This window comes from Crocodylus siamensis, chromosome 1 (assembly GCF_052110815.1).
Source record: "Crocodylus siamensis isolate JL-2025a chromosome 1, ASM5211081v1, whole genome shotgun sequence".
Taxonomy (NCBI): domain Eukaryota; kingdom Metazoa; phylum Chordata; order Crocodylia; family Crocodylidae; genus Crocodylus; species Crocodylus siamensis.
In genome coordinates, this window is record NC_143395.1 from 139896769 (window position 1) to 140036144 (window position 139376).

The following is a 139376-nucleotide window of genomic DNA, read 5'->3' on the forward strand; positions in this document are numbered from 1 at the left end:
GACTTCAGCTGGGTCATCCCTGCCTGCAGCCAGAAAAAGTTGCCATTCACTGACCTAAAAAGTTACTGTTACTGTCACAGTTCCACCAGTACTGTAACAATAACAGTAAACAACAGTATTATTACTGTTATTGTCACAGTACTACCACAGGACCACCTGAAGGTCCCATAGAAAATAGGCTTACACTGTCTGGTATTTTATAGAGACCCGTTCAGAGAAAATTCCCATCTCAAACAGCTGACAATCTACATAGTCTGTCAAAACAAGAGATAGGAAGGAGTTTGATTCAAGAAGAACTTACCACTAGTACTCTCTAATTTGAACCAGGGACTGTCAGCTCGTGCACCTCATTTGGTGTGGTATTACAGAGGGGAGAGAGACAGCCTATGATTCAAACATGTAGTCGGTGTATGCTTACTCTGAAGGGAGAACAAAACTGTCCATTTAAAAAAAAATAACTAAATTGAGTACATATGAATAGAGGCCTCAAGACTATGTAAGTTTCTTTTGATAAAGAATTCCCCCCCACCCATGTGGCACTTAAAATGGAATGAAGGAAACTCTGGCAATGGCTTGGAAAACAGATGCAAAATGAGACTAGCCAATGTGGGCATGTCTACATGAGAAGCTAGCATCTCAGGCATGAAGCCACCGCTACCGGGCAGTAGCAACAAGTACTTTAGCAAGTACTAAATGACTGCGCAGTAACAACTGCACAGTCAGGCAGACATGTAGATGTGCCCAGTGAGTATGGAAAAACCATTAGCAGAATATCTTTTACACAAACACTATCTAATCTATCTATCTAATGCTAGATTAGATTCTGCCAGCACTAAAGTGTATGCAGCATTACAGCTGTTCCTGAAGTTGTCAGCATTGTAGCTCTTGAAGAGGCACAAAAGCTACATGTCTAGTCTTAGGTGAGTTATGGCAAGAAAGAGAAAAAATGGATGGCTCAAAGGCATACAGCTTTTTATAATGAGCACTCTAAATACCTGCTCCAGTGAAACTGTTTGGTGCAGTCAATAGGTCCCAGCAGTGCATTACTCCAAGTCAATAAAATAAAGTGCTGTTTCTAGCACAGGGTCAGAAAGAGAATAAAATAACCCTCTTCTTTCCAATTTTCATAATAGAAACCAAAAGGGAGAGTTCATTTTTTAGGTTCCTCTTTGCCAACTCATTGTTTAGACAAATGGCTAGAGACAAATTCACTTTTATCTGAAGCCTTATCTATCCTCTAAAAAACCACCCCCATGTTTCTCCAGTGCCTTTGGGGATGCTGAACACACTGTTCTTCAGCATTCTTTCATTAACTGATCCCACAGCAGAAGAAGTAATTTGCTACAATCCAGACTGAGAAAAATACTTTAATTTTTTTAAAACAGTCAATGATTAGTACTCAGGGGCTGTGTCTACACAAGAAGCTGACTGCACAGTAGCCCAAAACTACTGCATGGTAGCATCATGAAAAAGCTGTTCATTGATGCTACTGTAACTCAGGTTACTGCACAGTCATTTAGTATTAATATGATTGTATAGCAAAGACTGCACAGTGTATAATGTAGATGCAGCCCACAGGCACATCTACATGAGACATTTACTGCAGTTGCCTAATTAGCTCCACAGTAAAAATCTTAGCATCTATATGTGTGGCCTTAAATACAAGTACTAACCTGCTGTGGATTTTTTTTATTCCACAGCACCGCATGTGTAGATGCTGGCACTGCTAGCTGAGGCATGAGGGTGCTTCAGTGTGGGGGCTGCCTGCTGGATAGCCCCATGCTGAAGCACCCTCATGCCCTAGCCAGATCCTCCATAGCATGTTGACCTGGGTTGGAGCAGGCCTGGGCTGTCAGGCTGACCCCCAGACCCTCTGCTAGCCAGGGCTTCTCTGACCCAGCTCAAGATGCTGCAGTCTCGGGTTGTGACTGAGACAGTGCACCTGGGAACAGTAAACTCTGACACAATATGTGGCAGAGTTCATTGCTCCACATTATTTCTGATCCTTATTTCTGCAGAAAAGGACCTGGAGGTTACAGTGGACAATAAACTAGATATGATTCAACAGTGTGACCTTGCTGCTGAGAAGGCTAACGGCATACTGGGCTGCATTAGTATGTATGTTGCCAGCAGGTCAATGGAAGTGATTATTCCCCTCTATTCAGCACTGGTGAGGCCACATCTGGAGTACTGTGTTTAGTTTTGGGTCCTTCACTACAGAAAGGATGTGGAGAAATTGGAGAGAGTCCAGCAGCGGGCAACAAAAATGGTGAGGGGGATGGGCCATATACCCTATGAGGAGAGGCTGAGGGAACTGGGCTTATTTAGTCTAGAGAAGAGAAGACTGAGGGGGAGATTTAATAGCAGCCTTCAGCTACCTGAAGGGGGGTTCAAAAGCGGATAAAGCTAGACAGTTCTCAGTGGTGGCAGATGACAGAACAAGGAGCAATGGTCTCAAGTTGCAGCAAGGGAAGTTTAGGTTGGATATTAGGAAAAACTTTCTCACAAGGAGAGGGATGGGTGCATCTACACATAGAATTAATTCAAAGCAATAAACTCCAGAGCAGTTTGACCTGAAGTAAACTACTGCCGGGTGCTGCATCTATATGTGCGCCCACAACACCTGCAATTTCAGCTGTGGCAGAGCAGTTTATACCAGGGCCACTCAGCCCCACACACCCGATGGTGGTGTTGGGCAGTGGAGGGGCTGACTGGGGCACGAGGGTGGTGAAAGTATGGAGCCATGTGGCTAGGCAGCAGGCAGGAGTCTGCCCCCCCACTGGCTGAGCTGACCACATGCAATTTATGCCCGCAGTTAGCATTCACACAGTTAAAGATAGTACTGTCTCTGATAGTACTATCTTACTGAGGTGTAAATTAGTTTACTGCAGCCTAATAGCATCACATGCAGATGATGATGCTTTACTTTTGTGGCCCAGGTACACCCAGGGGGTGTTCCCTGTCCTCCAATGACAGTGGCAGAGGTCAGGCAGGGTGCTGATGGAGGGGCCAGCTACTAGAGCAGTTCCCTCTCCTCTCTACAGAGCCAGGCCGAGACTGAGTGCTTAACTATATACAATTTATTACTATAATAAATACTTAAGATTAAGCATGAAATATTTACAATAAAGCTTAGCATATGACACTACATATAATGTCCCACAATTCACATAAACCATATGACTTACAACATATATAATAATAAATACATTGAACCAAGATAGTTAAGGTTACAACATGAAAAACACATATGGGGAATCAACTTATATAACCCAAATAAGTTAATAATATTTCCTAGACCTACCCAGTAACAATACAAATATACATATTAACACATTAAGAACATATAAACCATATAAACTTCCTTTAAGAATACCCATAGCTATATAGACCTTGACACAACAACAATCACCCAAAATAGGGAGTGTACTCAGTACCTCCCCGAGGGGTTTCCTTGGAGCCCCTCCCCTTTAGGGCCCTGGGAGGTGGACATGCCCCTCCCACAATGGAGGGTGGAGGCAGCAGACCTTCCTGTCCTGTGCCTGCCTCCCCTGTAGGACCCACTTCCCCAGAAAGTCACACTTCCTCTCTGAAGCAGCCAAGGCTCATCCCCTGGAGGCCAATCCCATGAGAGCCGCTCTCCAGCAGCACCTTCAGCTCTCCTCGATGGTCTGGCACCCCACCCTGGGCATCCCAGGGCTCTCTCTTTCACACAGGAGCCAAACCCTTGCAGGCTCTGGTCCCCCAGTTTCACACCGGGGGTACTCCCTTTCAAGCGGGGTCCCGAGGATGGCTGTCTCTGTAGCTCCTCTCTCCTCACTGTCCCTCATTGTCTCTCCCCAGCGTGCTGAGCACACTCCCCTTATACTCTTCAGGGGCTCCACCCCTGAAGTTCTCTGGACCTGGCTGGTGCAGTTCCAGTTCAGGTCCAGCTGCTCTTTGCCCCCTCCCTTCAGGAAAGGGTGGGGCATTGCTTCCCTTGTGCTGCCTCCAGATTGGTGGGTGAACTCCACTAATCAAAAAGCAGACCCTTGAGCCTGGGACTCAACCCAAGCCCCAAAAAGGTAAGCCTGCTACACTCTAATTAATCTACTCCACAGAAAAGCACATGTGTAGATGTGGCCACTTAGCATGTAATTTCTTTTATTAGTTGTATTGTTGTAAATCCAAAGTAATGCCACCTGCTTCAAAAGAGTTATTCTAAGTGATTTGAGCATAAATCCAAATCAGAATATGAGCAATATAATAGGATTTGGAAAATTCTGCTTTCATTTACGCTGGAGTTTTCCCACTAAAGTCAGTGCAGCTGCAATTGTATAACTGAACGGAGAATTTAGGTTACTAATGTAAAGCAACAAATAGAAATTTAGAGTCAGATCAAAACATTTGTGTACTCTGTTTACTTCAGTGGAGCAACATTCAGATACTCTGGATGGATATCAGGCCCCATAGATGTATTAGGTTGATTATAGCATAAAACAGAAGTCAGCAGCCTATGGCTTGTGGGCCAGATCTGGCCTGTGAAGACACTGGATCTGACCTGTCACATCTCAGGCAATCAGCAGCACCCTCAGGGTCCTATTGCTTGCTGTATTCAATTTATTATCACCGCTGCAGCAGAGGAGGCATCTGCAGGGTTCTCACACCTTGTTTTTCTATCTATTCCTTTCTTAGGATCTGATGATTGCTAAGGGGCTCTGGAGATGAGGGCTGTGGCAGGGGCTGGATCATAAGCAGTGACCCACAGTGGGAAAAGGTTGCCCACCCCTAGCACAAATCAAAGAAAACAGCAAGATATTGTTAGGCTACCCTATGCAGCCAGGATTACTGTGTTTTAGAAACAAATAATCCTTGTGTATGAAATGTAAATGCTTCTTAATCCAACATGCTCAGAACACAAAGATATAAAAATGAAATGGAAGGCAATCTCTGAGAACTTCTAGGTGTTCTATATTTCATACTTTTGTGCATTCATTAATAGGACCTTCAGTGCATTCATTTCACTGCAAAGCAGGTTTTTCTGTCTATGTTTAGTGTAAATTTGGCAGAAGGAAAAATGACATGTATCAATTCACTGATATGGTACTTGTATGATTTTCCAAACGACACGTCTAAAGAGAAAAAGAAGAAAAGAAAATGTAATTTATTACATTCTAGAGATGCAGTTAAAATGAAAAGGACCAAGCAGAGTGCAGATCTTCCATTATTTTGCTCTTCTGGGTCCCTCAGTATTTTTCATGTCCTTCTGATATAAATGTATTAGCCACCACCAGGAGCCCCACGCCAGCCACACTGCCATGGCAAAGCACCCTCTCCCCATCTGGCAGTAGTGGTGGTGTGGAGTTGTGCCCCCTGCTACTGCCAGGTGGGCAGGGTGCACTTCTGCCCACCTGGCAGTAATTAATTGCAGTTATTAATTGCAGTTACTAGTTTCAGCATCAAATTCTGCACCTAATTAATTGCAGTTACTAGTTTCAGCATCTGGCCTTTAATTTAACCACAAGGTAATTTGATCTTTCTGTTAAATCTGATCAAAGCTTTAGGAACAAAATCATTTGTATTTAAAAATAATACAATTTCTACATTTTGTGAAACAGGTAGCAAAATAAAATTTAACTATTAGTTATAGATAATTGCTTTTTAATGAATACAGAAAGCAAAAAGTCTGATATGTTTATTTTATTCACAGGCATACCAGGAGGAACAACACCCATCCCACACAATTTTTCTAGGCCTCAGTCTAAAGATTTGCACTGTCTGATTTTCTCAGTTCCATCAATCTCACACCATAGTTTATAGAGTTCTACAGACTTGGATGAAGTTGCTCCTAATATAAGGGCTGATCTTACAACAATAGTTCTCAACCTGAGCCCCATGGGCTGAATGCGACCCAATCAGAACACCGCTATGTCCCATGTGACATCCTGTTTAAAAAAAAAAGTAAAGCTTGCTGCCCACAGTTTGTTAGAGTCAGGGAGAAAAATGCAGGAAACAGTGAATTTCTCCTGGCAGAATTCCAGCCTGCAAAGGGCTGCTTGGGGCTGGGGGAGCAGGAGGGCAATTGGAGCCTGGAGGCGCCATGGGCATGTGCACATACACACATGCATGTGGCAGCAGTGTGGAGACCAGCTCCCTCCAGATAAGTCTATGCACAAGGGAGGAGGGGAGCAGATGGAGGCCCCCATGGTAAGGGAGGGAGTTGAATAGGGCAGGCAAGGGCAGGGCTGGGGCTGGAGGTGCTACCCAGCTGGGATGGTGCTTGGAGCCTGGGGCTGGGGTGTGAATATGCAGCTGCAGGGCCCAGCTGGGGAGAGTGGGATGGAGCCACAGGCAACTCATCTGGGGGGCTGTGTGGGGGCTGGCTCCGGGGTGCTGCATCCACTCCCAGGGAGGGAAGCAGTTGTGCGCATGTGCCCCCCAGATTTGTGTGCAGTGTGTGGGGAGATATGGGCTGCCTGTGGTGGGGTTCGGGTTACTCACCCTGCTGCCCTCCCCTCTGGAGGCCTCCACAATATAGTGGGTGGGAAGACTTGATGCTGCTGCTGGGAGCGGCATGCTGGCCATGCCACTATACAACTCCACACCACCACTATCGCCAGATGGGCAGGGGGTGCCTTGCCATGGTGGTATAGCTGGTGTGGGGCTTCTGGTGGTGGCACTGAGCCTCCTTGCCTGCTGGCATTGGGTTCCATCAAGGGGGAGGGCAGCAGACTGGGGAGCCCTGGGCCTGCAGCAGACAGCCTACATTTGCCCTTCCTCACAGGCTCTACTCTGGCCATACCACCTGTGGGAATGGGGGAATCAGGATACGTGCTGATTCCCCCATCCCCACTCTGGCTGCAACAACTGCCACCTCCTCCAGGTGGTAGCCAAGGCTCAAATACTGCTGGTCGGGGCAGGGGGCTGCAGACCCTGGCCCTGGTCCCATAGCTCTGGCAGCTGGGAGAGTGGGGCTCTTAGCTGTGCGTTACAGCCCACATAACACATTGAGAACTACAAGTGTGGCCCACTATGGCAAATAGGTTAAGAACCACTGTCTTACAAATATAGGATCCCCTATGGCAGTAGGGGCCAACCTGTTGAGCAGGTGTGCCACAAATTAGTCCCTCATCCTTGCCAAGTGCCACTCCAATCCCCTCCCCCTGCCTGCTCTGATGCTCTGCTCTCTGCCCAGCTTGATCTGCTGTTCTGTTTTATGCTCCCTGTTTTATCTGCTGCTGTGCTGCCTGTCCTCTCCATGACATGCCTGTGCTACTTGTGGCATGCATGCCACATGTTGGCCTCCCCTACCCTCAGGAACAGAACATGGGCATGAGCCTTGGCTCATTTCTCTGCTCAGCCACTGCGTCCCTGTGTGACTTGGAGCAAGTCACTTAAGCTACCTTACCCCTCAATTCTGTAAATGAGATAACTTTCCTACAGAGTGTTATGAAGATAAAACCCATTCATGACTGTGAAGCTCCCAGCTATGGATGTTGGGCTAGAGAAGCACCTAAATAGATCAGACTCCTTTTCCAAGGGGTGTTGGACTACATTATCCTGGTACAGTATGTGAGAACAGAATTGGACCCTTGGGCTTCAAGGAACCAACTCTTTGAAGGTTGCTTTGATCATATAGTCTTGCTCCTCCTTCTCAAAATGGATGGTGGCAGAGCAGTGTCTGTCTGCAGCAACCTCAGTCTAACAATTTTCTTTCTTTCTGTGCAGATCCCCCCCTGGATCTACTTCACTTCCTCCTGTTCCTTGTACAATTAAGACTTTAAATGGAAGTGTGATAGTTCAACCCAACAGTGAGGCCTCTGTGGACAGGCGCTTGATTTCTATCATATCTCTTGTAATGGCAAATCCCAGCAACATTTCCCGGAGTGGACTGACATATTGCGGCTGTAAGAAAGTCATTATCCTTCTCTGGGAATAGTTTTGTGAGTGCAGTTGTCAGAGGATTGAAAAGACAAAAAGTTATTGCTTTTAAAACCAGGAAAAGAAAAGTATTTTTTGAAGCTACAGCAGTTTTCTCAAGGACGGCTGTAAATTATGCTTCCAGCATATAAATGGAAACTAGAAATGATGTTCTGGGATGTACAAGAAAGCAACTGATAAACAAACCAAAAAAAAAAGGGTATGTTATTGCCAGGAAAATACTTTTACTTTTCATCATCATAATTAGCACTTGGAGTTTCTCCTCACAATGCCATGAACAATTAAAAAGTAATACATATTTATGTATTTGTTCATGTTTTCTTTTTGGCACTGACAGTGAAGCAGGGACAAAGGTTAAGAAGTATCACTTCTTCCCTCTTCTGCATACCCTAAGGGATCTTTTCTCATTTGAGGGATTCATCCCCCATGTTTACAGACCTAGCTGAATCAGCATGCATCAGCATAATTCCACTGAAGCTGAAGGAGTTATGGCAGTTTACATACACAGATCCAAGATTTTATAAAGGAGGGGGAGGGGATTTAAAGGAGCAGTGACCAACATTGCAGGTGTGACCGTACCCCTGGTCCCAGCCCCCTCCCTCCACCAGGACAAGCAGACCACACCATAGAGACTGTTTTTGTCTCAGAATCAGATAAAAATCACCCTTCTGCTTTTCCTCTGTGCTCTGTGGCACCTCTCCTCCCCAACCATTCCCCCCATCACACTCTCTACGGGCACTGCTGACCACAGAAGGAGAGACCCGCCTGCCACTGCTATTGTTCTGGTCATTGCTGCCACACTCCACTCAGGACGGAGGTGTGTGGCATCTAGGCTCAGATGAGGACAGTAGCAATACTAGGTGGAATCACTTTCTCTTCGGCTGGTGAGGAATACCAGGGGAGAGTAGACAGAGAGGAGGAATGTGCCGCTGCTGCTACAGCTACTGTCCCCAGCTGAGCCCAGCTCCCAGCACAGCCCAGCTGGGCCAGGGCAGGAGTAGCTGTGTAGCTGCCCCTGTAGCCAGGGACAGTGGCAACAGAGGAAGGAAGGAATAGGGAGAGGGGTGGGAGGTTGTGCCAAGAAGGCAGGATTCTTACCTGCTTCAGGGACATTGTTAAATTCCCCAGACTGCACCATGGTCCAAAAGGAGGATGTAAGCATGTTACTACAATCCCTCTGGATATTGCCCTGCCAGTTTGCAGCAGTTGAGGGTCTGACCCCTTTACAACAAGTTCTACAGAAATAGCTTACTTTAAAGGGATTTTCATGCTCACAGTTTGGTGCACTCCTGCTCCCAACCAAGCCATGTCACTAAAGTGCTGCTTTAACTATCAAGATGATACTGAGAATTAAGAAAGAATGGATCCCCTCTGACATTTTGAAGGCATTGCTACATGTAAGTAAAGGCATTTTACTAGTTCTACATGGCAGCTCTGCTGACTCTTTCAGGTTTCACTCCTGTCCTGAAGAATGAATTACTTCTGCCATTATATGGCTAGTGTCCTCACTTCTGGAGTGAACTTTCCCTGACAACCCTGCAAGTCTGATCCTTCTCTTTTTGCCACTACATCTCTTCAGATAAATCATTGAAGTCTGGAGGGGTTACACTGGCATGAGTAGGAGGAGAATCATTCTTAACATATATTCATTAGACTTCACCAAGAGAGATTTTGCTTTAAACTTTGTGGATTACTTCTGTTTTAAGTTACATTAGCAACCCTGTACTGCCTCATTACCTATTTTGGTACATGGAAGTGGGACCGGGGGTGGGGGGAGGGGTACAGGGCATGCTCAAGAACAGGAACCCCAGGTAACACCATGGACAGGATGTAATACAAGACTTGTTCTGTGACATCACTGCAGCCTCTCTATATGCACAACACAGTGGTTAAGGTATTGAAACACAAGTAAAAACTCTCACCAAGCCAAGAAGAATGGGAAAAGCTGTGTTCAGCTTTTTCCCTTATTTTAAAATCTGGCTACATACTTGCTATTTGCCCACCACACAGAGAACCCAGTACTACGGTGCCCAGTACTAGGGTGTAACAAGAACCCAGGAGCTACAGATCTGTCCTGTCATTCCACATCTTTGAAGACACCAGTGGGAGAATTTATTACCCAGGTCTAAGCCCACAGGTGGTCTCTTTTGGATGCTACTTTTTTTGCAGACGTTTACTTTCAAACACACATACTTACCCAGAAATTGCGTTGTGGAAATATATAGCCCTCACAGGAAAGAGGCTGCTGCTGAAATATGGCAGTGCCATATATTTTCTGAAGCAATGCCTTTGAGGATGTAAAAAATCGTCATCTTGCCCTTCACTGGTCAGAAATATAACACAAAAGTGCCCTCAGCTAAAATGTCAATTGTAGAAGTTTCTGTACAACTTTTCTGCCCCATTTTCTCTTAAATTTTTAAGAAGACTAACTTTTTGAAAAGCACATGCTAACATATGTGTACATAGCTGGGCTGCGCAAAGCTTTGGGTGCTAATTTGATTTAGCCCAATTTGGCAGCCAAATCTCTAAATCCGAATCGAATCAGGGGACCAGTTAAAAGGTCTGAATTGATTCGAAGCTCTCCAAATTGATTTGGAAAAGATTCGGAGAGCTTTGTCAATTCAGGCAGTCCCCGCTCGCTGCAGCAGGGATCTGCAGCTAGACTCGGAGCTGGTAAGTAGGGGTGGGGGAGGAGAGGCTGGAGGAGTGGGGAGAGACCATGGGGAGACCCCTGCCAGGCCCCATCCCCTGCCTGCTCCCTCAGCCCCCCGACTGACCCCCAACCTCTGCCTGCTCTCCCAGCCCCCATATGGCTGCCTACCCTCCGCAGCCCCTGGCTCTCTTAAAAAAAAACAAACCAAAAACCCACTCTCACCAGCTGCTGAAGCAGCCTCAGGTTTTCTGGGAGCTCATGCAGAGTCCCTCACACAGTGCAGGGCAGTGGGAGGCAGCGGGGATCACGCCCTGCCTGGTAGGAACAGGTGAGTTGAAGCTTTTTTTTTTTGAAGGGCCAGAGCTGTGTCAGGCAGGGCAGCTATGGGGTGGCTGGGACAGGGGGCAAAGGTCAGGAGGCTCATGGCAGAGCCCCCATGTGGTTTGGGGCAGTGGGGGGCAGCGGGGATTGCCCCCTGCCCAGTGACAGCTGATGAGTCGGGTCTTTTTTTTCCCCAAATAGCCGGTAGCTGGGGCGAGCTGGGCTGGGAGAGTGGGGGATGGGGCCTGTGTGATTTAGAGGTTTGGCTGACTCAATTTTGGACAGTGATTTGAATCACCAAATCAAATCACTGTCCCCTGAATTGGCCGCTTCTGAATCTGAAGCGAATACTAGTCACTTCGCACAGGCCTAGTACATAGTTTGTTGAACAGAATGTTTCCATGAAGTTATGGCACACCTGTTTACTGGCATTTTTGTACAAAAGTGCAAGTCCAGTTCTGTCCCCAGCTGCACAGAATGGGATTTTGCCCATAACTTCCATAAGACTTACATGTTGTAGTTGAGAGAGGACTATGTAGTCAATGTGAGTCCACATTTCAGGTAATTTTTAAAATAAATTCATAATTTGCTGTAGACAAACATTGGCTATTGAGGAAAAGAAATTTCCCTTCCAGTTTACCCAGTTTGAATCAACTCTCCCTGCCTTTTATTTTGGTGGGGATGAAGGGGAATTGTCTGTGAAAAGTTATCCCTATCCATGGCAGATGCTTACTATGTAAAGAGCTAGGTACTATGGTATCAAAGTATTTCAATATTGCCGTGATTTTCGTTGAGTCAGATGACTGCTAGCTATAATTAGCTGAGTCCTCTATTCAACTTTCAGCTGCCTGAGAAAGAAGAAATAAATGTCATTGCCGTGTTTTATCTTACCTCACTTAATTAGACTTCTGTAAATTGAAAGGAGCATGATACAGCAGTTGTATTTAAAAGAAAATAATCTGGGGCCAAATTCTACAATCCTTATTCAGTTTGACCACTCCTGGAATCCCATGACTGAAGGCTGTAAAGAATACTTTGTATAATCTCCACAAATACCTCTTTACAGTCTTCACTATAATGCAGGATGGTGTGCAGGAAAGAGTTATACTGGCATGACCTGGGAATGAGCATGTTTTAGGGACAAAACGTAGGCAGTGGTGCAACCTTGATATATGCCACCTGAGAATCTAACCCACTAGTTTTTCTCTGAGGAACATTTGTAGTGTTTTAACTCTCTCGATCAGGGGTTCCCGAAGTGTGGTACATGTAATCCTGGGGGCACACAAGACCTCTGTGGGAGATAACGCAGGAGAAATTGTGTAATGGCAGATTTAATTTTCATTATAATAATAACTGGCATTTGAGGGGTTCAAATATAAAATGGATGGCGTTAGGGGCACGCAGAGAGAGTTGGTAAATCTAGAAGGTGGGGAGAAGGGGGAGGGGGGAGACTTGGTAAATCTAGAACAAAAGAAAAAGTTTGGGAACCTCTGCCCTAGATGAGGGAACAGATTCATTTGTATGCTTGAGTATTGCTCTACCACTGCAAAGCAGCCAGAAGCCCAGGTTAATATTTCCTAGCTGCTTTAATCACTAGAGCAACAAGAATGCATTGGTCAATCTGGCCCAATAGGTATGCATTCTTTAAACAGACAAGGTTTGTTTTACATTTTATGTTAAAAGAGTTATTGTGTGGTGCACTAAGTATTTCTGATTTTTGGGCTGGAAACGGTTTATGAATTAGAGTGTTGTGATAAACTGTCTGTTCCTGGAGAGAAGATCCACACTGTTTATGAATATTTTGGTGTGCTTGAGGTTAAATAATGATTCCTGCTTAGAAGAAGTACAAGTCCTTTAAGTTGAGCATGAGTTCCTGTTTAATAGTGCAGTGAATATCTTCCCTCTAATGCATTCTTTTAATTAATTCCTTGTAATTACAGGAGACAATGAAATTTCCACCATGGGAACTATGCCCTATGTTGTACAGTTTGTCTTCCAGTCAGTATTTGTTGTTCACGTTAGTTTGCGATTGTTATGAAATCCATATATAACCAGAAGGGAGATGCTGGGGCATGTTGCTAATAAGCTGTTTGGTTCTGAACATTATTATACTGATTATTTATTTTCAACATGTGCAGAGAGTGGTTTCTGAAGGCTTCTCTTGTAGTATTAATCTACTCTGTTCCTAGCAGTTGTGTGCATGAGTGCCGGAAGGACATTTTTTGGATCAGGAATCAAATCTCAATCACACCCTTTCCACTTGACATTGCAGGGAGAGCCTAGGGACATGATCCCAGGCTCGTCTGGCACCAGCTAGTTGAAAGACAAGTGCCTGGCCAAGAGTGACAATCAGCTGATTGTTGATTCTGCCCCCCATGCTGAATGGGGTCTTGAACTGCCCCCTGTGTTGTCCCATGGCTAATAATCAGTTGTCAGTCCCATTCAGAGAGTACTGGGTCCAATTCACTAAGGCTGCCCAGGAAGCCAATCAGCTGATTGCCAGCCCCAGACTAAGCTGCATCCAGCAGCTCTGGCCAGGCTGCCAGGCACAGGGGATCAAAGGCTCCCAAAAGGAGCCTGTGTGTTACCCTTTTGGTTCCCAGCAGGGAAGCCCTTTGGCTTCTCCACCTTCTGGCAGGGCTGACAATCAGCTGACTGCTGGGCCTGGGGCCCATGCCAAATCCCTATGTGCTCCTGGCCTTGGAACAGACAATCAGCTGCCTGTCAGCCCTGCCCACACATTAAATTTAAGATGCCATTAAAAAAAAATTCTATGTTAAAGGGAAAATACTTTTATCATTTTATACTTATCATTTTCCATTTCATGATGCCTTAAATCAGGTACACATATAATACTCTGCCCATTTATGCTTCAGGTAACGTTAATCAGACCATAAACAAAACGTGTAGAGGGCCTTGGAGAACATGTTAACTGTCATTAATACTGATTCATTCTCCTTTCTCAGTGAGCTGTCTTGGCCATTGCAACAAAAGCAAGCATGATAGTCTCCGAGTAAATGCGTGTGCCATATGTTAATTGGCTATTCATTAGTCCTGGGTGTTAGCTTAGAGAGGTGTCAAAGTCTGAAAGCAAAGTTGTTCTGGGCATTGTCTCATGTTTGTGATGAATTCAAGCTTTTCGAAGTTTGTCTGCAACTCTACTTGATCAGTGCTTCCAGTGGTATTCCTGGTATTTGCTATTGTCACATTTTAGCAACATTTAAATGAAGTCATTCTCCTGATCGTAAGTTAGGGGTTTCCAGGATTCTGTTGTGTAACTGCTCTTTTCATGGTCAAATTTGATTTGCCTTTTTCGAGCGTAGCTTTCAATGGGAGTTAATGGCCACATTCATTTTAGCTTTTCTCATATGATTGCTTTTAGTAAGCCTTTCTTCCTATTCCTATGAAATAAAGAGGAGCTGAAGTGCAACAATATGTTTTTATTGCTATAGTTTGACAGTTAAAGTGCTGCTAAGCTATGATCCATCAGTGTCAGGATTTCTTTTTAACAAAGCACCATCTTTTGTTTTAGTTAGAAAAGCCCTTTTTCTATGTGGTCTCATTTCAAAAGGTGGTTATGCTGCTGAGATTCCTCTGAGACTTTTATGTACATCAGGTCAGGGAATATAATTCATTAAGGCAATTTTAGACTCTCCCTCAGTGGTCTAAAATGGCTAGAACACCCAGTTCTTTGTGATTCTTGGATGCACACCATGTCTTCTAAAATATATATTTCATATTCAAAATTTACCTTGAAAGATTTGTGCTTCTGATTCTGTTTACTGCTTCATAGTTTCCATTTTTTCAATGACAGAGCCTTGTAATCCAGGCTCTCAAGTTCAAGGGAAAAATTGTAATGGGCTAAAATGTCTTCCCATTTATATTGCCAGGCAAAGTGTTTAGCTTTATGTACGAGAAGATGCATCTTACTAATGCAGGAACATTGTCTGCCAAATCCTGGGTATCGATATCATCCTTCCCTGTTAACAGAGTGGCATGGATAGATTAGTGTTCTGTCATAGGACTGTGAGGGACCATAAATATTTTCCATTGATTTCAGCCTAATAGCTATGAAAAGGTTCTTCGTTGTCCTGTGACACAATTTTTTTTTCTGGCAAAAAAAAATACAAGCTCATACCTATTATAAACTTTGCTGTTTCTTTAAAGTTCTTCATACTCATTACATGTGTGCTTTTGAAAGAACATGTGATGAGATATTTTCCAACTTATGTAGATGTGTATATCTGATATTATTGTTAAAATATGTCATTATAAGTGGAAACAGTTTTCAAAAAACCCTGTCTAACCATTTGGGTCAGGAAGTGAGGTGGCTAAAATGTAGCGGGGTCATAGAATCACATTATATTTCTCAATTAGTATTAATTTATTTTATATTTTCTGTTTCATGCAAGCCAACCATATTTTTTCATTTGTTTGTTTGCTCATTTATTTCCTCTTCAGCACCCCAGTGAATGGGGTGGAGATGGGTTGTTAAGCTGTTTAGGTCGTGGCAGTTTGATACTTTCAGGCCGCGTCTACATGAGATGCTAACTGTGCCACTGTTACTGCACAGTCATTTAGTAACTGCATACACAAGTACTGTATGACTATGCAGTAATTGAAGTTACTGTGCAGTAGCATTGTCGAACAGCTTTTAGGTGACACTGACTGCACAGTAGCTCATTATTACTGAGCAGGAACATCGCATCAGACTTCATGCCACGCTATACTACTGCACAGTAGTAATGAGCTACTGCACAGTCAGCGTCTCATGTAGATGTGGTCACAGATATTAATTTAGGAGGGAATCTAGATCCTCGAAAAATTAGAATTATAATCAGGTAATAAGAAATATTAAAAGAAAAAAAAGTGAGGTGGTGAAGGAGGAATGCTCCAAATGTCTCTACTAGTGACGAGTCCCTTCCCCTTCTCCATACTTTATACTCTTTCAGAAGAGAAGTCACAGAGGGTTCACAGTAACAGTGATGGGATTAAGCCAAGGAAGTGAAGAACGTTGTTTTAGGAGGGACTGTAGGCAGAAATACCCAAGATATCATCCCTTCTCTCCCCACAGTGGGTTCACTTCTCTGTTGCTATTATCAAAGGATAGAAAGTATCTAAATCTATGTGGATTGGCAAAAAAATTTCAGCAGCAAAACCAACTAGAAAAGTTTTTCTTTTTTTTTTTAATTATATAGGTTTTCATCTTCCTGCAATATTTTTTTCCAGTCTGATTGGATATCAAGGTGCCCATCTCAGAAATGGTAGATTGAAATTAAATGAGAGTTCAACGCTGCAGATATGCGGAAAGAAAGAACTACTACTTCCTGGTAATGCTGCTGGAAAAGGAGGTCTTCTAAGGGGTTTCAGCATTTTAAACTGCCCCTGAAGCTTCTCCGGCTCCCCCTTCCCAATCTTTTGAAGTGGAAAGTGTAGAGAGGAAGCCACTAGGACATGGTATATGCACACTTCTCCCAGCTGGTCTGGTGAGTGGGGTGGAATCTGGTTACTGTTGCTGGAAACTGAGGTTGATGTGGCCTGCTTGACATGAGTGACATAATAGATTTCATTTTTCATCTGTCCCCAGTGGATTTTGCTGTGCTCCCAATATGGGGAGCCATATACCATATAACTTTGGGTATGGAGGAGGGGAGGGAGAGCTTGCACAAAGTCCTAATGATGTCCCATGTCTGAAAGCCTCACTCTGAGCCCAACTGCAAATCCATGATCTCTACTGCCCCTCCCCACAATACAAAAGACCTGGGGAAGGCTAGCTACTTACATGATGCCATCCTTCCCCCACTTTTCTTGTGCAAAGAGGGAATCCAATGGTGCCATTGGGATAAAGGTAGGGAATGTTCCAGCTTAGCTGGGTGTGGCAGCCACTGCGCTAGTGCAGAAAGGCGTGGGGTTACGAATGCCCAGAACGATCACATGAGCAAACCTTTCCTTTCATGTTCACATTTATCAATGCCAGTGAAAGAGAATTTCACCCTTTCTACAACCCTTTGCCTTTTGAGACACCTCTTTGTACTTGGCTATGAAGGTATATTTGTCTGTGTAGTGCAGTGAATTTAATTACTGTCGATGCACACATCTTCAATGACAGTGGAGCATGAACATAAAAATAATGATGAGCCACAGCTCCCTAGGAGTCTCATTGTCTTGGGCTTTACCCCCCCACTCCTTTTTTTAGGACAAGACAGGATTCAGATTTTACCTAACAAGTCAGTACAATTAAAATAGTGGAGAACTAGTTTAAAGTAAGCATCAATAAAGCTTGAATACCCTGGCTGCAGTATAATCACCTGAATAGAACAGAAATCAGTATCAGACTTAAGCAAATTTATATTCTCATTCATAATTCCTTCCCTGGCTGGTCTTAATGTGATGCAAAGAGAGATAAAGGTCTAAATCCTAGTTACCTTTCTTTGTGCATGTAAGCAGTAAGTATATAACCCCATAACTTCCATTTTTGGTACTTATGCAGAGCCTGGGACTCTATTTCCACCCATGGTGATATATGATCATTCTATGCATATACTTGGTGGAAGCAAAATGAAGGAAAATGCTCCTACCTTTTAGACCAAGACCCTCAGTCTCCCACTCCCTGAGCTAGTAGTTAGTTACCCTAACTACTAAACTATGGAGCTAAAAGATAGGAGGGCCCTCTTCTTCCATCTAACACCCGTTAATTATAGTTTTTCTGCAACTAAAATGTTGCGACTTGCCCAGTGTTACATGCATGGCCGAACAATTCTATTCCCCCCGGCAGATACTATACACAACTGTAATACAGTCTTCTGAATGTGCTCTGTAGGGAAGTGCAGGGCAAGTATAGCTATGCTGAATCCCGAATTGTGCATAAGCGCCAAAAAGTGCATAGGGCCATGGAGATGATATGGCCAAAAATCTCAGTCTAGTCCATAGCTGGTTTACTGAATCCTGAATTCCAAGCTACATCTTACCAGGAAACCTGAATAAACTCATGCCTTCTCAGTATTCCTTTACTGTTCTTCATCAGCAGTTATTTTTACAGGAACATTCCTGCTTCCAAATTGTCAACATTTTGTTTCCTTAGCACAATAAAGACAGATTAAAAAAAAATATCAGCATCTCCCAGTAATATTTGGCTCACTGCTAACTTCATCCCTTTTTCATTCTTAATGGGTCAGTTATCTAGGAGTACTCCCAGTGCATATTAAAAAATAAATCCTTTCTGTAACTTTCTCTCCCCTTTTGGTGAGTGATAATTATTTTTGGATTTTTAATTGCATTTTAAGTAAGGTTATAGCTGTAGCTCCCTTGGCCCACAGGTCTCTACAGTTTTTTTTTTTTTCTTCACAATAAGGATGCCTACTAGATGCCAACCAGCAGGGACACCCATTTCACAAAGGCAGTGGAAAGGAGGTGTGGAGTGGCAAGCTTGAAAAAAGGTTAAGAAACTGAACCAGGAGTTCCCAGCTCTGTCTCATGTTTCTGTAACCTTGACTTTAATATATTATGGATAGTTCTTGCAGGCATGCCCAGGAGACAGGTCCTGGCCATTGAGAATATTTCTTTTTACTGGTCTGTGTGTGGGGATTAGGGGTTAAGTTTGGTGTGAGAATTATTTGCCACTACTCTTTATGGTTTCCATAGTTTTATTGTTTGTTTATAACAGGTATATTTTGAACCGCACTTAGTCCCCTAAATTATCATTCAAATTAGTATTTGTGGTGCAGTTGTATTACAGCGTCCTACATGTTCTGATCAAGGAAAAGCCCCATTGCACGCATGCATGTATACATATCTAGATCTAAATATAGTTACTTATAAGCACATATTCAAATATGTTTCCATATAAATAAAAACCAGTTGCTATATACTTTTGTCTTGGTTCTTTATTTCCTCTATGGGTTGCTTTGACCCTTACAATTAATTGTAGCCGTTCCAGGACTTCAATGAGCTTTGAATCTGATACAGTTCTGATAAAAGTTCCCATTTAACCTTATTTTTTTGTAATAATTCCTCATGAAGCTGTGTTGGCTGATACTTGAGCTTTGCATTTTCTTTGCTCATCTATTTTTAGTTAACCAGACAAGCACAGTATTATGGTTCAGTTCTTTCCTTAACTCTGAATTTTGTTTTAAACTGATATACAATTTGCTGTTGTGACTATTTGCAATGACAGATCCTTGGGGTTGGGAGTAGTTTATAAAAAACTGTCTCTCTTTTGCTCAGCTCACCAGTCTGTAAGGTAAGAGGCACAAAGGCTAGATCACCAGAAATGCCCGCTATGGAATGGAGAGAATGCTCACAGGGAAAGCCAAGCAGAGTCTGACTACAGTTCCTGTTCCTCTGTCCATTTCTTAATTACATTTGACATTTCAGAAGTTGTCACTGTACAAAGTGCAGTACAAAACATGCTGTAATTTGAGAGTCATGCCTGCCCAATGTCACAAATGGCAACACTTTTAATCATTAAACTGGATTCAAACATTGCAATTGAAATAAGGGCACAGACAGAAGTGACAATTTTCACCTGATCTGGCCACAGAAATTGGTCTATAGCCATGATCAAACACAAGTGCATGGCTGCAGACCACTTCAAACATGGCCGATTTGGCAAAAATCCGAACTCCCAATTCATGAGGTTTCAGATGACAATGTTGCAAAACATTGCCTCTTCTGTATCTTGTACCAGCCCCCAAGCCGTTTTCAGAATGGGAAGGGGGAAAGGGAACGGAAGGAGCTTGGCCTAGGGTTTTTTTCAGTCCCTGCTGGAGGTTAGGTTGGGTGTATTGGAGCCCCCCCTCAGGTGGGAGGCTCCAATTCACCCACCCCATCCTCCTGCACCAGCTGGGAAACCCTTAGAACAAGCTCTCTCTGCTCCCTTTCCCCCCACCCATTCTGAAAACAGCACAGGCTGGGAGGAAAGAGGCATGGGCGATTGGTACCACTTCATTTGGGGGGGCATATGATCAGTCAGTGACTGGGGGGGTCCCCCCATGGCCAATCTCGCTGACTGGGAGGGGTCCCCTGCCCCGCCAGCCATCACCTAAGTGGGGAGTATGATCTGTTAGGGGGTACACTTGTATGCGGATGATCATTCCCCGGCCTAGAGCGAACTGCACGTGGCATCCCCGTGCACCCCCTATGCACCGCCACTGGGAGGAGGAGCCATTGCTAAGGGAAATGAGCTGCAGGCTGCAGTGAGCAGCTAGATTCCTCTCCCCCCGCAACCAACAGTGAACGTCTGTTTGGCTCAGGGGGTCGTTGTAACGAGAACACTTCCTGCAAAGCATTCTGAATTACAGTGGGGAACTGCTCTTCTATCTGCCCCCGAAATGACATTTTCAAGCACGTTCTGTGTTGAAATGCAATTCTGACCACTAGGCTAACATGGGCAGAGTTTCCTTCAAAGAGTCAAATAATCTGAAAGAGAAAATATTCACAATAATTATCTCTTTATTGTGTGTATAGGGTGAAAATGATTAAGACAAAAGAATCTCTGGGAAAGGAGTAGGAAAGCTTTGTTCCCAAAGCATAATGTGGGGAACCCAAAAGGGTTTTTCCACGGGATTCAGAAGTGTGGAAAATGATGAATAAGATAATTAGGCTTTAGACCTATTTGGTCAAGCTGGCGCAACATGTACAGAATGTAAGCTCCATCCTGTATAAGTGGAGTCACCATGGGTCAGATCCTTAGCCACTATAATCTGGTAGTGTTCCATAGTACTATTCAAATATATATCATCTGAACATCAGCCTCACCCATTCAAACGTCCACCATGCCCTCCATTTGCCATGTTAGTTCTTATCATTTCATTAGATCAAACAGAATACTGCAGAAAATCCACTAGTAAATTTCAAATATTTGAGGAAAACCCATTTTAAAATTTATTTTCCATGAGTATTCGCAATGAAAACCTAGCAAGTGTTACACTTTTGCAACCAGGAAACAGAAGCAATACCATGTAATTTCTCTTCTTTACCACATCTAAGCAGAATAGTTCATATAATTAGTTTATTTTTTTAAAGGCCTAAAGACAGGGCACTGAAGTAGGAGACAAGATATTTTGGTTCTAGGATGAGACTTGCCAGTGACTTGCTGCGTGACATTAAGTCATTTCACATTAATGCATCTCTTTTATCCTCTCATCCTTTTATCCATCTTATCTATTTAAATTGCAAGTTCTCTATCAGGACAATCTCACGCCATGTTTGTGCAGTGCATAGCACCTTAGGGCTCTGATTTCAGTTGAGGATTTTACTATAGTACAACAAACAAGCTTTAAAAATAAAAAATTCATGAATACATCATTGAACGCTACATAATTTTAAGCAAGTTGTAATCCCTTCACAGAGAAGAAAAGGGCTGAAGAGCAAAGCATATATATTTCAGAAACAATTCACTCATTTTTATTATTTTGTTACTTGAACTGCTTTGTAATGAATAAAAAAACATTAAAAAGAAACATCTTAATTACATCCTGCTATAAATTGTGGGGGGTAGGGGACAGCCAGTATTTTTTAAGTAGCTCTTATGTTTTGTCTGGCTTGTTGGAGTAAATTATAAAGAGTTAAAAATAACATGCAAAAAGAGAAAACTTCCATGAATAAATTTATAAAGAAAAATTACAAACAGGGATGACAACAGGACCATTTTTTGCAAGAAATAAGCATCATTTCAGAAACAGCCATCAACAGTGAATGAGTAAACACTTACCCTTATAAATGATGCTGCTATAGTGATATAACAGATTCTGTAAAAAACACTCTGGTTTATATGGTGATGATAGCAGCATCATGGCTTTATTACTAAAGTATCCTTCCTATTTGTAACCTTTCTAAATATTTTGCTTATTCTTTACTTCTATAAAGAGACACCAGAACAAAGTAAAATACTGCTGTTATTGAAGTCGTCATGATATTTAGAACAGAGCAAATAACAATTCGTGGATATAGGCTTCACTCTTGCTGAGTATGGAATGGGGGCATTGATAATGAAACTCTGTTATCCTTAAGCACAAAAGGGCCAATTTCCCTCTGTAACTTATGGCATGCAACAGTACATTGAACAAAACAAGCAATGCAAATTATACTATTGGCATAAGACAAAGTCAGTCTTCTACTGTACCAGCCATTAGTTTGTTTTGTACAGCTAAATATAAAGAGAGATTCTGCCTAAAGTGAGTTACAGGAGTGTGATTTTCCTAACAGAAGACTACACTCTGAAAGGTTCTAACTATATTTCCCCATGGTTGCACTGCGTAGGAAAGCTAAATTGTACTTAAATAGGTGATGTTTTAATTTACGTACATACAGAATTTTAAACCTCAGCAGGCAATACCATTTTCTCTGTAGTTAAGTGGCTAAACCATATTTAAACGTCCTCCTTGTTTTTTTCCACTTTTGTTAAGAGAACAGTTATTCCAATACAAAATAATAAGCTGAAGATTCAAGGTTTTACTATCACATCACAGAAAATAAACAAGTTTCTAGTCCTGTATTTTAGGTGTTCATTTTCTTCAGTGATTCATTGCACTATTTGGAAATGACTTAAAGAAAAAAAGAAGAGCCTTGAGATATAAGTCACTTAAATGTCAAAAGTAAGTTGTTCAACAATATTAAAAATATCGCTGATCTATGTTTTTCATAAATATTTAATGCCTTTGGATAAATATATCCAGACTTCACTGCAATCTGATCCTAGCACATGGCAGGATTTATGTGATCTTTTGGTAGCTGAAGCGAACATTTTGTTCTCATTAAAAAAATATCCATGTAACTATCGCATAACATGAACAGTGATTGCCAAGCAGACCAGAAATCTAGGTTGGATTCCTATGGATGAAATATTCTTTTATGAGCGACTTTTCCTTCCATAGATATCATCTTCCCAATACAGATGGTTGCAAAGTTTTTTTCTATGGAATATGGTCTCTAGGCAAAATTTTCAGTTGGCTGCCCAACTTTAAATACCTACATCAGCATTTAGGCTAGCAACCTGCTTTTTCAGAGGTCCTGACACTTTGCAGCTCTCTTTGCAAAATATTCCTTGGAACTATTCCCTTCTTTGTAGGCATAAATCCCAAAGATTATCCTAGCATTCCAGATGAGTCCATACAGTCTAGAACTGGAGAGGAAGAATGCCCATCAGTTACAAGAGCTGTGATAGGAAGCCTGTAGCAAATACACTTATGTAATCTTGGGCAACTCACTTAAAACCAGATTTTAAAAACCAGTACTGTACTTGGAAGAGATTAATAGGCACCATTAAATGCATCTTTCATGAATAGGCAAGCATAGATCTTGTTAAAACTGATGGGCATGTTTGCCACCTTTCATTCACAATAAACAAACAATTACATTCCTTCAAGGAGTAAAGTGGGTGGAGACAATGGAATCCAAGTCACTTCTCTACCTGAAGGACTGAATAGGGGCTAAGTAACTCAGGGGGTTAGACCTTAGGACCCTGCTTCCTCTCACCACCACCCCCCCCGGCTGTGAAATGCATTGAACCCTTAGGGGGTTACCCTGGAGACTCTATCCTAGAAGAGTGGCTGGGACATTTAGGTTGCTGACAAACATGACTGATTGTTGCTCAGTCAGCCACTGAAAGTGCACTACAGCATTGCATTGACAGAAGTGCACAGCTGCAGAGTGCTTTAAAAAAAGCCTGATTGCGCTCCAAAGTGGAACACTTTCATTAACGTCTGTCAGTGTGGCCAGGATCAGAGCTCGGCTGATGTAGCTGAGTTCTGTTCCCCTCACTGACTCTCAGAACTCAGAATGGGGGGACAAGGGGGAAGGGAGTGGAGAGGTCTCATTTGGGGGTTTGCCAGCAAATGCTAGAGGGTAGGTTGGGTGGATTGGAGCCACCCCACCCTAACCTCCAGTGGGGCTCCAATCCACCCAGCCTACCCTCCACTGCTGGCTGGGCAATCCCCAGAATGAGCTCCCTCTGCTCCCTTCCCCCGCCCCCCTCTCCCATTCTCAAATCAGTGCCAAAGCTGGGAAGGGCATTGCTAGAGGGGAGAAGCTGCAAAGGTGCAGCCACTCTAAACTGCACCTCATCTCCCAACCCCTGGGAACCAATAGCGAATGTTGGTTGGGTCCCAAAGAGAGCTATAACTCATGGCGCTTCCTGTAAAGCACCATGAGTTACAGAAGGGAGATGCACTTCTGTCCGTGCCTGCTAGGTTTTCAGCTGTGCATGCCTGGGTGAAAGGCTCAGAAAGCAAGAGAAAGGTATCGGGCAATGAGAAGAAGCAAAGACCATGGGATTTAGAAAAAGAAAAAAAACCCAAAAAATAAAATTAAATAACCCCCACAAGCCTCAGAAAGTCTGGCTTAAAAATCCTGAGCAAAGATATTGCCTTTTGTTTGTTGTTCCCTCTGCCTTCAGCGATACGGAGCTTTGTGTGCATTCTTTGCACATAAACAAACAAACCACATTGTACCAAAGAAACACTTAGTTCAGAGCAACAATTTCGCCTTCTAGGAGGCCTCTGCAAGTTTCTGACTATAGGCTAACTACTTTGGCCGAAGGGCAACCCCACAGAGGTGCTTCAAATGCATATTGGTGTCTGGAGAGATTTATAATAGCACCTCAGGAATCTAGGTGCCTAGTTCCCATAATTTTGGTGGGGGTCTAATTTGCTGTAACAGGTCTGTACTCTAAAGGTAGCTGTGATGCCCCCTGGTGGTCATACAATTCCTGCCCAGCACCAATCCTAGGGTGCCCTCCCCTCCTTACCCACCATGCCTTTGATGTAATTGTTTTATTAGAAGGGAGGCTGCCTAAGGGTCTAAACGTGGGCTCAATCATCCCTTCTCCCATGACCCACAGATAACACTTTTTTCTGATATCAGATATACCTCCTGGGCTCCAGGCTCTCAGCCCCAGTCCTCACCACTTCTGGGCTATGGTTACCTTGGCCCACCCAATCTCCAGCTGCAGTCCCTGACCTTTGGTCTCACTAGACCCTGGTCCTTCTTCTACGCCAGTTGAGATCTTCAGGCTCCCTGACCCCAGCAGTGGTCCCTGACCTTCAGGCTGCCTAGACCCTGGCCCTGCTCCTAGGCCAGTGAGACCTTTGGGCTCCCTGTCTCTTTTGACGCTCACCCCTCCTGGGCTGCAGACCTCTGGGCTCTCTGGCCCTGTTGACACAGCCCTTTCTCTGGACTTGGGCCCTATGGCCCCAGACTTTGCCCTCTGATCCTAGCCTCTCTTCTTAGCCTTCCTGGGCTCAGGCTCTCTCCCTCCAGGTCGCAGGCCCTCTATTTATTCTGGCACCCTCCTGGGCTGATGCATGCCCTTCCTGAGCTATAGGCTCTTTGGCCCACTCGGTCACTAGCTGTGGTGTCTGACCTTTGGTCTCACTAGATCCTGGCTCCACTCCTAGGTCAGTTGAGATCTCTGTGCTCCCTGACCCCAGCAGTCTCTGATAGTGGTTCTTGACTTTCAGTTTCCCTAGGCCCTGGCCCGGCTTCTAGGCCAGTGAGACCTTAGGACCCTGCTTCCTCTCACCACCACCCCCCCCGGCTGTGAAATGCATTGAACACTGAGAGGCATTCAAATAATGGAGTGATGGGGGCTATATACACATCTTAGCAAGATTAGATAGCATAGCTAGTGATTAGATCAGTAACGTTTCAAAAAAAACTTTTAAAATGATGGAATACCCAACCAAGGGGAAGTGTGTTTGTGACCTTAAGCATAACTGCCGTTTTGGTGTAGAAGGAATAATATAACACCAGCTATATTCCACTCAAAATCTGAATCTTTAAAAATTGAGTACTGTTATTACTAGTACCTTATAGAGGATATTCAGTCTCTGGCAGTCATGAGTGTAGTCTATCTTGTCTTCCTTGTTTGATATCCTTGTGCTGTTGGGCTGTGAGCATTTTGGGGCATCTGGTATTTACTGGGGCCCTAAGTTATAATACTATGGAGCTGTTGGTGCTATATTCCACCTTTCCAGATTTTTAATAGTAAACTAAAAAGTAGGGGTGCTCAGATAGAGATTTTTTGGGCCAATACAGGTTTTTAATGAGCCATATCAGCTAATACTGATCCAACTGCCAATATGCCGCTGGGCTGCTTGGAGAGCAGCTTCCAGTCAGTAAATCTGTTGTGGGGGGAAGGGGAAAGCGGGGAGGGAAGGGGTGGGAGGGAAGGGGTGTGAGGGGAGCACGTTGAGGCCCCAGTAGGGAGGGAGGGAGTGGGGCTGGGGCTGGGTCAGGTGCTGCTGCGCAGCCAGGGCAGAGCACAGGACAGAGCCATGAGCAGCTTGTCCAGGGGGCATCTGAGTGGGCGGGTGGCTTTTGTCACTATGCACACCCTGGGAGAGCATGGGGTGCATGTGCCTACAGATTTGTGCATAGGGGAAGGGCGGACTGCCACTGTGGGCTAGGGCTGAGGTAGTGCCGACCTCTTCTCAGCAGGGTGCTGAGCTGGGCTGCGCTGGGGGCAGGCTGCAATGGCATTGGGAGGGTTACGGAGGGGGGTACAGCCACCCCAAAATTCACCATAGACTCCCCCCCCAGCACCCTCCCCAAGTGCAGCCCCAGCCCAACTCCCCCACCAAGAAAAGCCTGGCACCGCTTCTGGCCCCAGCCAACAGTGGCAGTCTGCCCTTGCCCTACCCATGTGCAGATCCAGTGGCACATGCTCCATATGCCCTCCCAGAGTGTGCGCAGTGGCAGAAGCCAGCATCCCCTCCCCATGTCCCCTGGACAAGCTGCTCATGGGTCCATCCTGTGAAGTGCTTGCCCCAGCCCCAGCCCCACTCCCTCCCTCACCACAGGGGCCTTGATCTGCCCCCACCTTCCCTCACAACAGACTTACCAGCTGGACCCAACTGCACTTCATGCTGCCCGGCTGCTCTCCTGGCCGCATGCAAGCTGCACTGTGGCTGCACGTATGCATGGGACATTTGTCAGTGACATTATCAAGCACATCAGCCAAAAAAATCCAAGTGCTGATACTGTCAATTTTCTGATCTGATATGGGACCGATATATCAGTTCACCGCTACTAAAAAGTGCTCATTATGGCAACATACAGACAACATTTCTATTAGAGCTGTGCGAAATGGCAGCGCTGTGTTTCAACCCATGTTTCAATGTTTTGTTGTGAGTCAAAACAGCTGATCTGTTCCATTCCGTCGAAATAGTTTTGCCGTTTCAACGCTATTTTGACATTTCACCCGTAGGCTATAATGGGGAAGGTTGAAACAGCCTATAACTTTGTCATTTCTGGCCTGATTTGGATGAAACATCCTGGAATGGTAGCCTCTTCTGAGGGCATGAAGCCTGCTAAGTTTCAAGGAGATAGCTGCAGAAGGTTCAGAGAAACTGCACTCCAAAATCCTGAAAGCACAACTTGTGTCACGTGTATGTGTTAAGCCACAGTGAGGTCAAAACTTCAGGCATGCTAGCTGCCACTGAGGCCACAAAGCCTGCCAAGTTTCAAGGAGATAGGTGCAGGTATTTGGGGGAAACTGTACCTCAAGCTGCAGACAAGCAAAACTCGTGACATGGGGGACACTGTGTGTGTTAAGGCGCAGCAGGGTGAAACCTGCAGGCCTGCTAGCACCCATGACACGGGTTTTGCCTGCCAGCAGCTAGAGGTGCAGGGCCCCAGAACCCCTGCACCTATCTCCTTAATAGATGGCAGGCTTTGTGGCCTCAGCAGGGGCAAGGAGGCCTGAACAGCACATTAGTTCAACCCAACTCTGCAACGTCTATGTAAAAAGAGTGCTTCACTGGGGCTTTTTGGCACTATTAGCTAAAGCTGAGTCAATCAGCTCTTAGCTAAAACTGCCAAAAAAAGCCCCACTAAAGTGCTCAATCTTTACAGATGTCGGGCGAGCTGGGTCCAACTAAGGTGCTACCTCTTCCGGGCACGTGCGGGGCTTGGCACAAAAACATGCTGAGTTTAAGGCAAAGTACCTTTTTTTTTTCTCTAAATGTCTACAAGCGCCCTAGTTACCAAGTTTGAAGGATAATCCACAGGGTGACATCCAAGAATAAGCCAAGCCAGGGCCAAAAGTCAGGAAACAGGTCTGCAGGGACAATCCAAAGGACAAAATCCTGGAGTAAGCCAAAGGCAAGGTCATGAACCAGGCAAGTCAGAAATGTTTCTGGACCAGAAGCTGCTCTGAGGCTGGAGACCAGTGTATTGTGCAGCAAGGCTCAGGTGCTGGAGGAATTCCTTAAATGGAGCTCCAGAACCAATCAGAGGTCAGTTGGCCTTGATTAGTGGTAACTGGGTCAGTGCACTTCACCAGGGCTGCAGGGTAGGAGCCTGTCTGAGCTTTGCAGAGCTGACCCAGGCTGCAGCACAAGAACCTTACAGTAGAAATGACAGGTCTACAAGTATTTATGTTGTTTGTCCTGGACCAAAAATAGCTGTTCAGGGAGAAAGGGAGCTGCAAAGAAAAGCCATTCCCATCTGGAGAAGCTGCTCTGCACCAGGTCCTCACATAACAGCGTCCCTGGAATGAGAAGCGGGCAGGGGCTTTGCTGCATTGCTCTATCCACCCAGCTCCTGGGTGGAAGGGGTGGTGCCACAAGTCCCCTCTCTGCTTCACACTCCAAAGTGCCTGGAAAGAAAGAATGGGGGCTTTGCCCCACTGCTCTAACCACTCAGATCCATGAGTCCCCTGTGTGAGAAGCTGGCATGGGGCTTTGTCCTGCCACTCCAGTCCCACCCAGGAATGGGAAGACTAGAGCAGCTCATGCTTTCTCCACTTCTGGATCACCCTGGTCTGGGGAAGGTGCAAGGAGCAAGGGAGAGATGCAAGCTGAACTGCTTCCTCTCCCAAAATCATTTCTAGTGGATTCTACTGCTAGAAATGAACACTTGTACACAGCCCATGTTTGTAAATGCCTGACCCTCCTATTCTTTTGTGTGCTTTGATATCTGACTCATGGATATTTTAGTCCTTAATGGGTAATATGATTACATGTGCTGACATAAGAATATGTTCTACTAACATGAATTCCTCCTATTAACTTATTAAATAGTAAGTATATTAGCACAAAGGAACTTTTCTACCATTTTCCTTTAACATCAGTAGTGTACATGCCTGTTGCTTTTCTGATAGGTTGAGGACTAGGATTGCCAATTTTGTTTGAGTCTATTTCAGGAGGTTTACAGAATGTCAGTTAACTGTACCACACAACACAAACATGCCCACATGCTTGTGTATATCAGTTACAGATTATGGTGGATAGACTTTATGTCAGGAAGGCAAATACACATAATTATTACATTTTAAAAACTCACTGGAGTACTGTATAAATTGGATTCAACATTTAATATTTATTTTAATGAATGCCCTATCATTTATCTCCCGGGTGACTCTCAACAGTCTCCTGGAGATTTATATCTAATTCCTGGAGACTCCAGAGCTATCCTGGAAGGTTGGCAACCCTGTAATGAGGACAGTGCATGGATTCTCTAGTTCGCTGATTCTCCAGCAGGGTGGTCAGCATAGAGGTGTGAGGAAATAGGTATGAGGAGATAAGCAGATAAGCTAAGTAGATAAATGTAGGCTCAGACTTGCCCTTGCTCTTGAACAATCCCCCATCCCCACTGTGTAAGGAGGTAAACACTGTCTATACATTAGTCCAGGGGTAGGCAACATTTTTTGGCTGGAGTGCTAAAAAAACCACAATGTCTACCTTGGAAGGTGCCAGAGTCCTGACATGCTGGAGCCTAGAGCAGCTGTTTGCAGCCTCCTGGCTGCAGCTGACCCACGGAGCGCAGTCTGCTTGCAGCACGGCTTGCAGCCTCCCAGCCGCCTGCTGGTAGCAGCCTGGGCTCCAGGCTGGCAGCAGCTGCTTAAAGCCCAGGCTGGCGGTGATGTGCTGAGCAAAATGACCTTATGTGCCATGCTCGGCACGTGTGCTGGGGGTTGCTGACCCCTGCATTAGTTTTTTTAATTGCGTGCCACTCAATTCACAAAACTTATGAAGAGCTGCTTCCAATCCAGTGGGGTTCCTTGAGTCAATAAAGGTTTCCTTAGTGAGGGAATTCTGCTGAGGTGGTGTGTCGGACCACTTACTAAGTGACACTAAGAGGTCAGTATGTGTTTCTGGAAAATATGGAAGTATACCAGGAACAACATTTACGTGCAACAAAATCAGGACCTGATGTCACCCTAGTTCTTCTGGTGCTGACTACTCACACCTCCCATTAACTTCAGTCACAGAAATGCATGCTTGAAAGAGGCAGAAATGTTAGTCAAGAGAGGAGAGTGCAGCGATTTTATGGTGCATATTAGTCACCTTTCAATAAGATAAGTTTAGAGGTACTGTTTTATTTTTGTTTTTTAAATAATTTATTTTCAGACTATTATAAAATAGAAAGGTGCACTGTTTTATTTTTTGCATTTTTCAACAGCATGAAGAATTGGCTGCTACTTGGGGTAGAAGATAAGACTGCTTGCAGACATTAATACACCCCCCCTCCCCCCAAACCCCCAGGGTTTTACATTAAACTTAGTGAACTCCTGTGCCAAGCCCAATGCATGCCCAGAAGAGGCAGTGTGTTACTTGGACCCAGGTCACCCAATGTCTGTATAGATCAGGTGCTTTAGTGGGGGGGGGAATTGATGCTTTCATCTAAAAGCTGATTGACTCAGCTTGAGATAAAAGCACCAAAAAAATCTTGCTGAAGTGCCCAGTCTATACAGACGCTGTGGAGCCAGGTCAAAGCAATGCACTGCTTCTTCTGGTAAAGCGTGGGGGTTTTTTTTAACATCTGCAAGCAGCCAAGAATTACAGGCCCAGAGAGGATACCATGAAAACTCCTGTTTTCCTCTGTCAAACACTAGTCTCCTTTAAGAGAGGTCCACCCATTTTTAAAGCTCCATGAGCAGATGTTCAGCTGGTATAAATTGATATTGCCCTACTGTACCATGGAGCTTGAAGCTCCTGCTACTTACATTAAGCAGGCTGTGGCTGGGGCAGGCTGCTGGTGCAACAGAAAGGCAATTACAGGCCATGCTTGTGAAGTAACTTGCAGGTGTGGCCAGGGCCGTTTGTGGAGTCAGCTGAGCCAGGAGGAGGATGGGCTTAGAGCAGATATAAGCCCAGGCCCTCAGTTGAGCTAGAATAACATCTGGGGGGTCTGTTGAGGACATAGGCGACATGTAAGAGGGTATGGGGGGAGCACGTGCCCTGCCTGATATTGGCTCCCACCAGCCAGGGAGTGGGGGGTGATGGCTGGGCCCCCTCTGAGATTTTGGGGGTGCCAAGAGAAGTGCCGGTGGCTCTTACAGGTTTGCTGCCAGCACTTCTGCCCCCCATCAGCTATTGGCCACTGAGGGACCCCACCCCCCAGTCTGCAACTGGCTTCTGTTGAACCCCCCTGGTTGGCGATTGGCCACTGGTGCTCCCCTCCAACCCCCCGTGTCAGGAGGCAGCAGTCGCCCATAGCTGAGGAAACACTTACTGAGCAGGATGGCTGCAGCCCTGGAACACCAGCAAGGGGAGTGCCGCCTGTAGTAGTTTGGAGGTTTGGGAAGGAACTAAAGGGATGGAGGAGGTTCCTGGGGTCCCAGTGAACGGTCCAGAGCCTGGGGAAGGGCTGTGTGCATGACTGGGCCTAGAGGGGCTGAGTGTGGAGGACCCAGGGTGGGGTTCAGAACCCAGAGGGTGGGGCTAAGTTTGGGGACCTATTGTGGGGTCTGAGGAAGCACAGAGAGAACTACTGATAAGACCAGAGGTTTCACTAGCCCAAAGCAGGGCCAGAGCCAAAGGGCCAAAGATCCAAGGTAACTACTGCTGAGACCGGTGGGGTCTCACTAGCCTGAAGTGGGGCAGAGGTCAGGGCCAGGGCCAGGAGGCCCAGAGGAGATTGGAATGAGCCAGGGCCAGGGGGCCCAGAGATGTGAAGCAAGCTAGGACCAAGGGGCCTGGAGGTGAGAGCAAGCTGGGGCCAAGGGGCCTGGAGTTCTGCAACCCAAGAGGGCAAGGAATGGGGCTGGAAGCCTGTGGCCCAGGAGGGGCATGTGACATTAGAGGCTGAGGCTTGAACACCTGGGAGTAGCCAGGAGAGGCAAAGTTCCTGGGTAGAACAGCATAGCCTTAGAGGCAGAGGCCAAAACACTCAGGAATAGCCAAGAAGGGTGAAGTGGAGCTAAGCTCTAGGAACTGAGGCTGGGACCCTTGCTGGTCCTAGGTATGACCTGAAACTACATTGTACTAGGGCTGGTTAGTGTGGTGGGGCTGCCTGTGGCAGAGCAGCCTCCATGAAGTGCCATGCATGAGCCACCCCAGGGAAAGGCGAGCATGGGGTGCCTGAAAGCCTCAGCTCCCACTGCCTTGTGGATTACCCCATGGAGAAGGAAGGCTAAGGGAGCACACCCTAACAGAAAAGGTAGATACAAAGTGGGACCAGTAGGGTCCAGCAGCCCAGAGAGGGGCCAGGAAAGAGTGGGACTAGAAGGGTTCAGGGGCCCAGTGAGAGGCTGAGAATAGTGTGGGACCAGTAGGGTCCAGAGGTCTAGAGCACAGCTGAAAGAGTGGGATCAGAAGGCCAGAGAGCAGCTGGGAAAAAGTGAGACCAGGACTCTGAGGAGAGACCAGGCAGAGACCAGAGGGGTCTGGGAGCCCAGGGTGAGGCCGAGTGAGAGACCGAGGGGCCTGAAGGCCCAGATTGAGGCTGAGTGTGTAACTTGATGAGGATGGCACCTGTTGCCGGCACAAGGTGCCTGAGGGAGGCAACAATTGGGTTCATTGCCCGGTGTGCGTTGCGCCAAATAAACACATGGGGGGAAGAAGCAGACAGAGTTTATTTGAGCTCAAGTAAAAGGCACAGGGAGACTGTATGGTCTCAAATCCTGCGCACCTAACCCTGCAACAGTGGGATCTTTATACCTTGGTCAGTTTCACTGTCAATGATTTTCCACCAGCTGTCCCCCCTCTTCCTCCCCTTTCCCTCCTCCTTTCTCTCTCTGAGCGGTGCCCTTGCATTCCACAGGTAACAGTTTTAGCTCGCCTGTTTTCCAGAAGGACAGGAGATTGCAGGCGCCATAGAAAGGGTTACAAAGGTTGGGCAGGGGGTGGGGGTTTGGCTTGTCTGAGCCTGGAGCAGAAGGACTTCCTCGACACTCGTGGTCTTCCATCCCTCTGAGTTAACCAGGGTTATGCCCAGTGACACCAACACACCTGTGAAGCTGGAGGCATGGTGTAGAGATAAAATGAAGCCACACATTTTGCCTATAAGACACCTACCACAAACATCAAGTGGTCATTATGTAGCAAAACCCTCAGTTTTTCTTCTTTTACTTTATTTTAAAATGCATTCCCTCCCCTTCCCCAACCATTTCTGACTTTTTCTCTCCCTCTCTATTTCCTACAGATAAGTCTAAGTGAGCTCAGACTTAGGATAAGCTTTAACATTTTTATTTTGGTAGCAAGTTTTTGGTTTTGGATATTCACTGTTTTATACTGCATAATTATTAGGTTTGTATTGCTTTTTACTGCTGTATGTTTTATTATTATCATTTTTGTATTGATTTTTATTGTTTCATATGGATATTGTATGGTTTAGGTCTGTGTTTGTAAGTGAACCAAAGTCATGTCAAGTTTCCATTTTATATGTCAAGCCTCCATCTTGTGTTCTCTGCCCAGGCATCCTCTGTGTTGTAACTGTATGAGTCAAGTACCCCTCCCATGTAAATTGGTTCCAAAATGAATGAGAGTGATTGGGAATGATTGAAATACAATGGTAGCAGCCCTCTACTGAATGGCCTGTAAAAACTGGGCCATCACCTTGCATTGATTCATCTAGGAATCACAGACCTCACCCAGGAACAGAGACAAGAACCCAGCATTTGAAAGACAAAAGACCCTGCAGAACCAGCAACTCTACCATTGTACCCCACCATTACAGACACCCAAAACTGCACATCCCTGCATGGAGCACACATGCTTAATACACCAGGGGCTGACCCTTGCCTGGGAATGCCTCCTGTCGCTAGGGTCGCACAAGGTCTGCCCGTATAAGAAGGGGCAGTGAAGACAGACCCAGTGGGAATGCCATTTCCATCCAGACCAGACCAGCTTCATGTCACCTATCCACCCCAGAGACCCTGCCAGCGACCCCCTCTGGACCACACCAAGTTGAAGGAGACCCTGACTGGCCATTGAAGATCAACTTTCAGCCTGGGATAGGTAGATATTACCTGCACACATCCTCCTACAATTTGGGCACCTCCTTCTACAATTTGGACTCTCTCTCTCTCTCTCTTTCTCCTCCTGGACTTCAGTGGACTTCAGCCCCGGCACCATGCCTCTCTAACCCCTGCTGCCATGTGTGTGTGTGTGTGTGTGTGTGTGTGTGTGTGTGTGTGTGTGTGTGTGTGTGCGCACGCGCGTGCGTACGCAAGGGAGCCAGTAAGACTTTGTGTCACCATCTCCCCTGTTCAATAAAACCACTCTTATTTGCAACCCCGAGTTGGGTCAAGTTTTACTGAATCCCAGTCCCTTCCCTATCTGAAACTCCAGCCTCGTTCTCTCTCTCTCTCTCTCTCAACTCCAGCCCCCCCTCTCCATTAGTTTCCCAATCCCGTCTCCCCTTTTCCACCACCTCTCAGCCTCTCCTTGCTTTTCCACTGCCCTGCCACATTTCAATCTCTCCTGCTGCTTTTCCTGTGATTTTTCTGCTCTCCCCCTGCTCCTACTGCTTTTTCCCTGTGACTTTCTGCTGCCATTTTCTGCTTTCCCACTGCCCTGCTGCCTTTCAGTCTCTCCTGCCACTTTTCTTGTGATTTGCTGCTGTCCATCCCTCTGTTTTCAGGCTTCCCCTGCATCTTCCCTACCCCCCAGCTTCCCAGATCCTTGTGGCTGTCCTGCAGTTCTCCAGCAGCTGGAACCTTTCTCCCAGTACCTACTGCTGCTCCCTGCAACTTCTCTAGCTGCTCTGGAGCCATCCTCTAGCTCCCCACACCCAGAGCCCCTCTTTAACACCCACACTTTCCCTTAGTTCCATTTTCCCTCTCTCCACCTACCTTTTCAGCTCCCCTGTAGCTTTGGCTCCACTCCCAGCCACTGTGTGGGCATGCTTCCCTGTTCTGCAGGCTTTGGGCATTGTCTTTTAATCAATTGAGATCAATTAACCTAAAGTTACCCCTGAGCCTCAGTTCTTCAGCCCAGGCCCCTCTAGTCTACTGGTTCTAATCCCAGTCCTGGTAACTGTCACGCCTTACACTTCTACTTTCTCACCTTAACCTTTCCCCAGGTATCCCAAGTACACCAAACATATACATACATACATATCACAAAACCCAACTTAGGAACTCATCTGTGTGTATGCGTAGGTGGGTGGTATGTGTATGAATTAGTGAATATGCACATATATAGAGAGATATATATATAGATATCACTGTGTGTATGTGGCATATGAATTAGTAATCCACGTATATGTATTGGATGTGCAGGTGTTGGTAACTGATTCTGTCTAAATTTGGTGTGTGTAGCGTATGTGGGCTTAAACTGGTGATAGGTGTGCATGAACCTAGACTGGTTATTTTGAACGTGTGTGTATCTGAGTTGCTAGTGTAAGTGTGTATGCCTACTGGGGTGTATGGACCTAGTGAGTGTGTGTGCGCTTAACTGATTTTTTTTTTTATGTCTGCATGTGCAATTGTACACCACATCCTCCTGTCTAACAGCACAATACTGAGATCCTGAGCGTTGGCCTGACCCCTCAGGGCAACAATTAAGATAAGACCAGGGCAACTGCCTGTATTTTAATGGCACTTAACAGCAAGATGTGGAGGGAGAGAAGGGAAGACTGCCCATAGAGCACAGTAAAAGTACATTGTATTAGTCTCCAAGGGCTTTAGGGCTACCCCTGGAGATGGTGCCCTGTTACACCTACAGGGACCAGTGGAGTTCTGCCTCTTTAAGTTAGTAAAGGATCTGCCCCACAGTGCAATCATTGGAGTTATTCCAGATTTACACGGTTGTAACAATGACCAGAATTTGACTGACTGACAGAACTATTTCTGTGCCATGCTGATCTTGGTATAGATTTCTTGGACCCCATCCATTAGCTATTTAAAAAAATAAACAGCCATTTGTTTTATGGCTACTTCAATGCAACTTTGACTGCTCTCAGACCACTGAATGATGACAGGAAAGAAAGATATTACTTCTGATGTAAACTTGTCAGTATTTTATAGCAACAGTAATGGCTTATCAATAAAAGTAAAGCTTAGAGAATATAAGGTGCTTGAAGGTTAGTAAAGTGAGATTCAAGATAGAGAGTAGCATCACTGTAATATACTGTTAATGGGATAAGCATTAATAATTCAGAGGTACTACATAGTCAGTGCTGATTACAAGAATTAATCTGACAGTTTGACAGAATTAATCTGGCACCCATGTAGAAGAATGAAAATCACTGTGATGACCTATGAGGTGCAATGTACATGATGAGCCCAGAAGGATATTGACCAGAATCTAGGCAGGTGGGAAATTATTTATTTCTCTTGCTTCACTTGAATGGGTGCACTATAACAGGGTGTGCCATACCCACTGGGAAGCCTGCTGTGGCAGGAAGGGGAAAGAGATCAGAGAAGTGGAGCGGGAGGGGGGCATGTTTATGTAATGTCTTCAAGGAGAGAAGAGGTATCTGCATTTGAAGTGGTAAGAGATGGGAAGCTGATTTAAAGGATGCTGCGATCATTGTGATGGCAGCAGAAGATAAATTTTAGGAGTGGAAATTTGAATAGACCAGAGGGAGGGAAGAAACAAGCTAAAATGCTTGAAGTGAAAAGTCTATAGCAGTCAAAGCAAGAAAAGATGAAGTCCTGGGTGTTCGGCAATGGGAATTGGCAGGAATGAGTATTTGAATGATAACACTACCTTACTGTAAATGACAAATGAAACTGGAATGGTCAAATTTACTTCACTGTCAATTTAATATAGGAACAATCTCAGTAAAACTTTATTTTGTTTCTCTAAAGACGATTCAGTGCAATTCTTTTCTCTCTCCATTCTTTAGAGCAAGTGCCTCAATTTAATTTTATTGTAATCAAACTCAGTTTAATTAAATAAGTTGATATAGCCTCAGAAGTTAATCCTGTATGAACAATATGTTCCTTTTCAATAATAATGGATTTAGGACACCAGATTTCTTTTGTTCATCCATGTGAGCTTGCACTGTCACAGGTAAACTGTATTTTGCTGATAGAGCTTTGATTTATTTGAAATATGCAGAGTGGTACAATAGCATAACACTGCATGAGAAATCTTCCTATTTTATATTCATGCTAGAGATAGAAAGCGTTTAACTGCCTGGAGATAGAATGCATCACCACACTGTAAATACAATCTTCTGAGATCTGTCAACTGGTATTATTAAAAGTTATTATAACTCCTGTTAAAGCCTGGCTTTCTCTTTCTTTTCCTTTCACCATTGGCTGCCTAGATAAAAATTTATTTTAGCTTGCTAAAAGGGATCTTAATTTGATCTTAATATTTTTCAGAGTTGCTGCCCAAACATGCATGCACCACCCCCCCCCCAAATATTAGTAAGATTTATTTGGGGTTTTATTTTTAGGATGCTTAGCCTAACAAGGTAATGGACTTTCTGTCATCTTGTTTTACTTTTGTGCTATTTGTAATAAGGACAACTTCTAAGTTTTAATTCAAGACTATCCAATTTCAAAATGGCCAGGGGCACATATCTCATAGGCCACACCAGCAGAGGCCATGCATCATGGGGGCAGCATTAATGTCATAGCTTTAGGCCCCCCAGGCTGCACACCCCACATGCATGTGTACCAGTGGGTGCTCCCCAACCCCACTGCACTGTGCGTGTAGGCGGGTGCCTCCCACCCTACTGCACTGCATGCATTTGCAGGCAGCTATTCTCCCACTCCACTACACTGCATGCAGACACTCCCTTGCATCATATGGCATCCACACCACCTGCAGCTTCCTGTGGGCTCCCTTTTGCCACTATGCCACACAAGTGCTCCAGGGTGCCAGCTCTCCTCACACCATGGGTTGCACCATGTCATATTGTGCTGTCCCACACCCTGGGAACAGTAGAGGCAGCAGCAGCAGCAGCCAGGTAGGAGCCTCATGTTAACCCCTTGTGGACTGTCAGTTGGATAACCCTGGTTTTAATATATCACTGTGTTATAAGAACAAAGACAAATACCTAAATATAGTAGCTAGGGGCATCTTTTCATAGAATCACGAAGAAGTAGGGCTGGAAAGGACCTCCATATGTCATCTAGTCCAACCCCCTGCCTGAGGCAGGGATCATCCCTACCCAAACCATCTGATACAAATTCCTTGGCTAACCTATTTGCAAAACTACACATTCAAGACTGACACAACCACAAGACACAACACCCAAACCTACCATAGGTAATGCAGGGGAGTTGGTGGCCAACATCCTGCTGCTACAAGTTTGTTAAAATACACCTGAGAGACCTAAGGAAGAGGGCTATGCCACCATGCTACAGAGGAAGGCACTCCCCACCCCCCATTCTGTACCAATCTGGTCATGGCCAATCTTGTTTTTCCTGACCTCAGATATGGCAGCTGGTCTAGACCTGAGTGGAGGGGCAAGACCCTCTAGCCACAAACCTCTGGGTTTCAATCCCACCAGGAGCACTGGCACACCCCAGTCAAAATCCCCAGTCTTGGCTGCAGCCAACACCCAGTGATTCTGAGGAAATTGTATCGGGCTCTATTGGTTATACTTCTACCTGGAAACTTTAGGGAGTGAAATGAAGGCCCCACTGAACTTGATAGTAGGCGCATCTGCACAAGATGTTTATAGTGGAGCTGCCTAGTTAGTGCCACAGTAAAGTCTCAGCATCTACATACACAACCCTATTAGGCCACAGTAAACTAATTAACTCTGCCATTGGATAGTACTTACAAACACAGCTACTATCCTATGGTAGCGTTATTTAGTATGCAGCAATGCACATGTAGATGCTGATGGGGCTGGCTGGGGCATGAGGGTGCTTCAGTGCCGGAGTTTTTTGCATTGCATTAATTTCATGTGTAGACGCGCCCAGTATTTTTACCACTGACTTCAGTATTCCATCCAAGGGACAGTCCTTTTCATGTAAGTGTTCTCTCAAAACTGGCACCTGGGGCTTTGTGTGTGTTATTCCTCTATAAGTTTCAAATAAATAAATACCTGTTTATCTTTCAAGTTAAGAAATGTCTTCTTTAACTGCTGATCTCACAGGCTGCATCTGGGATTTTACTACTATTTATTTGTATTATGGTAGTGCCTAGGAGACTTATCCATGGCTCAGGATCACAGTGTGTGAGATGCACACATATATAGAACAAAAAAGTGGTCCCTGCTATAAACAGTTTAACATCTAAAAAGCCAGAGACAAGATATGGAAAGAGTGACAAATAGAGACCAGAAGGAAGCAATGAAAGAATAATGCTTAGCATGACAGGTAAAGATCTCAGGGGGTCTGCAAGCCAGCTCGTTTTTACCAACACTTGCTTGCTTGTTGCTGTAGAATCCACAGGCATTCTACCATGGATCTAAGAGAGGGGCAATGCAAGGTAGCATACACCAAAAAATCCAGATGGGAAAATAACATGGCTAGGATCCTTTTCTCTTACTCATCATGTCATTGTTGTTAAATTCATGTTGTGGGTCTCATAGAAGAAAAGGTCTTTTAATTTAAGGCCTGATTAAAGGGTAGGAGTGGCTTGGTAAACTATTCTGCCTATGTCTTTGCATGTATAGAGAAAAACATGGAATCTGAAATAAGAGCAAGAGATGAACAGGATGATAGGGCAGAAGAGAACCAGAGAGCAAGAACCAGGAGGCAAGTTTCAAATTGTAGTGTTGTTCTGAAGGGTCTTGGTGGCATGACAAGATGGTTAAACTTGAGGAAATACTCAAATCAGGATAGATATGTTTACTTCCAGGGATATATCTATGCAGTGCAGGAAAATGTATGCTAACTCTGGAAGCAAAAATAGCCACATTAGTGCCATGTTATGCCCTAATACAAAGCCTTTCTACACTCTTGCATGTCTTCATCAGAAATAATAGTTCTACTGGCCAAATGATGGCATTTGCTATCTCTGCAACCTTCTAATACATGAGCAGTTAGAAGGTAGATTCTGGCTCTCCTTTTGGAATTGGTTAACTGGGCCATTAATGATGCAAGAGTAGAATCCAGACCACCCACACATCCAGAATGCAGATCACTTGCCATGCTAGTAACAGAAAAAGTGCCAAATAGACTTTGTATTTCTTCCAAAGCATTTAATAAACCCACACATACCACAGTACACTTAGCTTTGTCCAAGAAGGATTTCACTCCCCTGCATTGTTCCTACCATAGCGTAATATGCAGTAGGAGCTTTCAGATCAAATGCAATCACAATTTATGCCATAGGTTAAAGCATGTGAAACCAGCAAAAGGAAAACCCACTGCCAAGAATAGCTAAACTTAAAGAAAAATGCAAAGACATCTTCTTTAATGACTAAGGGATACCTTAAATGCCTGGCCTGGGGTTCCTCAGTCAAGTGAAAGTTGAAAATAGTAACTACTTGTATTCCCAGTTTCTCTGTGAGAGAGAAAAAACTGTATTTATTTTTATAGCATTGCTCCATACCAAGCTTCCATACTTTGTCCATATATTTTCTAAGAGAACTTGTTAAATTAAGATTACATTATACCAGTAGCATAAGTGAGGAAGGTGACCAGAGCTAGGTGCTACATTAGTGGGAGGGGAAGAGAGAGAGGGTGCAACAAAACTTTCTATTGCAGTGGCAGCTGCCTCCTCTGCAATGATTGGCACTGCAGGAGCTGGTACTGTCCTGTGGATCAGTAACTGCCCCAGGTGTGGAGCTGCCTTGCTACTCCTCTACACTGTACTGTGCTGAAGATATCTGAGTCCAAAATCATGCACTCCCCTAATACCAAAGGTATCAAACACCCCAAAACATCACTTCCTTAGGATGTTTTATCAAAAAGTCTCTCCAGATGAAAATGCAGAATGTGGGAGTCTTTGTTGCATAGCTTGAATTCAACAAATGTATCTTTCTTAAAATATCTTAAAAGATTTCTCTGAATTTGATATAAGAAACATTTCAGGAATTGCAAAGAGAATGCCAGTGTTGTACTTTGTGCTTCTGATAGGTTTGATAGGTGGATCATTAGTCACTGGGTGAAAATAGAACTCAAATTGAATTTTGATCAATGTGTCAGATGACACAGTTAAGGAAAAGTAGGACACTGTGGCTCGCTTTCCTTCTATGAGGATAAAAATAAAGGACTAAAATTTCAAAAGATTTAGGTCACTGATGTGCCTGGAATTTTCACCCACTGATCATTTTCAACGGAGAGTGCAAGGACAGAAGAGGGATTTATACCCGCCAAAATTAATGGCCTGGAATCAAGGCAGCCCAGAGAATCAGCATTTCCAAAGAAACACAACTGCATGTAACTACCACAGTTCATCTTCCACAGCGAGTCAAACAGGTGAGCCATCCTCTACAGCTGCTCCACTTCGCTCCATTAGACTGTCATCACATACTGCAGGCCAACACAGAAATGTTCTTCTGAAAGTAGATTGTGTCTGTGTCGCACTGAGGCAACAGCATGCTTCCACATCACATTAAAGATAACCTCCAGCCCCAATAGCAGCAGCACAGTGGCCTAATGTCATATTTCAGGACTTAACCTGCTCAATAAATTTCATAAGATACAGGTGAAGTACCAGAGAAACAGACCTGATAAAGGTACCGGTGACAGCCAGCTATTCCAAATCTCTGTGGAAAGTCAGAAGTGGAGATTAAAACACATGAGCCTAGTAATGGAGCAGAAATCATACGGCCAAGCTTAAACAATGGTCACAAGCATTGTAGATTTAATACTTTTTCTAGCCAAGGTTTATATTTTCATGCTAAATTGCATTTTATGCACATTTTGACCGTGTCTTCAACTAACAATAACTGAAAAAGGACTATTAAGGTAAAGTATAATGTAGTTAAGCATTTCCCGAGGGAGAAGGGGAGTAAGCATGGGAATGAAAATAACCTTCAGGTAGCAGTGTGAGTATATGACAGATGGCCTTGTTTTCCAAGATCATGAGTGCCCACAGTATCTGTGTTCTCTTGTATTCTCCTGTGCTCACCTGGAAGCATCAAACTTAACAGTGAGGGGTGTGTGTATGCATGCATGTGTGTGTTTATGTGTGTCAGAGAGAGAAGGCGTGGGGAGGGAGAGCTGTGGGGGGAATGATTGCTTTCACAGAAACTAGATCATGACAAGGAAACAGCTACCACAATCTCATCTTCTTCAGATTGAAATGTATAGCACACTTCTTTGATCCAACCTTTCCTGCTTCCTAACTTTTTTGACCTAGCCTCATAAAAACAATAAACAGCAACCAGCAGGTAGAAGGAGATAAAGATATACAGATCTCTGTTAGTGTGCTTGTTTTCAGAATGTTCAAGGCTCATAAGGCATTATGACCAAGACTAGTGACACAATGACCTTAATTAAGATTGCATGTACAATCTTAAAGCTGCCTCTTTGAACATCTGCAATATACAATACAGTCTCAGTGAAACAGAGTATCACATTCAATGACTCAGAAAATGCACTATCATAGGATGTTCTTCTACAACCATATGTCCATATGCATATCCTTTTTGTTTGTGTGTGCTATATGCCTAGTAAAGTGGAAATCATTTATAATATAAAAGCACACAAAGCATACTCACACAACACTTCTGAGGTTTTTTTCTGGTGTAAGAGGAAATCTCTATGTTTGCTGATATATTTAGGCATTTTTGGCATTTGTAGTTGACTTCTCTTTTTAACCACATCTAAGGAAGGAAGCTCTTAGCAATGCAAATGTTAAATACTTTTGGTGATGACTAAGGCCCCAGGGTGCAAGCCATTGTATGCAAGCAATCTGATGCTTCTGAACTGTCCTGGCAAATTCAGTGGGATGATTCTGTGTTTGTAGGGCTGTGTTTACAATGCTTCCTTAGGAGAGAAGTGTATCTAGGTATGGGGACCGTGAAAACGGCACCTTGCAATCTGTAGCACTATAAGATACTATGGCTGTATAAAATTTCACTGCCAGTTTTGTTTCAATGCTGTTTTGACTTGTTTTGTGGTCAAAACAGCAAAATCAAAATGAAACAGGTATGGTTGAAACAGCCTCAAAACAAAATGAGGCAAGTTGAAACATTTTGCCGTTTTGACACTGTTTCAAAGTTTTGCCCATAGGCTATAATGGGGAAAGTCAAAACAGCCTATAACTTTGTCATTTGTGGCCTGATTTGGATGAACCTTGCAGAAATGGTAGCCCCAGGTCCCTTAGCCTTTCTTCATATGGCTTGCTGTGGAAGTCTCTGGTCATATGGGTAGCCCTTCTCTGGACTTTCTCAAGCTTTACCATGTCCTTGTTAAAGTGCGGAGCCCAGAACTGGATGCAGTACTCCAGCTGTGGTCTCACTAATGCTGAGTAGAGCTGAGTAGAGCAGGAGAATCACTTCTTTGCAATGGTTTTGCTGGAAATACACCAGTTGATACATGCCAGGGTATTTTTGGCCCTGCTGGCTACAGCATCACACGGCTGGCTCATGTTCATACTGTGGTCAATTATTAACCCCAGGTCTATGGTGGCAAGTGATAGGGAATCTTCAATCCCGCTGCCTGATGAGAAGCAGCAGTTGCACGAGCACCCATGTCATGAGTTTCGCCTGTCAGCAGCTATAGGTGCAGGTCCCCAGAACCCAGAAGCCCCTGTACCTATCTCTTTGACAGCTAGCAGGCTTCATGGCTGCAGCAGGGCCTAGCAGGCCTGTAGCTCTCACCCTGCACCCTTAACACACACAGTGTCCCCCATGTCATAAGTTTTGCTTGTCTGCAGCTTGAGGTGAAGTTTCCCCCAAACCCCTCCACCTATCTCCTTGAAATGTGGCAAACTTTGTGGCCTCCACAGGAGCTAACATGCCTGCAGTTTTGAACTCACTGTGGCTTAACACATACACATGACATGAGTTTTGCTTTCAAGAATTTGGTGTGCAGTTGCTCTGAGCCCCCTGCACCTATCTCTTTGAAACTTGGCAGACTTCATGCCCTCAGAAGGGGCTACCATTTCTGCAAGGTTCATCCAAATCAGGCCAGAAATGACAATGTTATAGACTATTTTGACCTTCCCCATTATATCCTATGGGTGAAATGTCGAAACAGGGTTGAAATGGCAAAATTGTTTCCATGGACCAGAATTGTTGCCGGCACAAAGTGCCCGAGGGAGGCAACAATTGGGTTCGTTGCCTGGTGTGCGTTGTGCCAATAAACACACTGGGGGGAGAAGTAGACAGAGTTTATTTGAGCTCAAGTAAAAGGCGCAGGGAGACTGTATGGTCTCAAATCCTGCGCACCTAGCCCTGCAACAGTGTATATTTATACCCTGGTCATTTTCTGCGGTAGTTTTCCACTAGCTGGCCTCCCCCATCCCCCTTTTCCTCCTCCCTTCTCTCTCTGAGTGGTGTCCTTGCATTTCACAGATAACAGTTTTTAGGGAGTTTCAGCTTGCCTGCTACTCATCCTGTTTTCCAGTATTACACGAGGTTACAAAAGTTCAAAGAAAGGGTTACAAAGGTTCGGGGGGGGGGGCCCTGGCTCGCCTGGGCCTAGAGGAGAGGGGCTTCATCAACACTCGTGGTCTTCCATCCCTCTGAGTTACCTAGGGTTATGCCCAGTGACACCAACAGAATGGAACAGCTGTTTTGAATCAAAACAGAATTTGAAACAGAACTCTGTTCCATCAAAATGTCGAAATGCTGGTTGAAACAGAATGCTGCCGTTTCGCACAGCCCTACAAGATACCACATAAGCATAACTGAGTTCATAGGGTTAAATGATATTATAGTGCTGTATTTGAAAAACAGTATACATTCAGGAATTAAAGACAAAATTCTGATCAGCTAAGGTGCCTAGAGCAGAGATAGAAGGGAAACCTCAATCCTTAATTGAGAATATTTTTCTTCCTACTAATGTTGAGAATATTTTTCTTCCTACTAATAATATGGGGTAACATGAATGGAACAGGGAACCATCCTGGCCCCTGTTTGAAAGGGGAGGATGCATATGCAGGGGGGAACAAACTCACCTGGACACTGAATCAGGTGGTTATCCTAGGCTAGAGTGGCAGCATAGACTCTGCAGAGTAAAAGAGACAACTCCCTGATACATGCTTCAATATACTCTGGGAGCTGTTACTGATTGATTTAGGATCCTGGAAGGCAGGTAGAAAACTCAGTCCATCCACAATCTCTTCCCCCAGAGAGGGGTAAGTATGCAGGCAAATATAGGCTGCAGCACGGTTCATGTGGAGGTACAAGGCAGAGCCAGGAACAATGGGAACCCAAAGCAAGACCAGATATAAGGGACACTGGGCAGAGAGTCTGCACAGTGAGTTCAGGCAGCAGGCTAGCTATGGAAGGCTGAACTAACTGAGACTGGGATCGGTGAAGTTGGGGCTAATTGGGAAACCTGCTAAAATGGAGTGATTGACCAAAGTTAGGATCGGATGTCCTGCTGAGGAAGCAGAATGGGGAGAAAATAAGAATAGAGTCAATTGAGTAAAGAAACCCTGTGGGTCTGGCTGACTGCAACCAAGAATGGTTGATGGCAGGAAAATCCCCGTCTCTATAGACCACTGAGCTGGGGTTAATTGAGAAGCAACCTGCCTCTTGGAATGAAGAAGGCAAGGCCCGATGGATGACAGATAATTACCCCAAGAGTGGGGGGAGTTATGTAAGGATCGATGTATGACTGGGGATTCCTTTGAGGACAGAGTGAGTTGAACTAGGACTGAGGGATGATTGAGCCTCTCCCCACAAAGGGGAGCGAGGGACATAAGGACTGATTGAGAAGAGATAATTCCTTTGAGGGAGAAATATATCCGTGGAGTAATTAACTGTGAGAGACACTGCTGCCCGTGCAGTGTGCAAGTCTGAATAGACGGGACTCAGAGAGCATGGATCTCCGGATGAAAGAGATAGACACCGATCTGGCCAGGTGTGGTGAGGGCAGGAAGTAGGGGAGGTGGAGCCCTGTGGAAGAGATCACCACCAAACCTACGTCCCCACATGGACCAAACTGACTACTGACCTCCCCATTCTTGTTTATTTTTCTTTAACATCAAGGCATGGCAGAAAAGTGAAGATGAGGACAGGGAGAGGGATTAGAGTGGATAGGAGTCTACCAGGCACATCCACCTATAATAAGGAAATTACTCAACATTCATAATACAAGTTCAAGATTTTCTTTTCTTTTCTTTTTGTTTCTGGGTGAACTCAATTTTTCCCACACACAATTCTTATTAAAATAAAATTTAAATTTAAAACCAATTTTGATATTTATATTATGTAATATTCTTGGTTTTCAAGTGAAAATTCTACTTAACAATAATTATCAACAAAAAAATACAAACTTTTCCAGTCTCTCCTTCTGAAATTTGTATTGTTGTCATCAAATAATAATATAGAATTATATTTTACAAAGAAAAAAGATCTTAGATTCCAGGTAGATATCTGACCACATCATGAAAAAGGCAGTCCATTATACTGTTTTTTTACTCCTTAACAGAGACAAAAATGGAAAAAAGTAATGCATTAAAATATACAATGCAACTGGTGGGATTTTGTCAAGCTGCGGGGTCATTAGTGGAACACACAGATACTTTATGATCTGACTTAAAGGCCCAAGGTAAAAACAAGATTCCTCTTCTGGAAATCACTGAAGTACTAGCAGCTGAATCATTGAGGCTTAATTACCTATTTAATTGTATGCTTAAGTGTTGGTCTGACATTTTCTGGACAGGGGTGAATGAGAATATATGTGTTAGTGCTTTCCTGAATACAGGTCCAAACTCTTCTCTCTGGCATGTGTGTGTAGCTTCCCTCCATCCATGTGACCACTGCCAAGAAAATACCCCTGCCCACTTGGTCCCATTCTGACACACCAGAGACCAGCATTTAGGCATCATGAATAGTTCAGGTGCTGTTCTGAAAGCATGCCCCAGGGCTAGGCTTAGGTTTTGTCTCAAGAGTGGCATTGGGCTGCACACTCAGGGCCTCTCTGAGCTGCCTGGGACAGCTTCTGAGCTGTCAACACTGCCTAATGCCCAGTATCTGGTGTCTTAGGCTCTTTTTTTCAACAATGGTTTCAGGGATGGGAGGGGTGCCATATAGACGTGCCACAACTGTCTGGTTCATAGCATAAATGAGGTGATGGTTGCAGTACCAGTCATGCCAGGCTTCCTCAGTTTGGATGTTTAGTTAGTGCTCTATCAGGATACCATTGGTGATATTATACCACCACTACTCCTAACAAACTTGTTAGTTGTAATAAAGATACTCCATGCTCTAGTTCTCAGTAACAAGAACTCTTTGGAGTTTATTGTTCACAAAAAAAAAAGGCACTAGATAATAGCATCATGCCCCATTCAGGTATGGGAATAATCAGTTATCTGTCAGCACAAAATACAGCTCCTATCTTAGTTCAAAGTATTCAGGGTTCCCATGCCCCTTTTATGCATTCATCAAAGCAACTTGATGTTTACAGTGTCCACATCCCAGTTGTCACCTAAAGAGGTTTATTTGGTGAGATCATCCACATCCATTCTCACCAGATATTACACATGCTATTGTGACTTCCGCACCTATCTGTTTTAAAGTTTTAAAAGGAACTTTAAAAACTGAAATGCCTTTTTATTTGCAAATGACATGGAGAAAACATTAAAAATTGCTTGACTGTAAGAAGAAAAATAAAATTCCTAGGCAGAACTGAAAACTATTAACTGAGTACTTGATAGAATACAGACTTTTTTCTGGGTTCTGAAAAACAAACTGAAGCTCAAGGGTTAACAAAAGGACAAAAAAATTCAGTAACAGATTTAGAACAATAACCAAAGACTCCACTGCTAAAGGAAAGCAAGCAAGCAAGCAAGAAAGAAAACCCTTGCTTGATTTTTCTAGTTTTATAATACTTGCCACTGCAGAGGGAAAAAACCCACAAAAAACTTTCATTATTGCATATGTCAGTAATCTAAGCTGTTAGCAAAAAAAGAATACATAAGTTAATAATAATCACTTCTGTACATTTTACAACGGGTTTTATTTGTTTCGATTCTAATTAATTTAACTAATAAATTGGGTTCCTTATAAACCCAAGCAAGGCAGTCAGCTTAGTTTTTACTTCAGTTAATTTATTCCCCTGAGATACCTAATCCTTCACTTTAATTTACAAGTGTACTCATTAAACATAGACTTTTAGTCATTTTAACTTACTCCAGCTCTTAGTGTTTTAACCTATAACTTTAGTTTCTTGTTTTTTTCCAGGCAGTATTCTAACGCCTTACCTGTTAACAAATTCTGAGACTTTAACTTATTTATCTTCTACTTAAGAGGTACAGATTGAGATGCAAATCATACCTTCAATGGCATTGCAGATGGCTGTGCACTAATTCCTAGTGCTTATCAGCACTAATTTCACTGACTACCAAAAAATCTTATGCACATAGGATCCATCTACATGTGTGCTTTACTGTAGCTGACTAATTAGCTCTGCAGTAAAGCTTCATGTCTACACATCTGGTGCTGTTAGGTCAGAGTAAACTAAATAACTTTGCCATAGGATAGTACTGCCTGCCCAACACAAATACTATCCTATGGTGGAGATATTTACTCCACGGCAATGCATGTGTAGACGCTGAAGGGGCTGGCTGGGGCACAAGGGTGCTTCAGTATGGGAGCTGCCTGCCGACTAGCACCACACTAGAGCACCCTCATGCCCCAGCCAGCCCCTCCGCATGCTGAGCCAGGTCAGAGGAGCCCTGGGCTGGCAGGCTGATCCCCAGGGCCTCTGCCAGCTGGGGCTGCACCACACCAGCTCAACATGCTATGGTCCTTGGCACACATGTAAACACTGTGCCCAGGAAGAACAAACTCTGGTGAGAACTGTGCCAGAGTTTATTCAGGCACATTAATTGCATGTGTAGATGTGCCTATACTATGCTCTCTCTCTGCTCCGCAAAAGTCCTTCCTTTGCTAACATGTTCCTCATTCCCGTGTAAAATATTGCAGTGAGTATCTTTAAGGTAAAACAGTCCAAAAGTATTGGGTTTCTTGGCACATGAAAAGCTATGTGGTATTGAGGCTTGAGCCTCAAAGACAAGTGCCCAAAACCACTGCTGATGTCAAACACTGAAAACCCTTTTATCACAGGAGAAATCACTTTTAATTGTTAATCACAAGCTCAGAGCTCCTTTATCTCACTCCACCAAGCATTCTGTGAGGAGAGGGAGGTGGTTGTTTCTGTTTTACTTCTTTTGATATCTATACTGCCAGCACCATAGGAACTACCCTGACAGTCTTATTCTGGTACTTAGTAAAAAAATGTTTTTCTATGAATCTATGAATCTGTAAGTCTACAGTTCTACAAGCCCTAAGAATCATAGAATAATAGAAAATTAGGTTTGGAAGGGACCTCAGGAAGACATCTAGTCTAACTCCCTGCTCAAAGTAGGACTATCTCCAGCTAGATCATTCCAGCCAGGGCTTTGTCAAGCTGGGCCTTAAAAACCTCCAGGGACAGATATTGCATAGCCTCTCTAAGTAACCTGTTCCAGTGCTTCACCACCCTCCCTGTGACAAAGTATTTCCTAATATCTAACCTAAACTTCCCTTGCTGCAACTTGAGATCGCTGCTCCTCGTTCTGTCATCTGCCACCACTGAGAACAGTCTAGCTCCATCCTCTTTCAAACCCCCCTTTAGGTAGTTGAAGGCTACTGTTAAATCCCCTTTCAGTCTTTTCTTCCCCAGGACTAAATAAGCCCGGTTCCCTCACCCTCTCCTCATAAATCATGTGCCCTAGCCCCCTCACCATTTTCATTGCTCTCTGCTGAACTCTCTCTAATTTGTCTACATCCTTTCTGTAGCGGGGGGCCCAAAACTGGGCACAGTACTCCAGATGTGGCCTCAACAGTGCGGAATAGAGGGGAATATTCACTTCCCTTGATCTGTTGGCAATGTTCCTACTAATACAGTCTAGTATGCCACTAGCCACCTTGGCAACAAGGGCACACAGCTGACTCATATCCTGTTCATACTCCACTGTAAACCCCAGGTCCTTTCCTGAAGGGCTGCTGCTTACTCAGTTGGTCTCTTGTGTTCCTCTGTTTGCTAACCTATCTGTAGAAACCTTCTTGTTACCTTCCATGTCCTTTGCTAGGTGCAACTCCAATTGCACTTTACCCTTCCTGATTTCATCCCTGTATGCCTGAGCAATATTTTTATACTCCCCCTAGTTATCTGTCAAAGCTTCCACTTCTTCTAAACTTCCTTGTTGTGTTTAAGCTTGCCAGAGAGTTCTCTGGTAACCCAAGCTTTTTCCCTGTCATATTTGCTATTCTTCCTACACAGCAGGATTGCTTGCTCCTGTGCCCTCAGTAAGGTTTCTTTAAAATACAACCAGCTTCCCTGGATTCCTTTCCCCCTCAGACTGGCTTCCCAGGGGAAGGGACTGGGTCTTCCCTGGCTTAAATGCAAGCATGGGGATATCTCTAAACATCTAGATTTATGGGCTGCAAGAAATTCACTCTGGGCCTGGGGCATGAATGGCTTTTTGTGTCTACCCATTCATACTGGGATCATCAAGCTCAGAGTTGCAAGCAGCTTCCATGCTCACAGTTTCCTTTTTCACATTCTTAGCCTCTGTGTCTCTGCTTATCTGACATGCCTACAGCTGTGCCTTCAGCCTTTCATTCTCCCCTCTGAGACTTCTGCTCAGCTGACAGTTTCCAATGTGGGATCCAGACACTGTCCTTTCCAGCTTGTTAACTCTAGCTGTACCTTGATTTGTCCAACCACAAGCACAACTATGAAGAACGTATCCAGGATCCTGTGCCATCCACTGCAGTAACTATAGTCAGAAATCAATGTCTTTACCCCATCCTTCTTTATCTCTACTCCAACAAGCACCAGTTTACCTGGGTTTTTTGTTTGGTTTGGGGTTTTTTTTGCCATCACAGACATGTAGTCTAAGCTTTTTTGGAGAGTGTTGCACCATTAAGTTAATTAAATAAAATGATTCTTTGAAGGAGCTCCTAAATCTCCCTCTTTCTCTTCTCCCTCTAGTTTAATATAATCAGGCAAGATAGTGAAAATATTATAGATACACTTCCACTCATTCTTCTATCATGTTTCTGTACTTGTCATAACATGTCATGTGTCTGCACTGCTTGTTGTCCAGCTAGCAGGACTTGTAACTTCCACTGTTTGAAAGTTAGTGTGACCTCCTGTGTCTCACTCTTATCTTAAGTTGCTATGACTCTTATTGTCATCTTTGTAGCATGTTGCTTTAACCTTCGAGTGCCCATTTCCATAACCTGTAAAGTTCTGCCCTTTTCACTTTCACTTTTTAATACATCTACTTCTGTCATGACTTTACTTACTCCTGTCCATGTACCAATATGCCCACCATTTTCCTTAAATTCATATGGACCTTCTTTTTCTGCTGCCCAAACTTCATTAAACTCTGAGGGGATTTGAAGAGGGGGAAGAAAGAGACTAATCAACTGTAGTTAATTTGTCATCTGTCTGGGTTACGATCCCTAAGAGATATGAGCTTGTTACTTGCCAAATTAGTGGTCAGCATCACTAATGTTGCACTCTGGTAAGCATGGTCAGAGGTGAAGTAGTACCAGTCACATCAGGCTGCCTCAGTTAGCATGATCAGTGAACACTCTATCAGGATACTGGCAATAATATTACACTATTCCTCCTCCTAACAAGCTTTTTAGTTGTAATAAAGACACTGCAGGCTCTGTTTCTTAGTGATCAAGGACTCTTCATCGTTTATGGTTCACAAACAACCCTAAACACTAATATCATGTTCTATTTAGGCATGGTGCTAGCCAGCTTACCTGTCTGTCTAGCCAGTTTATCTGTGACACCAACATAAAACATAGCTCCTAGATTAGTGCAAAGTGTTCAGGTTCCCAAAACCCTTTTATACATTGATCAAAACAACTTCATGTTTACAGCATCTACATCCTAATTCTCACCAAATACTAAACATCTTTAGGTGATATCATTGACATCCTGTCTCACCAGACATTACACCTACTGTTGTAACCTTCCCATCTGATAGAGAAACCTGTTTACCAGGACACTCTGAACTCTTATCCATTGTTTTCCATCTTTTGGCCTTCTGAAGTGTCTAGAATTTAATACTCCTAATTCTCCCAGTGTTTTTGCTTATGCCATATATAGCCTGGTTTCTGGTCACCAGGTCTATTGCTCACGCTGTTACTGAGGCCAACTTTGGTTCATGCTGCTAACAGGCCTCTGTGTAATTTCTGTATGCTGATCAATGGCTGTATTAATCCACGTTCCAGCACCGACTAATGACAATGGCTTCATTCCACTTTCTTGCCACAAAGACAGTATTGTCTGGAAGACTAAGCACAGGGCTTGAAGTCAGGGAGTTAGGATTTATAATTTATAATTCTTCATTTGCAACTCAGTGGCCTTTGACAAATCAATTTACCTCTTTGTCTCAGTTCCCCCATCTGTAAAGAAGGAGTAATAATGCTTGTTTACCCCACAGCAGAAACATGAAGATGAAATGGTTGGTGCATTTAGACTTTCAAGCATGAAAACTCAAATCTTCAGGTAAAGTGTGGCTTTATGAATGCTTTAGTGCACTGTAGCCAATGCAATCCAATTAACCAGTATGGGAGGCTATAAATGTCCTCTGTGGCTAGAGGAATAGTGTAGCTTCTCTCTGAACGTTACTACCTTCACAGGCTTCACAGTCCTGAGCAACACCTGGAATGAGAAACTAAGGTTCCTGTGCTCCCCACTTTGTCATATGCCCTTTTATTTCTCTATCTTATTCATTCACTTTCCTCTCTTTTTTTGTCTTCTATTAAAGGGTCTCGATTAGTCAGCTAAAACAGCCTTTTTTTACAAGACTGCTATGATCCTGTGATGTGAGAAACAACTGAAAGAAATGTCTTCAACAGACTGACACAACAAGTTTGCTTGGTCTTACAGTTGCTGATAAGACTGTGTGCTATTCCTGTCACCCTGTAGCTATGAGATTATCAGTAAGAGTCAGCAACAAAAATCAGAGATGAGTTTTCCAACTCTGCTGTTCTTTTTTATCACTATTTATGTGTGTACATGTGTTTGTGTGTGTACCTTGTTTTATCTTCAAGGCTTTCAGCAAGCACTGTAGTCTGTCCCAGCTAAGAACATTTCCTTCTTTTCCCAAAAAGAACAGTTAATGTCATTCAACAGACTGTTTAGAAAGTGGTTTCCCTGCTTAAAAACTTCCCACAGCTAAACAGAAGTCATAAAGGATTTTGTTAAAATGAAAGTCTTGCTTTATATTTCAGTATCTTCACTTCGGCTGCTTCTTTTTCTGCATCTTTATCCAAAGTTTAAAAGTATCATTACTGGTATCCTGAATTGTACCATTATACATGTTTACAACTTAGTCTTTTTGGACTCATTTATTCTGTTAAGATTAACGTTTTATACATTTAGGTTAATTACCTTTCTAGTGCAATATGACATCATTTGAACAATAAATAACTTAGGTAAAGTTCAAGGATATATAAACTTTCTGCCTGGATACATCTGATTTGGATAATGCTATAGTCTGAACCTTATTGCAGATGTAAGAGAAAATGCCTTTTTAATGACACATAAAATGGCTTCTTTATTAAAAATGTACATTCATCAGAACCTATGAGACTTTATTGCAAATCTAAGGAAAATTACATTTACAGTGAACATGATATGACTCACCTTAGAAAGTGCTTGTGTTTGACCACTCATAATCCTAAATGATACAATTCCTTACCCTACCCCTACAATTCTTTTACCCTACCCCAGTGGTCACCAACCAGTAGATCTCGGAGCCTCGTGAAGTCAATCTGAGGCTGGGGGGGTTGAGTGCCTGTGTGCACGCAGGCATGTGCCCTAGCCCAGCAGGTCACTCCATGGGGGAGGGAAGGGGCAGGGGTTAGATCAAGGCCCCTGCAGTGAGGGACAGTGCTGCAGAGGCAAGAGCAAGGGGAAGCTGAGTGGGGTCCCGGCCAGGAGGCATGCCCCCAAATAATTTTTTCTCTCTCTACCTCAATCTGCCCCTCCTTTCCCTCCTCACAGACTTCCCGGCTGGGGGGGCAGGGGCAAGTGGCAGTGGCACATGGTAGATCTTAGGATGCTTTTAAATGCCAAAGGTGATCTCCTACTTAAAATGGTTGGAGACCACTGCCCTACCCCAACAATGACCAGCTTACCTGTGGTTTTTTTGCCATCACAGACATGTAGTCTAAGCTTTTACGGTGAACGTTGCACCATTATGTTAATTAAATAAAATGATTCTCTGAGGGAGCTACTAAATCTCCCTCTTCCTCTTCTCCCTCTAGCTTACTATGATCAGGCAAGATAGTGAAGCAAGGACTAGAAGCCATGTATCCCCTTGTATCCCCCAGGATGAGCACCTTAACCGGGATGAATGCAGGGATGATGATTACACAAGATGCCAAGGCTGCAGGAGTGCACTCCAGCTCCAGCTGACTTGATTAATCTGCTCTGACATTAGAGCAGGGTCCCTGTATGTCTTCAAGCACCCATATAGACTGGCACTGACGAGCCTTCACCTGGAGCACATGTGTCCAGTTTTGGGCCTCATAACTGGGCCCCAAATGTAGACAGACTGTAAGACTCCAGCAAAGAGAAACAAAAATTATTAGGTGCCTAGAAAGCATGACTTATGAAAGAGAAAAGACTGAAAGGCCCAGGGTTCTTTAATAGGGGTGTGCAAAACAGGCCCTGTTTGGTTTGGATTCAGATTCAGCCCGAATCTGGGACAGTGATTCGATTAGTTGATTCGGATCACTGTCCCTGATTCGATTCAGCTGAATCTGAATATGAAGATTTGATACTGATTCAGACAATCAGTGATATGGACACAGACACAGGTTTAAATGTTTTTTCTACATACCTCGAGGTACCAACATGGATCATGAAAGTGTGATGCTGGGGCGCATGAAGCATCCCACAGGAGCATGGGGGGGTCCCCCCGCATTTTTGGCAGCGAACCCAGAAGTAAACTGGAAGTACTTCTGGTCCACTTCTGGGTCCGCCAGGGAGTGCACAGGGGCCCCCTCCCACCCCCACTCAGTGATCAGCTTCAGGGGGACCTCAGGTGCCCCCCAGACCCAGGAAGCACCAGTTGCCGAGCCAGGGGGCATGGGGGGGGCCCCTAGCACACTCCCTGGCAGACCCAGAAGTGAATTGGAAGTGCTTCTGGTCCACTTCCGGGTCTGCTGCTGACTGCATTGGGGAGCCTCCTGTGCTTCTGTGGACCACCCCATGTGCCCCAGCATCATAGCATTCACAAGCTGCCTGGTACCTAGAGGTATGTAGAAAAAATATTTAAAGCTGTCTCTATGTCTGAATCGCCAAATATTTCCGCATCTCTCCAAATCAATTCAGAGGGTTTTGATTCGATTCGGAGAGATTAAAGGGTCCTCTGATTCGATTCAGATTCAGATTTGGCCACCAAATCGGGCCAAATCTCTGCTGAATAAAATCAGGGACCAAAGCTTTACACAGCCCTATTATTTAGTCTGGAGAAGAGAAGACTGAAGAGGGATTCGATAACACTATTCAGATACCTGAAGGTTGATTATAAGGAGGATGGAGATAGACTTTTCTCTGTAGCTGCACAGGACAGGATTAGGAGCCATGACCTCAAACTGCAGTAGAGGAAATTTCAGTTGGAAATTAGGAAGCAAGTTCTGACTATAAAGGTGGTCACGCATTGGAATAGGCTGCCTAGAGAAGTTGTAGACTCTTCATCGCTGGAAATGTTCAGCAGGCACACACTTGGCTGGCTTGGTTGAGTTAGGGGTGATCCAGGCTTGAGCAGGGGGCTAGACTAGGTGAACTGATGAAAGGGGATCCTGGTTTTCTCAGATTTAAAAAAATTCTGAATTGGGGATTTTTTTTTAATCAGAGAAAACCAGGATCCTTGCTCATGAGGTCCCTTGCAGCCCTCCTTTCCTATAATCCTATGTGTGTAGGGTTACAGGACAAAACTCTCTTTCCCAGGAAAATGCAACCTCTATTTATAGTCTAAGAGAACACATGAAATGACTGTCAGCTGGGTCTTGTAGAAATCAGCAGCCTCAAGGTCTGTCCTCTACCATATGTCACTGACAGGGAGCTGGGAGGAGACCCTGTGATTTTGTCCCACAGAACAGGGAGCTTGTGGCTAAATTTACCCATGCTTCAGCAGTGGGCTCAGTGCCATGGAGATTGATGTCTAGTCCTGACTGTTCTTCTGCATTACAGCAGCAGAACCTTCTTCATCAGAAGAAGGCTAGGTACTGCAGGACTTAGCCAGTGCCTGAGTCAGTTTGTGATGTAACTTTCACTCATAAACTGGCTTAATGAGGTACCTTTAATAGGGTTAAGAGGAAAATTGTATCCTCAAGACACTATCCATAAGATCTTACTGCAGGATTTCTCGTACCTTGTTCAGAAGCATCTCGTAACAGTCATGGTCAGGATGCTGGATTTGATACACAGATCAGCCTCACTTCAAAGTTCTTATGCAATGCTGCCCTTGTTTAGTACATTAAGGTGGAGAAGGACACATGTTAGTCTAAGACAAAACAGAAGCTATATATTCAGATACAAAAAAGTTTCTGTAATGCTAAATCAGAAAATTTAAACTCAGAAAACTCAGTGTTACTATAGTGATATCAAAATTGAGTCATTAAATAAGCAGATATGAAAATTGCAGTTTGTGAGACAACCTCATAATTTAGAGACTTTCAGTTAAAATGGCATCTTAGATAACTTCAGGAAAAAAATCCAAAATGTCCACAAGTTTGATTTGGAAGCAAGAGTTGGAATGCTTATTTGAAACAGCCTAGTTTGGCTGTTCTCTGCCTCATAATTATGGTGATTTTTGGAGGAATAGTCAGAGTCTGAGAGAAGGGCAGCAAGAAGATCTGATCATTTCTCTCTGTCTGAGCAGGCAGGTTTATACGTGTGCATGATAGAATACCGGAGGAAGCCAGTAGGACCCAAGTGAATGATTACAGAGAGACTGGAACAAGGTGCATGGCTTACGGGCTGGAGCCTGCTTGCCTAGGAGCTCTGTGCCAGCTGATGGGGATGATTGACTGGCCCTGGAGGAAGTTAAGATGAGCTTTGCTGGGCAGAAAGGAAGTTGAGAAGAATAGTGATGCTGAAGCTCTCACTCTGGATGGGTGGGGTGTGGGGATTTTGTTAGTAATTTCTTATTCTGTTTAGTTTGAGAAAGACAAAACAGGGTGGCTCCTGGGCCTGGCTAAAGAAGTAACAACCCACTACAGATATTTAATCACAACTTAGGTAATAATACAGTTTCCTATCTTTTTGCAGAAGAGGCGTGCCCTTAACTAAATACTTTATAACTTTTGATTAAACATTTGATTTGAGGGCTGGGTTGGGAATGGAGTGGTTGATATCTATATTTAAGCTTGTTTCCCCACTCCTAACTGTAATTAGGGTTGCCATATGCCTGGGTTTTTCCGGACATGTCCTCTTTTATGGCCCCCTGCCCTCCTGTCTGGGCGGGTTTTTAAAATACAAACAAATGCCCAGGTTTTTGCTTTGCCTCTGGCTTTTCCCAGGCACTTCCAGCTTGGCTGCTTGGGGCTGGGGGCAGCTGGGCAAGGTGATTGGCTGTTGGGGAATCATGTGCTCTGCATGTGGGCCCTGGCAGCTGATCCCAGGTACAGAGACAGAGAGAGTGTGCACGCATGTAACTGTGGACAACAAGGCTGGGGGCAGGGGCTATGGGTTGGGAGTGAGGGGCACTGACAGGGCTGGGGGCAGGGAGCTGCAGGTCAAGAGTGAGGGGCACTTGCAGGGCTGGAGGGGCAGGATAGGGGCTGTGGGTCAGGAGTAAGAGGCACTGGCAGAGCTGGGGGCAGGGTACAGTCAGTCATGAGTACGAGCCAGCAGCAGGGCTGGGAGTGGGGGGGCATGGCTTAGGAGTGAGGGGCAGAGGTGGGGCATGGGTGTATTATGCACCCACCCATCATATACACCTTCCCTGTCTCCTCCCCCTCCCTCCTGCTCCTCGTTGCCCTTTCCCCTCTCCTCCCCCTCCCCCTCCCTCCTCTTCTCCCCCCTCCTCCCCCCACAGGTGTCCTCTTTTTTGATGCTGGAAATATGGTAACGCTACCATAATAGTTTGATACTGATGTAACTTGGCACACAGCTTTCTGTATTTCTATCAGACCGAATGCATTTGATGAAGATGAAAGCGTAGTGTGTAATAAGCATTGCTTTCACTTAAGCAGCTTTTCTATTACATATGGTGATGCTCAGTCACTTGGAATTTGGGGGGACAAGTGATTAAGCTGGTGGAGGAAATGAAAACAGGTATTTGAAAACCACCACTCAAGGAGGTTCCATGACCCCTCTTTGTGCATTTAGGATTTATTACGTATAATCTTAACTGGATGCCAAAAAATGTTTGCTCGGAATGCTCCCTTGGGTAGCTTGTCTTGCTGTATTGCATTCCTTTACACAAAATTCATTATTAGTCGTTGTTATTGATGTACACAGCACTGTTCCTCTGTATCAGTGTTTTACAGCAAATAAATACATTTTAAAGACAAATAAGGGCTGCTGAATTGACATTGTTGGGACCAAACTCGCCTCTCTCTATCTGCTTTGCTGCCAATTGATTTCTGGGCATGCATCATAACTTTCCCTCATTTCAAGGAATATTGCTTATTTTAGACCCCCAAAGCTATTTACATTGTGCACAACATTTATGTTTGTGTATATTTATTGTTGAAAAATCTATAAATTGGGAATGAAGCATCAGGGAAGCAGGTTACAGAAAATACTGGCTACATGATAAGGATGGATTTACACCACTGTTTCTAGAATTAATAATTTGCCTTATGTACTTCGTTTTTCGATTTCAGTCTCACATTTAGGTCTTATGAAGTTGGTGGATATGCCTCTGGATTACACTTGAAGGCAGACATTTTAATTTGTACCACTTTGACTGTTTTGGGTCTTGGGTACTTAAGAAACCATAGGTGCTGTAACCAGCTTAGATTCTTAAAGTTGGCTGGGAGGTCTCTGGTGGAACGTGGTATCATATCATAATCGAGGAACTTTTTATTTTTTCCTCCTTTACTTTTTCCTCCTTGCTCACCAGACACTTTATCTGGTGCCTGTCAAGGCATGTTGCATGAAATAGCACCTCTCAGACATTTTTGGAGGTGGGGCCAGAGGAAGTTACTGGGATAAGTGAATTAAAAGTTTGTTGCAAAAATAGTGAGGCCCAGTAATGGTCTTCCTGACCTACTGAGACTTTGGATTTTTTTTAAATTTTATTTTGTACGGTGTCTGGAGCAGTTACTAATCTGAATGAATAAATATCTGCAGACATGGAATATCATTCAAATGATCCCAAAGGCAAGCCTAAAGATTTCTTGTCATGATGTCCTGGTATAACCAGCTTAAAACTGTCAGATCCCAGATATGTTAAGGAAAGTCTTTTTTGTATTTTGACAAGCCACTTATTCTTTGACATGCAAAACCTTGGGGATTGAATTTTATGATTTGTTTAAGGGGTTGGGGACCATTTAAGACAGAAAATCGTACTTGTAATAGTATTAAAAGGGAAGAATAACTTTGTAATTTAGTAAACCAGTGCCTCTTCCAGCTCCCATTTAAGGCAGTAGGAATATTTTAGTTGATTCAGTTGATTCTTGGTGTCAGACTGAGCCTTAAGGCATTGTTTTACTTTGAAAATTGGCCATGTAAAAATGACACTTTCTATTTAATGGGCAACTATGGCCTAGATTCTACTATATGTCACTAAACAGGGTTCTAATCCATCCCATGCAGCAACCTCCAAAATGCTAAAACCTCTACATCCATCTAGTCTCTGTCACACAGCAATTCTGTTCTTGGAAGGACATAAGTTCTGAATTTAAGTGGAGAAAAATAGCACAAAGTTGATGATGATGTTTACCCTTTGCCTAAAAACAAAATATACTTGTCCTGGAAGAGGAAGGCCTGGGTTATGGGCCATTTTCATTAAGAGGTGGTGAGTCCACATCTCCCTATATCCTAACCAACAAGCCATGGACTGGGTAGGGCTGAGAGCATCCTCTGCCCCTCTTGTTGTAAGTAGGCCACTGGCTGGAAAGCAGTGTCTGGAAAGGAGAGATATGGTTAGCCATGTTAGTCTGAAGTCAGACAAAAGGCAGCATAGAGATGCACCTTTATAGACTAAATTGTAGTAGTAGGCATCTGCATGTCTTACAAGACAATAGAATTGCTCCAAGTAAAGCATCAGCTTACTGAACTTCTGCAAGAATGGCTGCAAAGCCCAGTTCTTGATGACGGCCCTTTCTGCACTTATCACATTTGAAGTTTGTCTCAAACCATCCTGAATGTGGTTCCCTTTTTCCTTTGCATGTTGGGCTTTTCTTTCCTTCAGAGCCTTCATTCTATGCTTAACAGGCTGTTTCCAAACACTTTCACCCTCAGCAATCTTCTCCCAGTTGTTTGGCTTCATGTTTAGTGCCTCCATATCTCTCTTGCAAGCATCTTTGAATCAGAGATAAGGAGGCCCTCTTTTTCCTGTTCTCCTGAGAAGCCATCTGAGATATATATATCTTACTTAGTCTATCACAAGTTTTTGTGAACCCAAGTTCTTTTTGTCAGATACTGAGAAAGGACAGCATGGAGCAGATTATGAAGTGGGGTAAGTGACTAGACTACAGTAGGTGGGAAAGCAAGGGGTATGGGCAGGTCTGGGAGAGGCAGACAAGAGCCCATACAAACAAAGGGGCCAGCAAAGCTAAGCCAGGCAATAGGATAAGCATCTGGAGTCCCTGTTGAAACCATACATAACGGTGTCCAGTCTAGATGACTTCTCATTCCACAAAATTCCCTTCAAACTGGAAAGGAGGGTGGTGAATGGACACCATGCAGCAAGGGGAGAGCCTGCCTCTAGCCTAGTGCTGAGGATGCCCTCCAGGCAAAGAAGGGCCCTCTCCTCTCAGTGCCACATAAGCTCTTTCCTGCAGCAGTGAAGTCACGCCCAGTGGCACACACAGCCAGGTTTATTTGACATACAAGGTTAACATGGGCTGGATACCCACAAAGCAACAGTTACCCCTCCATCCCCCCATTTTTAGGCACCCAAAATTGCACTTCAAAGATGTCTGCAGGCAGGATATGAAGGCTTTTGGAACTGACCCAAACCTTTGGGAGGCCTTAGCAGGAGACAGGACAAAGTGGCGCTCCTTTTTCAATTGTGGAGTCCAATATCACAATGAGAAATGATCACTTACATGACAACAGAAATGTGACTGAAGGAAACAGCCTGTTAGTATGGCTGCCCCTAATGCCATATAAACCTGTGACCACTGTGGTGGGACTTGCAAGCCTAACATTGATCTTTACAGCCATAAGAGAAAATGCACCACCAGTCAGTAAAATAGCTGCAACATCCACCATCACTCGCTGATGAACGCATGCTGTAGAATCAGAGAAAATGAAGGTTGGAAGGGACCTCAGGAGGTAGTCTAGTCCAACCCCCTGTCCAAAACAGGACTAGCCCCAGCTAGATCATCCCAGCCAGGGCTTTGTTGAGCCAGGCCTTAAAAACTATCCAAGGACGGAGATACCACAATGTCTCTGGGTAACCTGGCTTCACCACCCTCCACGTGAGAAAGTTTTTCCTAATATCCAACCTAAACCTCCCTTGCTGCAACTTGAGACCATTGCTCCTTGTTCTGTCATCTGCCACCACTGAGAACAGTCCAGCTCCATCCGCTTTGGACCCCCCACCTTCAGGTAGTAAAACGCTGCTATCAACACCCCCCCCCGGTCTTCTCTTCTGCTGACTAAATAAACCCAGTTTTCTCAGCCTCTCCTCAGAAATCCTGTGCCTCAGCTTCCGAACCATTTTTGCTACCCTCTGCTGAACTTTCTCCAGCTTGTCCACATACTTTTTGTAGTGAAGGGGCCAACACTGGACATATAACTATTAGGTGCTATTGCAGGGGTGTGGAAAATGTCAGCTCTGACTCCATTTTGCAGCAGCCACTGCCCATGTCACTGTGGCCAGTTTCCACAGAGACCTCAGCAGTGGCAGTGCCATGACAGCGTGAGGCCAGGCTTTCCATGGAGACCAGCCTCAAAAGCACTGGCAGAGTACACAGCTGGGTGGGGAGTTGCTCTGGGGCCAGGGCTGGGATCTTGCAGTAGTGACAGTGTGGTCTGGAGCCGGGGCAAAGTCGTGATTCCTACACCCCTACGCAGGTCATGCTGGCAGCAGATCGCAGCTCTGCCCTGGCTCCAGATGACATTGTCAGCGCTGCAAGATCCTGGCCCTGGAGCAGCGGCCTGACGAGTCATGTGCCCTGCCAGCACCACTGGGACCTGTCTCGGAGGCCATCAAGCCCCCAAGGACTAGTGTACTGCCCTTGGGCTTGGGTTTGAATGTGTTGATCCCCTGCCCTCCCCTCCCCTCTGACTTCTTATATAACATAAACCATAGAATCTCATTTATTTACCCCTGCATTGAGCACAATGCATGCGTCTGACTTCAGCATATCTGCCGGTTTTGATACGAAAATTAGACATGAAGAATCAACCACTGCCCTAGGTTGCTTATGTCAATGTTTAATCACCCTGTTAAAAATTTGTGCTTTTGTCTCAGATATGATTTCATCTCACTTTAATTTCTAGCCCTTGGTCTTTGCTAGGAATTTCTTCTCTAGGTTACAGAGCCCAGAGTTGTTGCCTTTTAAAATGTCATTGTATACCTTCTTATGTGGCTGCATAAATAAAAGAGGCCCTATAGCATGCCATTGTTTTCTTTTTATTTTATATTCCATTATAATTCCTCTTCTCTTTGTCATTGGTCCATATTTCTCTTGCCTGTACCGAAGTTTTACAGTCCTTTTGGGAGTGTTGGTTGTAGCTGTGTTAGTCTAAGGACATAGGCAAACAAAGTTCTTTGCGTAAATATAATATCTTCTATTAGACCAACTAAATAGTTGTAAAAATTGTACTTTGCAAACTTTCAGTACAAAATGTCATTAGACCAACATGGCTACAACCCAGAAACACAGAAGATACTGAATTTTGCAGTTTGAAATGGAAACTTCACAATATGGAAAAGAAGAGGAGGGTGTTTGCACCCAAAAGTTTCAAAGAACAACTTTTCAAACTATTTAATTGTTCTAATAAAAGATATCACATCTACCCAGAGAACCCCTGCCAATAGGGCAGACAAGATTTGTTGGGTAGATGTGATATTTATTAGACCAACTAAATAGTTGGGAAGATTGCTTTTTGCAAGCTTTAGGGTACAGAATGTCGTTAGACCAATGGGACTACAACCAATACCCCCGCAACACAGAAGATACTGAATTTTGCTGTTTGACATGGAAATTTCTCAAAAAAGAAGAGGACGGTGTTTGCACCGAAGGTTTGCAAAGAACAACTTCTCTAACTACCTCGTTTGTCTAATAAAAGAGAACACATTTATTTCCCCTGAGAACCTTGTCTGCTCACATCCCTATTTCAAGAGGTTTTTTGGGGAAATGTGATCTCTTTTATTAGACCAACTAAAGAATTGGAAAAATTATGATTTGCAAGCTTTTGGGTGCCCGGACCCTTCTTCAGACAGAGGGAAAGTTGATACATGTTTAGGCAGGGGGAAGATCTCCAGGCAGAGGAAAACCTGGTACATTTTCAGGCAGGGGAAAATCTCCAGGCAGTGGGAAAGTTGGTACATCTGCAGACAGAGTGAAAATCTCCGGGCAGAGGGAAAGTCTTTATAGAATGATAGAAAATAAGGGTTAGAAGAGATCTCAGAAAGTCACCTAGTCCATCTGCCTGCTCAAAGCAGGACTGTTCCCATCTGTATCATCCCAGCCAAGGCCTTGTTGGGCAGGGGGAAAGGCTGTACATCTTCAGGCAGAAGGAAAATCTTCATCCAACCACAGAAAATGAGGGCTGGAAGGGCTCTCAGGAGGTCACCTAGTCCAACCCCCTGCTCCAGGCAGGCCCATGCCCAGCCAGGGCTCTGTCCGGCAGAGGGAGTCTGTCCATCTGCAGGCTGGGGAAGGTCTCCAGGCAGAGGGGAGCGCTGCACGCCGCCAGGCACAGAGGAAGCCCTCAGGCCGACCCCGGCAGAGGAGCAGCCCGGCGGCAGAAGGCGGGGCGGGGGCGGGGGCGGGCCCCGGCCCGGATACCTGAGCGGGGCGTCACGTGGCCGCCACATCATCTCGCGTTCAAAGCCAAGGCCAGGAAGCCGGGGCGGCGGCGGCGGCGGCGCGCGCGGGGAAGATGCTGCAGTCGCTGGTCGGCAGTTCGTGCGTGCGGCTGGTGGAGCAGCACCGCTCGGCCTGGTGCTTCGGCTTGCTGGTGTTGGGCTACGCGCTCTACCTGGTCTTCGGCGCCGTGGTCTTCTCCTCCGTGGAGCTGCCGTCCGAGGACCTGCTGCGCCAGGAGCTGGCCAAGCTCAAGCGGCGCTTCCTGGACGAGCACGCCTGCCTGGGCGAGCCGCAGCTGGAGCGCTTCCTGGCGCGGGTGCTGGAGGCCAGCAACTACGGCGTGTCCGTGCTCAGCAACGCCTCGGGCAGCTGGAACTGGGACTTCACCTCCTCGCTCTTCTTCGCCAGCACCGTGCTCTCCACCACGGGTAAGCGCGGCCCCCGCGAGCCCCGAGCCGGGCGGGCGCTGCGGGTCTGAAGCCGGGATCCTAGCACGTGAGGGCTGCCAGGCCCTCGTGTAGGCTGCGTCCTCCCCTTCTAGCCCAGCGGGTCTCGACCCTTTTTTGTACCAGGGCCCATTTGTAAACGTCAGTGGCCCGTCCAGACCCAGTGCCCCTCCTCCTGACCCGCTGTGTGTGGGGCAGGGGGAAAGCCCCAGTTTCCCACGTTTTTCTCCTTTTGAGGAGAGTCTGTGTTTTAAAGTTGGTGTACTCTTGTGACCCACTGTATGGGTCGCAGGCCACAGGCTGAGAAACGCTGAGCTAGGCCAGCCCCCTTCTCCAAGTGCAGCCTCCCCATCTAGAGCAGTGGTTCGCAAGGTTTCATGTGCCAGGACCCAGTTGTAAACGTCGATGGCCAGTCCCATCCCAGTGCCTCTTGGGCCTGACCCACTGGCAAGGGGCCCCCAAGCAGCCCCTCGCAGCCTGGAGCTCTGCCAGCCTGCAAGGGAAAAGCCCTGGTTTCCCACATTTTTCTCCTTTCAAGGAGAATCCATTTTAAAAGTTTGTTGCTTCATTTTTTTTAAGTCTGTCTGCGACCCTTTCATACGTTCTTGCTACCTGCTATTGGGGCTCGACCCATGGGTTGAGAAACACTGCTCTAGATCATCCTGGCCAAGCCTATGCCAGCCCAGGGCTTAAAAACCTCCAAGGATAGAGATTGTGCAGCCTCTCTGGGTAGAGAGGTTATATACAATTCACACGTGTACAAATTGTTGCTTCCATGCCATGGGAAGAGGGGCCGTTTTCCTAGTGTTTCCTGGTATGTGGCTGGGCTGCGTGGGGCCTGGTTGGTGATGTTCACTGAGCATCTCTTTCCTATATCTTTGGACCTAGGTTGTTACAAGCCTCTTTAGTAGGTCCCACCTGGGTTGGGGGGGTTGGGTCAGGGCCTACCCACTTTGGCAGTGCCAAATAGTGAGGCTAGGTGTGTGGGCACATCAGCAAAGGCTGAGGAGAACTGTCATACAAATTAAGATAGAAGGCAAGGTGGATCTGCCCCTTTACAGATTAGTGAAATTAGAGATAGTATAGAGCAGGAGTAGGTAACCCCCGGTACAGGTGCCAAAGCATGGCATGTGAAGGCATTTTGCTTGGCATGCAGGCCTCTGGGTGAACGGCAGGGATGGGGCCAGGGCTGTGCTGCCCCAACATGGACTGGGCCCCTCACAGCTCCCCTACAGTCAGCCTCTGTCCCACCAACATCTTACGAGTTGAGGTTGCTGGTATTTTTGGCACTCTGCCCAAATACATTGCCACCCCAGTGTGAAGTACAAGTTTTCATGAACCCAAGTTCACTTCTCAGGTGCTGATTGCTCTGCATGAATCAAGATTCTTGAATTCTCCCTGGATTTGTAGCAGTGTAACACTTGGTTTCAATTCAGTTTCTAATTTTGTACATATAAGCCACAGTAGTTCCACAAGCTTATCTGGAAGAGGAATTTGACCTGGTGACTTTCAGGTTGATGGATTTGACTTGGGCAGGGCTGGTCTAGTGTAAATGAGAAGGGAAGTTGACTCAGGGAAGCTGTTCCGTGCTCTTTAGTTCAGTGTTTTGAATCTATGATTTAATGGGTAACTGGAAGAAGACTAGAAACTTCAGGGGTCTGATTCACCACTCCGTTGCGCCTAGGGAAATTATGCAGGAGGGAAGCGGGGCTTAGGTTCCATCACCCTTACTTTATTTGTAAAGTAACCTAAGGAGAGCAAGTGAGTGTTTGGTTTCTTTTCAGAGTGGAAAAACTAATTCTTTGTTACGTGTCTCTGGAAAAAGAGTACACCCATAACTAATTCAGTATGCATACTTTCTATCTGAGCAATCTTTTCTATATTTACAGTTATTCACTGAGTGCCAAACAGTGTTGGTATGATTCAAATATATAAGTAGAAGTAGACATAGTTGCTTCCCCCAAGCTGCATACAGTTTTTTTGAAAGTTTTGAGCCATCTGTCTGCTTCTGGGCCGATGGTTCAACAGTATGTTCTAATCTAGAGCGATACGGTCAGCTTAAACTCATATCCCACAGTCTCTGAACTGAGCAATACCAGGCAAAAAGTGAATGTGGCAAGTGTCGCTTTATAATTCTTTGCCAATATGTGGTAATGTACTGCCAAAGTGTTTTAATTCTGTCCATTGACCCATGGCTTCAAGGGATGATTCTGCTGGGTAGGGAAAGCCATAACATGGAGGTATCCTAGAAATGTCCCCTGTGTCAGGATTTCAATGGAAATAAGGCACCAGTATGCTTACTGAAAATCTTAAGAGCATCTCTGCATCTTTAGGCCTCTGAATGACTTTTACAGATCTGGATTTGTGGTCTTGGTTTGTTGCATTTCCATTATCCAAACTGAAATAAATTAAAAACCTAAATGTCACTTGTTGTATATAGTTATTGTCAGTTTTAGGTTCCTAGAGATGTGATATTTGAGTCCAATTTGTGATAACTGAATGATGTGCTTAAAAACAACTTTAAAACAATTTAAATTGACGGTGTCCTTTTACGAGTAAGTACAGCTCTATGTGGCAGGGGAGTCGGACTGAAAATTCAGTGACCGTTTAAAAAGTGACTCATTGGAACCATAAGAAAGATGCCTTCAATAAATGTGAGATGCTTTTAAAACTGCCCTAAAATTAATCCAGATTGAGTCATTTGCCATTTGAATGAGCAAGTCTTGGCAGCGATGTGTTAAGGTTATAAAAGAAACAAATTCTTTTTTTAGTAAGCATTTCTGTTTTCCTTTGGCTGCTGCTGCTGCTGATGACACATATATCACAGTGTTCTGCTTAGTCTTACTTTGTTACTTTCTGGCAGACAGACATATTTTGCCTGTTTTTCAAGAAACAAATATTGGATGTTAAATATGTAAACTAAGTTGTTATTTAATAGGGATGCCTTTATAGTACAACATATGATGTATTCAGTGTAAGGGTTGATGATCATTTTTTTTTGTTTTTAATTTGGCTATGAAAACCATAGTAGAGGTAATGAGAAATGAAGGTAGAATGCTTGTGACATGGAAGTTAAATGTTTTGTAGGAAAAAAGGGTTGGGGTTTTTTTTTTAAAGGTTTAGTCATAAGATTAGCAGCAAAATTGGTATATTCTAGGAAGCTAAACATATTTTGAATATATAATAAACATTTAACCCTCGTGTTTTTTTCAGAAACTGTGGAGGGGGGTTGACCTGCTCTGAAGCATAATAAAATTTAAGTACTTAATTGTGTTGACCTAATGCTGGTGCTATATGTTATCTTTGTTCATAAATAGTAGAACTAAATGTATTTACTTTCTGGAGATTATAGAAGTTACTTTAATATTTAAAGGCTATTTTAAAGTTTAAAATTAACATTTTACTATATGTATTAAGGGGCATACAGCAATACATACTGTATTAAGGTACCTTATGAGAGTGGTATATTTTTATATAATTTCTTATACAGTCTTAATAAATATGTAGTTTCTCTTGTTAATAAAATATTAATTTATAAACAACAGAATATGGTGCTTAATAAACTTGGCAGGTTATGCATCAGGCATGAGTCAACCTTCAGAAGATTCAATGCCTCTCAATATAAATAAACCACTAGGTTTGTACTGAGTTGGCAACTCTTCAAAAATGTCCTATGGTCCATATTCACAGAGTACTATTATTTAGATTCAGTTGTCATTTAGGTACACTAATCTCTTTTTTTGTAGAGGAGTAGCCAGGGATTTAAAACCCATTTTTGAAAAAAACCCATTTTAATGGCCTTTCAGAACTTCCTGTCACCTACATTCAAAAGGAATAGAGATCCATAGTCATCCATAAAATTACCTTGATGTACTGTAAGATGAGAGGGTTATCTCTCTTCCTATGGGCCAAGTCCAAAGACTTCTTGGACCCATGACTTTTTTTTTTTAATCAGAATATTGGAATTCATCTTTGGTTTGCTCTTGGCAACAGCAGAGATGTTGTATGTGCAACAAGGATATTTTGTGCTCAAAACCTTGACTGACAGCTTTCCTAACTACAAAGTTGGCTCAATAAAAATTATCATCCAACAGATCTTGTTAAGTGCTGCAAAAATATTTTTAGGCAATCTGTTGTTACTCAAATCTTCCTTCCCTGCAAATAACTAAATATGGAAAGTGGATTCTTGAAGTGAGGGGAAAATAAAAACATTGTAATGTTTATGTTTAAAAAAATATACACAGTTTTTTATTATTTTATCTTGGGTTGTTTCCTGGGTACAATAGTCCACAACCAAACCAATCTAGAATGTGCAGCAGTTATCTAAATTGCATCTGATTGTAGACAACCCTCTAGGCCTGATTTCCCTTCCCTCCCTTCCCTTCCTTTCCTCCCCACCATTGCCTTGCAACTTGTGTAATTATTTACACCTATACAGAGTGAATGAACTACCCTACCATATCAGATTTCTTTACATGGCAAATGCAGGTGTGTATGTGGATGATAGTAAAGAATTAAGTCTTCAAACTCCTATTGTTCTTTAGGACTTGAGGCAGTTATCCACTTCAGTGAGAGTTAAGAAATGTGGCAGTTTGGGACAGTCAACGGTTAAGATTGTTGAACATCTGATATGTCTTCTCCCCCATCCCTTGCTTAGGCAAGTGCAAGAAAGAGAATAGTGGTACCAAAGACTGTGACTCTTGTGATAAGGGTGGGTTTGATTTAGTTAGGCACGTTGAATTCTTTGGTCATCCCTTAATTTAAGCAATGGGGTACTGATCCTCTGGATTCAAAGCTGACCAGACAGACAGAACTTTAAGCTAAGTAGAAAAAATACTTTGGGAAGAAGGTGTTTTAATTTAGCATTAAAAAAAGATATCCTTTTGCCTAAATTAAGAGTAGATGAAGATGAGGATGAACTGAGGAAACAAATCTGTTTAAGTGCAAGGAATATACAGAATAAGCAAAGCGAGGTAAACTGTTGTTTAAAAACAACACAAATTGGCTGGGTAAGTGCATCATCACATGACTAAAAGCTGCCTGAAGGACAGGCAAATAAAGGGCAATGAAATGATCTGAGTGAGGCTCCAGCGGAGTATTGCAGGAACTGGCACTAGGTTCTTTCTTTTAATGTTATTGTTTCAATGTAAAATTTCAACTGATAGAGAATCAAAAATGAAGGAATTTATTCATAAAGGTATCAACAAAATGAACCATTAAAAATAAAAATGAAATAGATTATAATGGTAATCCTTAGAAACAAAAGCGTCTTTCATGATCCATGCCCAGACATGCTTATCTGATTATAGATGCTAGGTGTTGTTAGCAATTCCGGTCAAGTTGGTAGTGCTGCTTGCAGTGGTTGCTGCTGTGAGTGGAGGTGGCAGTTTATGGGTCCATCATATGTAAATCAAAAATTAATTCTAAAGATGTGCTTATTTTGACTTGAAAAGAAAGTGCTTTTGTCCAGGGTGTGGCTCACCATCCCTGCAAATATATCATCCTGGCTGTCAGTGTATGCAGTTATGCTCCAAACCTTTCTTGTATAGTAGAAATAGGAAAGCTGTCAGGGGGAAATGTAAAGGAAAGAGAAGTTTTGGTGTGAGGGATAGAAGAACAGGGTGGGTACTTCTTGTTTTTAAGAAACCAGTATGGGTAGGGTTGGTAGGGGAATACCAGTTGAGGAACTGCTGGTGATGGTGAAGACCTTCCTTGATATATGTATTCTGGCATGTATCGGAATGTCTTGCAGCATTTCCTGGGAATTGAAAGATGGCTCAGTACCTGGGTAACTCTTCACCTTTAGCAAACAAGAGCCTAGGTTTCATTTTCCACTTGGCTAATGAGCGTGGTGGGGAGATCGTGTCTCTCAGTGCTAGAGAGCTGTGAGAATACATCCCTTTATGAAGGATCAAATGGGGTTGTCCTTCTGCAGAATAGCAAGCTAGAGGTTTACGGCAGGGATAAAGGACATGTTTAGTGCTTCCGTAATAAGAATGTGTATACTTGTGGTGGGGAGGAGGCAGGACTTGTGGCTGTGTCAAGGAAGCTAATGGTGAGATGGGTAAACTCCGTTCCACTTCTGAATATGACAGAGTTGATATTTGCAATTTCTCTGGGCACTGAATGTCTTTTGGGATTTATCTTGAATGTGCTATAGTGTGGAAAGGGGCCACATTTGGAGGGAATGGAACATGGGAAATGTGATATGTTGTGTTCACAGTTCAGTTTGGTACAGACTAGGGGTAAGGATGGGAGAGGGAGCTAGCTAAATACTAACAGTGATCAGTCATCTGTAACAGAGCAGAGGTGAATTTCATGATAGCTTGAGTGGAGAGTTTTGTATTAAAGGAAAATGTATTGTCTGAATCTGACAGACAGGTGATACAAGGGATCCATCCTTTTTGAGATCTGATAGGCTGGTTCCAGATGTGAAGGTATGTGCATTTTCCTGGGGACAAACAACAGTGGCACAATATACATCACTGCTACTTGTGCCCAGGGAACACCCATGCACACGTGCTCTGGCATGGGCTTGCCCCGGGTGGATTAGGAGAGGCTGGGGCCCCATCAGCCTTACCTGGGATTGTGGGGGCCTCCTGGGGTTCCAGCAGTGGCATTAACAGGGTAATCTCCTGTCTCTGTGGTAGGACCCCCCCCGCACAACATCTGTGCAGACCAAAGGCCAGGGAAGTCTATCTCTGTAGCACCTCCAGTTTACAGTCTTGGCCTTGGTTTCTGGCAGTGTGGTTCCAAAGGACCTGAGCTAAGAAGACTTCCCTTGAGTACAGCTGTCCATACAAAACCACTCTTTTAAAAGGGAATCCTGTTATGGAAGGATTCTGTTGGGTAACAACATGCTACGTCTGTACCGCATTTCTATTTTAAACTCTTCTGGTTCATGATAGAAAGCTGCAGAGCTTGGCCTTTTCATGCTCTTTCCAGCCTGCTCCACCCTATACTGTTCCTGTGTGCACACTCAGGATTCCATAGGGAAATGTGCTGGGAAGGCAGCTGAGCTGTGTTTCTGTGAGGAATGGGGAGAGCTGTAGAGGGTGACTATTTTTTAAGCTAAGGTTACTGGGTGGTACAGGGCTGGAAAAGGCAGTCCATGTGCAGAGAAATAGCATCCAAGAAGGATAAGGTGACAGTCTAGTGCTAGATAGTTCACACCTAGAATGTCATATTTTGTCCTTGACGTGTCATTACTGCAAAGGCCTTGACAAACAGGAAAGAATTTTGTGAAAATCAACAAAATGCTGGATCTGGAAGGACCAAATTAAGAGGAAAGATTAAAAGTCACAGCAGCAAATATTCACCTATTTCTTAAGTGGGAAAGTAGCAGACTACAAATATACCAGTAATTTGGTCTACTGGATTTTGTATTAATTTTGGCTCTTGTACAGATGGAAAAGTACAGGAGAGTGAGGGAATAAGATTGAATATATTTCCTGGCTCCTAACAAAATGTCTGTAAAAATATGCCACAATTTACAAGGGATTGCTTCTTGAACCAAAATGTGAAAGCTTCCTTCTAAAGCAAATGGTTTTACATATGAAAACCCCAAATAATCATTTCCTTATCATCTGTTCTGCAGCCTGAAATTATAAACTAATGTTTGCCCAGCATTTGAAGCCAAAATGTACTATATATACATATATAGTGTGTGTGCGCGCGCGCGCGTGCCAAGTGTTACGTTTCAACATATCCCAGTAAAACTTTTCTTATGAGAGAGATTTGAATGTACTTATAGGTGAACCAATGTCTTTTAATTGCTTAAATGCATCAAAATGAATCACGGCCTATGATCTGAAGTTGGTTTTAACTTTAAGGCATGCCAGCTTCTCAAGTGTATTGTATCATCTACCTGCCTAAATTTTGTAATCTTTCAGACCAGTACAACTTGTCACCTTTGCCTCAACTAGCTGTCTGAAGTCCATCTTCTCCCCTGAATATTCCATATGTATAGTGTATTCTGTGTATATACATTTTTTGCATAAAAATGTACTACCCATCAAGGAAGTGTGCCAGACATTTGGTACAATTGTTTGGACCTAACATTTAACTAACAGTTACCTGTTACTTAGTAACAAAAATGGTATAATTTGCTGGAGAGGATAAAAGAGGAAAAGCTAATGTGTTGCTCACTTTACAAAGTATTTTGACTGAGCCACTTGTAAGTAAAATAAAAGAGAAGAGCTGGGTTCTAAAAATGGCTGGAAGAGGCATCCTTTTTTATCTAATAGCCTAAGTCAGGGGTTGGCAACTTACACCCTATGGCTGGATCCAGCCCATTAATGTGGCATTAGGCACTAGAGGGCAGGCACCGGCTGCAGCAAAAATAAACACTGGCGTGGTACTAGCACCTGTCCTCCCATCCACTTCTGACTTTGGGTGCCTGCCTCTGGCCTCACGTGTACAGAACTAACCCAAAATGAGAGAGGCACAGGTTATTTTTTATGTCATTTTATGTTCCCTTTGTACTGATTGAGTGTAGCAATAAACCTTAAGAGACTGGCCTGTTGAATTTAGTATAGTATGCCCCCATGTAACTGAAGGCCAGTCTGGGTCTGTGTTGTTCAGCGTTGCGTTTATTCCAGTCATGTTTTCTTGAGATTAGTTTTGTGGAGCAGAGCTGCCCAAATGCCAAGGGCCATTTGCTGCAAGATTGGGGCCTGCCGTATGGCTCACACCTTCCATACAGGTAGCTCAGGATCTGTCCCCGCTGTGCATAGTATGGCCAGCCCAGCCAACATGCTTCCCTTCCCCTCCTGGTCCTATGTGCAGCTCAGTTCCCGGTCTCTTTCATGCAGGCAGTCTGGCTCCCTGCTCCCTCCTGGACACGCATACTGCCTACCCGAATACAGGCAGCCCAGCTCCGAACTTTGTTGCATGCAAGGTGCACAGTATGGCTATCCCAGCCTAAGTGCTATGTCTGCAGCACAGGCCCCCTGCCCCCTTCTGCTGTGCTGTCCCACCCCACCCCACCCCCAGAAAGTGGGGCAGGAAGTAGAAGCTGGGGGAATGTGGGGGAGCCTGAAGAACCTGGCTGCCATAGCAGGAGCAACAGTGGGGGTGCAGGTTGGGGGGAGATGGCAGCTGATTGGGAGCCTGCAGGCTGCATGCCAGTCCTTTGGGGACTCCCTGTTGGACACCCCTGTTGTCAAGTATTTCATTGTTTTCTATTTCCAATATGTTTTAACTGATTGCTTTATGTAATGGAAGGAATAGTGTGAAACCTGTATAGAGCACATAGGATGATTACCCTGGTATTTAGCTTTATTTTGAGCTGAGGAGTTTACTTCCTTCATGGAAGTAAAGAAGTAATCTCCAAAAAAAATCTGCCTCTCATTGGGAAGGCCCCAGTTGCTCCCTATGATTTCTTGAAGCTTGATTTCTTATTACTATTATGCTGACATGCTAAATTGGACTTTTAAGCCAAACATTAGGTAAACTTTCAGGGTAGAATCTCATAAAATTCTAACTCTATGAACTGAAACTGAAATTCCTGTTCAGCCCTTCAGATTTTGGTGTGGGGTTCCCTTGAGTAAAGGCATGGTTTTGTATTTGTATTAATTGCATACACATATGCACATGCATGCACACACAGTTAGGTTAACATATGCTGAGACGATTTTAAGGGCCCTTGCAGCATTCTCCTTTTACATCTGACCTGATGAAAAAACTCATTCTTGCTCTGGAACCTGGTGATTAGACTGACCCCTGAAATGAGGTATTTGTGAAGAGTAGGAATAGCAGCCCACCCCAGCTAAGCTTTCATTGCCAGAAGTGGCAAACACTGAGTGTTTAGGAAGAAAGTTGGGGGAGGAAGATTGTCTTCAGAGCTTCAATTTTGGAGTTAGGAGACTAATTTATTTTTAAGTCTTTTTTTCAACCTTGCTTGTAATTACTAGAGAATATGGTGTTCAGGACGAAATGTCATCGAGTACCAAAGCCAAATGGTAGTAGCTGGAGCTGAATGAAAGGATGTTAAGAGACGTCTAGTTCTAGATTTTATTAAGAATCTTACTGAAATGTTAAACTTTTCATTCTTTTTAAAGATAAAGGCAATTACACTGTTCTGGGTAAAAAATTAAGCAACAAAATCCATATGAAGCAAAACTTTACAAATAGTTACGCTGTGAAAAAATACTAAAGTGGCCTTTGTACTGTTAGGTGAATTTTCTTTATTTGGCAGGGACCAATTGTCAGTAGATTTTTCCATCTGAATGAAAGATGGGGCACCTGTTTGTTTCTAAGCCAAAAAACGGAACTTTCTGTGTTTGTTAAATGATGCATGCTCACTGTTACAGTTTACTTTTAATAGATACTGTGCCCGTAGCTTAAACACCCCTCCCTTTAGGGAAAAATCACTAATCACTAATAATTTAATCACTAATAATTTTTCACTTAATTCACTCATTGGATTATGCCTTTTAGAAACAAGGGAAGAAAGGAGGAGTAAGCAATGCACTGCTCAAACAGCACATGAAAGTCTTGAGCAAACAGACTTTTTACCTGTCAAACAGGAGAAACCAGTTCTCCTCCCAGAACAGCCTGCTGATGTGCAGAGATGGGTCTGTGTTGCCCCAGGCCCCAGTCCTTTGGTAGTGCGTAAGGGGTTGGCTCTCATAGCAGCATTAACTGCATCTCTCCTTTTCTGTTCACCTACCCTTTGGCCATATTATGGCCCCCACTAAATATGTTAAAGGAGCAAAGGGTTTCTTATGTCCTCCTCTCCCCTGACTTTACAAAGTGAAAGTAGATGTTACTTACACCAAAAATATGCCCAAACATTATACAACTTAATGCATCTTTGAGTTCTAAAAGGTATTTTTCTTACTTTTAGACCTCTTTGAGGTCTAAAAAAGGTTTAAAAACTGTTCTGTTTCCTCCCGTGTCAATGACACCTTGTATGACTCTTGAGCCAGTTATCAGGGATAGGGACAGACATTACACAGAAACCTGTATAAGTGATCGGAAACCAATTAAAACTTGTAACACAACAGAAATTCAGTACACATAAACTAATTTCAAAATGGCTGAAACCAGTTTAAGATAGACTTGGATGGATGTACTATTAGACTTAAGTGGTCTGGGTTAAACAGGCCTATCAAACTTATGCCCCAGAATCCCTCCCAAATCAAGTTAAGCGGCTGTCCTCCAGCATCCCATGATCCTTTGCATGCCTGTGCTGTCTGCACTGCGGAGCTGTGCCAACCCCACCCCCAAACTGTCCCATTGCTGAACCTTTGCTCCCCAGCCCTGTGTCCTACCTGCACCTGCCAGTGGTAGTGCAGGAGGGGAGGGCAGGAGCAGAGGCCCCCACTGTGCAGGCCCCCGCAACTGTGCTTGTTCAGGTCTGGGGGCAGGGGGTATGGTCTCTGGTCCCCACCCTCTGTCACTGCCTGACTTGACTGAAAGCACACATGGCTCTCAGCCCTGCTCCTGCCTGCCCATGTCAGCTGGGACTGGCAGGGGAGGTAGAAAGGTGGAGGGGAGTGCAGGTTCCTCCCCAGCTGTGCTTGCTTGGGCCTGGGGCCCTACCCCCTGCCGCTGCCTGGCTTGGCTGACACAGGGAGGCAGGAGCTGGGGCTGAGAGCTGTACCAGGACTGTCATCTGAGCTGGTCAGCATGGCAGAGTGGGAGAAATGGAGGCCTCCATTCTGTGGGCCTGACTCCAGCCCCTCAGACCTGAGCAAGGACAGCTGTGGGGGTGGGAGGGGTCTTTGCTCCCTCTTGTCCCCTGGCACTGCCCGGCTCAGCTGATGGCCCATGTGGCTCTCAGCCCCACTACTGCCTGCCTGTGGCAGTCAAGCCTGGCAGTGTGGGGGGAGCAGGCTTCCCCCCTCCCCACCCTTGCTGTGCTTGCTTAGGTCTTGGGGCCTGGGGCCAGGCCTGCAGGATGGGGGCTTCTCCCTGGCTTTTCCCCCCTGTCCCTCCCTGGTGCCGAGTGGCTCAGCTGACTGTCCTGGCACAGCTCTCAGCCTTGGCTGCTGCCTGCCCATGTCAGCCAAGCTGGGTGGTGGTGGAGGTGGGCAGGAGCAGAGCCCCAATCCCCCCAAACCTGAGCAATGACGGCTGCGGGGAGCCTGTGCTTCCCCACCCAGCCTGGCTCTGCTGTCACGAGCAGGGAGGAGCAGGGCTGAGAGCCATCCAGGTTGTCAGTCTAGCCAGGCAACATCAGGGGAGTGGGAAGCGGAGCCGGTGGCTTGTCTCTGGCCTCCCCCAACCAGAGCAAACACAGCCGGTGGATGTCCCACTGGTAATGACAGGGCTGCTGGTGGGGGCAGGCAGGGATGGAGAAAGAGGCCCCACTGGGAGGTGTACAAGAGCATCCCTGGCCTTCTGGCCTGACCAGTGCAGGCATCTGCCATGCCGCTCCCTCCACCCAAGAGTGCACATGCGTCTGTTCACTCCCAGTTCAATCTACGCAATTTAGAGAAACTTTGCGCTTTTTGAATGTCTGTACTTAACCCTTAGTCTCTGTCTGTGGGACCTATGGAGGAAGTGTGCTCATTGCAAATTCCACTGGGTTTCTTGTAATCTATCATTATTCTGACATCACCTGCATCACATTGGTATGATGGGCACTGAATGAGTAATGGTTTGGGTGTCATTGCCCAGTCCTGATGAGGGTTATGTGTCAGAGCTCATGCTTCATAGGTAAATCCAGGAGCAAAAGATCATTTAATTTTGGATTGTGCATTTCCAAAATCACTTTATAAAGGATGTATAAAAGCTTGTAGGATAAAATATACCAAAGATATGCCAGGCAGCACTGCAGCCACAGAAACTGCTATAAATTACATGTCTCCCAAAACTGTCTGAACTTTATCAGAGGCTGTAGCATGCAAAGATTAGCACCTCTGACAGTGCTATATCTCTAAGTATAGCACAGACTCTCACCTAAGCTGTAGTGTGTAGTTCTAGTTGAAAAATGAGAAATTATAAAGATACGTTGTATATGTTTTTAGTGGGACAGAGATTTATGCACTGTTGTCAGTTGACTGACAGGTGACTTTGAAAGTGCTGGGTGACTAAAGAGCATAGACTAGACCAAGACTCTCTCATCCTCTCTAGCCTTTCATAAAAGTCAGAAGTCAAACTGAATGCTCAAGTAATATTTCTCTGGGTGCCACTGGTAGAGTTTTCTCAATGGGGTCCTGCCTCTGAAATTTTCTACCTGAATTACCACACAACTAGATATGAATTCGATCTCTTCTAAAAAGAATGACAAGAGGTATCTCTTGGCCTAACCTTTTCAGACTAATTAAAACCTTGTTTCCACATTGACTTATTAAGCTGTTGGCAAGGGAAGAATGCCATTTGGTCTCTGTCACTGAAATCTTGAAGGAGTCTGCTTAAACCTTATAAGTGCTTACATACCCTAGGGACGGAAGCCAAATTAATGCTTTCAATTATAGTTGATATGACTGCAGATCATTAAGATGACAACAAATTACGACTGTGATTCAATTTAATTATTTGTGGCAACATTGAAGGCCTACATTTTGAGGCTTTGATTTATAGAAGTGTAATGAAAATGTCTCAGAATTCTTTTTATACTGTTGGTGGGGAAAAAAAATGTAATTTGACCTATAGCTAATGATATGACAGCATAGTTTGCCAACCCCTGGGAATTCAGTCACAGGTATATGCCTGCTTTTGCTCTCTCTTTGCTATTATGGGTTTAAACATGACCCACACATATTCTAAAACCAAGCTAACAGCCAGGTTATTTGCTGAAGATGTTATGTAGCAAGGGAAAGAAACAAATGAACCATAGAAAAACAGGACTGAAAGCGACTTAAGAAGGTCATCTAGCTCAACCCATGCATGGCTCAAGGCGGGGTCATCCCTGTCAAAACCAGCTCTTCCAAATGTTTGTCTAACCAGCTTGTTAAGACTTCCAGGGATGGAGAATCCACAGTCTCTCTAGGTAATTTAATACTGAACCTGATAGTGACAAACTTATTACTAATTACATTTTTAAGAATTATTTCTTGTCCTGTCCCCTCTGTTACAGCTGTTACGGTTACAAGGAGCAGGAGCAGAGCTGCAGTCAGCTGCCCTCAACAGCCCTAAAGCACACCACAAAACAGCCACTAAGTTATTTAGATGCTCTAGTCTGTATGATTGACTAATAAGCAATTAGGTTTTAAATACCTTGCCAGAGGAAAAAAGATTCTAGCTTCTTAACTTACAAATATGACATGTTGAAAATAGCTTAAAATTGGTATTCTAACTTAACCTGCAATGAGAAATTTACCACAAGAATCAGAGGATTATAAATGTTTTACTGTTTAATCTGATCAAACTGTTGTAGGTCTTTAGCCAATCACACTCTTAAAGAGGAGCTAAATGATGTTAAACAGCTAGAACAAATACTACATGCCATCACAATGCTCCTACTTCTGTTTCATAACATAATTTTATTTTACTTGATTTAGTTGTATTTGCATGTCCATTTCAACATACAGAGACAACTTGTCTTCCAACCCCTAGTTGTACATCACCTTTTAACACTATAGGATGTTGAAATCTGTACACAACAATTTTACTCATTGATAAGCAAAGAATATATCCACATTAGCAGAGATCCTTGCTTTACTATTGGTTTTTGTTGGGCTTTTTTTCCATACATCTGCAATTTGCAAAATAAGGTCTGATCTTATACTTAGATATCTAAGTGCAGTTCCAGGGCCTAAACCGATTCCTTTTTTTTTTAACGATGAAATTCCATTGTGCTGAATTTGATAACCAGTATTTTCAGTTGCATAGCTTGTCTGTCGGGTATCCTGCCCCTCTGTGTGTGGCCCACACAGTGTGCAGCTTAGGGGGTCACATGCTGGAGCAGTATGAGCCCCCAGCTACACTGAAATTGGATGGCCCCAGGTTAAAATATTAGTTCTTATAGCAATAGAATCCCCCCCCCCCGTCACCCCTTCATTTTCTAAAATGCCTTGGTGGAAGTCATTTGAGCTTAATGTTTACATCTCTGTACATATGCAAAAGGACCAAAAAGTCTATTTAACTGAAGTACCCAGAACCATTTAGAAGGAAGGGGTTGGTAGTTACTGAGCAGATAGTGGTTTTTCTGTGAACTGGAGAATAAGCCTCCATTATAGGTGCAGAATCATAAACGTTCGTAATTTGAGAGCTGAGCTAATCAGAGCTCAAGTAGAAAGGAAAAAACAGGAGTTTGATACCATGCAGGTGGGCTCAGTGGATAATCCTGATTAAGCAGTACACATGATGGTGTCTGCTGGATTCAAAGGTGCGTTGACTTTGTTGATCCTTTGCACCCAGTAGTATAGAACCTGCATCCTTTGCAATGTCAGTCCCCAGTACATGATGTATTGTGCCATATTTCTAAAGCTTGACCTCAAAAGTTAGGATTTTGCCCCTCATTCTTACGTAGAAGAAAATCAGCCTTTAGTTCCAGAATTTCTATTAGAGGCTCATGGACTAAATGTATTCATTTTATTTAAATTATTTTAATAGATTGTACTACATTTTATATCCTGGCCTATGCTGTGTTGAATTTAAATTTCATTTTAAGATGGTTTATTTTTTAAAAAGGAAAAGTTAATTATAATTTTAAATAAAAATCAAAATATCTAATTTAAATGTTTAAAAAAATATAATTTTAATGGTTTTAAATTGATTTTTATCAACCCAGGCCCTTAGCTTAATGTTGTCCCTGAGCATCAGAAGGTCTTCACTTCAAGGTATAAGGGGATTTTTCCCATTTGAAAAATGTTTTCTGTAGAAAGGGTCATGTAAGTCAGCTTTGCATGATCATAGAATTATAAAAAATTTAAGATTGGAAGGGAATTCAGGAGGTCATCTAGTTCAGCCCCCTGCTCAAAAAAGGACCAGCCCCAACTAGATCATCCCAGCCAAGGCTTTGTTGAGCCAGGTCTTGACAACGTCCCAGGATGGAGATTCCATCACCTCTCTGGGGAACCTCTTCCAGTGCTTCACCTCCCTCCTACTGAGAGAGGTTTTTCCTAATATCCAACCTAAACTTCCCTTGCTGCAACTTGAGACTATTGCTCCTTGTTCTGTCATCTGCCACCATTGAGAACAGTCTAGATCCATCATCTTTGGAACCACCCTGCAGGTATTTGAAGGGTGTGATTTGTATCGTCCCCTTTGGTCTTCTCTTCTAGATTAAATAAGCCCAGTTCCCTCAGCCTCTCAGAAGTCCATGTTCCCTAGCCCCCTCACCATTTTCATTGCCCTCTGCTGGGCTCTCTCTCCAATTTGTCTATATACTTTCTGTAGTGGGGGGTCCAAAACTGGACACAGTACTCCAGATGTGGCCTCAACAGTGGCTAATAGAGGGGAATAATTACTTTCCTCGACCTGCTGGCAGTACTCCTACGAATACTGCCCAGGATGTCATTTGACACCTTTGCAAAAAGGGCACATGATTGTCTTACGTTCAGCTTATTGTCCACTGTAACCCCCAGGTCCTTTGCTACAGAGCTGCTGTTTAGTGAGTCCCCAGCCTGTACTAGTTCATGGGATTGTTCTGTCCTTCATGCAGGAATTTACACTTGCTGTTGTTGAATCTAATGAGACTTCTTTAGGTCCGCTCTCCCAATTTGTCGAGGTCTGCCTGAATCCTAGCCCTACCCTCCAGTGTATCTACTATTCCCTCCAGCTTGGTGTCGTATGCAGACTTGCTGAGGATGCACTCCATCCACTTTCCAGATCATTGATGAAAATATTGAACAAAACCAGCCTCAGGACCAACACCTGGGGTACTTTACTTGATACCAACTGATATTAATTAGACATTGAGCTGTTGATCACTACTACACTCTGAGCCAGTTTTCTATCCACCTTGCAGACCATTTATCCAACCCATACTTCCTTGGCTTGGTTGCAGGAATGTTGTGAAAGACCACATCAAAAGCCTTGCTAAAATCAAGTTATACCAGATTGGTCAGGCATGACTTGCCCTTGGTGAATCCATACTGACTATTTCTAATAACATTCTCCTCCAAGTGCTTAGAAATGGATTACTTGAGGATCTGCTCCATGATTTTTCCAGGGACTGAGGTAAGGCTGAGCAGTCTGTAGTGCCCTGGATTTTTTTTCTTCCCTTTCTTAAAGATGGGCACTATATTTGCTTCTTTCCAATCATCTGGGATCCTTCCCAATCACCATAAGTTTTCAATCATGGCCAGTGGCTCTGCAGTCGCATTGGCCATCTCCTTCAGCACTGTTGAGGGTGCATCCCGTCCAGCCCCTATGTCCAGCTTTTCCAAATAGTCCCTAACTTGTTCCTTTGCCACTGGCTACTTACCTCCTCCCCAAACTGTGCTGCCCAGTACAGTAGTCTGGGAGCTGACCTTGCCTGTGAAGACTGAGGGGGAAAAAAGGCATCGAGTACTTCAGCCTTTTCTGCATCCTCTGTCAGTAAGTTGCCTCTTCTGTTTATTAAGGCACCCACATTTTCCCTGATGTAACTCTCTTGTTTTGATTCTTTGACTGATTCCCCCCCCCCCAAGCATTAATTGTCTGGGGCTGGGACTCAGAGAGGGGATTGGGCCAATGTGGTTGAGAAACCAAGATTTAGTTTTATGATTTGTTGTTAGACTTTATTTTCAGAAATTGGCACCATTTATAAAATGAAGCAGAACTAGGAATTTGCACATATGCTAGTGTGTGTGTGGTATTTGATTATACAAACTTTACAAATGTGTTTGTGTATATGCATACATTTTCATATCTCTGTGTAATTAAACAAGATAACAGTTTGTTTCTGGCATATCCTTTAGATATCAAAATATCTTCAAAAGTTGGGTAGGAATTACTATCTTGATATTGAAAATAATGGAACTGATTCTAAGTGACTTGTTCAAAGTCCATGCATAAAGTCTATAAGCAACTCTTCCACCACCATACTCAGTAGATGAGGGGGTAACCAAAATGCAGCACACATGCCACAAGTAGCACAGCTAGTGTCTGTGTCTCGTGTGGTAGATCAGAGAGGAGACGGGCATCAAGGTAGAAGATAAGGCAGGAAGCAGAGCCCAGAGCAGCATATAAAAGAGAACACAGGGCAGGGAGCAGAAAGCAGAGGAGCAGACTGGGGAGGGGAAGGGAATAGGAGTGGCACGCAGGGAGGATGCTGGGCTAATCTGTGGCAGACTTGCCAAAGAGGTTGGCTCCCACTGCTGTAGATAATACTTTTGTGCATGTTGAGGTTACCAACCAATTTGATTGTAGTTGTCTGTTGCATAGACAGGTTGAGCTTTTGCCGTTCTGGAGTTCTTTTTAATGTTGCCTGTTAGTTCAGTTGTACTGTAGGTAGCAAAGGCTTCATTAACTAATTATGCCCTCAATTCCTCTTGAGAGTGCAATAAAAAGTATTCTTGTTTTGGAGAGGGAGGTGGAAAGCATACTAATCTGCAGCTGCTGTTCTACTTTATTCCCAGATGGTAGGAAGAATAGTAACTGGCTTATTCCAGTGCAAGAAATGATAATTTAGCAAAACTACATATGTAACTTTTCGCTAATTGTATACTTGATTTAAAATCCTATCATAAATGAAGGTGCTGCAGTGCCTAAGTTGTTGCCGCATCTGAGGCACATTTGTAATGGTAACAGGTACCCACTAGAAACCTGTTCCTAATGAACTGCACCTGTCTTTTGTTCTTTTCAAGATGAGCAACTCTGCTGCCCAGGTGCTGCGCTCAGCAGTGGCAGCTGATCCTTCCCTCTGCCGTGCTGTGCATATACAAACTGTTCCAAGTGGCAGAAGGCGAAAGTTACTGGAATGAACTTTAAAAATCGATGTGGAACAAAATGTTACACGTGATAAAAAGCCTTTTTGGAGATGGAAAATGTAATCCTCCCACACTGATCTTCCCCAGAAAGTGTATATCCTCTTAGGCTTAAAGCTTGCAATGTTAAAATGAGTGTTTGCTGCTAAACTGTATTCCTATAAATGCCAGTGCTGTGGCAAAGTCTAATATTCAGAATTTCCCTGACGAATAGATATAATAATAAAAATACTCTTCTTGTTGTTATAACAGCTTGTGTTATCGGAGCGTTCAAATGCCTGGAACAGAGTCAAGGCCCTATTGTGCTAGGCACTGTACTAACGCACTGTATGAGACTCTTGTTATCCTGAACAACCTCCTTGTGTCATTCCTTCTCTACTGAAGTCTGCAAAACACTTATTCAGGTAAAGATGCTTGATATTAAGGCTGTTTTTTAGGGAGTCATGCCAAGAAAGAAGGTCCACATGAGGCTCAGTGCACCATTTAAACCTTTAAGTACTACAGAAGGCTCTCTCTGAATTTTGGCCTTGCTGAGCAATGGCTAAGAACGGATGTGAAGAAATGCTGCTCTAAGTTAGAGGCACAAAAGGGCATAACCCAAAACATCAGCTAAGAAAAATATGTTTATTTTATAGCACACCACTTTGCTAGAAGAAATGCTCCTAAAACACATTTGTACTCTATGTAATTGTGGTTCTTCAGACTTATTGGGTTAGTTCTATGAGGCAACAGCCATAATAAAATAGCTTGTTCGTGGGACCTGACTTTAGTACAGATTTGACCATCTGTTGCCTAGTAGGCAGGTAAACCGATAAAAGAATAATAATCGGAATCCTCATTACTGAATTCTCACAAGAGGCCTTGGGAAAGCTAACCTTGCTTCTGACCTGTGACTTGGCTTGTGTTCAACAGACTTATTATTTTCCTGGGTTTTTTTTTATTTCTCCTGAAAGGTGAGTCTCAGGTGAGAATAAAAATAGCTGCATATGCAAAACATAACTTCTTGTTGCATCAAATTTGGTCGGAGACCACTCTAATAACAAAGATCTTGTGAACTAACTTTTAGTGCATCTATTTCTAGATATTGTCCGGGGTGGGGTAGAAGAGACAGTTCTGCCAAGGTCGCTACCGCCTCCCTGCGTTGGGACCACTTACCGGATGTTAAGGAGTGGCTCACCTGTGAGTGGACGCTCTTAGCACGCGCTTGTCTCGTCTGCCACGACTTTGATGATAATACTGATCGGTTCAGATGGTCCGGCATGTGTCGTTCCAAAAATGAGACTCCTTAGTTTCTCGCTGGTCCCGCACTGATGAGGGCTCCGCCACCCCTACACCCTCGCCTGTTCCACTGGGACATGGCCGCCTACCTGGACAGGCCGCGTATCAGGATATCACTCCCGTTTGTTCATAAAAGAAAAGCAAAGATCAACACAAAAGGGTATGGCTAGGGAATCCCCAGAACTTGGAGAGACAGCTTCAGTCCTCAGCAGATGTTCTCCTCTCTTCCCCTGTATGCCACGGGGTTGGGACCCCTTCCCCAGTTCTCAAAAAATGCTTCAGCCCTCTCTCGGGCTTCCCGAGACCGCTCAGCCCCTCACTACCGGAGTGGCAGTCTCCCAGTCGGTGCTTGCTCCTCTATTATAGTCTATATGGTAACTGGCCTGGCTGGGCTCCAGCCGCTCCCGGCGGCGTCAAACAGTCCACAGCCTCCCTGTACCAGCTGTCCAGGCTCACAAGCCCCGCTGGGGCTTACCCTTACTCCCAGAAGGTCCGGCCCCATCTCAGGACGGCTCGCATCCGCCCGAGGGTGCTCCCGCTGGTGTCAGCTCCTCCGCTGCCCTCTTCCGGTTCTGCGCACTGGCCCAACGCCGGCGTCCCTTTTAGGCCGTCCCTGGCTGACTCAGCTCCTCCCTCTCTCGTGCACCTGAAAGAGGTGAGCTCCCGCCCAGCATTCTGGGCTCGTGTGTGTGAGATTAGTGTGATTGCGCCGGGGCGGGGAGCCTCGGAGCCCACCGGCTCCTTCTCTCCCTCACAGATGTATTTTTATTTGTAGAGGAAGGAGAAGACCTGCAATTACTTGTGGTCCTGCATTCTTCAAAAAAAAACCTGAACACTAATTTTAAATCCCCACAGAAATCTTTTGGCCCATATTTCTGTTAGTATTAAACTCTGATTTTTTTTTTTTTTTTTTTTTTTTTTATTTGTTTCTACCAAGATGTTGTAGGTCCATATCTGCCAAGTAATGTTGCATGTTTTAGTCCTTATTCTTACCATGAGCTTTCCGTGGAACCATTTGTAAGTATGGAGTGCACTAAAGCCTTTAAAATGACACATTGGCTCAAAAATGCAATTGAAATCAGTAGAGCTGTTTGTGGGGTCCCTGGTCCCACACATAACAACATACACAGGTTTATATCAGGAACAATATTTAACATGCTTTTATAATGAAAGAAGTTTCTCAATGGACAATTTCTTATAAAGCAAGTAGTATGCCAGTATTATAGCAGGGTCTAGAAAAATTCAGTTGCTGACTTGAACTGGCAGCTTTGCCTTGGGCTTCTTCAGAATCCAGACTTTCAGTTTCTTCAAAAGGGGAAGACTTTCTAAAGGCACACTTAAAGGTCCTGGAAATGTGGAGGAGCTATCATCATGACAGTCCTGTTGGTTGGTTGGTTGGTTTTCTCCCTCAGATTAATTTTCAGTTATAGGTGGAATAGCTCATTTTCGGTTATAGCTGTTTTAAGGCAGACTTAGTCATTGTTGAACACTTACTCTGGGATGCTATAGTGCAGTGGTTTTCAAACTGTACCACAAAAGCCCACAATGGGTCATCAGGAGGTTCACAAAGTGATTGGGGGTAATGGCACCCCCATTGCCATGCTGGGTTGCCTGGCTCCATATCAGCTTTCTCAGCATGTGGAGCTAGGGGTAGGGGTTCTGTGGCAGAAGTGATATGAACGGGCTCCATGACTTTAGGAAGTTTGAAAACCGTTGCTGTAGTGATTCACCTTGAGTTGGTATTCAGTGCTCAGCTCACACATAATTCAAATTGAGCCAGGTTGCCACAACCAGCAGCAGAACATTGCATGAGAGAATGCTACCATATTTTCCAATTAAAGATATTTCCACCCATGAACAAAAGAGAAGATAAAATTCTCCCTGTTGCTGAGAAGTGACATTGTGTCAAACATTAACAGCCATCTTCAAATATGACATGTTCATCAGCGTACGTATTTTTCCATTCCTTTGTAATTAACTGTGTCTTCCATTGATGCTACTGTGACGTAGTAAATCACATTGCTATATAACATCTACATTTCTCCCAGATTATCTTAATTTAGTTTCTAATTACCCATATGTTAATAATAAACATTACTAGGTGAAAATCCACAGTAGTCACAAATATACATTTTCCATTTACCAAAATTCACTATTCAATTATATATGAAATATCAGGTTTTTTCCAATTTTGTGTGTGTGCGCATGTGCGCTCATGCACACATGCATATAATACACACACACACACACACACACACACTTGTATACATATAGGTGTGTATACACATGTGTGCATGTATATGTATGATATGTGTATACAGTAAAAGCTCTGGTAACCGGCATCTTACAAGCTGGCATGCTCAATTAACTGGCATGCTAGCTTGTTAAGTTAAAGTGAAACCAGAAGTGCCCACTGTGGCACTTCCAGTTTCTCCAAGGCCCCATGGCCCGCGGCAAAGCAGCCTGAGCTGCTGAGCCCCCATGGCCCGGGGATATAACAGGTTGTGCAGGGCTGTGTGGGGCCTGCAGGGCCTGTGGGAGGGGTGACGATGCCGTGGGAGGGGTGGAGGGACACCCCTAGATGCAGCAGGAGCAGCAGCGGCCCAGGCTGCTCAATTAACTGACATTTTGTTATCCGGCTTCCCCCCATTCCCGGGAGGTGCTGGGTAACAGAGCTTTTACTGCATAGGGTGAGTGAGGTGAGTGACATAGACGTTAGGGCTGGAAGCACCTCGAAGGTCATCAAGTCCAGCCCCCTGCCCCAGAGCAGGACGTCAGCTAGGATCAAAGGATCCTAGTAAGATAAGCATCCAAATGTTTCCTGAATGAGCCCAGAGTAGGTGCCTGCACCACTTCTGGAGGGAGTGTGTTCCAGGTCTTGGGGGCTCGGACAGTAAAGAAATTTTTCCTTGTCCAGCCTAAAATGGTCTTGGAGGAGTTTGTGACTGTTGGTCCTTGTTTTTCCTTGGGGCGCTCTGGTAATCAGTAGTGCTCCCAGATCCTGATGCACACCCCTTATGTACTTAACCAGTGACCAGGTCACTCCTGAGCCTCTGCTTTTACAGGCCGAAGCACCCATGGCTCTCAGCCTCTCTTCGTAAGGCCTGTACTCTTGCCCTCTGATCGTGTGTATGGCTCTCCTCTGGACTTTTTCAAGCTTCTCGCCATCCTTATTGAATTGTGGAGCCCAGAATTGGATGCAGTACTCGTGTGTGTGCGTGCACGCACACGCACAGAGAAAGGTCTGTGTATATATGTATTGTGTGTGTGCGCGCATGTGTATATATGTATATGTGTGCATGTGTATATACACACATACACAACACTAACAAAACTATTTTGAGACATTCACTGTGTGTGTGTGTGTGTGTGTGTGTGTGTGTGTGTGTGTTCATTCCAGATACCATTATACAGTAACTATTGTATAATGGTAACTGTTAGTAAACGCTGACTTTAAAACAGCCATCATGAATGTCTCAAAATATTTTTTGTTATTGTTGTCATTAAGTATCCCAGAGATTATTATCATTAAACAACACCTACATTATGTAATGGCTGTCACACAGGAGGATACCTAAAAGTATAGAAGGCCCTGGTCATAAGTAAAAAGGAAGGAAACGTTTTATACCTGTTTACATTTTTGGCTTATAAGTGGTTTTCCCTCATTTGTTCCACTATTCACTACTTACAGAGTGCATCTACATGAGATGCCAATGTGCAGTGGTTACTGCACATTTATTTAGTACTTATATAATCAAGTACTAAATAAATGCTCAGTACCCGCAATTTCTGCTCAGTAGCACCAGTGAATGCCCTTTTAGTGATGCTACTGCGTAGTAGCCTAATAATACTGTACAGTAGTATATTAGCACTATTGGTGCTGTGATGTGCTACTGCATGGTATTATTCAGTGACTGCACAGTTGGCATCTCATGTAGATGTGACCACTGTCAGATGGTAGCATTTGGCAATATTTGCTATTGTAACCTGGTTTATGTCACTACAACTCGGCAGTGAAGGCGATTTAGAGGCTATTTACAAGTAGAGGTTCCCCACTAAAAAATTTTGCATACGTTCAGAGTAATGCCATAATATAATTCAAGTGGGAAACTGGCTCTCAGCTCAAAGGTGCATTCAATACAAGTCTGTTGGACCTGGTTGTGCAATTTAGGGCCTTGCTTTATACAATGCTGATCATTTGGACATTGAAGAAAGAAGACTTCTGTCGGTCTCTGTGGCTCTAAGTAAACTAAAACATAAGTTTTTTTTATTCTTTTGGTTTTCCTCTCATTTTCCCCAAATTTCTGGTAACAATTTAACACTCTTGCATAGTTATTATCAATAGGGAATCCCTTTAAAAATTATTGATACCATGTAACAAAACCTAATGCTTTAGTACTATGACTGAACTAATTGCCTCCATTTAAAAGTGAAAAATATTTATAGGGATATTTCCACTGACAGGCTATGGGACAAGGAAACAGTTTGTTATAATCACTGTGAAATCTTGTCCCTTCTCCCATTACTTCTTTCAGGAGGAAGGAGTATCAACATTTTCTGATAAATGACCACCTATAACTGCACAATTTTCCATTAATTCCCATGCACAGTCTGCTGCTTTTCTCTTATGGTTCAAAATGACATCACGGTAATGGAGTGACCCATCCTGTGTAGCTATTCAGAGTTTCTGATTGGAAAAAATATTTTTAAATATGTTTTTATATTTTTATTTATATTTATGTTTTTATCAATGTTCCTGGTGTATGAGAGAAACAAGACTTAAAGCAAAATGTAACGTGATAGTTTTTCATCAGTCTTCAAGAAGTTAAGCTTTCCCTAGTTTGAAATGACAGTGTTATATCCCTATCTCCACATGAAACTAGTTTGGTAATGAGTTTGAAGCAAGAAATGAGTAAGAATAAATCTGTGCTTTGTTACTGATTTGCCATTAATGCTTAAAATGAGAATCGTTTCTACCACTGTATAACTAGGATATAAAAATATTCCAAAATTGGAAAGATGCACATGCATGTTTGTATGTATGTGCATGCATGTGGCATGTGTGTACGTGCACCTACATAATGTAATAATGCAGAATTCACTCCTGAACTGAGCTTTCTCTGGCACTAGTAACTAGGTTAGAAGGAAAGGGCTGCTCAGTCGTCTTAGCTCTCTAACTTGGAATGCATGCTGCATCATTTGAAAATCACATAAATATATTATAAAGCAGCAGCAACTTCATAAAACTTACTGATGCTTTATTATATAAAGGCTTCCCTGCCTTTTCATTTATGAAGTGCTTGCATTTACTGCTTGGGGAGTTCCAAGAACTGTTAAGCCGCAATTTGTTGATTCTAGGTACTGCCTTAACAGCATTTACAAGCACTTTATTATTTCCGAAAGAGAGAAGAGACTTTTTCATGAAGAAGAGATGATTCTAATGGTTTTTCCACACTTAAGATTGGAACTAAATTCTTAAGGTTTTTAAACTTCAGTCTAGTTCCACTTTTTTAATTCCTCAGGAGTAAAGAGGTACACTTGAAATTTGGTATTTGTGATCAGTGCCTAAGGAAAATGTGTGAAAATATGAACTGGATTTTGTGATATGAGACTTGTAATTCATTTTTGAAAAATGCTTTTAATAAGCTATCACATTTTTTAAAATAGCTTTTAGGGCCTCTTGCCATGCTACTCATTCAACAAGCATTAGTCAGGTATGATCTAGGAGGAGCTAGCCCATGTTTTACTATGGGTTTTTTTTTCCATGCTTCTGAGCCTTGCTGGTTGGTACATGGGGCCAATACATATTAGGTTATGTCTTGTGGTTGTGTCCGGGTTGACTGTAATTTTACTAATAGTTTAGACAGTAGGTCTGGATTGGGACGATCCTGCCTCAGGAAGAGGGTTGGACTAGGTGACTCTGGAGATTCCTTCCAGCCTGACTTCTCTATGATTCTCTGTGATGCATTGGAGGTCAAAGGGCCTCTTAGGCCTACTGCTCCAGAAGAAAAGCATGGTTAAGGCACACCAGTTTCGGTAGCCTATAGCACATAAGGGGTTGAGGTGGTTAGCATCATGTCTAGCCAACTTTGGCTGAATGACATGGTATCCATTGCATCTGGATCAACTCAAGCAGCTTTTAGTAAAAGCCTAGAGCATAGCTCAAACTAATACCTTGGAGTTGGAGCTAGATGCTAACCATTTGGTCATCATGTTGCTCTATAAATAAGTGTAAAGATACTTCATTGTTCTTGAAATCTCTCCTCAAAATGGCTTGCTGTGATTCCGACTTCTCTCTCCACCCCAGTCCCTCCAAAATGTTTAGGCTGCTGCCTGCTCATGCTGACCAGCGTTCATCTCGCTGCTCTTTGAAGCAAAAGCCATATTTGTATAGCACGTGCAGTGCCTAACACAGTGAGGTTCCCAGCCCATGAACGAGGCTTCTAGGTGTTACAACACTAAATAATAAGAAATAAATTTAGTAATAGTTCAAGCAGGATTTCTCATGTAATTTAGGCAATGCTTTCCAAGCCCCTTTTGTCCATAGTGTCAAGGATGAATGAAAATATAGGTGACATAAGCCATTTTAAGAGTTTTTAACCACTTCTTTATCATTCCTTTTTTCCCAGAAATGACTTGAACTACAAACCTGGAATGTGTTTATTAAAGACTTCTAATATTATAAAAGGCTTAGTCTGTCCATAACGCTTTATTCGCACTCTGATTGGTTGTTTGAAATAACCAATGAGAGGACTCCAAGAGCGTTCCAGACAGGAGGTGGTGGAGTACTGCCATGATGGCGGGGGCAGAGCGGTGGGGGTGCCCCTTGGAGGTGGGAGCAGGTGGAGTGACCTCTTACCCCAAGTGGTGGTTGGGGGGGTGGCCCTGGGCCTAACACACTGGAGGGGGTGGGGAAGGGAGGAGCTGACCTGGGCCTGACGCAGTGCGCGGGAGGGGAGGAATGGGGTCTGAGCCTGATGCAGCAGCCAAGCAGGGTGCTCCTTCGCAGTCCCCACATTGTGCTGGAGGGAGATGTAGCCTGCACAGTACTCTGCATCAGCTAATCAGATCTGCTTTGTGCCCTGCTGTTATTTGTCATTAGGTTGTCTGGGGATCCTGCAGAGCACATTAATGTACGTGCATAGGGGCCCCCTGGCTGTGCAGGCAGTTATGTACTACAAGGAAAGATCTTTTTCTTTATTCTGGTGTTCACAAACAAGGTGTATATTATTCTGGGGCATATTGTATGCAAGAAACTAGGGTATATCTTCCTTGCTTCTGGAAATGAAAAAATCCTAGAGCAGTGGGGAAGAATTGTAGGATGAATTTTTGCATATTACTTACTATATTTAAATGATAATAGTATCCCTATGATTGTATGAACAACTAAAACTCCATTTTGTGCTTGTTTCCCTGCTTGACATGAGTAGATGAACTTTGTATGCATTGGGTACATGAGTGTCTGTGTGAGAGGGTGAATGGTGAAAGAATGGTAACTACTTGCATGAAAACAGAAGAAGATTTAATTGATTGTGTAAGCAACAGGGCACCGATGTATAGGTTACTAGACAGTAAACTAATTAATGGATGGCTGAACTCATCTGTGATCAGGTTCAAAGAAGAAGAAATTTTGCATATCCTGCCATTTGAACTACTGTGCTTCAAGACTGACTACAAAATGCTTCAAGGCGAAGATCACGATTGACCCCAGCGGAGATAACCAGCTTTACTGGAATGACACCAGTGGAGATAAGATGAAACCATCTGTAATTAAAGACTGAGCATAGAAAAACCCAAATGCTGAACAAAGACTTGAAATCCCTATAAAAGTGAGATGCAGGCAAGCCAAGAAGGGTGAATCCATTCTCTGCAACCTCATGGAGCACAGGCATGCATGCCTGTATACTCCCGGTCCTATCACCCTCAATAAGTCTGGACCTGGCCATCCAGTGCTAGTATTGAGTAACATCTGGTAACTATAACATATTACTGGTGTGGTTTTGTGTGTATGTCTGTTTGTATGTATGCTTGTATATGTCTTCATATGACGGGCGTGTCCAAGCTTATGTATCTGCTTCATATAACCAATAAACATGGCATTTTGCCTTATCCCCTTTCTAAGGTCTCGCTCTTAATTTGAGCTATTGGCAATTTTAAGTAACAGGATGTCTTCTACAGGAGATTCTGGAAAATGTACCCTCCATTTGTATTGTTGGGGAAAGGGAATGGCTGGGAAGTAAACTCCTTGCCCTTTCCTACCCTTGTGTTTGTAGCATCAGTTTTTGTTCCTATACCAGCAGCAGCAGATTCTTGAAGTGCCTGTAGACCTTACGCATTTTGCTAGATATTTGGCCTAGCAGCTGCCTATGTTGATAGTTTGAAGCCTCTTTGGTCAAACAACTGGTTTCAGAGGCTGTGAGCAGGTATGTAAAAACACCATTGGTCAGACATCTTCAGCTCAAAAGCATTTTCTATTTAGCTGGCAGGAAGTAGAATTAATAAATCTCCCATATATCAAATTGCTCAAGTTTGAAGAGACTACAACTTCTACTAGTGCAGCCAGCAATTTTTTTTATAAACTTATTATTGGAACCACTCCTTAAATAAAGAGGCTACAAGCTGAGCTAACAGAATATTTTTTCTGAGGAGCTAATTGTCATTGATTTCACTGAATAATGGTAGTGAAATCTAGTCTTTCAGAAGGAAATTCAGCCATATACAGCAGTGCAGATATATGCAGCAGAAAGCCAAACAATTCCCTGAGGCAAAACTTTAAAGATGTAGATGACCTACAAAAGTAGGGATTAGTAAACTACAGAATTGGTGAACTACAGAAGTAGGAATTGGTAAAATTTAAATAGAGATTCTACTCTTAAAAGTAGTTAGGTAACAACTCATTACTCAGTGGATGTTCTACTCCAGGTCTGTAGGCATAGTTTGGTTACTGATTAAAGTAAGTTTTCTTTTGTTTGCTTTTTGTAAACGAAACAACTTTTCATTTGCATCACCTTTTAGAAGCTATGTTAATAAAGGAGAGAGAGGTGGGTTCAAAATGCATCTTCAGCAGAAATTTTAGTAAGTAAGGTACTTATTTGGATTGAGAAGGTAGGGCAGTTTTATATGTGCTTCAATGGGTTCTGATTAGAATATGTTGGAGCAGATGCTGGGGCCTTTTAATTAGAGTGGCCCTGAAGAGCCACTCTAATTAAAATGCCCCATACCTACCCCAGAGCACGTGAATAGGTGCTTCTCAATTCCTTCCCAGCCCAAACTAGTTTGACTTTCCTTTTTCTATTAGGAATACAGAAGGCAAATATTATTTTCAAATGCATTTTAAATTGGATCAAATGGTCACATATACAACACAACTGTACTATGACTTTTGCATCTTATTTTACTCATGCTGCATATTAAGTTGCTGCATAATTTATGACCAGTGAGCTTCTGTACTTTACATAAACTTGGTAATCAACTGCTTTAATCTTAATATTGTTGTGGGTCTGGAGCCCTGAGGGCAGAATTCTCATCACTTGAGTACCTCCTATCAAAATGATGAAGTCTTTTGTCCAGCATTTATATAGCCCATGAACATGTCAGAAACTAGCATTGTGTGGGTGTGTGCGCCCATATGTGTCTATACACGTATACATTTGAAAGGAGAAGGAGTTCAGCCATACATAATCTGTTTATTTTACTGTGAACATGGGTTCTAGAGCATGAAAAAATATTATATGAAAGCAGGAAAGAAACTACCATGTAATTGACCTATACCCTACAGCATCCCATGTATAGTGATTTAGTATAATATAATGGCAAAAGTTTTATAGTTGCAGTTTCCCCTGACTTCCCCATTTGAAAGTGGAGGTCACAGTCTGGAAAGAATGTGCAAGATTTCTCCATTACTCTAAAATATTAAATGCAACTCAGTTTGTCTACTTAATCTTGGATTTCTTGTTACCTGACCTTAAGAGGCAATTATATCTGGGGTCAGACACTGGAGAATAGGGAATACATAATTGCTGGGGTGTGTATGTGTGTTGTAGACATTTTTGGGTTGAGCGAGTGGATTTCAAGGACTCAATGACATTTGTATTGCCTAAGTAGATACATTAAAATATGTATGCTACAGATGGTGGCCAAATCAAGAGAACTTTTTTTCTGCCAAGTTGGCTGGTACAGAGGCAACAGATCACCTTTGGGAGGGAATCTCTGGTCACCTGAAAACTTGTAGGGGTCCTCAGACAAGGGAATCAAAGAGCCTGCAAACCCACCATGTTAGAAGAAGTTTTACCAGGAGAGTAAATGGGAACTGATTGCAGAGGTTGAGTTTTTGTTGAAAGGAATCAGCGGTGCTCCTGGGACTTTTAGGCTATGAGGTCCCATGTCTTTGAAGCGACAAGAGAGACAGTTCCTAGGAAATGTGTATGCTGCAGCACTATTGCTGGCTCTCTCTTCTGTCTTAGGGCATAGAGCCAGTGATAGTGTTGCAGCATATTTACAGAGCAAGCAAAACTTAAGAAGAGAAAGCTGTATTGTGGTGGGACCCATCATAGCAGCCTAACGTGCATCCATCCAGCTCAGAAAAATATACTAAGGGCTACTTCCAATTCATAGTTTAACCTTCTGCTTGTCTCCTATGGATTTGAGCTCCATGGGGCTTCTTGAGCTGAGGATAAAAAGGGTTGGGTCAGGCAGTGCCAGAATCCACAGCATTATCTGGGGACCCCTGCCTACAAGTAGCTGCTGGAGGTAGTATGGCTCAGTGCTTTTATCACCTCTGTCTCCAGGGTCTTTTCTGTGGTTGCTAGTGAGGAAGAAACTAGGAACATCATCATTTTCTGATCTATTAGATTTCTTTAAGCATGCTAATAAAATAGTAGATAAAGGGAAAATGGATCTTAAAATTTATTTGGACTTTCCATAAATCTTTGTCAGAATCCCTTGAGAAAGCTATAAAGGAAGCTAAATAGTCACATGGGGAAATGTATTCTTGTGGATTAGAAATGCTAGAAGATGAAATAAAACAAACCAAAGAGTAGGATTAAATTTATTATGCACTGGAAAGTCCGCAGGCTAGGACTGGTAAAACTCTATATAATAAAGTGCAAGGTAATGTACTTTGAAGGAATAATGTGCACTATCTGTATAAAATTTAGGATTCTAAATTGGCTGGTGCTATTCGGGATAAGGACTTGGGAATAATTATGAACAGCTGGATAAAAATGTCATTTTACTGATAGTCTAGTAAGCAAATGAAATGTAAGGGCCCAAAAAAGAATGGGATATAAAACATATTCTAATACTATTTTTTAAGCCTCACCTGTGATACCAGTTTTGGTCAGCCTATCTGAAAACATTATAACAAAACATAGGTATGGAGACAGAAAGGGAAAATAGCTGTTTAGGGACAAGTAATAGGAAACAAGAGAGGCATTTAGAATAACAAGCTGTACAGAAAAGATAAATTCAGGTACTCCTGTTCTAATATTCCATGAAATAAGAGCAAGGAAATGATGGACATAAATAAAAACCAGTATGTTGAAAATCCAATAAAGAAAACATTTTACCCACCATCTAATTTCCCAGTGTAAATGACTTGCCACAAGGTAATCTAGAAGCCAGGGTCTTAAAAAATGTAAAAAACCCCCATATATACTAGCACTTGTATACACTTTATATAATAACATCCACAATACTTCAGATAGTAGAAACATGTATGGGGTGTATAAACATAAGACTTTGTCTTTCAGAACATAACCACTAAGGGTGTGTATAGACAAACGCGGACATGCCTCTCGCAGCATCCCAAACCAGTTTGAGATGCTGCAAGAGGCATGCTGGGAGCAAAAAAAACATTCTCCGCTCTTCAAATATGCAGAGTGGGATCAAAGTTTGATACCTGGAGATCCAGTTATCAAAAAATACCCTGGGGTAAAAGAGCGGGGCATGGCACAGAGGCAACCGGAGGCTCAGGTCTTCCACAGAGCTGCTGTGGTAGCCAGCCAGAGTCTCTGCAGCTGTTCCTTTCCGCAGGACTGAAGCATGCTGCCTGCCTGTGCAGGGTTCCATGCCTTGACCCAGGCTCCATGCCAGGCAAGTGATGGGAGGGTGGACCACAAGGGGGGCAGCTTGGGAGGGGTGGGTCCCCTTCCCCCCTTGCCCACTGCCTCACCTGGCCCCTACCCAGCCCCGCCCCCCCCCCCCCAGTCTCCTTACATTCACCAACAGCAGCAGTGGCTACTTGGGGCCTCATGGCACAGCCTCTCCCGTCCCCCTCGCCCTACCACAGCAGGAGGTAGTGGGGGACAACAGGGCTCAGCCCCAGCTGCCTGGCACCTACACTGCCGCATCGTGTGGGTATGGCCTAGCTTGGCAGGGTGCTGCGCAGCACTGTGCACTAGCCCCGAGCTGCCAGATGTCACCCGGGGTTCAGCACTGCTTAGCCCAAGTGGTCCTGAGCTGCTTGACAGCACGTGGAGCCTTGCTGAGCCCACATGACTAACTAGTGGCCCCTTCATTGTGGAGCCAATGAATGAATAACACAACAAAATGCTTGGAATAACTAAGGCAAAAACAGGATGGGAGTGTCATGTGAGCTGAAGGGTCAAAATGTGAAAATGAGTGTGCCTGAGGGGGACATGGAGCAGAGCCCCCTGGGCTGCACCCACCGGTCCTCAAAGGCTTCCAAGGAGCCGGTGGATGTTGTCCAGTGGTGCTCTGCCCAGAAACATGCATGGATAAGTGAGGGGAAAGCAGCCTCAGACACAGTGTCCAGTTTTGGGCTCCACAATTCAAAAAGGATGTGGAGAAGTTTGAAAGAGTCCAGAGAAGAGCCACACGCATAATCCAAGGTCAGGAAAACAGACCTTAGGATGGCAGGCTGAGTGCGATGGGGCTCTTTAGCCTGGAAAAGCACAGGCTCAGGGGTGATCTGATGGCCACCTTTAAGTTTATCAGGGGTGATCACCAGTATCTGGGGGAACGTTTGTTCACCAGAGCGCCCCAAGGGATGACAAAGTCGAACGGTCATAAACTATTGCAAGACCGTTTCAGGCTGGACATAAGGATGAATTTCTTTATTGTCCAAGCCCCCAGGGTCTGGAATAGCCTGCCATTGGTTCAAGCACCTATGAAACCCAGGCACCTTCCTGGCCAGTACATCCTTCCTGGTCACGTACAGGGCCCACTTAGCCAAGGTCAGGAGGAGGTTAACGAGGAGGTCTGAGGACTTGGTGGGGCTGTGGATGGGGTGCCCAAAAACAAAAAGGTCAGAGGTAAAATTCAACCAGAACCTCAGGAGGAAGTGGTGGAGGTGGAGGGGCTGCAGTCTCGCACACTTGAGGGTGTGTGCACCAGGGTCTCTCCCAGAAGCTCTTGACTATTTGTGTCACCAAATTATTGTGGGCCCTGAGGCCCATAAGGCTAACTAATGAAAAAATAGGATAGGAGTGTCATGTGGGTCAAAGGGTCAAAATGTGAAAATAAGTGTGCCTGAGGGGGACACCGAGCAGACCCCCCTGGGCCGCACCCACCAGTCCTCAAAGGCATCCGAGGAGCTGGTGGATGCTGCCCAGAAACATGCACGGACAAGCGAGAGGAAAGCAGCTGCACAGTCTCTGGGTACCTTCCCAGTCAGAACCTCCTTCCTGGTCAAGTACAGGGCCCGCTTGACCAGGGCCAGGAGGAGGTTAAGTAGGAGGTCCCGGGACTTGCTGGGGCCATGGATGGGATGACCAAAAACAAAAAAGTGGAGGATGAAATTCCACCAGAACCTCAAGAGGAGGTTCTGGAGCAGGAGAGGCTACAACCTGGTGCACTCCTGAGAGAGACCCTGGCACACATGACCCTGAAGCTCCTGAGAGCAAGTAGTCCTGAACTGCTTGCCAGGGCAGCTTCTTATACTGCTGGGGCCAGCATGGGTGCTGGCCCTGGGCTCTCCCTGGCTGCAGATCCAGGAGGAGCCAGCCAGGGTAATTTTGCCCCAAGTGGCACAATTTGTCCCACACCAAAGTACACGTCCAGGCACATGCGCTGAGACAAAAAGCCTCAGCTCAAATTTGTGCTGCTTCTATTTGAGCTGCTGCAAGCGCACATGCCTTCATATGTGGACACACCCTAAATGGCTATTATGGAAAAAAAAATCCCCTTGGATCTGGCTAGTCCATAAATGTCCACTATAAGAGGCACTTGTATCTGGTACTGGTTCGCTGTCACTGATGAGATGCTAAGCTAGATTGATCATGGTCTTGTGCGCTACAGTATGCCTATGTGTCTTGTAGTGACGTCCAGTGACATTTTTTTTCTGCGGGTGTGGGACATATTTATTCTTTGCATCTCAGATTTTATAATTAATAATTGAATTACTGGATCTTTCACCTGAATCATTTAACTCTAGCCACCAAAACCAAGTCTGCCTCTGTCCTGTTAGACTGATTTAAGTCTTTTGGAGTGATGTTGTAGACACAGTGGTCCAGGAATTGGTCCAATAAAAGTTATCATCCACAAAAATCCTTGCTTCTGGACTGATTTATTAAAAAGAATAAATTACTTAAGTCAATGGTTCCCAAATTGTGGGTTGTGACTCCAAACGTGGTCACAACATCAGCAGATGAGGTCACAGTGGGTTGGGAGTGAGGGGCTATGCTGAGAAAATGGGGCCATAAATGGGGTCGTGCTGAGGAAAAGTTTGGGAAGCACTGGTTTAAGCCCTGCTTTCTTATAAGGGAAACATGCCTTAAGCTACAGTTTTGATGTGCTTCAACATGACAGCTTCAGCTGAAGAAAAGAAGCTGGCATGTTGTTGTTTATTATTTATTATTTATATAGAATCAGTGTGTAGATGCATCATAGAGAGAAGGCTTTGCCTTTAAAGAGGTGATAGAGCAAAAGATAACAAATAGATCAAAGGAAGGAGATGAGGTGAAACAGAAAACAAGTGACAAAACAGTGACATCCATGTAACTTAGTTTCCTATTTTTTTCCCTTTCCCCTGAATGTCTGGCCATGGTGTTTTGTTAACATGTTTTACAGTGGAGTACAAAAACGTAGTGGCATTGTTGGGAAAAGTCAGATAAAAATGTTATAACTGGAAAAGTTTCTGTGTCCCCCCACCACTTGCCTCAGCCTCATAAATTTCCAAACTATTTTTAGTTTATTTTTTAAAAAGTGTAATGTGCTTACAAGCAGATACTCAGTGTACAAAAGGTCAATAAGAATAGGTCTGTCAATCCAGGTGATTGGCATGCTGGGTTTAGCACCTGGCTCAGTCTAAGCCAGGAGTGCTCAGATGTGGCCCCAGAGCTATGTTGTTTGGCCCATGGGGTTCCTCACAGGTTTGAAAATTGGGTGGCAGGCCAGCAGTGTTAATCGCTGCTCTTCTGCTGCCAGATTTCTGGACCCATGTGGAGTCCTGTGGGCTGGATAACATAGCTCATTGAGCTACTTTGGGGGTGCAGGGCCTGATCCTGGGGCACAGTGCCAGGCAGGGGGTGAGTATCAGGACCTGATCCCAGTCCATAGGGTCTAATCCGGCTTGTGGATCAGCCCTGTGCCACTCATCTGGCCCACAAGGCCGAATTAATGAACACCATCTAAGCTGGTTGCAGGCATCCTCAGAGCCAAGCCATACACTGTTTCTGCACTTGTTCCCTTTGCATCTGGGCAGGCAAGTTTAGATGCTTTTCTACTATGGCTGGTAACAAGCTACAAATACATAGTTAATGTTGAGGGAAATGAAAATGTGATGGTGAAATGTGAGGAGACCTGTGTTAATAGATTATTCTGGCTATTACAGGTAACAAATAGCAGTGAGGGCACAGCAGCATGATCTTCATCGCTTGCTAATTAGCAATCAGATTGCAAACTCTGCAATGACTCTGGATACATAGTGCACTTTTGGCCTTCTTTGGCTAAGGTCATGCATTTGCATCCCTGCCACTTTGTCAACACTGCTACTATTTCCTGAGCGAGCTAGATAAAGCTCAAACAGGTCTGCTGACAAGTGCTGCAACTACACATTAGTTTTGCTGTATAGACATACCCATGAACCTTGACTTGAGGACCACACGGTCTAAAACAGGGGTGGACAAAATACAGCCTGCGGGCCAGATGTGGCCTGCAAGCCCATTCTGTCTGGGTTGCAGGGCCCCAAGAAATTTTTTAAAAATTAATATTTATTTGTCTCTGGCTCCAGTCAAATGTGACAGGAGCCAGGGGCATTAGGACCCAGTGGAAGCCACAGCAGGCCCCTGGAAGAGCAGGGCCCACCTTGCCCTGCCCTCCCTGCTGGAGGGACCATGGTGCTGTTTCTGCCCATGCTGGAGTAGGAAGCTCAGGTGAAAAAAGGGGGTTGGAGGGCACACTGGTCCCTGTCCAGCCACAGGGCCAAGAGCAGGGTGGCTCCTCTCTCCCCCTGCTGGGTCAACCCAGCTTGGCTCCATAGAGCCCAGCCAGCTGCACCCCAGGCTCCTGCCACCTTCCTCTTGACCCCACTGGCACTGGCCCCAGGACACCGCCTGGCTGTCGCTAGCTCCCAACCCCCCTGTCTGGCCCTGGGGGCAGCATGACCCGGTGGGGGCATGGCCTGGGGTGCAGGGAGGCTGCGGGGAATTTCCATGCTGCGCCTGAGGCTTGGGGTAGCAACAGCCCGGCTGCCCCCCACCATGGGAGTCTCCAATGGGTGCTGCTGCCCAGGGTGGGTGAAGGCCTGGCCCCCCCCCGCCCCACAGGGGCCCAGTGGCAGCTTGCTCCCTGGCCCCAGGATGAGTGGGGAGGCTGCCAGGAGCAGGAGTGGATCTGCAGCCACTTTTCTGCTCCAGAAGTTCCTGTGGCCACAACAAGCCCAGGGGCCCTGGGGAAGCTCCTGGCCAGCCCCAGGGGCAGCACAGGTCACCTCCCAAAGCTGCTGGGGTGGCACAACCTGGCAGGGTCCCAGCACAGGGCACAGGAAGCTTGGGGAGACCGCAGAAGCTTTCAGAATAAAAAAGCAGCTGCGGCTCCACTCCCACTCCTGGCGCAGCGTCCTGTCCATCCTGGGGCTGGAGGGATGAGTTGCTGCCAGGCCGCCGGGCCCCTGTGGGGCATGGGAGACTGGCCCTTCCCCACAGGATGGCGGCACCCCAAGCCTCAGGCACGCGATGCAAGTTCTGCACCACCTTCTTGGGTTTCCCATGTCCTGGGTCACATCCCCACTGATTCATGCCACCCCCTGTGGCTCCAGGAACCCCTCACATTGCCCCCACCAAGCCTTCCCTGGCTGCCCCCAGCCTCCTGGCGGCAGCAGGAGTTGCCGGAGTAGAAACGCGGCCATGAGGCTTGGGGCAGCAAGTGCCCAGCTGGCTCTCCACTAGCAACCCTTCCTGCAAACTCCATACCCTCACCCTCCTCCAGACACAATTACACGTTCCATGCACACATCCACAGCTCCCCAGAAACCCCAAATCCACCCACCCACCCATACCCCCCAACACTGCTACACACCCCACACACTATACAAGAATATGACTACATTTTGAGCTATTATGCAATGACTTCTATATATAAAGCACAAACACACAGGTATCAGGACAAAAATATACTTTTAAATTGAATTAAAATATAGTATTATGAGTATTTGATTTTTTTTTTCCCAGTTCATAATTTGTTTTTTTTCCCCAGTTCTAAGATCGCAAAAACCCTCTTCTTCGAAGGAGTGCTTCTAGGGGTGAAGGGAAAGACTTCCAGTGGCAAGGGTCAGAGGCAGAACTTCTAGGCCCAAGATGGTGACCAGGGGTGTGGCACCTGTCAAGGGGCAGGGTTACCTATGTGGCCCTCAACAGCTTGGCAAAACTTGCTAAGTGGCCCTCCGCCCAAAATAATTGCCCGCCCCTAGTCTAAACATATGCGAAAAGGGTGCTAATGGTAACAAGTTCAGAGAAGTGAACTGATTTTCCCAAGGTCCTTTAGCAAACCAGTAGCAAGTATTGCTAATAGGTCTCCCAAGTCTCACAGTAGTGCCCTAACAACTCAGTAGATCTACTCACTTAGTAGATTTAAGAACCTGTCCAGCCATTTAGTAAGCTGTTCTTTTTCATTAATGTCTTAAATGGTGCTAAGAATAAATTTATTGTTGTAAATTATTTGTTTGTATCTGAATATGGTGTGTACATATGCATGTTCAGGTTCCATAAGACCCAATTAAAGCAAATATTTCTTTCACAGAGACAGCTAACAAATTGAATCAGAAGAAAATCTAGTTGAAAAACTCTCTTCCACCAAGTGGCTCATATTTTGCATAACCTTGACAGATGGGACAGGGAAAAATCAAACTATGCAAACTGAAATTGGTGTCATAACATAATTTGAGCATCAGAAGGCTTCTTTCAGGATCTTTTACATAAATTAGGCTTTTGTTTGTTTGAAGAATTGTGATCACTTCTGCCAGAAATGAGTGATTAAAACCCCATTCTCAGGAACAGGGGTGTAGGTTGCAGCCGTATTGGTCTAAGGACACAGGCAGACAAGGTTCACCCAGATATCAGATTCACCCAAAGAACCTTGTCTGCCGTTCTCAGGAGCTACATTCAGGTGCTGTTAAGAGCTGACAACATTATGGTTTGACTATTTGACTTTCACTACAAGCATCTATCACCTGAGCTGAAAAACAAAGCAGAGTATAAAGAGGATGCATTTGAGCCTCTTAAACTACTGACATAAATCTGCTACTGAGGCAGAGGAAGAGGGACAAAGAGCCAAGAGCCATTCTTTCCTGGGTTGAGTTTCATTGCCCCAGGTCACACTAGCACTGTACAAGGTCTCCTCTACTGTTGCTGTTCCTTTTGACAATGTTTTTTGCTGCTGTCTGTCTTAACACAAGGAATATCTTTTAAAATATTCTCTGGTGTTACTAAGCTCCATGTTATCTGCCTCTATTCTTATCTAAATGGTGCGTACAGAAAATTCAAATCGTAGCACAACCATAGGCAAAACAGTTAAGTCATTTTAGTTGAGAGCCAGTAAGGGATAAGTAATGGGATGTTGTCCTCACTTGCAGGTTAGTGATTAAAATCCAGGCATCCTTTGTTGTGGCTGAAAGCTGTTACAATTGTTGGCTCCTTAGTAACTTGGATGCAGTACATTTTATTGTCAGAGTCCGGTTGCTAGTGAACATATAGTCATATGATATAAAAACAAAACCACAGGTAATCTAATAAGAGACCCTGTTGGCTAGGACAGATTGATTTAAATGATATTTTAAAATAGCATGCAAAGAACTTTTTGTTTTAAATGATCTATATGAATCCCATTTTGTGTTTATACTTTTTAGTTATTTTCCTAAAGGCAAAAGGAATTAACCTTTCTAGTAATTAAGACAATGATTTGCATGTAAATGTAGACCTTGCACTAAACTTGTTACTTATTTTTGTTCACTGTGTACATAGTTACACAATTACATATTTATTCTCATGCATATTTTTAAATTTTTTTTGTGGTGGTAAATGGCACTTCCTATTTATTGAATAATCTTTTACTTACCATTTGTGTCAAGCTGCTTTTGGATAAAAATAGCTTTCCATTTTCACTGAATTCTAGCATTTTAAAAAGTGCATTTATTAGTTAAAAATGTGCATATGTAAAAGAGGCTTATCAAAACTTACTTTGCTTTTAAAAATAATTTATAGGTTAAAGAAAGGAAATATCTGTAGTTAGTGTATTGAACTGATTATTTTTGGCTCCTATGCCCTTCAGAAATTTAGAGCAAGTAGATCTGAGCTGTTCTCACCTACTTTTTATTCCTAGACTGGAGAAGAAAAACATGCTTTCCTGTTTTTTTCAATTCCCAAATGGTTTCTTAAATTTAAATGAGCTAAACTGAATAAATTAAAATGAAGAATATATAATCTGTATCTTGCAACAGTAGCCCACATTGTCCAAAAGCTGGTTCAGCACCTCAACAAGTTCTTGTTCAAGTATGTAGCCAGTTATTTCCTACAGGGTAAGGGTTTGACATTGTTTTAAAAATTGGAGAAAAAAAATGTATGGCTTTGAATATTACATTATAAAATATAAATACATTAGATTACTGTAATATGAAGCCTCATTATAAGTTGTAACAATTTCAAATTTAAAATAGATTTTTATTAAAAGAAAACTTGATTTAAATGCACTTGCACTGGGAAATTGCTTTGATCTGGCCTGGGGCTGGCCCCCAGGGTGCTCCACATGGGACCGAGGCCTGCCCGGGGCAGCCTGCACCATGTTCCAGCCCACACCCACTGGCCTGATCCTGGCCAGCGCGTACAGCTTACCACCCGGGCTCCTCCTGGTGCGGTTGCTACTCGGCTCCCCTCACCACCAGGGGCAGCTCCTCCCTTTGCTTCTGCTGCACCCCTCCAGGCCAGGAGGAGACTGCAGCTGGGCAGCTCCTGCCCCAACACACGGGGCTCCAGCTCCAGTCCACCCACCCCACCACCCGCAGGTGGCTGCTCATCGCGCCAGGCAGGTAGAATGGCTGGAAGGCAGCTGGAGCTGGAGCCAGAGCCTCGTGCGCTGGGGCAGGAGCTTCTCAGCCTAAAGCAGCACAGCAGGACCAGGAGGAGGAGCTGTCACTGGAGGTGAGGGGGGCTGAGGAGCAGTCACACTGGGAGCAGCCCTGTTGGCAAGCTGTGCACGCTGGCTGGCCCCAAGTGCCGCAGGGGCAGCTGCAGACCACAGTGCCCAGGCAAGCACTGCTGCATATACCCCCTCCTCCCTCCCTTTGCCCCTGGCCAGCTCCCAGGACGTAGCATGCAGGCAGTCCCCATGCCACAGGGCAGGGGCTGTCCTGCTCCATGATCCAGCCTCGCTTGTCTGTCTCACTCTCCAACACTGCTCCCCGCTTGCCTGTGGCCCCATCCCACACAGGGAGGTTTGGTGAGTTGTTGCAGCAGGGTGAGCGGACGGGTGCTGGGGTGCTGACCTGGCCTCCAACAACTCATCAAAACTCACAGGTCCAAATAATTGCCCACCCCTTAATTAAAAGGAAAAAGACCTGATCTGTATCTTTTTGGATTAGGTCCTAAAATTTGGAAAAGGAAACAACTTTAGGAATCACTGATTGTACCACATGAGTTGTTCTTTTCCCAGTTGATTTTAATAATGCGTTAGATGATTTAGGCAGAAAATTCCAGGGGGCAGATCCAGGAAAAATTCAATGCAGAGTTGAAATGCCCACTTTGTGTTGAAAAATTGACAAGGCTTATAATAGATTTCAGTAATACTGTACTAAAAAAAAAAAAGGGAGTGCCCTGTGACATGATTATTCTGGGGTTCAAGTTACAAACTTGGATGAATTATTCATTACATCCTTAAAATTAAAATAGGACCAAAGGTTCCCGTTGGATGCATCATGTTGTTAATAGACAGAAATTAAAAGCTTGCTTTTTATAACACGGAAAACATCCAGGAGAACACAAAACAACAGCAGATTCTCCCTATGCCTGAAGAAACATGTTTATGGCCAAAAGCTTAAAAAGAACAGTTTTTCCAACTATTTAATTGGTCTAATTAAAGATACCACATTTACCCAAAGAACTTTGACTGCCTTTTCATAACACTACTTTTTAAAAGGCTGTAATAGTGAGAAGATTAAAAAGGATGCATTTTTCTCCCATTACCTAAAAGTGTTTTAAATGCTTAAAAAAAGACTTTCTCTGAGATGCATATTAACAATTTTTAGATTACTGGAAATGCATTCAGTCAAGAGGAGAAATTCCTCATGTTCATATAAAATGAAAGGACATTCTGAACACGATAGTTTATTTTTCATGGCCAGCTTCCCAGGTAAACATGATCAAAACTTTGGGATTGAAGTTACTTTAGTGAGAGAACAGTTTTGGTTTTTTGAGGGGGGTTTTCTGGCTCCAGTATGACTGGGGCTTGTGTGGTGTGATATTGCTATAAATCTTTCAAAAGATGTAACATGATCGATTGTAGGAAACTATCCTGATAGAATGAAAAATAAAATAGCTATTTTGTTGACTGGCAAACAGAAAAAAACCATTCATGATTTGCAATGAATTTACTGTGTCTGTGGCTTGCTTTTAAAACCAGGCAGTCTAGCATGAAGTAGTGAAGTACTTTGACATTGTAGCCTGTCAGTCTGTAAACACGTATAATTTTCAACATTTTCAACATCAGACTGCAGAATTTGTTGACCGTCCGCAACCTATACAAAACTACCTGTATTTGTATGCTCTAGGTTAAACAGATTGACATTTATGAAACACCAATGACCTACAGAAGGTCCAGCCTCCATGCAATACTTTTTGCTTTGGAGGGTTTTTTCTTCTGTTTTATTTTGTTTTAAAGCAGCTTGAGCAGATTCTCAGTTAAGTGCCTTATGGAAAAATCACAGTATGAAAATAAGTTAACAATTATTTTTGGTAATGGTAATTCATAGTACAGTAAAGTTGAAACCTTTGTATTCTGAGAAAAGTTCTTAGTCTAGTTGTCACAGGGCGCATCTACACGAGACGCTGCGTCACTGTAGCTTGTCGGGCACAAAGTGTGACAGCAATGTAGGATGGAAAAATAACCATGTGCTGCCAGGAACGCGCCGTACCAAATGCACAGTCAAGGGCACATGTAGAAGTGCCCACAGATTCCTAAAATAAGCTCCCCAGTGATCAGTTGTGTATGTTCCAACTTATTTCCCACATTAAAGATGTCCCCTTCTTCTGTTTTGTTCCAGGGTATGGCCACACTGTGCCTTTGTCAGATGGAGGAAAAGCCTTCTGTATCGTCTACTCTGTCATCGGAATTCCCTTTACACTGCTTTTCCTGACAGCTGTGGTGCAGCGCATCATAGTTCATGTCACCCGACGGCCTGTGCTATATTTCCACGTTCGCTGGGGTTTCTCCAAGCAAGTTGTTGCCATCGTCCATGCAGTGGTTCTTGGATTCATCACTGTGCTGTGTTTTTTCTTTATCCCAGCAGCAATATTTTCTGCCCTGGAGGATGACTGGAATTTTTTGGAATCTTTTTACTTTTGTTTCATTTCCCTGAGCACCATTGGCCTTGGAGACTATGTTCCGGGGGAAGGTTATAATCAAAAATTCAGAGAGCTGTATAAGATAGGAATTACATGTAAGTACCAGGCTAACCCTTTAAATCAGAGGTTGTCAACTGGGGGTACACATACCCCCGGAGGTACTTGGGAAGGCCATAGGGGTATGCACGGGTGGGCAGGAATGGAGCACCACCACCCACCACCTTGTGCCGCCATGTCCCAGGAGCAGGACAGGGAGGGGTGAGGGCAGCGGTGCCCCTCTGCAGCCCACACAGATGCCACCCAGCTGGCTGCAGTGGGGAGAGGGAAGCTTGCACACAGTGGCTGCCACCGCCAACCACCAGCCTGCACTGCTGGCGCTCTGCATCCAGCCACGCCCCCCCCCCGCTCCACATCTGGACACGGGGGGGGTACACGTAGTAAAAAAGGTTGAAAATGCCTGCTTTAAATAATAGACATATAATCAAAGCGTTTTCTAAGCAATTAGTGGCATTGTCCCATTCCACTCTTATTAGCTATTTTACTCGAGGATGAGTAGTTCATGTTTAAGGGAGGAGGAACCAGTGAAGAATACAGTAATTAGGGTGATACAATCAATGTCATGAGCTGGAAGAATTATCATTGCAACAGCAGGGATTGGGTGTGAGCAGGGCAAGATTCTTCCATATCAGTGTCACAAAATACAGCATTTGCCTGAAAGATTTAATTGGAGATGATCCTGAATCTTCAGATGTGCTGGACCCAGGATCCAAATAATTAATGCAGATACAAGCAATTTTTACCAATTACATTCACCCTACTGATCAGGAGATGCCTGTGCTCCCACGCTAAGTACATAATCTGTTGTCAAATTGTCCATTACTTACATGGGTGACAGACTATGGGAACATGTACAGAATTTGCATTCTCAGAAGCAGTCCCTTAAATTAGCCAGCAGTATATTTTGTCCTCTTCAGCATTATAATACACTCTTAACTCGTAGCTAAAGGCCTCACCATCCTGACTGTTGGCACAAGCATTTAATTATTTATTACTGTTTAGATAGCTTAATATAGGTACAGTGCATGCTTAAGTGTGTAGGAATAGAACTATGCAAGTAATTTGACTTTCTGGTTTACTGGCAGCTCCATTAAAAACAAATCTTTGCAAGTCAATCCAAAAAAACAATGTTTTTCTGATATTTTGGTGAACTGAAAAGTCAAAGAAAATTTCAGGTTAAATGAACTTTGCATTTCAATTTCAGGATTTTTAAAATAAAATTGAAAGAAATTTCTAACCAAAAAGTTTTTAATCAACACAGTTTGTTTTGAAAGTGTATTAAAAGAACTTGTGAAATGTTTCAATATTTCCAATATGTTTCAGAATCTCCAGAGACCGTTGTGACCAAAATTTCACCTATTCACAGGTTCAATAAATGACAGGCTAGGGGTCAAAATTCATTGTCAAAGACTTTCCATAATGAGAAAATCTAGGTACCCTTTTCCTGGTAAGTCACAAAGTTTAGATAAGTCTGACTTTCAGAATGAGTTCCTAGTAAAGATATATAGATGCCTTTCTATTTTTACAATGAGTATTTTGCCCTTATTGTGTTGCATAGGTTCATAGATTAGTAAGGCTGGAGAGGACCTTAAGCAATCATCTAGTCCTGCCAGAAATCAAACCTGTGGCCTTGGTGTTACGAGTGCTACCCTCTAACCACCTGAGCTAGGTGGTCCTGTTTGGTTATCTGAGTTAAAGCATAAGACTGCTTAAATTTAAGCTTCATGAAATGAAATTGTGCAGGCTTAGGTCAATAATTCCCTAGTTGGCACATCCAAATGAGCTGAATGATCGGAGATCCCTGTATCAAAAAAAACCCCCAAAAAAACCCATGCCAGAAAAAGGTAGGATGGTATGCGTGGCAGCAGTGTGCACTACCCAGAGCCTGGCCTGCCAGAGCCATGCTCTAGCTGCTGGTCAGCCTCCACACACTTGGATAGCTGCTGCTGGAATTCCAGGAGGCTCCCAGGACCCCAGATAAGGCGGCTGAGACCATCCCAGGTGCTGGTCCCAGCCTCCTCTATCCCACCTGGGGCAACTTGCCTTGTGTCAGAATGCACATGCAGGGGCATTCCTTGGGGAAAAGTAGCAGCAACATAACTATGTTCTGTTGCTATTTATCCCAGGGAAATGCAGGCCCTATGAGGACAGGCTGCAGGACCTGAACCTGTTCAGCCTGCAGAAGAGAAGGCTGAGGGGGGATCTTGTGGCCTGTTATAAACTAGTCAGGGGGGATCAGCAGGCATTGGGGAAGTCACTGTTCCCCCTAGCACCACCAGGAGTGACCAGGAATAACGGTCACAAGCTGGCAGAGGGTAGGTTTAGGTTAGATATCAGGAGGCGCTACTTCACAGTCAGGGTGGCTAGGGTCTGGAACCAACTTCCAAGAGAAGTGGTGCAGGCTCCTACCCTGGGGGTCTTTAAGAGGAGGCTGGATGAACACCTTGCTGGGGCCATACTCTTTCCTGCCATGGCAGGGGGTTGGACTAGATGATCTGCTTAGGTCCCTTCCAACCCTAGAAACTATGAAACTATGGAAATCCACATGCATACTCGTCTGGACACACTCTGAGTATTTAATTATGCTTTAAAGGTGCATTTTAGGGAGGTGGAGAGGGTTTCGTGCAGAAGTTAGACATTCCAATGTATATTTAGTCTTCTCAGTTACAAAGAACACTGTACCCAAATGAATATTGAAGCCAAATGAAAAATGATTGTAAAAGTAATGGTAGGTTAACTGTACAGCATGCTATTGCACAGACTGGAGAGCATGCCATACTAATTAAAATGCAATAAGCTTCTGTTTGCTTTACTAAACTTCTACTAAACAGATTATTAATGAAATTGTAGATCATTTGGACAAGAATATAAATAGTAGTGATTTATAAATAGTCATGGTTTAATTAGCGTATTTAGATTAAGAAATGCTTTTTAGAATACCCTCCCTGGAGACTCACTAGGAAGCTCTGCATGCATGTGTGTGGTTAGAGAAAAAAATAAAAGCCCAGTGGATGATTAGCGTGAGTCTCATTTTCAGAAATGCTGAGTGCTGTTAGCTCCCATGCAGGTTGACACCCCTGAAAATAGAAAAGAAAGGAAAATAATATATATTCAGTGATCAAAGGTGGAAAGAATTCCAAGTTAGAGCTCTATCTCATCAGCTCTACCTGTTCATGTTTTAGGCATTGTGTTTTTTGTTTCTTTTCCAGGTTACCTGTTGCTGGGCCTTATTGCAATGTTGGTGGTTCTAGAAACTTTCTGTGAACTCCATGAGCTCAAGAAGTTTAGAAAAATGTTTTATGTGAAGAAGGACAAGGAAGACGACCAAGAGCATATAATAGAACATGACCAGCTTTCCTTCTCCTCTATTTCGGACCAAGCAGCTTCCAGGAAAGAGGATCAGAAAGTAAATGAGCCTTTTGTGACTGGTCAATCTTCAGTTAACCATGGTTCTATTAACAATTAATATGAGGGCACCCATCCCAACATTATAGTGCACTTACACTATTACAGTAAGAAATAGAATGCCTCTCTCTCTCTCTCTCTTTCTCTCAAGTATAAGTGCTGAAAAACAATGTAACAAGTATTCATCATTTCAGGCACTAGAAAGATTTCTGGAGCAAATTAATGTACCTAAAACGGAAACTACGCTAGGAGAGTTGTCGGAAATATGACACAGTTGGCTGTAATATGCAAGACCAGGATCACCTATAATGTGGCATGGAAGGATGGATGCAAGGTATGGACCGGCATCCACCTACCACACTCCTAAGACAGGTATAGTCTGCACTCCTTCAGTGCAGCCCTGTACCTCCAAAAGTGGGGTTGTGTCCACACCCCCATGCAGTTACATAACCTATGGGCAGTCCTTCCACTAGGCCTGGAGAAAATATTTTCAGTGAAGAAAATTCACTGAAAAGTACAGTTTCTGTCATCCCCAGAGTATTAATTACTGGACATTAATACACTAAACACTTTCAGGTGAAAGAGTTTTTGCAAGGGGAGGACTAGATTCACAAAGCTGCCGAAGAAGCTGCCATGCCATTATGTAGTATATTGGGGTTACAGCACTGACCTGGGATGCCTGTGAGTTGGATTCAATTCCATCCTCTGCCTTAGGACCCACATCTCAGACTTTGCAGGAGTACACCCTTTATTTACCAGCTAGCTGGAATCTATTCTGGAAAAGAGTTTTCTCATTTCTTCTTGTTAATCCTGTTCCATGATATAAAATTACATGAATCGACATCAAGACAGAAGGAAGTAGGTAATGAACCTCCAGCCTGGTGATTAGGAGACTCCATTGAAAAATGTGACGCCTAGATTCCAACCTCTTCTCCAGTGAGTGTTGACTTATTGATACAGAGCAGGACAATGTCAGCAGCAGAGATTGTGAGCACCCACCACAAGTTTGGAGGCTGAGCAAAATGGCTTCATATCCTCTCAGGAAAAGGATGGAATGAAACCTTTTTCTCCCATGACCTTAATCAGTGCTGTAACCTCAAGCCAGGGGGTGAAAGAGGGGTAACAGCAACAGCTTTGTGAACCTAGCCTTTTACTTCCTTTGCTTTTCCTACAAATGCACAAAACAGTGTTTAATTTTTAATCCAATGGAACATTTCAGGTTGAAATAAATAAAACTTTTCAGTCTTTTTCAGGGAGGGGAATAAAATGAAAATTTTTCAATCTGGTATGCAGCAAACTGGATTTTTGTTGTTTTTGTTTGTTTTTTGTTTTCTGGCTTTGGTGTCAACAGAAAAAAGTATCTATCTTTATAGAGCAAGCTAGATCCTGCCCCTCTTCCCCCCTCCCCAGCTTATGGGCTCCTACACCATTAAAGGGTGAGAGAGAGATCAAAGATCAACAATAAGGTGTTGGGCTGCATTCAGTAATCACTGAGTAAAGTTCAAGAGCCTGTATTATGTAGGTGGTAAGACTAAATGATAGCACCAGCCTCTTCTGGGCTTCAGATATATACAATGAGAGCTTTGCAGTTGATTTCAATGGGCACGGGATCAGCACAGGTAGCCCACATCAGGGCTGCGTTCCACATAGGAATAGTACAGGGGAAGACCTCTTCCCTGCAGTTCATGCATGCCAGACTGGCCATAATTTGCCCTGTAGTGTTAAGAGTTGACTAGCTTACTGTAACAAAGCAGCAAAACTAAAGTGTCTAGACTTTGCTGATATGGGAATAATACTTGAAACTAAATTACCTAAAAGATACTGTGTATGAGTCTAGTTAAACCTAGCATCAAACAGATTTTATAACTTTACTGGGAAATTTTCCTTTGTGGTTAAATCAGCTAAAAATGTATGATAAACATTTATATCCAAGAAAACAGAGCTAAAAGTGATTTTTTTTTTTAAAGCTAGGTTGAAGCATACTGTGTTTGCATGTTCCCAGCAAAGTGGCTATTTTTCTACAACCTAAGTTAAGACAACTCTATTTATAATGAATGTCTAACCAATATATGTGTACATATATACACATAAATATATTTATATACTGTACATATATCGTAGATCACCAGAGTTTAATTGACTTAGAAAGGACATTTTAGATAAAAGATATTTTCCCTAGATTTCTCTTTATACAATGAGTAGCTTAAAATTATGGCGTTAAAAACTATGTTACCTTCAGATTCAAGAGTACTGAACTACCAGAAACATTTATACTGTTTTTCAGTGACGTTTTATTGATTGTCTTCAGTACTGGAAAACTCCAGCTTTCTATCAACTTCTGTATCACTGAGTTCTAAAGAACAGGATATGCACAGAGATGTTATTTGAAGATAAGTCTGTATCAGTGGCACAGTACAGACACTTGATATTAAAAGCACAGAATTTGAAACAGAAGAGACAAGCTGAATAGTCTACTATGTTGTATGTGAATATCCAACATTTTCAACATATATAGTAAAATAAAAAAGTTTGTGGCTTCGGCAGCCTGTATCATGTTGTGTTTTATGTTCTTTAGCAAAACGTCACCCACATGCATTTCCATTCATTTATATTGTAAAACCTTTAACAAGTGGAGATTTTACCTGTTCCACCCAACAAGGACCGTTCATGTTAGATTGTGCTTAAAAGTAAGGTTTTTTACAACTTAGCCCCCTATTGAATATTCTTGTAAAAATGAAAAGCAGTGCATTTAAACAAACAAAAATAATCCTAGTTATATTTTGAGATGATAACAGCAAGTAAAGCACAGATGTACCATAGTACTTATTTTATCATTCTCAAGAACCTGGTCTATTAATTGTCGACACAAAAATTATTGCTTCTCATTTATCAGTAGCATCAGTGGAACTAGTAAACACTAAAAGCATCAAATCTTTATGTAAAGCCAAGGTAAAAGCATGCATGAGATCCACCACACAAGAGACCACAAAACAGCTACAACCTATACCCCTGAGATGACCGGGTTTTAATCCAGTTTAGAAAAAGGAAGATTACTCTACATCAAGGCCTCTTGTGAAATTGGAAATGTGTTTTTGATGTTAATCACAAATCAAGGCAGCAGGTATACGATTTCATTTCAGCATCTACTCTGAAAGATCTCAATGGATGTAGGATTCTGTCCTAGACCTACAACAGAAAATTTACTGCTGTCCTTAAAGTTCACATTCTTCATCCTTCCCATGTTTGCTTTGCACTCGTACATGGGTATCATTTCTGTTGTTAACTCCTAGGAAAACCATGGACAGGCCAATCAGTAGCCACTCTTGTTGGGAAAGGCTTGTGCAAAGTGATGAGTGCTGTTGGGATCCCTGAAAGTGCCAGAACTTGGGCTTCTTTTGATCTTGGTTGCCAATAAGATCCAAAGTCAGAATCATTCTGCTGAGGTCACATCCCATTCTCGAATATTTTCTCCTTGGGGGTTGTTGGGGGCAGCTCCTCTGGTGAATGTGAGGGTTGCAGTAGGGTGCAGAGAGAAGCAATCTGTGAAGTAATCTGTAATCTGCTGAAGCTTTAAAGTTTATGAGAACTTTAAAATCACAACCCTATCTACCCAGGGGTCTGTAACAGAACTGTTGTATCTGATGGGGACATAAGGCCAATGTGGGTGCCTGTACACATGCAGGGAGTCTGGTGCAATGTGCATCTGAGCAGATTCAATTAAGTCTGATGGAGCTTACTAATTAGCTCACTCCAGCCAGCCTCATACATCTCATCTATCAGCATCCCCACTGCCATTTTGAACCATGGGGACACTGATACACAAGATGCTATGCCCCTTCCATCCCCAGAGTACATGTAAAAATGCCCTACATGCTAAGGGTATACAATTGTACTGTGTTTTTATGCATGTCTTACATAATAGATTCTTTATTCCCTCTTCTACTTAGTCCACCTCAGATATGGCATGGATCACTGTGGTGTAAAAGTCTCTTGGCCAAATGGAGATGCAGAAGGGAAGTGGGAATACCTTTTGGTCACTGTCCTTTTTGGATAGTTACGAAAAATACATACACTGCTTTCCCTGAGACTGAATCTCACAACTCCATGAGATTATCCTTGGTTATTCCAAGTTAACATATTTGGATCTTCTAATGCCAGAATTTAGAAATGTTAAGTGTCCAGATACTAAAGGAGCAGAACAAAATCCTGGCCCCATTGGGCACATCTAGATGAGCATACACGTGCGATTTGCGGCACCGTCAACTTGTCTGCAGTACTGCAAACTACACGCACTGCATGCAAATGAGCAGTACAGTGGGGGTTTTTTGATACCAGGAGATCCCAGTGTAAAAAAACCCACACACCTTAAAAAAGCAGGGTGGCAGCATGCAAAATCAGAGCCTGGCTGACCAGAGCCACACTGTGGCTGCTGGCCAGGCTCCATGCCCCTGTACTGCCACTGCCTGAGCCCCAGGAAGCCCCCAGGACTCCAGGCAAGACTGCTGGGATCAGCCCAGGTGCTGGCACCTGCCTCTCCTATCCTCCCAAGGATAACCTGCTGTGCGCCAGAGCGTGTGTGCACAGGCATTTGCAAGTACCAGTGGCACAACTATGTGCTGCTGCTATTTGTCCCCAGATGTCATGCTTGCTATCTAGGATTCTAGAGTGTGTCTTCACAGCTTCTCTCTTCCCTTAGATTTGTTTCAATTGGCAATAGTGATTTTTAATTGCAATTGAATCACCTTGATTAGGTTTGCAAAATCATGGGTTCCCTATTGCAAATTAGGTATTGTATGTGTGTCATTTTAATGGACAAATTGTTAGTTGTATCACTTCCTTACATAATGTTCCTCTCTGTAGAAGTATTAATAATTTCATCATCGGTGTCCTTTCTTACCAGGGAGAATTTCAAGGTTCCAATTATCATGAAATATTATTATGTTGCTAGTGATCATTAGTGCTATTGTACTACACTGCTACAGTGTTATTCTGTTGATCGTGATATAGGTACATTGGAGTATTTGTACAAATGACAGAGAAAGACAACCTTGCATCAAGGAAGTTTTGGTTAAGGGACAGATTAGATCATGAAGAAATAGAATATGAATGGGAACATGTGAAAAAGCTGACAGTCAAGCCAACTGAGTGCCACAATGCAAAGGTCTGTGTGATGGAGAGCCGAAATCAGAATGATAATGAATGTCATGACAATGACATGCTGACATTTTGTTAAGTGTAGGACAGGCTTTTTTTAGTCAGCCTCAACTATTACTTAGCTTTTTTCTTGTCAGAGAGAAAGAAGTTAGTTTGGACAGTGAGAGAGGAGAAAAAAATATTGACAAACATAATGTGAGTCTAGATCCAATGAGAACCTCAGGTAGAATACTATTTTTTTCCACAGAACAGCATCACTCTAATAGGAGATTCACTATAATGGTTCTTGCAATGTACAGCGTGCAAGTCTTTGCAAACAATTCAGAATTTCACCTTAACCATTTGTTCCTATATTTATTGTAAGCAGGTTATATTTGTTAATTGGGGTAAATAAAGAATTTATACATATGTCCCTATGGGTGCTTCTACACATTCATTAAAGCGCAGTAGCTGCACATTTCATTTAGTACTTGCTTAATGAAATACAAACTAAATAAGCAGTAACTTGTATTCCTGCGTAGTAGTGCTGGTACACTTTTTTTGTGATTCTTACTGGACAGTAGCCTAATACCATTGCTCAGTAGTGTAATAGCACAGCTTTTGCCTGGCACACTATTGTGCAGTGTTATTAGTCTACTAGGCATTAAGCGCCTCATGTAGGCATGCCCTATGTTAACTTTGAGCAACAAATGATCAGACGGAAGAACACCACTAAAACAATACTACTAACCTGAAGGTTTGGAGCAGCAACCATTTTTAGAGTCTCATGTTGACTGCTGTCTTAAGGATGTTTCATAGTGAACGATGTATTCTGCACACCTTTACCTTATCCACCTTTACCTTATCCACCTTTACCTTGTCAAGTGAAAAATCCACTTTTCTGGGAGGAGTGAGGTTTCCCATAGCTCAGTTCCATGCTTTGTTATGTAGGTGTAACTCCTTTTGTCCTCAATGAACAGATTTGGACCCTGACTTTTTTTGCCTACCTTCTGTCTGACTTCAGACCAACACCACTCTCTATCTCACTTTTTTCACCATGGTCACAGAGGTATCATGGTCCAGAGAACAGCACAAAAAGTTGCAGCTCTGAAACAGGTTGCTATTTTTAACCCTGTTACTCCTTTTTTTCTGTGGCCTTGGCAAAGCTACTTCACCTTTCTGCATTTCCCCATTTGTAAAATGTTCATAACGTAACTTGTCAATGGATCCAAAGCACTTATGAGTGCTTATGGTTTTATTTTGTGGAGTACATATTGTGTACAATAATGTGCAATAATTGGATAAACACTCTTCAGCCACTGCTGCTGAAATGGCACCGTAGTTTTGAGAGAACAGAAGCAGCTTATACACAGCATACCCCTTAAACACAGTGTGTGTGGGAGGAAAGCAGCTGAATCAGTTTACCAATCAATGAATCATTCACCAATTTTGTTTTTTATTGGTACAGCAAGCAGAATAATTTGTAACCAGAATGTTCTTTTGCAAAGTAAGGTATCTTCTTTGGCATAAATGTGCATTTCCATATGTCCAGGGATTAACCTGTCATTTCGTTGAAATAACACCCAGAGACTTAATCAACAAGCTAGTGAGCACATCTACACATTCATTAAGGTGCCATAATTACAGTGCATTAAGTTAGTACCTGTCATTACAGGTACTAACTTAATGCACTGTAATTTGCGCTACTGCACACTAGCATAAACAAATGCTTTTTTAGTGATGTTAATGTGCAGTAGACTAAATCTATTGCATATTAATGCATTAGCCCAGGTTTTGCCTACTGCACTTATATGCAGTAGAATTAGTCTTCTGTGCATTAAGTATCTCATGTAGGCAGACCCAGTTATTCCTATCTTACTCCTCATCTGAATCAGTACCTCTTACTTACACAAACACCACCTGAATACAGGGTGAAGTGTCAGGTTCCCCTCATTTGGTGTAAAATTTACAACAAAAATTGGTGCGCAAAGTTGCATTTTCGGAACAGTAAGCATTGACCTCTATCTGTTCCCATAACCAGCAAGGTGAGATGAGTTTGACTAATACCAAACACTTTTCCGTACACACACGGCACTAGGTTCTCAGATGAACAAAGTTGTTTTTAAAAATAAATCTAAAGCCCAACATATTGACATAAGTGAACTTCACGTAGATCAGGCTGGATGTTTATTCTCATGCTGAATACAAGAGCTAATAGATCACATAGTATTTAATCTTTATTTTTCCTATTGGCTAACTGCTATATTACTTGCCAGCATTCACACCCCTCAAACAGATTTGTATGAACAATGCCATGTTACAAACAAGTTCAAAGCTTTTGTTTCAGAGGTGTGCCAGCAAAGATTAATTAAACTGATTGCTTAAACAGAAACCAGACAAATGTAGTATTAGTTTACATGGAAATTAACAAATCCTAATTCATAATTCCATAAGCAGCCTTTCCTGATTACCTTAGATGATGGGTTGAGGTCCTTTTGTGATTCACCATTGTTGTTTGAAGCATTCATTCTGAAGAGAGATGTAATAAATATTGATGTCCAGTAATAAAGCACTATATGACCTTTGGGTTTAATTCTCAGAAATGTTGATTTAACAGCTTTAGAAGATTAATCCTGTTTGCATGGAGGAACAAGAACTTATTTGAAATATATTATGCAGGCTGAAATTGCAATCCATGCTCCATTTAACTCAAATTTCTGCTGAACGTTCGCATGAAAAATTAAGTTTTCTACCAAGCTCCTTGGGAGTTTTGCCTGGCATTGCTCTTTCTTGTGGGTACTGTAGAGTCACTTCCAGAGAGGGAGTCCCAGGAGCAGGTCTGACTCAGCAAGAAAAAAATCCTCTCTGAATTCTCCAGGATGTTGGGGAAGTCCAAATGCTGCCATATCCCTTTGCTGCATATAGCACACTCTGGTCAATGCCTGCCCCATGGTAAGGTATAGAGAAGTGGGTGGCAACCTTTTGCTAATGGTGGGTTGCTGCTTGCAATCCAATCACAAGAGGTGAGAATACCAAAATATTAGTGTCATGTGGGTATAACAGGATAGGGAATTAAACCTAGCATTATTAGGTGCCTCCCTGTGAGCATAGATGTGCAATTTGCAGTGCTGCAAACCACATGCGCACATTTGCTGCATTGCTAATTTGCAGTGCGGTGGGGTTTTTTAATACTGGGAGACCCTGGTTTAAAAAAAAACACACCAAAAAAAAGTGAAGTGGCACACATGGTTGCAGCATGCACAACCCGAAACCAGAGCCTGGCCAGCCAGAGCTATGCTCTGGCTGCTAGCTAGGCTCTGCACATCCAAATCACTGCCATTGCAGCCCAGGGAGGCCCCCAGGTAAGGTTGCTCTTGACCTTGAGGAAACCCACATTGCCATTTGTGGGGATGTGCCCATTGGGTCCAATTCAGTACTTTAATTCTTGGACTGTCCTGGACTGGGTAAGACGGGGTAGAAAGTGGAACAGTAATTTAGGCAGGAAATGCTGATTTTTCCACTTCAGATTGCTTTCTTAATAGTTGTTTCCTGTCCATGTAACAAGTATTAAAGAGGTGGGTGGCCTGAGCTACCCAACTCTGCTTCAGGTCAGGTGGGTGACTCAGGTGGCAAGGGGAAGCCGAAGAGGCTGAGACCCAGGCTTAGGGAAAGTCTACAATGACAAGCTCCCAGACACTGCAGATTTTAAATCCCAGGTCACATATAAAGCAGTCGTGATACTTGTTTGTATTCAGGCTTTTATACTGTATGCAGGACTTTACTAGCATTACGTTGTTTAAGCTGAGCAAGGGGAAAAAGGCCAACAACAATTAAGTGGATTACATTCAAATATTTGTGATAGGTTGTAAAGTTCCAGATAAATATTTAGAACATAAAGAAACAAGCTCAAAATAAATGGAGATTTAGGTTTTAAGTATGTTGCAGATTTGCATCAAAGCTGCTGTAGTCTTGCATGTTTTAAACAGGCTTAAGTTTTACCCAGATATTGGTCCTCAGAGAGAGGTTGTCACATGGTTTAGTCTAGATACATATACTCTTTAATGGCTGAACAATAATAGTCTCAAGGGACATTATGGGAAAATAGAACTTCTGGGGAGAAAACCTGCCTTTATACATATTTTCTCAGTAAAGTAAGCTGGAAAGGAACCCTCACAGTCTATTGGGTTAATAATACACACTGTAACAATGCCTATTTATTCTACAGCTCTTTTGATAACATGAAAATAGATCACCGCCTCGCAGAGTACTTACAAACAATATCTTCTTTCATTCTTATTTAGTAGTATTTAATTATCCTGCTCTATTAAATAATAACCAACCAAACAAATTCCCATGCGATTTTACAGCTTGTGAAGGGTACTGGAATGGAAAGCCTTTGTCTTGCAGATTCCTTTACATGAGTAATTTTCTGTGGGTGAGCTATCCCTTGGAATTCAATGGGATTACTCACATGTATGCTTTATTCATACACGTGTTTGTGTTATTGAGCCCAGTCTGACTCCCACTGAAGTCAAAGGAACTATACCCGTTGACTTCAATGACTATGAAGATATCAACAGCTGGTGATTATAGTTCTTTTAGTATAATGTTTTGTTTGTTGCTTACTGAAACTTTATATTAATGCTACAGATAAATTTTTGCACCTCACAATCTACACTGAAACTTACATTTTCTGAGATGACCCATTCCTTTCTTCTTCCTCTTTTATCCAATTTTATCTTTATTGGTTTACTTAATCAGTGGCAGACACACAGAAATGTATAGCTAAGATTATACAAGAGGCATGTGGGATGCCCCTCAACAAAATATGTTCTTATAATTTATAAATTAATATAACTTCACAAAGCCCTAGTGAACTGATACATATAATTAACGGCATTGTACAGAGTAGGGAGGCAAACTTGGATGGAGTTAATTTGGTCACGTTCACGCAATAATCACCCAAAACGTATTTCAGCCAGCCACTATCAACATAGTGATTTTATGTCGGCTCCCTGTAACATACAAGCATCTTATGTCAAAGCTACAACTGTTATGTGTGAATGAATAACTGCCTTGTGCAGAGCTGCATATTTATAAACAGGAAGCATTCATCGTAATCAGTTGACACGGTCAAGTCTCTTTGCGACTCCATTTTTTTGTTGTAATCCTAAATGGGGTCATGACCCCAAGGTTGGGAACCGCTATGTTAGGGTGAATCAAGAATAAATTCATTCCTGCTATTTGTGGCCAATTCTTGTGACTTTGGTGTCACAGAGAAAGAAGTTCCCAAGCTGGTGGTGACCTAGCTTGGAATCTGGAGCCTGTTCCAGCCTTTTGTTGTAGGGTCTGATTTCTCACGATCTGTTTGTTCGTGTATATTAGAGTACATAGCCTGGAACTTGGGTTGGATGTTTAGAGACCTAGACCCAGTAGCAAATTCTAAACACCATTTCCCATGTATACCAATGTGTTTAAACCTATGGAGTAGTGGAGCTTCTGATTCAAGAAATTAGCCTGATGCTTTCACACCTTTTCTGGTGGCCTGCTGCAGTTAGAAAACCATTGTTTTTTGTGAGAATGACAGTTAACAGCCATTTTTAACTCATTTGAGCTGCCTTGGCATAACATGGCTGCTGAACAGTTCTGTCCACACAAGTGACATCTGTCCATGCATCTAATTTTGGCAGCTCTCGGTTTTTGTGAATTTTATCTTGACTCAGCTGTGATACGGTTCCTTAAACAGGACTCAGGGGGAATTTGAGCACCTGACTTCCAAGAAGCAATCCATGTTTGTTCTGTCCTCCAAGCTACAAAATTCTGTAGGCACCTAAGTTCAGGTGGTGCCTCCATTTTGTCAGGTGCCTAGATGCCTACACCTAGTATTCTGGGCATGCCCAAACACAATCCAGTTTGATCCCAGAGGCACCTACCCCCTGAAATTTAAACTTCACTGAGGTCCAAATTGGTGCTGGGAAAATGCCCAAGTCCCTGGAGGGAGCCAAACTACTAGGTATGCTTAGAATATACCTTGTTTGCATCAACAGCCAATAAAGTCAGAGCAAATGCACTGGTGTTGATACCTACATTTTGCAGAAGAACCTAGTGGCTGCAGAACTTGCACAGAAGGTTGGAACCTGAATCCTCAGACTGAGGAAATTCAAACGCACATATCCCACCTCCCTGGGGAGTGCCCTAACCACCAGGCTCCAGGACCGGCTATGGGGAGCACCCTCTTCCTCTCCTGTGGAAACTGGCCCCCTCTGGTGGCAAGAAGAAAAGCCATGGAGCCAGAAAGAGAGGAACAGATTATTGTTTGGTGGTTACTGCCCTCCTCTGGATAACAAGAAGGGTTTCTACACATACGTCAGCAACAAGAGGAGGGTCAGGAAAAGTGTGGGTCTTTTACTAAATGGGGAAGGCAACATGGTGACAGAGGATGCAGAAGAGGCTGAAGTGCTCAATGCCTTTTTCACCTCAGTCTTCACAGGCAAGGTCAGTCCTCAGACTACTGTACCAGGCAGCACAGTTTGTGGAGCAGGTGAGCAGCCAACCATGGCAAAAGAACAGGTTAGGGGCTATTGAAAAAAACTGGACATATGCAAATACATGGGGCTGGATAGGGTTCACCCGAGGGTGCTGCGGGACCTGGCCAATGTGATTACAGAGCTGCTGGCCATCATCTCTGAAAACTCATGGTGATTTGGAGAGGTCCTGGATAATTGCAAAAGGGCAAACATAGTGCCCATCTTTAAGAAAAGGAAGAAGGAAGATCCAGGGAACTATAGTTTCAGTCCCTGGAAACATAATGGAGTGGGTCTTTAAGGAATCCATTTCTAAACACTTGGAAGTAGTGCCGCCCCTAGGACTGTGCAGGGCCCGGGGCATTTCAGACTGTGCGGGAGGGCGGTGGTGAGCAGGCAGAGTGTGGAGCATGGAACAGGGGAAGGAGGGAGGGTTGGTGAGTGGCTGGAGCATGGAGTCTGTATGTCTGCAGGGCCCTTCAAAGCCCAGGGCAGTTGCCCCAATTCACTTCCCCCTCCCCGCCCAAGGGACAGCTCTGCTTGGAAGAGAAGGTGATTAGGAAAAGTCAGCATGGATTTACCAAGGGCAAGTCATGCCTGACCAACATGATTGCTTTCTATGATGAGATAACTGTCTCCATGGATGCAGGGAGACCAATAGAAGTAATATACCTTGACTTTAGGAAGGCTTTTGATATGGTCTCCAACAACAGTCTCACAAGCAAGTTAAGGAAGTATGGGTTGGATGAATGGACTGTAAGGTGGATAGAAAACTGGCTGGATCTTCAGGCTCAGAGGGTAGTTATCAATGGCTTGATGTCTAGTGGGCAGCCAGTATCAAGTGTAGTGCCTCAAGGGTCGGTCCTGGGGCTGGTTTTGTTCAATGTCTTCATTAATGACATGGAAGATGAGATGGAGTGCACCCTCAGAAAGTCTGTAGATGACACCAAGCTGGGGAGAGTAGTAAGTTACAATGGGCAGTAAGCTTTATATAAGCCAAAGGTGTGCCCTTGTTGCAAAGAAGGCTAACAATATATTGGGCAGTATCTGTAGGAACATTGCCAGCAGATCAAGGGGAGTGATTATTCCCCTCTATTCAGCACTGGAGGGCAACATCTGGAGTACTGTGTTCAGTATGGAGTACCCTTCTACAGAAAGGATGAGGATAAATTAGAGAGAGTCTAGCAGAAGGCAACAAAAATGGTAAGAGGGCTGGGGAATGTGACTTCTGAGGAGAGGCTTAGGGAACTGGGCTTACTTTGTCTGCAGAAGAAAATACTGGGAGGGGATTTAATAGCAGCCTTCAACTACCTAAAGGGTGGTTTTAAAAAGGATGGAGCCAGACCAGAGATGGGCAAAATACAACCCATAGGCTGGATCCAGTCTACCAGGCCAAATTTGTCTGGCTTATGGGACCCCTAAAAAGTTTAGGGAATATTTATCTGCTCCTGGCTGCCTGTCGAAGATGACAGGAGCCAGGGGCAGTATGACCCAGGGGGAGCTGGCAGAAGGAGGCAGAAGCCCAGTCCCACCCACCCCCAGCCATTTCCTTGCTTCCTGTACCCACCCTGCTCTAGTACCACTGGCTTCTGGCTGTATGGCTGGACCCAGGAGCATAGCGTTCTGCTGGTACGGGGGTGGGGGGTGCATGTGCAGGCAGGGACAGAGTGTGTGTGTGAGTGTGTGTGTGTGCGCACATGTACATGTGCATGGGCACATAGTCAGGGGCAGAGTGTGTGTATGTAGGTGGGTGTGTGTGTGTAGGCAGGGGCAATGTGTGTACGTGTGTGTAGGCAGGGGCAGAGTGTGTGTGTGTGTGTGTGTGTGTGTGTGTGTGTGTACGCAGGCAGGGGCAGAGTGTATGTGTGTGTTCGTAGGGCAAGTCCCACACACACATGCACCCACAGCCACCTTGCACTGCCATACATGCAGACCCCACACTCCCAAACCCCTCACACACCCCAGCCACCCTCGCCCCACATACAGCCACCCACAAACCCCATACCCACCTACATCCCACATATCCACACATACAACCACATACTCCCTCATCCCCCCAGCCCCACACAAACCTATACACCAACCCCCAGCAATATACAAGTATTTTAAGCTATGGTGCGATCACCTCTATGTACACTACACCAACACATGTAAACCAGGGCAAAAATATTTTTTGAAATCAAATTAATGGAAGTTTTAGATGTTCGCTTTTTAGAATATTGTCCCAGGGATGTAAGAACGGGCAAGCAGGAAACCATGCCCGCAGACAAACTCCAGTCAGACTGGAAAGGAAAAAGCTCACGTCTTGCAGGATGCCAGGGAGAGACGCCCACGTGGTTCATCAGCCATGCCCATCTGCAGCTGAGGCCAGGTGACTTTGACAGGAGACGCTGCCCGGCGAGGACAAAAGCTGGGCCTGGGAGTGCGGCAAGGACCATGCCAGGAGTGGGAGAAGTGGCAGGGGATCACCATGCTGGAGGCTCCCAGCCCCAGCAAGGAGCCAAGGAGCTGTCATAGGGAGGAGCGGCTGCAGCAGCAGGGGCTGCAAGGGTTCTCCAAACTGGGAGGGAAGAGCACCAGCCAGGAGCTGAAGAGCCGGCATGGAGACAAGTGGCCATGGCAGCAAGGGCTGCAAAAATCCTCTGTGCCAGGAGTGACAAGCACCAGAGCGGGTTGGAAGAACCAGCAGAGGGAATGGTGGTGGTGGTAGCAGAAGCCACTGTGGGAGCTTGTATCAGCGTCGAACGGCACTGAAATGCCGAGCTAGAGGGGGCTCCAGCAGGAGCTGAAGAAGACCCCGACTTGGGTAGAAGTGTGGGTCCCAGGGACACGCTTGCCTAAGGCACTTAAGGCGGGGAACCAGAGCCTGTGGCTCTACGGTCATCCTGCCCCTTTCCCTCCTTTTCTTTTCCTTTTTCTCCCCCTGATCCTTTTCCTTCCTTGTTTGGGGTCCCCCTTTTTATGTTCATCTCGAGTTGTGGGAGTGGTATTGCTTGTTCTTCTCTCCCATCCTATTTTCTTTAGCTTACCCAGCTCTCCCTTGCTGGGTTTCAGGGAACTAAGGCCCTGATGGGAGATCACAGGCAATATGTGAGTGTGGCGGCGATCAACAGCATCCTTCTGGATGTATCCGGAACATCAGTGGGGACGTCTCTGAAGACAAGGCATCTCAAACCTCCTGGATCCAGTTGGAGTCCCAGATGCCCTTCCGCAAAGGAGGAAGCGTGGGTACCAAGGAAGATATCATCCAAAAGCTGGCCACAAAAGATCCTGAGGCCCATTTCGGAGGTTGGTGCATGGCCAGTGTGTAGGGGAGGTTGGAGCCTCATGGACATCCGCCAAGGGACATGACAACTCTGGAGGCAACCTCAATGGAAACCCTCTCCATTGAAGATCCATCGGAAGTGGTGGCAGGCGAGTTTGGGGGCCACTCTGAAGGTGATCAAGGAGTTCTCTGGGGTTTGCACGAGGCTACTTGGTACGCAAGACCAGCCATCCGTGTCAAGGCGGTGCAAGAATGGATTATTGAATGGAGATGGGCACAAATACAATTTGGTATTTTCCTGGTTCTGAGATGGTAAACCCCCTTGCTGAAAGGAGTATTTCTGGGGGCAAGTAGAGGGTTGTCTGGTGGCAAAGGTCGGGGGTTAGGGGGCAGAACTTCCAGTCCCAAAATGGTGACTGGGGGCAGGGCGATTGTCAAGGGGTGGGGCTACCCACATAGCCCTCGACAGTTTGCCAAAACTTGGTAAGCAACCCTCCACCTGAAATAATTGCCTGCCCCTGAGCTATATGGTTCTCAGTGGTGGCAGATGACAAAACAAAGAGCAATGATCTAAAGTTGCAGCAAGGCAAGTTTAGGGTGGATATTAAGGAATTTCCATCCTTCAAGGTTTTAAGACCTGGCTAGACCATACCTTGGCTGAAATGAGCTAGTTGGTGGTGGCTCTGCTTTGGGCAGGGGCTTGGACTAGATGATGTCCAGAGGTCCCTTTGAACCCTAATTTTCTATGCTTACATGAGGGAAAACATGAATTTGGTCCCTGATGCCAGGTTTATTCCTGCAACATCCTGGATAAGCTGCAGCAGTCACATTCCCTCTTGTTCTCCTTCTAGCCCTGGTATGCTTACTGGCAGAGTGACCCAGTTTTAGCAGGAAGAGTGAAAGAGGCCTCCTCCCTCCCAGCTGATTACATAGTCAAGCAATTAGGGCACTCTCCTGGAGTGTGTGCAGTCTCAGTTTGAATCTCTTCAGGCTCAGGATGGCCTTACAAGATGGGCTCACATTTCTTGGGTAAATGCCATAGCCACTAAATTATTGTGTAAAAGTGCAAGCACTGGCCCTTTAGGAGCCTACTTTTAGAAGTAGTACTAGGTGTTCTGAATCACAAGTGAATAAAGGCAACTAAGTAGGAGCCTGAAGTCACACTTAAGCTCTTAAGACAGGGAGGAGTTCATATACAGTCTTGTATATGGTATTTATTTGGTTACCTCTGGACTTCTCTGGATTGACTTTTGGAGGCACCTACTTCTTCTCATCCTCTTTACAGAACACCTAAATCCAGTCAAATTGGAGCACTCTTTTTGCAGGTGTTCAAGTCTCCCAGTTGACAGCACAGCAATATCACACACCCAGCTAGTCAAACTGAATCATGTTCCTGGACAAAGCACCTCAGTTGTATGTGCCTACATAAGCAAATTGGATCTGCTCCATAGTAACTATTAACAGGATCATAATCACCAGTAAGTGTAGATCCACAGCACACAGCTGACAAAGGGACCCTTAAAGAGCCAAGAACCTGGTGATGAAGTTCTTTCTGTATACTTCAGTAGTGCCCTAAAATATAGCTGCCAAAGTGGCAGGCTGCTGGCCAGGGGATTGCAAGGAATCAAGATGTTCTCCTTGGTTACTCTTCATCCATTAGGCTCATCAGTTTGTAATCAAGTCTTTGGGATGAGTGTTCTTTCTTTGGCCATGTACAGACATCTGTTTCTACCAGAATCAATTTCTTCTAGGAGAAAAACAGCCCAGGGGCTGGACTGTACAGGCATTCTTCCAGCCCTATTACTAGAGACCTTCATAGGCACTGAGGCACTAGAGACCTTCTCCAGGCCTGAGGCACTAGGAGGCTGATCCCTGGGCCACCTCTGCTCTTAGGGGAACCCATTAACTGGCAACCAGGCCTCCCCTGTCTGGTAAGGGAGCAGGCTTTCAGCTGTCAGTCAGCAGCTGCTGAAATGCAAGAGCTTCCACAGACAGCCTGGGAGGGTTGCTGCCCTGGAGAATGGGAGAATGCCCCTAACATCCACAACCAGGTGACTGGCAGAACAGGGGCATTCTCCCATGACGGGAAGCTGCCCAGTTCTCCCCCGCAGGAGAATAGCCCTGCTCATTGCACTCCTCCAGGCTGACCCAGAGCCAGCAGCCTACCTTGCCCAACACTACTCAGGGCTGATCCAGAGCAGCGCAGGGCAAGGTGGGAGCTTTTTGTCTCCTGAGCAGCCTGCCTCACCTCACTTTGCTCCAGATCAGGTGGGTGGCTCAGGTGGCAAAGGGAAGCCGGAGAGGCTGGGAGCCAGGTTTGAGGAAATCCTACATACAACAGGCTGCCAGCCACTCCCGATTTTAAATCACTGCCTCCACCACTCAGCTGAGCACTGGCAGCAGTGGAGTAAGGGCAAGCTAGAGGGGCTGGAAGCCAGGCTTGGAAGGCTTTTCCTAAGCTCAGCTCCTGGCTCCTCTGGCTTTTTAAGTACTGTCCCTGCTGGGTCACAAAGACAGCCAAGCTTACCACCCCTCCTGCTTAGCTCAGTAGGGGGTGGGAGGGCAAGGAGAAGCAGGCAGGAGGCACTGCTCTCTGTTCCCGGCTTCTGGTGCCCAGGAGCCAAGCAGAGAGCAATGTGGCAAAGCTCTGGCATGAGAAACAAGCAGGAACTCTGGAGTGAGAAGCAGGCAGCTGAGGGCTTCTTTGTCTACAGGGATGGGTAGAGAGCAGCTATGCCCTGCACCTCCTCCAGAGCTGGGGAGGAGGAAGATCCTCCAGACCTGGTCCTCCAGACCTGGTCTCAGGGAGTCTTTCCCCTATCTCCCTTCTGGTGTACAGACATTCAGTCTTTCAGGAGAAACTCTCCTGGCAGCAATTTAGCCTTGGTTGTTACCAAGTTAGTTTTATCCTGGAGTGGCCATTTTTGCTCTAGGAGAAAAAGCTTGAATGTCTGCACACTTTTGTCTTCTACCAAGAGAGAGATAATTCTCTTAGTAGAAACTGATCCTCCTTACATTGCCTTAATCCATCTGTTCATACCTAATAACCCACTCATTCTGTGCTTCCATTTCCTGTTAGTTCTGTAGTAAAAATCCTTCATTGCTGTCTGTTTAGCTTTGCCCCTCAGCGAACAAGGCAACAAGAAAGAAGACAAATAAATATTTTGTACATTTGCCAAGACAGAAAATGACCAAGGGATACAGTAACAGAGCAGATTTCCACATTAGAAAATGGTCTTGAAATCTTTAAAACTGTTTAATGTTTCTTCCCTTTTCTTTGCTGCTATTCTCTCATTAAGAGCTGACTACACACTGTCTGGATTGTCTCCTGTCCATCCCATTCTTCCCATCAATGGCCTCAACAATGCTTCACAAAAGAGAACTGTGCTGCTTAAATCAGAACAGAGAGGACGGGAAATCCAAAGATGTAGGCAAGGGAAAAAAGATGTTTTCAGATAAGATTTGAAGATGTAGAGATTCAAGAAGATGGTGGGGAGGGATAAAGGAGAAGCAAAACAGAAACATCTTGCAAAATCCCATGTATTTTGCATTAGCCCCTTTAGGAAATTTAGCTTAAAAATGCAGAGTAATAGCATATAATGGTTTAGGATAATAGATTATTACATCCATTTGGATCAAAGGGAAACTTAGCAATCTATGATGCCTAGAGCTGGAATCTGGCCAGACTGTCATTAACAAACACAAATAATATAGTGATTTTTTTAGTAATTGATTTTTATCAAAAAGATATTGGGTTTGCATTTACTTTGAATGCCCCCAATCCAGTGCTCACTGAAGAAAATGGAAATGCTTACATTGTCTTCAGTGGGCGCTAGATCAAGCATAATAATGGGATCTCTAGCCCACAGTCCCCTTAACACCATGTGTGGGGCTGTATCCGGTTCTAAGTCAGGAAGGGGTGCTACCAGGAACACTGTCTTCCAACACTCTGGGGGTTTTTTTGGTGGTCTCCCCTTTGTTATGGAATAAGTATTCTCCTGCTTCACTTACGCAAACTGATAGTATCACAGCCCACAGCTATTTGGTTTCTAGCTATATCACAATATCAGTTGAGCTATCCTGAATTGGCATTTAGCAGTAAGAATCGCAGATGGTCAGGAAATTTAGCATCCTTCTACTCAGTCCCATGCACACAGAGTTCATTAATAAAAAAGACTGTGCCAGTTTTCTCAGAAAGGTCAGACATATGCTGGCTAATATCAGTTCATTTTTTTGCCCATGATTTAATGTTGTCATTTGCCTCCTGCACAGCTCTACCAAATCTTACAGACTGTATTTTCTACAGGGGTCACCTGAATTTCTATGTTAATTTTTTCCTTAAATCATGTCCTCTTGTTTTTCAGGCTTGTCTGCTTTTTTTTACTGTTTTACCACTGCATTGCTCTCTTTCTCAATGCCTAATACTCTCCCATTTTGTTCTGGTGTCAGCTGTTATTCTTGGCATGTAAATCAATATTAACTGGTATATAATCAAGCTGTATTTTAACGACCAACATTTGTTCAACTGTCATCTTTCATTCTGGTCTCCATTTGGAGGCTGGGTATGGTGTCTGTTCTCCCTGCATCTTACTTTGAGTGCTTCGTTGCCTTATGTGTATCAGTGTTTGTTCCAGGTCTAATTACTGCTGCCATGGTTTCAAGACACCTCCTTGCCTGTGATTTCTTCTTTACTTCTGACTAAACTCACACATAGAAACTTTCCTGGCCCCTGTTATACATCATGTCTCTTTGGCTCCCGGTCATCTTGTATTAGATTTGTATGAGTCTTATGATCATAAATCCATACACTTTATTTCTTCATTTTAAGCATAAAATTATTAATATGCTACACAAATGCCCCCTGGCAGACTTTCTGCATTCAGAAGAGGATATTTTGAGAGTTTAGGCACCAAACAAATTTAATGCAGTCTGCTTTTGATAATCAAAATATGAAAAAATCCATTATATTCAGTTTCCAATTATTGCCAATTATTGGTTGTTTTTATCAAGCACTTACAGTGTGCCCATACTATATAAATATAAATATGTCTATACTAGTGCTTATAATTCAACTGCAGACATGGCAAATAATATCAGGAGGGAGGAATAGATCCTGGTGATGTCAGGTCACAGTTCTTTCCCTTTGTCTATCCACCTCTATAGTGAGGTGAGTTTGCTTGAAATGATCAATGCCTTGTCCTACATCATGGTGCCATTGGGAATGATTCAGTGCTTGAGTCTCCCAGATATTGATATTAACATCGCAGTTCTTCATATTGACCTTCAAAGAGACCTTGAATGTCTTCTTTTGCTCACCTCTACAGCAGTGATGATTGGTGAGCTGGGGCCATAGGACTTGTTTGCGGAGCTGTTTGTCAGGCATCCTTATAGGCTCGGTAGTGCTTATAAGCTTGGTAGTTGGTTAGCACTACAGATAAAAGGGACTTGGGGGTCGTGGCTGACCACAGAATGAACATGAGCCTTCAGTGTGATGCTGCAACTAGTAAAGCGAGCAAAGTGCTGCTTGCATCCACAGATGCTTCCCAAGCAAATCCCAGGACATCATTCTCCCCTTGTACTCAGCCTTGGTGAGGCCACAGCTGGAGTGCTGCGTCCAGTTTTGGGCTCCACAATTCAAAAAGGATGTGGAGAAGCTTCAGAGGGGGCAGAGGAGAACCACGCACATGATCAGAGGTCAGGAAAGCAGACCTTATGATGAGAGGCTGAGAGCCATGGGGCTCTTCAGCCCGGAAATGTGCAGGCTCAGGGGTGATCTGGTGGCCACCTATAAGTTTATCAGGGGTGCTTATCAGGATCTGGGGGAATGTCTGTTCACCAAAGTGCCCCAAGGGATGACAAGATCAAACGGTCACAAACTCCACCACAACTGATTCAGGCTGGACATAAGAAAGAACTTCTTTAGTGTCCGAGCCCCCAAGGTTTGGAATAGACTGCCACCGGATGTGGTTCAAGCACCCACTTCGAACACGTTCAAGACACATTTGGATGCTTATCTTGCTGGGATCCTATGCCCCAGCTGACTTCCTGCCCCTGGGGCAGGGGGCTGGACTTGATGATCCTCTGGGGTCCCTTCTAGCCCTAATGTCTATGAAATCTATGAAATTCTTATGACACATCCTGTTCAGTGGAGATGGTGCCATATACACATGGCTTCAATGCAGGTGTTGTTTGCTTGAGCCAAAGACCTGGCATTCATTCTGTCTTTCCAATTGATACGAAGGATTTTCCAAAGGCATCACTTACGGTAACATCCCAAAGCTTTTATGTTTTTCTGATATGTCATACAGGTTTCACACCCATACAGCAGAGTACAAATGACAACAGCTTAGTAGATGAAAAGCTTGGTTTGGGTCCTGATTTCATGATCATCAAAAATGCTATGTTGAGAAATGTCCAAAGGCAGTACTGGCACATTTTATCTAGTGTTGAATAATGTTGTCTATATTTACTTCTTGGAAAACTTGGCTACCCAGGTAGGGGAAATGCTCAACATTCTCCTTTAAATGTAATGTGTGGAGGAGCAGCTGGTTGGTTTGAGGTATGCTGAATAAAGTATCCTGGTTTTCATGAGGTTGACAGTAAGTCCAAGCATTTCATATGTTTCACAAAAGCAGTCAAGGATGACCTGGAGCTCTTCAATTTAGTGGATACACACAACACAATTGTCAGCATATGGAAGATCAGTAATGAAGGTGCTGGTTATCTTGGATGTGTAATGTAACCAGTTGACGATAAAGAGATTCCTGTCCCTAGGTACAGATAGAATCTAGTATCCACGAGAGGCAGAATAACCATGATATAGATGGAAAAGAGCATTTATGCAATCACACATTCTTGCTTGAATCTTCATTTCTAATAGTGAAGGGACTTTGTGCTGTCATGAAGGAGTCTGATGATAGTAACAAAATTTGGCAAATTTTGGCATCCAAATCTTATCAGGATCTCCCAGAGAGCCTCCCTGTTGATTGATACAGAGGCTTTAGTCAAGTCAATGAAAGCCACATAAAGTTCTGTGTTGCTCATGGCACTTCTCCTGCAACTGTCTAGGAAAAAAGATCATATTACTGTACTGCTGAGGGGTCTGAAACCACAACGGGTCACGGGCAGAATTTACTCAGTGAGGAAAGTTAATCTATTGAAGAGATTGCAGGTAAGTATCTTCCCAACTATGGACAATTCCTGCAATCTGCTCTTTCTCCTTTCTTGAATATGCTAATTATACTGGCATCTCTCAAGTCACTGTAAATTGGTTCATGTTTCCAGATTTTCATAATAACGATGTGTAGTTAGTAAACATTTTTTTTTCCACCTTGCTTATAAATTTTGGCTGATATTCCATCCAGACCACGCGCTTTGTCATTCTTCATTTGCTTGATGGCTTTCAAGGCCTTTTGATAATTTAGTGTATCTCTGAGGTAGTCCTTAATGGTGTGTTGTAAAATGGCTTCAGTGGTATTGCCTTTGAAATTATGTTCATAGCTATTTTATCTGGCACTTTTGAACAAAATTTACAGGCTCTTAAATTGTTAAACCAAGCCTCTCATCAACCTAAGAGCCAATGGACAACATTTTCAAAAGCACCTACGTGTTTTAGGAGCTTAAGTGCCATTTTTGAAATGTGTTGCTAAATGCCTAACTACATTTGAAAATGGAACTTTATTCCATAAGTCCCTTCAACATTTATGAAAAGTTATTCTAAATCAGGGCTGTCCAACTTCAAAGTGGCCAGGGGCCACATGCTCCATGGGCACACCAGCAAGGGCTGCACGCCATAGGGACAGCACAGTGGCATGCATGCTGTGCACACATATGCAGGTGAGCGTTCCCTTCCTGCTGCATCACACAAAAGCAGAAACCCACCTCCATCCTGCTCTCCACATGGGCACTCCCCCATGCAGTGTGGCATGCTGCAACACCTTCAGCTCCCTGTGGGCTCCCCTCTGGCACTGAGACAAATGGGCACTCTGGCCTGTCAGCTCCTCTGGCACCCTGCATTGCTCTGTACCATGAAACACTGTGTTGCGCTGTGCCCCATCTCTTTGAGCAGGGCAACATAATCTAGCAGAGGGAACAGTAAGCCTTGAAACTCTGGTTGCTGATGCTGCTGGAGTAATAGGAGCAGTAGCAGTGGTGACCAGCACATTAACTGCTTGTAAGCTACCATTTAGACAACTCTCTCCTAAATATGCTCCTTTGGGTATTTCTGACTCCCCAAGGCACTTTCAATCCCTCTAAATGGACACCCATCAATCATACAGATAAAGGGGTAGAACTGAAAGGGACCTCAAGAGTCAAAACCCCCTGCCTGAGGCAGGATCATCCCTACCCAAACCACCTTGTGTCTAACCTCTTAGCAAAACTTTTAGATATTCCTTGCCTCTTTTGAAATAGAATGTAATTAAACATGTACAGTATTTTACATAGCTAAATTTAGCTAAACAGCCAAGTTTTGAAAAACACACGGATAATATTCTTGAACAAAGCCAAACCAAAAAAAAAGAAAAAAAACTTAACAACATGGTCTTTCTATACTCTCCAGGTAAACTGGGGGACCCAGTTCTTAAGTACATTTATGAATATAACTGAGAACATAAATTATTAGTCTACAGAGAGCAGGTGATTTGGGTGGCAATGAAGGGAATTTTGGGATCTGAAGATAGATTGCTTTTAAATATTTCCCTATTTAAGAGGCCACAGAGTGCCAATGCCAAAAACCAGAAAAGATGATTTTCTAAAATGTGTTCTTTTGATGCTGGAGAAGGAGTCATCACTGGAGTCATAAAGCAAAAAAGATTATACTAGAGGTAACATGCTATAATTTACTTGAAATCATTAAAGATGACAAGCAGAATAAGGAAAATGAGCATACAAAAGAAAATATGAGCTCAGTGAGAATCCAGCTGGTCTTTTGTGTTGGCTGATGTGTTTTCAGAATTTGTTAAATCACCTGGTAGACAAATGGTAATGGGAAAAAGGAGTGGGAAGCTAAAACCACCTCCAGATCTGACACAGCAAAAACGGATACTACCCTGGATCAGAAGTTCTCAGCCACCCTTGGATTATTCCTTCTGAAGAGTACAGACAGTATATTCAGACCTCCTTTGATATCCCTTTATATCAGCTTAAAATTGTTTTGGTTCTTTTCAAATAGAGTTGAAGATCCATTTTCAAATGAATTTAAAAATAAAATTACCCAAGTGGATAATGGTAACCTTTGCTCCTTTTTCACTGAAATATTTCCACACTGGGATTAGGTAGCTATCACAGCATGATCCGGCCCTTTAATGAGGTTTGATCACAGCCTCACCTGGGCTAAGTTTAGCTCGAGGGTTCATGAGATAGTGAGTAGCTGACTAAGACCAGGTCTTCAAGGGAGATGAGGTAGCTTGCTGCTTCATAAGAGGAATCCCTTAGAAAACCGAAGCTGGAGGTAAAGGATTTTCTTAAGGAGTAACTGGCAAACTAGGAAAACCAGCAAAGTGCCCTGGATGGATGATATAGAATTGGACCAAGAAAGTAATTCAGGCACCCTGGGTTATGGCAACAGGGATCTCTCCTAGAGAATGGGTGTGGTTGCCTTTCCATCCCTGGCCACTTCCTTCTACATTTGTACAGCTATCCTCAGTAAAATGGAGCATACAGGAGTGAGTGGAGCCTAGATGGGCTAGAAGTTGAGCTCAAGAAGATTGATCCTGAGAGGACAATCAGTGCCTGGTAAGACTCTGGGGAGGAAGATTTGTCTTTTTGCCTTCAGACTTGAGAAGGGGGTGGGTTTTTGTGACTTAGAAGTGATTTAGCCCTTTGGCTTTTACTTCATCCTTCTGCGAGCTAGAGATTTCCTGGGGAGACCATTCCCTCTGTGAGGGGAGAGGTGGGGTAGTAGGTAGCCCTAAAGTGAGACACTTTTTTGCTATGGCAGTATGCTGAAAACATGAAAATAGCTGGAATTGTATGATGTGTGTTCTTATTTTTACACACTGATACTCAGCATATCAGGCTACAGCTGTGTTTCCCTTAGCTCAAAACTTTTACTGAGTAGTCTGTACCCCAATAGATTACTAATTCATCTCTGGTTTGGGGGATTCTAAAGTTATGAGAAACAACTCTCTCCAGCTTGACTTTTCATCCTAGTGTTTTTACATAAAGTTAGAGGTTGACTTCTTAAAGGGGAAAGATTGTTTCACAACTGAAAAGCACACTGCAGAAAAGGGGAAGATTTTTAAATGACAGCTCTGGCCATATCAAATGAGCTATGATAATTGATGCAGGCTAAGCTTCAAAAGTCTTCACGCATTCATAATGCATTCTATCCCGTTCTTCCTAACAAAGCAGGAATTGGCTCCTAATTGTTTTTGGAGCCAGTGGCATAGCAAGCCAAGTTGGTACCCAGGGCAGGCCCTGCAAAAGAGTGTGGGAACGTGCCGTTCTGAGATGGGATAGGGATTCTGAGAGTAAGCGGAGTAGGATATAGGGGGCATGGGTTCAGGGAGACATGGGGTAGAGGGAGGTGGTATCCTACCAATACTAGGAAATTTTAAACAGTCCTGACTGAGCTATTGCCCCCAAGCATACTTTGCCTGCAAAGCAACACCAGCTAGGAACTGTCCTGGAGTTCCCAGGATGGCAATGCTGCCAGGAGGAAGGGAGGAAGCCACGCTTTCAACCAACAAGCCGGCATCCGTACCTCTAGAGCATCATCCAGTGACCCAGAGGAAGAGACGTCGGGTCATTGTCATAGGGGACTCCCTCCTCAGAGGAATGGAGGGACCCATCCACCACACGGACCCCAATGTGAGGGAAGTGTACTGTCTCCCAGAAGCCAAGATTGGGGATGTTACAAAGAAGATCACTGACCTCATCCGGCCTTCCGACTACTATCCTATGGTCCTCCTCCACGCGGGAACCAATGATTCGGTCCTGAGTAGTCTGGACCAGATCATGGATGACTACATGGTTCTGGGGGCCAAGCTTAGAAAGTTGGGAGCCCAGGTGGTCTTTTCGTCCCTCCTTCCGGTTAGTGGAGGCCGTCAGTGGCAGAGCGCCTGCATCTGTGAGGTGAAGTTGGTGTCTTCACTCTGGATTTGGCTTCCTGGACCATGACTCGCATGATCAGGGGGTAGCAAGGCAGGCCCGACAAGGAGAAGCTACAGGACCTGAACCTGTTCAGCCTCCACAAGAAAAGGCTGAGGGGGGATCTAGTGGCCTGTTACAAATGAGTCAGGGGGGATCACCAGGCACTGGGGAAGTCCCTGTTCCCCAGGAATAATGGTCACAAGCTGGCAGAGGGTAGATTTAGGCTAAATATCAGGAGGCGCTATTTCACGGTCAGGGCAGCTAGGATCTGGAACCAACTTCCAAGAGAAGTGGTGCTGGCCCTTACCCTGGGGGTCTTTAAGAGGAGGTTAGATGAACACCTTGCTGGGATCATTTGATCCCAGTAATCTTTCCTGCCATGGCAGGGGGTCAGACAAGATGATCTACTCAGGTCCCTTCTGACCCTAGAAACTATGAAACTATGACCACAACCTGCACTTCAGAGCAAGGGGCGTCCTGGGGTGTGATGGTCTCCATCTCTCCCCCAAAAGTAAGAGTTTGTTTTCTTAGAGGTTAGTTGACCTCCTCCGGTGGGCTTTAAACTAAGTTTGTTGGGGGATGCGGATCCAGAGGAGCAAGAGAAAACTCAGCCAGGTGTAGGACCTGCCCAGGTAAGAGCTCAGGTATATACCAAGGGACCAGTTGTCTCTCAGGAAGGGGGGGTGCCCAGGGCTCTCTCGGGGGGATTAAGGTGTCTCTTCACTAATGCAAGAAGCATGGGGAACAAGCAGGATGAGCTTGCTTTCCTGCTTGCAAGTAGTAAAATCAACCTGGTTGGCCTAGTGGAGACATAGTGGGATGAAACTTTTGACTGGGCAGTAGACATAGAGGGCTGTAGGTTGTTTAGAAGAGATAGGAAGGGGGAAAAAGGTGGAGGGGTTGCGCTCTATGTTAGGGAACAGAATACCAGTTCTACTTTCCAAATGGGACCAGAGGAAGGCTTCACTGAGACCCTGTGGGTCAAGCTCCAAAGAAGGCAGGGGGAGAGGGGTTTACTACAGGCCACCACATCAGGAGGAAGAGCTGGATCTGGAATTCTCCAGGCAGCTGGGGGAGGCCGTGCGTGCAAAGAATGTTGTGCTCATGGGTGATATGAATTATCCTGACATCAACTGGGAGCAGCAGTTGGCCAGGTCTAGCCACTCACAAAGATTCATGACGTGCATACAAGACCCACACCTTCTGCAGGAGGTACTCGTCCCCATTAGGGGAAATGCCATATTAGATCTGGTGTTAGCCTCTGGGGATGACCTGGTGGGGGAAGTGCTAGTACAAGGGAGGCTAGGGGACAGTGATCATGAAATGATCCAGTTTGCTATTCAGAGAAAGGTGGGGAGGATAACTAGCACAGTGCAAATACTTGACTTTAGGAAAGCCAACTTCGATGTGCTCAGGGCAGTAGTCAGGGAGGCACTTGGAGCCCAGGGGGTAGCTAGTATGGGGGTCCAGGAAAGGTGGTCCTTCCTCAAGAAGGCTATCCTTGGGGCACAGCAGGATGCAATTCCTCTGTGCAGGAAGGTGGGAAAAGAGTCCAAGAAACCTTCATGGCTGAGCATGGATATCCAGGCTGGCCTGAGGGCAAAGAAAAAAGCATACTGGCAGTGGAAGCAGGGGACAGGGACAAAGGAGTACACCTCCCTGACCCGAGCTTGTAGGGATTTGGTGAGGAAGGCTAAAGCAGCACTGGAGCTTAGATTAGCTTCTGGGATTAAGGATAACAACAAGTCCTTCTTCAAGTATATAGGTAGCAAGAAGAAGTCTTGGGGTAACATTGGACCCCTATGGGGCAGGGCAGTTGGTAACAGACACACGAGAGAAGGCAGAACTCTTCAACAAGTTCTTTGCCTCCGTGTTCCTGTCTGCTGACAATGGGGTGTTCTTGGGCGACACCATAGAGAGGCCCGGGAAGGACGTGAGTCCCCCAACTGTTAGTTCAGACCTAGTTAAGGATTACCTGGAGGGCTTAGATGTGTCCAAGTCAGCGGGCCTGGATGACCTTCATCCACAGGTGCTGAGGGAACTGGCTAGTGTCATTGTGGAGCCATTGGCA

The 139376-nt window shown here is 44.1% G+C and overlaps 1 protein-coding gene across 1 annotated transcript; it reads left to right on the forward strand.

Annotated features, from left to right (window-relative positions):
* The first annotated feature begins 63668 nt into the window (after positions 1-63668).
* On the forward strand, positions 63669-113830 carry KCNK1 (potassium two pore domain channel subfamily K member 1). The gene is made up of 3 exons (XM_090044264.1): positions 63669-64716; positions 107527-107922; positions 111094-113830. Exons 1-3 carry the CDS (start codon positions 64362-64364, stop codon positions 111348-111350), a joined length of 1008 nt encoding a protein of 335 aa, XP_089900390.1. The 5' UTR covers positions 63669-64361; the 3' UTR covers positions 111351-113830.
* The last annotated feature ends 25546 nt before the right edge of the window (positions 113831-139376 follow it).

What these genes read in the sequence shown, in the direction of transcription:
- KCNK1 (XM_090044264.1), top strand. Translation starts at nt 64,362, where the DNA reads ATGCTGCAGTCGCTGGTCGGCAGTTCGTGCGTGCGGCTGGTGGAGCAG. An exon ending in CACCGTGCTCTCCACCACGG is followed by an intron (nt 64,717 to 107,526) that starts GTAAGCGCGGCC and finishes GTTTTGTTCCAG; the next exon opens with GGTATGGCCACACTGTGCCT. An exon ending in GTATAAGATAGGAATTACAT is followed by an intron (nt 107,923 to 111,093) that starts GTAAGTACCAGG and finishes TTTCTTTTCCAG; the next exon opens with GTTACCTGTTGCTGGGCCTT.